At 38.8% G+C, this 132,057-nt stretch overlaps 7 protein-coding genes across 10 annotated transcripts in view; 4 read left to right on the top strand and 3 right to left on the bottom strand.

Annotated features, from left to right (window-relative positions):
- Positions 1 to 6,916, bottom strand: part of ddi2 (DNA-damage inducible protein 2) — a 158,344-nt gene extending 151,428 nt beyond the window's left edge. The window contains exons 1-12 of one of the 4 annotated variants that reach the window (XR_008648690.1): positions 6,800 to 6,902; positions 6,504 to 6,691; positions 5,996 to 6,125; positions 5,439 to 5,702; positions 5,130 to 5,256; positions 4,925 to 5,052; positions 4,718 to 4,846; positions 3,871 to 3,974; positions 3,582 to 3,774; positions 1,951 to 1,998; positions 768 to 901; positions 1 to 734 (exon numbers count right to left, since the gene is read on the bottom strand). The exon at positions 1 to 734 is cut by the window's left edge and continues 1,753 nt beyond it. Coding sequence is in view for 2 of the 4 variants with exons in the window: in XM_055221607.1 (XP_055077582.1) it covers positions 1,988 to 1,998; positions 3,582 to 3,774; positions 3,871 to 3,974; positions 4,718 to 4,846; positions 4,925 to 5,052; positions 5,130 to 5,256; positions 5,439 to 5,702; positions 5,996 to 6,125; positions 6,504 to 6,641 (1,224 nt within the window). In the remaining 2 variants the exon portion in view is untranslated. Of the gene's footprint in view, positions 902 to 1,950; positions 1,999 to 3,581; positions 3,775 to 3,870; positions 3,975 to 4,717; positions 4,847 to 4,924; positions 5,053 to 5,129; positions 5,257 to 5,438; positions 5,703 to 5,995; positions 6,126 to 6,503; positions 6,692 to 6,799 lie in introns of those variants that run through there. The other 3 variants (XM_055221607.1, XM_055221606.1, XR_008648691.1) reach the window with 3 other exon arrangements.
- A 6,300-nt stretch (positions 6,917 to 13,216) lies between these two features.
- On the top strand, positions 13,217 to 16,681 carry LOC117371669 (tumor necrosis factor receptor superfamily member 4-like). Its single transcript, XM_055221875.1, has 6 exons — positions 13,217 to 13,327; positions 13,886 to 14,005; positions 14,075 to 14,209; positions 15,023 to 15,250; positions 16,226 to 16,324; positions 16,399 to 16,681. Exons 1-6 carry the CDS (start codon positions 13,246 to 13,248, stop codon positions 16,482 to 16,484), a joined length of 750 nt encoding a protein of 249 aa, XP_055077850.1. The 5' UTR covers positions 13,217 to 13,245; the 3' UTR covers positions 16,485 to 16,681.
- Positions 16,682 to 19,789: 3,108 nt separating this feature from the next.
- Positions 19,790 to 23,427, top strand: tnfrsf18 (tumor necrosis factor receptor superfamily, member 18). The gene is made up of 7 exons (XM_033967017.2): positions 19,790 to 19,904; positions 20,776 to 20,901; positions 20,996 to 21,127; positions 21,476 to 21,581; positions 21,656 to 21,726; positions 21,805 to 21,915; positions 22,974 to 23,427. Exons 1-7 carry the CDS (start codon positions 19,790 to 19,792, stop codon positions 23,063 to 23,065), a joined length of 753 nt encoding a protein of 250 aa, XP_033822908.1. The 3' UTR covers positions 23,066 to 23,427.
- Positions 23,428 to 32,749: 9,322 nt separating this feature from the next.
- Positions 32,750 to 36,597, top strand: arl8ba (ADP-ribosylation factor-like 8Ba). Its single transcript, XM_033966857.2, has 7 exons — positions 32,750 to 32,991; positions 34,621 to 34,701; positions 34,799 to 34,872; positions 34,957 to 35,050; positions 35,127 to 35,194; positions 35,615 to 35,685; positions 35,786 to 36,597. Exons 1-7 carry the CDS (start codon positions 32,869 to 32,871, stop codon positions 35,833 to 35,835), a joined length of 561 nt encoding a protein of 186 aa, XP_033822748.2. The 5' UTR covers positions 32,750 to 32,868; the 3' UTR covers positions 35,836 to 36,597.
- A 418-nt stretch (positions 36,598 to 37,015) lies between these two features.
- On the top strand, positions 37,016 to 44,462 carry edem1 (ER degradation enhancer, mannosidase alpha-like 1). The gene is made up of 12 exons (XM_033966497.2): positions 37,016 to 37,673; positions 38,067 to 38,139; positions 38,278 to 38,381; positions 38,462 to 38,633; positions 38,900 to 39,083; positions 39,576 to 39,750; positions 40,258 to 40,378; positions 40,746 to 40,916; positions 41,289 to 41,362; positions 41,439 to 41,535; positions 41,927 to 42,109; positions 42,599 to 44,462. The coding sequence occupies exons 1-12, from the start codon at positions 37,201 to 37,203 to the stop codon at positions 42,686 to 42,688; spliced, it is 1,917 nt and encodes a 638-aa protein (XP_033822388.1). The 5' UTR covers positions 37,016 to 37,200; the 3' UTR covers positions 42,689 to 44,462.
- Positions 44,463 to 46,259: 1,797 nt separating this feature from the next.
- On the bottom strand, positions 46,260 to 50,135 carry gnat1 (guanine nucleotide binding protein (G protein), alpha transducing activity polypeptide 1). The gene is given in 10 exon segments (XM_033966906.2): positions 46,260 to 46,470; positions 47,080 to 47,233; positions 47,667 to 47,796; positions 48,161 to 48,289; positions 48,441 to 48,481; positions 48,483 to 48,509; positions 48,511 to 48,600; positions 48,878 to 49,019; positions 49,110 to 49,152; positions 49,992 to 50,135. Coding segments are annotated over 10 exon segments (1,053 nt in total). The 5' UTR covers positions 50,098 to 50,135; the 3' UTR covers positions 46,260 to 46,279.
- Positions 50,136 to 51,465: 1,330 nt separating this feature from the next.
- On the bottom strand, positions 51,466 to 114,028 carry LOC117370953 (semaphorin-3F-like). The gene is given in 21 exon segments (XM_033966506.2): positions 51,466 to 53,373; positions 53,853 to 53,986; positions 54,070 to 54,137; positions 54,597 to 54,754; positions 55,030 to 55,071; positions 55,145 to 55,233; positions 55,787 to 56,009; positions 56,458 to 56,602; positions 57,679 to 57,748; positions 62,325 to 62,439; positions 64,772 to 64,858; positions 64,860 to 64,912; positions 67,273 to 67,303; positions 67,305 to 67,393; positions 69,847 to 69,940; positions 70,852 to 70,941; positions 73,112 to 73,231; positions 77,075 to 77,137; positions 77,214 to 77,374; positions 112,286 to 112,432; positions 113,675 to 114,028. Coding segments are annotated over 20 exon segments (2,385 nt in total). The 5' UTR covers positions 112,398 to 112,432; positions 113,675 to 114,028; the 3' UTR covers positions 51,466 to 52,932.
- Between the last annotated feature and the right edge of the window lie 18,029 nt (positions 114,029 to 132,057).

Genomic DNA, 132,057 nt, shown 5'->3' on the forward strand with positions numbered 1-132,057 from the left:
CCAATCTCAGATAAAGGATCATTGCTTAAATTGGCTATATCTTGTACACTTGTCTCTTCCTCAGGACACTGTTGTGTTTTAAGTTCTTCTAAACTTTCTCCCATCTCCACTTCTACATTGTCCTCATTGCTTGATAACTCTGCACAATCAGACAGTCCCTCATCTGATACAGCAGTGGCGGTGGTAGTAGTAGTAGTAGTTATAGTAGAAGTATTAGTAGCATGATGGTCAACTTTGGCATCAGTTGTTTGAGAAATGGCAGTACAAGATGATTCAGTTTGGCATGTTTCGGGATTGTCCGTTACAGAAAGGCGTGGAGGTGGAGAAGATGAGCCGTCACTTGACTTATTTGATACAATCAGCTCATGTAGCTCTTTCAAAGCTGCAGCCAATGACGGGATACTATTGGAGCGAGTGCGATGCTCTGATTCTGGCGCACTCCCTTCACTGACAGAAGGGGGAGCCATTTCTACAGAGTCTAGCTGGTGTGGGGCATCTGCACTCAGCGCCTCCTGCTCCATTGGCTGCACTGGAGACAAATCAAGCTCTGGATTTGTAGTGCTTTTTATGTCGTCAGTTGATACCTGATCTGTTATCAATCCTTCTCCCTCCATCTCTGTAGACATGGGAGATGTGGGGAGGGCATCTGTAGTAATTGGACTAGCTGTGGGGGGCACACTGGAGTCAATCTGTTGAGTAATATGGCTCTGAGATGGTCCAGGTTGGTTTAAATCCTGGTTTTGACCCGTTGATGAGGTTGAATCTACAGGGACCATGGATGATGGACCAGGGGTTGGACTTGGGGGTTTCTTTGAGTAAGTGGATGACATTTGGTTTAACGTTTTGGGTAATGAGACTGGAGTCGGGAGCTGGGGTGAGGTAGTTTGTCCATCTGCAGTGTCTATGAGAAGATAGAAATTAATTAGAGTGCTAGAATACACTATGTGTGATTAAGGGCTGGGTAATATGGCAATAAACATCGTAATCTGAGGTATTTTGGTGAAATTGTCATATTGTGATTTAATTTTCTTACTTTTTTCTTTAATTTAATTACTAGAGCGATAATCTTTCTGACGCAGATGCCTTTATTACATTGATTTATTCATTTACCTTTTCAAGACAATATATAAAGATACTAAAATGGATATGAATTGTGATAACATTTAAAAATCGTGATATTAATTATTTGTCATATCGCCCACCCCTAATCTGATTTAAGAAACATTTGATCAAAATTAATACCAATATTTATCAAATCAATGAAATCAAAATAGTGCTATAACAGTGTATTGCCCCTGAAACTGTAGACCTTACATTGGCCTGTCTGTGCTTTAAAAGACTTTTGTTTATCAGACTATTCAGTGCATTGTGCGTCTGTTATCATTAAAAGTATTGCTTTACACAAAATGGTAATAGTGAGCTACTATTACTGAATGGCACACATTATAGATGCCCATTATATTTAATGGAGATGGGGAACAGGTAAAATTTTAAATGTGCAGATTTTTGTTGTAATGGCCAAGAAGAACTAATCCATTTCAACATTTGTGGATTTTCTTTTTGTGATATTTAAGCCATTGTATTTTAGGAAAGCCAAAAGTTGTTAGTAGATAGTTGCGGCTAAATCAAACTTGCATGTATAATTTACCCCTACACAAATTATTTAATGTAACTATTTTGTTAGCATTGAAAACCTGAAACAAAAATGACAATAATATGCACATTTTAAACTTGAAACCATTTACAAAGAATAGTAACCCATTGAGATAAATTGTGTTTTTTTTTTGTTTCAGGGGCAATATAAATCAGATAAGATCTATCCGAACTACTGAGCAAACAAAGTAAAACTACAACATCAATCATAGAAACAGCAGCAAAATAAACTGAAAATGAAAGAAATCAACAGCAATGGCCTTAGCACTGGTCGTAGGTTGGTTGTTTTTGCAGTACCTTGTTGGTAGGGCCCTCTCCTGCTGCCTCCAGTGCATCAGTGCTGTCCTGCTCAGGTTAGGCACACACCACACACATCATGCAAAGGACGAGAGAGTTAGCGATCACACGGCATGCAACACTGTCAGCCTTTTCACGCACCGAGGTGAAAAGAGTCAGCATCAACAACTGACAGAAATATATGGAAGTACATGGAACTTACTTATTGTGAATTACTAAGCTAAATATCAATTCTAGAACTGTATATTTAATATTTAAGTAATGTTTGACAATGACAGACATAAAGGTGCACTATAAAGTGTGCTACTTGCTTGTCTCCATGGAGTTATTTTGTCTTGCTTGAAATGTTACACGATATGGCATTACACATACAGGCCATTTTACAGGTCAGATCTGTGAACATTTTATGTTCAAACTGGACAAGCACATTAGCTCTGTCATAAAGTCCAGCTTCTTTCAGTTGAGGCTCCTTGCCAAAGTAAAGCTCTACCTTCCACAGGTAGATTTTGAATAAGCTATCCATGCGTTTGTAACGTTGCGCCTGGATTATTGTAATAGTTTGTATGTGGAGCTGGACCATTTGTCCCTGCAAAATATCCAGAAAGCTGCAGCTCGTCTGCTCACAATAACTAGGAGATGAGAGCACATCGCACCTGTGCTGTGCAACCTGCGCTGGCTCCCCATTTGATATCGGATGAAATTTAAAAGGTTTCTGTTTGTGTTTAAATGTCTGGATTCTATGGGTCCTCTATATTTGAGAGAGCTTCTGGAGCCGCATACTCCAGCTGACCAGCTCCTGCTGGCTGTGCCCAGGCTCAAAACCAGAGGAGATGGAGCCTTTTCTGTAACAGTACCCACACTATAGAACAGCTTCTCGCTGCCTCTGAGTCTGTAGAGCAGTTCAAGACCAGACTAAAAACCCATTTCTTATCCCCGGCATTTAATACTAGCTAGGCAGGGTAGCTTGTGGTTTTATTGTTTTATTGCCTTTGTGTCGTATTTTATGTATATATGTTTTTGTTTGTTTGTTTCTTTGGGTAGCTTAAGTTGCATTTTAAATGTGCTAGTCAAATAAAATTGAATTGAAAATTTCCATCCACTTAGAAAAGTTGCATAAGTGCACCTTTAATACATTACAAAAGTGTTAAATTAAAATTTTGAATTTTATAAACTATCATAATAGTGATGTTACATTCTATATAGTTTTCAGCTGAATTGTACTGCGTTGAACACTGGTAATCAAAGCTATATTATTCTGTTATTAATCTGTCACATTTTGATTAATTCTAGAGACTTTTATATAGCAATTGGAAGATGCAATCAGGTCAATTCCTAAGAGCAAGAGCAATTAACAATTTACTACATTTTTTATTGGTGTGTAGAGGAATAAAATCATGGAACTACAGTCATTACCTAATACAACTACTAACTCAGATCCCCGATCCAATAGAAATGAAATCACTTCTAAATTTGCTGCCTTCTTATACACTATGATGCCTAGACTTTACTTGTTCTACAGAAAACAATGATGTGCATAAATAAAACAGAGTAAAAAGCTTCATGCAGATGTTGTTCTTACTAAACTGAAAAAGCAGAAGAAAAAGCGGCTAAAGTTCAGACTAGCTCCTTACCGCTCTCCTGGATGGACCGCTGCAGCGCCTCCGCCAATTCCCTATCTGCAATCTCCTCTGGACGGGCCTCCTCTCTGCCCTCTGCTCCGTATGCCAGGCGGGCACACTCCGGCAACTCCGCCTCCGCTAGGAATCGAGTTTCTGTGCCGGTGGTGCCTATTAAGAGCACATTCTTTTTTAAGTCGATAGAACACTGCAAAAACAAAAAATGAACAAATTACTTCAACATTTCAGTTACAGTTTACATCACCCTTAGTTACTATATACTGAACAAGGGGTCATGAGATACCTGATGTCTCTTGAGCATGTCCAAACCCAGAAGCATATCCATTGGCTGATCCTCCAGGATGGAGAAAGAACAAGGCAAAAAGTCTCCCTCAATCTGGACCTGAGCTAAATAGATGCAAAAATATAAAATTAGTAGCAATATATCACTGCAATATCAAAGCCTAATCATAAAATCATCGTAAAATCTCAGAAGCTAAGCAAGGCCAGGCTGAGTTAGTATTTAGATGAGAGACTGCTGAGAATACCAGGTGCCACAGTGGGGCACCAGTAGCAAAAACTGTTGTTGTGTTCTTAGGCAAGACCCTTCACCCACATTGCCTACTGCCTAGTATGAATGTTGTGTTTGCATGAGTGTTGGTCATGGTCAGAGAGGCTAATAGTGCAGATTGGCAACCTTGCTTCTGTCAGTCTGCCCCACGGTAGTTGTGGATACAATATTAGCTTAACACCACTGAGTGAGGAGTGAAAGAATAATGCACTTTAAAGCGATACTGAGAGTATCTTGAAAGGCGCTATATAAATCCAAGATTAATTAATTTTCGTTTTTCTTTAATAATATACAAAGACTTAGAAATCATTAAAAAAAACTTATACAAAGACTTAGAAATCATCTGTAAAAGGAGACCACTGCACACTTCCTGAGGCTGGTAGAGGCAGTACACTTAGGTCGCTTTGGAATCTTTACAGATAGTGTACGTGTGTGTGAACGCCTAGATCTCATAAATACAGTTTTCCACTGGGAGACTGGGAGAAATTTAGTGCTATCCTCAGGACATAATATCTCAAAGACATTTACAACATGGTAATGGCAATTTGATTAATTATCCAACCACCGATGTTAAACATACCCAGATGGACCCTGCCAATGATTTTCTGGGTGCCCACTCCTTTGGCAATGCCAGCCCAGCGCCGGTCCACCAGCCGCATGATGTTACAGCGCTCGGCACAGGCTTGGCTCATGATGGTCATCTGAGCTCCTGCAGTCAAAGACAGTGATTACATTACTGAAGACAACATGCATTTGAGCAGCTGCAGAAAAGCATTCATTGTATTACCTGAGTCAACAAAGGCTTTTACTGGATGCCCATTGACTTTACAGTTGATGTAAAGCATTACTACTTGACCAAAACTTTCTGGAGCTTCCTCCATAGCAATTGTCATATTTTCTTCTACATTGTTCTGTCTGATGTGAAAAAGATAGGCAAAACTGAAGAAAAACCATAACATCCTTTTACAACATGAATGACTGAGATAACATACCTAATGTCCTCCTCAATTTTAGCCTGAGCTTCTAAATCAAAGGGATCTGCTGTGAGAAGTCTGATTCGTTCTTGTTCTCTTTTGGCTCTATCCTGCTGTTGCTCCAAATACACCTTTGTAAATCGTTCTGAAAAAAGAAAACATTTCATTATTACAAAGGCCACACTATCACATCAGTACTCAATCTAAAACAGATGGCACAAATAAAAAATGAAACTAAAAACAGAGCTTTGTCAGTCAAGCATGACAGTAATTGATCAATACAAGGAGTGTGTGGTTAAAAGTTACTAGACTATTCATAAACCTCACCTAGATCTCCACTGAGCAGAGCCTCAGCGAGTGGAGGGTTCCTCTCTTTGAGCAGGGACAGCTCATGTGGACTGGCTAACAGCATCTGCTGGAGTAAGGCGGGGTCGTCCAGCCCCTGAGAAGAGGAGCCGCGGAAGGCCATGGGTGTGGAAGGCTGTGCACTGCGCTGCGGCTGCTGTGGAGGCCTCACAGGCGCATTACGCTGGTTATTTGTACCCGAGGTGCCCGGGACAGTAATGGAGCGGAAGTCAATGTGGGGCAGACCTATAGGCACAAACAACATGTTAAGATGCACTCTGTTTTAGGAAAAGGTATCAGGGTCAATGAGACACAGAAATACAAACTGTATTATAAAATGCTCCAAGTGTCATTTGTCTATGACCAAGGTTGATCCCACTGACCAAATCTAGCAGGCTTTACAGTAGATAATTCTTACTATTAAGTAAAGCCCAGTTTTTCTATATGTATCCTCTTTTAAATATTATTTTCTTTATTAAGAGGGATAAGGACTACCTTGAAATATTAACAACCATATAGTATATTAGACTGCTGTATACCTGGAAAGGCTGGTTGCGTGGGTGGCGGTCGTCGCTCAGCTTGTCTGAGCTCCACCACATCTCCATCCTTTACTCCATAGTTCCCCAAGGCACGGGTGGGGTCTTTTAATTGCTGTTCTACATAGACTATCTAAAAATATAGAATTGCATTTCGTAACAAGATTACACATAACATACAAGACACATAATTTGTGACAAAAGCAGCAACTTTAAAATTTAGCCCCATTGTAAAATTATGCATTATTTTTCTAGTTATATTTGACAAAAAGAAAGCGAAAAGATCATCTTGTTTGTGTGAGAAGTCAAAACAATTTCATCTCATAAAATAAAGTGCAATAATAAAGTAGAATAATTATTAAAACTCGTACTTTTGATAAGACTCTGTACTTCATTACACACAACTGTCACGGTTGCATCCAGCACTAAATCGATCAAAACAATCTGATTCATGCTAGCACAGGGGCTAAAGGGCTAGATTAGCTTTGTTAGCTCTGTGGCTGCTCCTCACCTGAATCTCTGCCGCAGGGATGCCCGACTCTATTTCACAAAGTGCCACGAAATCTCTGAGCTCCAGCTCCGGGGACACGTCCAGGGAAAAGATGGTCTCGGGACGGTCCCTGGGTGCACAGAAGACGGTGACCAGCATCGCTTTGACGGGACAGACACACCGGACAAACCCGCTGTAACAGAGAGCTTCTATGATACAAAGGAAACTCTGAATAATATGAAAGTTTTATCTAATTTATAAGTTTATTCTGTTAAAGAAAGGTACGATCTCGAAGTCAGGGCTAGCGTTGCACTTACTGGACTGAAGTAATTAGAGAGTTTCTGGTTTAAACAACAAGCAAAACAACATCAGTATCGGTTTCACTCTTAGAGTCGATTTACGGCATGTCGTGAGAGATTCTTCTTTGTGGCTGAAACTCTGTATCTGAGCTCACAGCGCCACCAACAGCTATTTGTCATTAAAGAAGCCTATGTAACCTTTATGGTAGAGACGGGTGCTCCTGCTTTTACAGGTACATATAGTGCACTTTTAAGCAGCAGTCACTCATATGTAATGGTCTTGCTCAAGGACACAACCACATTGCACTTGTGGGAGTGAGTGGGGATCGAACTGACCGTCTTCAAGTCAGTGAGCACACAGTCTATACAGATTTCTGTCTTGTTGAAATTAGTTTAATCCATAATCAATCAAACTTGCATAGATCTTTAAATAGTATAAAACAGTGCCATGTGTTATTTGGGGCAAAAAGTTAGGCTGCAGGACAAATATTCATGATAAAGGTAATATCATGCTGAGGCCCTGTGAAGGAGCTATATCTACAGTTGCACCATGTAGACTGATTAACAGAAGGACAGTTAGACGGTCCAAGAAATTTAGTTCACATTCCCTGTAAGAAGATAACATTCAGTCCTACTGAAACGACTCTGAAGCTTGCTGTGCTCAATGTCAGCTCTTTATGTAACAAATCTTTATATATATATATATATATATATATATATATATATATATATATATATATATATATATATATATATATATATATATATATATATATATATATATATATATATATATATATATATATATATATATATATATATAAAATATTCCAATCCAGGATCCATAAAAGTGTGTAGTAGTTCAAGTCCAAAGTGGCTGTCCATTTGAGTCTATTTGAGACTTAAGTCCAGTTGCTTCCAGTGGCTTCTTCTATCTGTCCATGAAGAGCTGAGAATTTCCATCAATATAATATCCAAGTTTGATCATAGACAGGAGGTCAGACATCAGAGATTTCCACAGGGAAACAGAGGGAGGATCATCACCCACCCACTTTACCATAATGCTCTTCCTAGCCATCATTAAGAATGATTCAACAATATGCTCATTTTGTGCCAGTGAAGGAGGAATATGTCCCAGTAAACACATCATTGGGTTTCCTGCCACCTGCTGACCTATAGCTTTGCTAATATTGGCACAGACTTCATTCCAAAATGTTTGGATGTAAGCACATTCCCATAAACAGTGGTACCTTGTGCCCACATAAATTTGACACTTTTGACAATTTGGCGATGTACCCACATTGTACTTACTATAAATATTTGGAGAAATATATACATTATGCAGAATAACAAATCATTTTTAATTCATGATTTTATCTCTTCTTTTAATCTTGACTTAACATGGCTCAACAAAAACACAGATAATGCAATTCTAGTAGAATCAACTCCACCCAACTTCAAATTTGAATCTGAAACACGAGTAAACAAAAAGGGTTTTTTTTAAAGTTCATTCAGTTACTCACAGGTTGTCATTTGGGGTGTTTTTATCTTTTGAGTATGTTTCCTAAAAAGGAGCTAAAACAATCCCCCTCCATAATCTACTTAGTCATATACAAACCTCCCCAGCACTGTCTGAGTTTTATTGATGATTTTACTAAGGTGCTTTCAGTCGTATGCACAGAATTTGATGGTTTAGTCATTACAGGTGATTTTAATGTACATGTGGATAATGTGTTTGACAGAAACACTAAAGAGCTCAGTTCTGTCCTTGAAACCTTTGGTCTGACTCAGCATGTCAGCGAGCCCACCCACAGATGATGCACAGACTTCTACTTTATGTAGAACGAGGGAGAGGTATTTTTCTGACATTATTGGAAGTTACAGTGACAACTTACGTGTCCTGTTTGCAATAACAAGGTTCACGGCATCATTAAAAATGCCATCAACTTGATCCTGTTAGATCTGAGTGCTGCCTTTGACACTGTGGATCATGGGATCCTCTTACAGAGACTAGAGGACTGGGAGGGCATCTCTGCTGCTACTGAACTGGTTCAAGTCATATCTGGAAAACAGGAAGTGTTTTGTTGAAATTGGAAAATGTGTCTCAGATAAAATGTCCCTGACCTGTGGGGTGCCCCAGGGGTCAATCCTGGGACCCCTGTTGTTTAATCTTTACATGCTGCCATTAGGCCAGTTAATACACAGCAATAATGTGTCCTACCACAACTCTGCAGATGACGCTCAGATCTATGTCTCACTGTAGCAGGTGAATATGGACCAGTGGATTCACTCTGCCACTGCATCCAACAGATCAGTGTGTGGATGCAAAGCAACTTTCTTTCTCAGACTTTGGCCCATGGACTCAGACTTGAACTTCAACAGCCACATCAAATCAACAGGTTTTTACCATCTAAAAACATTGCTCATCCATGCATTTGTCTCTAGTAGGTTAGACTACTGTAACAGACTGCTCACTGGCCTCTCCAAGCAAGCCTTAAGACAGCTGCAGTACATCCAGAACACTGCTGCTCGGGTCCTAACTAGAACCAGGAAGTACAAGCACATATGTTCTGTGCTCAGGTCTCTGCACTGGCTCCTGTGGCTCAGAGAATAGACTTTAAAGCAGCTCTGCTTGTGAACAAGTCTCTCCATGGACCAACACCAAAGTACATCTCAGACATATTAGTGCCATATGAACCATCTCACACTCTGAGGACTTCAGGGACCGGCCTCCTGCTGGTGTCCAGAGTCAGGACTAAACATGGGGAATCAGTGTTTCAGTTTTATGGAGCTAAAACCTGGAACAGTCTTCCTGAAGATGTGAGACAGGCCTCTACTTTGACAATGTTTAAATCCAGGTTCAAAACAGTTCTGTTTAGCTGTGCATACGACTGAAAGGTTTTTATTCTGCACTTCTTTAATGTTAATTTTATGATGATTATTTGTGATTATTTATGTTTTATTATTTATGTCTTTCCTATTCTGTAAAGCACTTTCAATTACCTTGTGTACAAATTGTGCTATACAAATAAACTGGCCTTACCTAAAAAGAAATGTAAAAAAAAAACCTTGTTCACAAGATTATGTCTGTGTAATCTCTCCGTTGTCCTTTAGAGTGAAGCTATCTGCACATCTACACACACTGAAACTGACACCTATTTACAGTTTCTGTTTGTTGGCTAGGTCTAATGAACTACACAAAGTGTGAACTATACCTGAGTCATATATTTTGTATACAGTCGTTCAGTTCCCTAATGGGCGCTCTCACATCTGTTAGCATACTGTTTTTGATTTGGGTTTGAGGGTGCTGTTATAAATAGGAGTATTAAGTATCTACATTTAGCAGTGTGCACTACTTTAAACTTGTATCTCGATGTACTAATGGTAAAGTTAATAACACGCAGAAAACATTTAATAAAATCTCTGCATAGCTTAGTTTTGATTAGGATTGTCACTATCACATGAATCTGTAATTCTGTCTCACAAATTTTGAAAAACGTTTATAATTAGGGTGGCCTATCTAGTACAGTCTGAGTTTCTACATATGTAAAGTTGCATGAAGCACATTTACTAACACATAGGGATAAATCAATGAGCCGGTAATAAAAATCCTGGTTAGACCAGGTGGCGCTAGACCTGGTTGACTGACAATAGACTAGGTCACCCTCAGAGTTAAGCTCTGAAGGTGTGAAACCAACCAATCAAGATGGTTGGACCATGGAGGCTTAGGGCCTTAGGTTTAGAACCCACTCAGCTGAGCAAAGTTTATTTAAAGCGGCAGGGAACCTCTCTTCTGCTTTTAGGGTCTTGGGTCTCTGCTCATTTTTAGCCTTTACCGCACAAAGTGTATTGGCTGGAGAAGCTTGGGTGGACAAGGTCAGAGCTATATATATATATATATATATATATATATATATATATATATATATATATATATATATATATATATATATATATATATATATATATATATATATATATAATTTTAATCATTTTACATTGTTCTATTTGTATTGTGTATGTGTGTATATGTGTACGGCGACCTTGAGAGCCTTGAAAGGCGCCTAACAAATAAAATGTATATATATATATATATATATATATATATATATATATATATATATATATATATATATATATATATATATATATATATATATATATATATATAATCAAATTAATTCTTGCCGTATTGCTCACTCCTACTGGAGAGAATTGATCAGCCTAGACATTTGTTTGTGAAGAGAATGGAAAACAAATGCTGTCTATAGTGTGTTAGATTTCGGTCAGTCCACGCCTTGAACATCTGTGAAACTGAAGTGGAGGTGTTTTTGCAACGGCTGTGCACCTTGTGTGGTTCTATCTTGTAGAATAATCAGAATATGTGGATGTTTCCATTTGCAAAGCACGAGGCTGACAGTGTTTTTACCGACAAAACAAAGTAAAGGTGCATTCTCTGGTAGTTCAAACGTAAAACCAAGACAGTTCAGACAAAGTTAAATGAACACAGATTTTACCTATTAGCATAAGATTCAGAAAGCCATCATATATTTCCATCGATTTCTGCAAAACAAACAAACAAAAAATACAGTGATTTTGATATTAATTTGGCATAATCGCGAGGACTCTTTTTGGTGGACAGGTAATAATCAGGATTTACTGGAATATTTTATATATATAAAAAAAGAAAAATAATAATAATAACACTGGTCAACACTAAATTTATTGTCTAAGATTTTTTAGCTGATTTAGGATAATTTTGATGTGCTGAATCCAAAAATCACATTGGTTTTGCTCAATCAGGTCAACGTTCTGAACTAAGCTACATATTTGTTTTTGGACGATTTTGTTTACATGCATGAGTATTTTCACGTCATATGATGCAAAATTCTGTTATATTTCTCGCTATAAACAAATTCTGAAGATTTTGCATGTGCCAACTTATGACAATTTTTTTTTTTATATTACAAGTGAATGAAATGGCTACTACTAGAAGATCTTGCAAAAAATAAGCCTGACATATTCTGCTACATCTGCGGTGAATACACCAATGTTCCTAACAGGAATCAAGTCACAAGTTTCATAAAGCGTGCTTACCATGCTTATTTTGGTATTAAACTTGGTGACCAAGATGAAGCTTGGGCGCCACACATGGCATGCAAGTCATGCACCGAGTATCTGCGTCAGTGGACTAAAGGCAAGAAGAGTTGTCTGAAGTTTGGAATTCCCATGGTTTGGAGGGAGCCGACATCAATAGCTACTTCTGGGCTATTGATGTGACTGGGATCAACAGAAAGAACCGAAGCAGCCTCAAGTATCCTGACCGTGAATCAGCACATCGTCCTGTAGCTCACTGTGATGAAATTCCAGTACCTGTCTTTGGAGAAGTTCCTGACATCAGTGACAAAGATTCCTCCAGTGTGGTTTTAATGATGATGCTCCACATCCTTTTTCCCAAAAGGAGCTAAATGTTCAGGTTTCCTGAGAATCTGGGATCACTGAGTGATGAGCAGGTGGAGAGATTCCATCAGGACATAAAAGAGATGGAGACCAGGTATCAGGGACGCTGGGATGCAGTCATGATGGCTCTCTCTGAAGAGAGACATCCCTGCTGCTGAGCATTCAAGGGGTTCATTAAAACAGTTCATGTCCTGAATTTTGCACAATGATAACGTAACGTTCCAATTTACATGTACTTACCTTTATCAAAAAACTTTTTTTGGATGAGAAATATTAAAGAAAATCAACTGATAATGTCACAAAATTGTAATCAATTTAGTCAGAAGATCGGATTTTTCCAAATCAAATTAGCATAAAAACCTGACCTGACTGAGAAAAATGGACATCATTTTTGGATTCAGCGGTGCTAAATGGTCCTAATTCAGTTGTAAAAACACAGACAACTTTCAAAAATGTTTTTTTTTTGTAACCTAGTGTAATAATAATAAATACATAAACAAAGCAAAAACAAGACAACAACCACGCTTTTCTGAGGTAAATCTAATGTTTTCCTCAGGAGCCAGACACCACCCATCTTATATGAACGGTGGTTGGAAATACTGTTGCTGTCAATTATTTATTTATTTAGTCTTTTTTTTTTTTTTTTTACATTTATACACATGCAGTTTTAGCATAATATACAATATATTTCAAACTTGGCCATCACAAAAGATATGACACAACCACACACAAGCTCAGGTAGCACAACAGGTTTGAGAGTTTCAGTTGTTTTTGACATTTCAGTTGTTGATATTTCCATTGTTCATTTGCTTAATGTGTCATATTGTGGTTTTCTTGCTCATTTAGATGTTTCCACCTCAGATAAGAATGAATCAGACTTACGATAAGCAATGTAGCCACTGAGGCATCACACATTTCAATAGGTTATAGAGTAGAGATTTCATTTAGTTTTTCTTACCGTTCACACAGGAAGCATCAGCCACTTCTGCTTTTGAACACTGAACATGTGGTTTCTCAAGTTTGCCATATTTATTTGGATCCTATACGCACAAATTAACGATTCAGATGCTTTCATATGCTCAAAAGGTAAGATTATTTCTCTAAACATTACTGAAACAGTGCTATTTAAACTTACGATATCTCTATATTACCATAAGCCGTTAAAATATATTCAACTATGCAATATAGGCAGTACTATAAGAGTTGGAATATTGTAACCGTATTATTATCATCGACATTCTTTTCTTGAAAATGGCAGCTGCAATTAAAGCACTTGCCACGTCAAATTCCGCACAATACTAGTGTTAAGTCAAATGTTGTTTTCACTTCTAGGTCACAATTATTGCATTACATTAAACATTATGTAACGTTTCTGGTCCACACATGCCATGCCACGGAATATTTAAGACAAAGCAAAACGATATCTTTGTGGAGACAAGCTGGTGGTGAATCCTACACCATAAAGTTACTAATCTTATGTATGTGAGTATATGAATACAGTGATACTGCAAAACAAGAGAAAGCTCCTCTAAGACAATAACTGACAGTTTTTGTAATGTATTTACAATGATAATTATGGACTATTTCCAGCACTCTATACATAATCTACAAATATACATCCTCTTTATGTTTGTCATTTTGAAGGCCAAAGGGTGAAGGTATCACCAACAGGAACCAAATCATGTACAACTTGTGAGACCGATCAATTCCAACCTGAAACAACCACATCCCAGTATTGTAAACCGTGTCTAAAATGCGTCAAAGGTAAGTCATTATTTCCATATATTGTTTTTGACATTGAAGTGAACTCCTTTTTACTGATTCTTGTTCTAGAGATGGGAAGTGAGATTTCGCAGATATGTACATCAGAACAAAACAGAAAATGTAAATGTCGGGAGAATTTTGTTCCCCTGGAAGATGACTCATCCACCTGTAAATGTGCCACTGGGTTTACTCTACGAAGTAACGGTATGTCTTATTTTTGTAATTTAGGCTCACTATGCATGACATCGTTAAACTTTAATGAGTCTGTTCAATTTCAGATGTTCTAGTATTTAACCTATGACACGAATGATTCTGGCTTGAGTTAATCTAAATAGTTTGGCTTTTGATATTTGTGACTTGAGTAATGTTATATTAACTGGGACACAGGCCTTTACAATAATATCATAATTAATATCATAATTAGTTACACAATTACAATTAGTTACACAATTACACAATTATCATATACAATAATATCATAACTGGTATCACAATAAGTTAATACTCTATATTTTTCATTGGTATATTATTCCTCAAATATATAAATACATAAATATACTTTCAGACTTCCTTTGGACGCATGTTAGATATTTTTTTTAAGACATTTATGTTTTATATTTCAATCCTATGACTTCACTGATAGAAAAGTGCAGAAGAAATTACAAAGGAAGCTGAATCTGACCAATCCTTTCATTTATCTTTATACAAGGAGAGCGCAGTGAGAGCACAGACTCTGCTTTCCATGGATGACCTGGTTAAAATACAGAAAAATACAAACAAAACAAATAACGTAGGTCCATTTAAAATGTTAAAAACAGGTGCAGGTGTGATTATAAAGACCTTACTATGAGAGTGCTCGCCACATGCCGTCAGAGCTGCATTTATATACAATCCCGGACATGTTAATGAACTTAGACTTTGTGATGAAAATGAGCTTGAGCTGTGAAAACTGGTGACTTCAGCTGTTGTTTTTACATTGATCAATCTCTACTGACATACTGTTTTTTATTTTTATAGAGTGTGTGAAAGAGGAAAAAAAGATCCCACTTAGAGCCACTACACCTATCCAAAGATTTCTGACTGCTGCGATCTCCCCACGGCCACAAGAGGGGACTCAAGAACCTGCTCACAACATTAATACTGCTACTGTAACTACTATAACAACTACTGTTTCTACTACAACCGGTCCTCAGCGGTTTCCAGTCACAACAGAGAGGACGAGGCATTCACCTACCTCCAATATTGGTAAAATATGATTGATTAGACTAATATCATTCTTGCAAAATCTTAACTCAAATTAATGTTTGTGTGTTTTTGCTAAAAAACACAATTATTTTCCTATACATTTAAAGGTGCACTTTGTAATTTTTATGATGGAGGGTCCACAATGAGTTTATTTCCATATAATTATTTGTGCATGGAATTTTTCATATCATGGCATTAAGCATCTATCTCCAGGCCAGATTACATGTCAGGTCTGTGGAGAGGCGACTCTACTGTTAGAATGTGTGTTTTTCAAGATATCTTTGCAATGAAAACACCTCTAACAGAATAAATAGATCAGCCATTTCAATGCCATACTGCGGAACATTCCAGCCAAAGCAACAACATTTCCATGAATGCAAGCAGGTGGCAGACGCTTCACCAGAAAAGCTACATAGTGCATCTTTAAGTCTTTCTCCGACCTCAGATGATTTAGTTTAAAGGGCCCAAATTACGCTCCAGGTCTGTTTGTGTTTCCTCATCACAAACAGACCTGGAGTTGTGTTTTGTTTCATTCACACATGTTTAACGCACAAACCCTGTGTATTTAGGCTGAGTTGTTCTCTTAAACAGATAACACTCTGTTCCACCTTGTGACGTCATCATGTGGTGATACAGGAAGTGCTCCACTGTGTTTTTAAACTCCATACACCTTCACTAGAATTATTGATGATGATTTCAGCCCTTGAATTGCCAATCTCTACTGAACAACATGTAAAAAGGAGCTGTTAACTTTGAACCTGCTGCCTCATGACATCACAAGGTGGAACAGGGCATTTTGAGCCTCGGAGATGTACTAAGACTAAAAATTGTGTGACTCAAACATGTGTGAATGAAAAGTATGTTGCTGTTTTTGAGAAGATAACATTATGACGTAGTTTAAAGCTCATAAGAGTCTGTTTTGAATATGCCTAAAACAGGACCTTTTTTCATATTGATTTGTGTGAATTTTTGCAGTTGTGGGCTTTGTATTTGTGACTGTTGCATTACTAGTACTGACTGCTTTAATCTGCAAACAAAATATACTGCCACGCATGAAGAGGAGATCAGAGCAAAGTATGTAAACAAATCATTTCATCTAACTATATACCAAAAGATATGAATGAACTAATATTAAAATGATATTACAGCTAGAGACGCTTCGTTCCGCATGCCAGTGGAGGAAAGTGGAGACGGCAGTCAGGATTCTCTCAAACAAAACCAAGAGGAACCATAAGAATGAGCAGAAATTTGACAGATGGAATAAACGGTTGAGGAATTTCAGCATCATTTTTCAAAAGTCAGTTAACACTACACTTTTAATTAGCTTTAATAAAACATGAGCGAAGACTTAATCCATAATGAACAGATATGTTTTTAAGAATGATTCAGGCTTAGTGACTAATTAAGTAATAATCAATTAATACCTCAGCCCTGATTCTTAACCTCTTAATTAAGTAGTTACTAAGCTTAAATCATTCTTGATAAACTATTTTGTTCTCTGTTCATGCTTTATTAAGACCAAATAAGGTGTAGTTATTATAAAGTCGTATCATGAGTCATATCAGCCTTCATCTCATTGAACAAGATTAAACATACAATTTAAACTTTTCATATATGTACACTTTTGTTTGTTTTTATGTAGAGAGCCACTATAAAAACCTACCAGCAAAGATTTTATGAACTGTGAAATTTGAGTGACTTATTTTATTTTTTACTTTATTTACACAAAAAAACAAAAAAAAAACAAAAAACGACATAGTTGGCAAATGGTATTTTTTGGAAAATAGTATGACATCTTTCTGTCTTTTAGAAATGTTACCTGTTTGTGATGACTGATAAATGTACAGTTAATGTTTCTGTATTGCTGCTTTTTTATACATTTTGATACAAGGGCAAATGGCATTTTACTGAGAAATAAATTTTGACTTAAGTTATGTTGATGTTGATGTTCTTGCCTTGGGGGTGGCCTGTATGTGAAAACGTGCCTCTGCATTTCATTGGTTTAGGGACGTCCCCTTAAAGTGAATATTTCTTCACTCACATATTTCCTGTCATGTTTTGACTGCACATTTGGAAACAGTAACGTCAGCTCTGTGGAGTTTCATATTAAACGCCACACAGATTTTCCCCACAGCAATCAGAGGAGTCAGAAGTTAATTGGTTAGATTTGACTATATTATTTCACTTACTAATTTCTTTTGCAAACCCTGTATTAATGCATCATTTGGATTTATATAGCGCCTTTCAAGACACCCAACACCTTTCACTTGGTGGTAAACCACAATCTGTGCCATTAGCACCTCCGACCACCAGCACCAACACACGACATCAATAACAGACAAGGTGGGTGACACAATGCCACTAGAGCAGGGATCGGCAACCTTTAACACCCAAAGAGCCAGTTGGACCTGGTTTCCACGAAAAAGAAAACACTGGGTGCCACAAATACTTACATCTAAAATGAAGATAACACTGTATATACTGTATACACTATGTCACTAAACAATAACAAATAAATATTTGTTTTACTTGGTTAATGCTCCTCAAAGTCACTTTCATCTTTCCACAGGACTATAAGCGATCATCTGTGAGGAGTGAGCGGTGTTTGTGTTTTAACATAGTTCATGATGGAGAATTGCTGCTCACGCACGTATCAGATTTTCTGCACAATTTGTTTTCAAAGTCTGCAAATAGGTGTTCTGAAATCTTAATGAATGTTCTTAATGAATGACTCTTTCATATATTCCCCATCCGTGAATGGTTTCCCATGCCTGACTATTTCCTGAGTGGCCACAAAACTTGCACATGTGGTTAAACTTGCAGATTTCATCCACTTCTTTTTCATCAGATCAGCCTTCTGCATCAGTGCCGAAACTGCTTTTTTTTCTCTCTGCTCTGTCTGGCTATTTTTCAGCAAAGGCTGTGTATTTATTTTGGAAATGTCTTGCAATAAACGCATGGCATTTTGGTGTGTATACCAGTTTCCACGCGTGTGACACTTATTTTGAGCAATATTATTTTCCCAAGCCACATGGAGCACAGTATAAGAACGAAAGAGCCCCATGTGGCTCTGGAATCAAAGCACTATTCAGGTCAAACCCTGTTTAACTTCCGAGATGTGTCGAGATAAGGTATTCTCTGTGTTAACACAGCCTACATTCTTTACATGTGTGCCATTTCTAACTGATTTCCTATAAGGAACAGATACAGATACAAGGCTACATATATGAATAGCTAATCTAATCACATGAAAAAATATTTGGTTTTCCAAGTTTTCCAGGTTCTAAAGCAGACCTATAATTACAGGTAAGAAGTAGGGCTGAATCAGGGCTAAAATTGGACTACACCGCTGCTACAGTAGTTCTAATCAAGACATTTTTCAGCAGAGGACAAAAAAGTGGATAAAACTCACTCTGCCGAACTCCACCATCACCACGGGTGCCACCACTGTCATCATGACTATGCAAGCACCCAACCATTAAACTGTATCATCAACGTTACATCTGTCCCCACATGACCACAGTGTTCTCACAGTGCGCGTGTGTGTGGGGTGGTGGGTAGGAGAAGTGTAACTGTTGACGTTTACATTGCTCAGAACGTGACGCCACTACTTTTAAGGTGATGGAAAAACCTGAGCACCAAAATTAAAGTGACATATAGTTGACATATAGAAACTTACAGTTGGAGCCTCACAATTCATTCATTTTTTGTTTTGTGCTTTTTTATTATATGATGATATGTATTGAAGATTTATTTTACTTTTTCTGATTTACAATTTGCAATAATAATGTAATAATATACAATAAATTTGATAAACATTAAAACATTTTCTAGGAAACTCTCAATTATAATTGAGTCACCCACCACAACACCACTATCATGTTCAAGACTCTGACCATAAATGATCAAATGAATCATTCATCCTCTGCTGCTGTTTCACTGTTAGAAGCAATAACAATAAAAAGAAAAAAGAAAAGAAGAAGCTAGGTGTCTGCCTGTTGTTGGCAGCATTTGTAAGATCCCAGTGCCACAAAGCAAGTGAATTAGCATTAAGTATCACAAGACTATTATTGTGAATTGGTATTTTCATAGTAATTAGGTTAACTTTTCTGGTAGAGGCTTCACCACCTGCCTCCGTTGAGATGTTGAGATGGAGACAAGCACGCTATGCTACCAGGTCAAATTACAGGTCAGATCTGTGAAGAGGGGAACCCACTCACAGTAAGAATGCATTTTTTTGAGCAATGAAAATGGCCGTAACTGAATAAATGCAAGGTAGGTAAGTTAAAATCTGTATATCATGAAACATTTCCCCCTTTAACTTAACATGTTATATTGTTATGTTATAATTTCCCCTACTTTTTTCATTGCAAAGTTCACTTTACTTCTTATCGATCTAACAGCACATGCATAATACATTGTTTCTCTATATACTTTTTACCTCCCACTTCCTAAATGTAGTGCGTTGGCCTAAACCACAGCCTGACGTCAGAAACAGCAAACATAAAACAGCGAGAGGCAAGTTCAGCACTGGCCACAATGAAATACTTATACCTCCAGCTCCTCTGTGTACTCACAATAACTGAACTTATCTTCACCTGCAACGACAAACAGCGTGAAGTTAATGGACGATGCTGCAACATTTGCCCTGAAGGTAAGTACTATGTGATTATTTATGCATATTTATTTTAAGAAATGACTGGCCATTAAAATTATTATACTTATATAGTATAGCAGTTAAAAGAAACATCACAATTTAATGAGGCTCTACCACCTTCTTGACTCGTGGAAATGTTATTGTTTTGGCAGGAATGTTCCACAGTATGGCATTAAACTAATTTATCTACATATTATTATAATACTTTTTTTTTTCCCAATTATGGATGTAGGTCAGTGATGTCACCTGCTTGTCTCTATGGAGAAAGACAATGCCTTACTGCAGTGATTCTCAAATAGTGGGGGGCGCGGTGAGATAGTCACGCTGATAAGACGCTGGAGTTTTTTCAGCATAAACGTGCCAAATATTGCCAACAATCATCCACTTTGTAAATGTCACTTAAAGTAGCAAGCACTGAGCATCATATAAGGTGGCGTACCAAATTGCTAAATTACTTGTTTTAATTTGATATTTATTTAATTTTAATGTATTCAATTTTTTTCTTCTTTATGGGGGGGCATGATAGAAAATAACTGAGAAGCACTGCCTTACTGTGAAGCAATTCTGGCAAAGCTATCGGAAACAAGCAAGTGACCACTGGAAAGGTTACACAGTGCAGCTTTAACAGTTGTTCAGTTATTGACATTGTGACCTTTTCATAATGTGTGCAGTTAATGTGACATAAACAGACAAAAAAATACAGCTGACTTGAAATTAGTTAATTTTGTTTCTAAAATCATTTTTAGATCAGATTATTGTGAACTAAAAATGTACAAATAATCCTTCCTGTGGTTGTGAGGGTGACATTTCTTTACTATTTTTTTTTTTATTTTGACTTTAATGTATGAATTGTAATGTATTCCAATAGGGGAATTTTTGTTTAGTCTCTGCAACGAGACCAACCAAACCCACTGTAAACCATGTCCTCCGGGCCACTTCTCTGACATCCCGAGTGTTTTTGACCGATGCGTAAAGTGCCACACCTGTGAACAAGGTAACGCTACTATTAACCATTTTAAAGGTTAGTTTTTCATTAATCACGTCATAAATTTACCAAGAAGTGTATGTGGTTTGTACTGTCTCTCCAGAATACACCCAGAAATGCACTCCTACCACAAATGCTAAATGTTCATGTGGCATTGGTTTCCTGTGTTCTGACAATTTGTGCTCTTCTTGTGAGAAAGACAAATGTGTCATCGGGGAAATACGCAAGGTAACAGGTAAAAATTGCCATTCAAACTATGCAAAACATTTTTTTGTACCTACAACAGTACTATAACAGTTTATACAAATTTGAAAATATTGTTAACTATAAGAGCTAGAATTCATTATTGTACACTTAGGATTAGGGTTATGTAGGGATGTAATCAATTTTAGTTTGGATGTCAGTCATTGTTTACTTAAGACCTTAGTTTGCTATTCCTGCTATTTATGCAACCAAAGACACATAACCTGACTTCAAATTAAAGGTGCTTTTCTGGACGAGGGAATTTTTGAAGAAATAAAACACCCATAATTTTTGGGCTTGATCTAAAATTCATTTCTAAAGGTTGAACTTATCTTTACAGTTGTTGTGGCCAATAAACTGACAAAGTTTCAATATAAATGTGAACCTATATGCCTGGATCATCAGTACTATGATGAGAAGAAAAACATCTGCATCCCAAGAACACAGTAAGCAATTCCATTTCCTGTTTGTCAATTCACAAACCATAAAATGAGTTAAAGTAATCCTTACCTACTAACAGGTGCAGTGCCCACGGACTTGATGAGGTTTTTGCTGGTAACAAAAGCCACAATGCAATATGCCAGTCACAAGGTAAGCATCTATATGGAAGCAACACAGCTATAATGTGAAAAGTGTTGTAATTCCTTTTTAAAAATGTTTATATTACAGAGATGCAGAAGATATATATGGTTGTCATTGCTGGATTTGTCCTAGTCGTCGCCACCGTTATGGTGTTTTTATCTTACCACTTAGCAAAGTTGATAAAAAAGATTAAAGCCTGTAAGTATTTTAACATATAGAATGTTTGGGTTGAAGATTATATTGAATCTAAGCCTCTGTGTGTTATTGCTTCAGTTGATGCTGCTGCTATCACAATTGCTGCTGTTTTATAGGCTACTACTACAATTATCATATCTTATATCATTATAATTATATCATATATAACATTAGGTTTTTGAACTTTTATGGACTTTTTGAACTATTAGGTGGAACAAAAATGCATTTTTTTTGTTAGTTTATACCAAAAAATGTATATTTTAATAGTATCATGACTATATGATATGGTATAATATTATAAAGCATTCCTGGCCAACATGATATAACCTCAAGCAGGCCTATTAAACGTACAGCCCGAGGGCCAAATCAGGCCAGGTGGAGGTAAATGTTTTTTTTCTCTTGCTTAATCGTATAGTCTTGGTTTAGCCCTAGTTTAATGTGGTTCAGTATTGGTTTGGCACAGCATTGTTGGTAAAGACTTCTTTATATTATTTTTCACAAAAATTGAATAGTTAATATCAGTTGTTGTTGTATTATTATTGAAACTGATCTACATATTTTGTGCAACCCGAAATTGTGCTAAAAATGGTGGTGTGTTGTGCTCCTGCCCAGAGGCCATGACCCTCTGAAAAATCTGTCCCTCTAGAAAATGTAGTTGACTAACCCTGATCTAAAAGCACTCTTATTCAAGCTAGCATTTAATCTTTAGTCTCCATTTCCCAAAAGTTCCCAAATAGACAAATGTCATTTTAACTTACTGACCAAAAATTATTCTGTTTTCATTGACAGTAGCTGCTGTTACATGTGCCCTCCAAATCAGATTATTATGAGATTTTTGGAGTTGTTTGATTATTAAAAAGACGTATAAACAGCCAAATCTGATTAGTAATCCAATTTCTTTCGGATCACAGTCCCTCACATTATATTTAGTGGTTTGCATTTCATTTTAATAATCTGACAACTCCAGAAATCTGCAGAAATGTTTGTGTGCAAGTAAACAGAGAATGATGCACAGGTGAGTTATATCTAAACTTAACCTATTCTTCCGTTTTTGTTTTTAGCCCAGGCTGTTGTGGCCACCAATGGTCAGATCTGGCCATTGTCAATGGAGGAGTCTGCAACCCCTGAAAACAAAGTGGAGAGCTTTGGATGAAAACATTAACAGTGTCAAACAGGACTTTATATCTTGGCCACTGCGCTCTGAGAGATGGGCAGAGAGAGAGTGGCAGATTGAGTTTTTAGTCCACTGAAGGTTATACAAAGCTTTTGAAAAAAAAAAAATTAAGAATAGGGTGACACAGAAGTTGATTTGAGCAGTTAAGATGACCACTTGTTCATCAATGAGATGTTTGTATCTCTTGTTTACTGATACAAGAGTGGAGTTGGATCTTAAAGGTCCTATATTGCACAAAATGAATTCTTGTGAGCTTTAAGCTGTGTTATAATGTTATCTCAGCAAAAAGATACCCAGAGTTGTGTTTGGTTTCATTCATACGTGTTTATTATTAGTTTATAGGCCCCTTTTATTTGTTGTTTTTAATTATTTTGCTTTCATTCGATCTATTTTGTTCTGTAATGAAATTTTAAATGTGTACTGACTTTATATTCAAAATAGGTCTACTTTAATTACTTAATACTTATCTTGATTTGAATGATTTTAGTTAGTAATTTATTGAAAGATTTTTCTGATTTACATTTTGATTGTCATAAAAACTTCTAATCAATAAAGTATACCTTATTTATAAAGGATCTCACACTGCTTTACAAACACATACACAATTCATAATGAGGTACAATTGGAAAACATTTCAAACAAAAAAGCAATGAATTCAAAATATTGTTTTGAATTTATTGAATTTATTTATAATTTATAAAATTGATGTATAAAATGTAATGAACAATGAATATAAGGCATTTTTTATTAGTCACACCTGTCAATTTGTATCATACTGTGCAATGATGATGCCAAGCTTGATACAATACACATGTGGCTACATGAAATCCCCTACATTTAAAACTCAAAAACAATCAAACCAAATTATTATGTTGAGGCCATATTTCTTATAGCCAGACTTCAACTGAATGTGCACAAACTGAATGTGCACAAATAGAACCTAATCATATAATCAATGTGAAGTTAATCCCTGTGCAGTGGAAGCTGGTGTTTGAACATTTATCCATCCATCCATCCATTTTCTTCCGCTTATCCGGGGCCGGGTCGTGGGGGGAGCAGTCTAAGCAGGAACTCCCAGACTTCCCCCACCCCGGACACGTCCTCCAGCTCCTCCGGTGGGATCCCAAGGTGTTCCCAGGCCAGCCGAGAGACATAGTCCCTCCAGCGTGTCCTTAGCGTCTGAAAAATCCTAGAAGACGTTGACCCAATGATTTTTTCTTTTTCTCAATTAAAAATCCATTATTGTGTCTGTCTGAAATTTGACGGTTTTCAGATCTCATTTCCATTTTAAGAGGCTTTCCAGTCTTACTTCCAGATTTTTCATCCTGTTGGCCATTTGATCTTGCTGCATTTGATTTCTGGGAGAGAATTTCTCTGGCATCTCCAATCTTACTAGGAGCGTGTGAAGTGGATTCCTCATTTTCAGATGTCTCTGTTCTCCTCTTTGCAGATCCAGCATTCAGTGCAGCTCCTGATTTTGCTCCAATCAGATTTGGAACAGGAGGTGTTTCAGGTTTCTGCTTAATACTGCTAGTAGTGCATAAAGAGAGTTCCCCATCCTGACTATCTTCATTGATGTTGCTCTCGTCCTGCAGGCATGGCTTGAGCCCAGATCGTGACTGACATGATGGCATTTCAGATTTTGGAGAATGGACTTTTGTAGATACAGCAGTTTGGACCTCCATTTTGGGCTTGATCATGTTTTGTTTTCGTTTCAAGTCCAGTTGTTTTTCTTTTTGCAGCATGCCCTGGGTCTCCTCAAGTATGTGCTCTTTCTCTATAAGCTGGTTTTCCAGATCAAACTTTTCTTTCTTCCAAGCTTCTTCTTTGTTGGTCCAATTAGTCTCATACTCAATCATGTCTTGAAGTTCCATGTCCAAAGTCTCATAAATCTTTTCATAAAGCTTTTCAATTTTGTTTGTTTGGTCTTTTTTGGGTTGGAGTTTCTCTTGGTTCCAAATCTCTTGCTGCTCTTTTAACTCACGATCCACATTATCGTAATAATTTTTCTGTTTGGTTTCACACATCTCCTGAAGCTCAGTAATTGAGAGTTGCAGCTTTTCAATTTTCTTTTGCAAATTCTCAATTTTGTCTTGTGACTTCTGGATTTTTTTTTTGTAAAAAAACTCCTGCTGTTTAAATTCACGATCTATATTGTCACGATGACGCCGCAGATCTGTTACATACATATCTTGCAGCTCTTGGATCTTGTTTTGCAACTTCTCATTATCATTTTGAAGCTTCTTAATTTCAGTTTGTTGCTTCTTGATTTTGTGATCATTTTTGGACAGGTCTTTTTTGAGTTTGAGTTTCTCTTCAGCCCAAAACTCTTGTCGCTTTTTTAATTTTCCATACATTTTTTCATGATAATTTTTCCTCTTCATTGCAAAATTCTCCTGAACCTCACAGATTTTCTTTTGCAAATTCTCAATTTCGTCTTGTGACTTCTGGATTTTTTCTTTGTTAAAAAACTCCTCCTGCTGTTTAAATTCACGATCTATATTGTCACGATGACGCCGCAGATCTGTTACATACATATCTTGCAGCTCTTGGATCTTGTTTTGCAACTTCTCATTATCATTTTGAAGCTTCTTAATTTCAGTTTGTTGCTCCTTGATTTTGTGATCATTTTTGGACAGGTCTTTTTTGAGTTTGAGTTTCTCTTCAGCCCAAAACTCTTGTCGCTCTTTTAATTTTCCATACATTTTTTCATGATAATTTTTTCTCTCCATTGCAAAATTCTCCTGAACCTCACAGATTTCATTTTGCAAATTCTCAATTTCTTTTTGCTGCTTTTCAATTTCGTGAGCAGTTTTGGATTGATCTTTCTCAAATTTGAGTTTCTTTTCAGCCCAAAACTCTTGTTGTTCTTTTGCTTCACGATTCAATTTCTCAAGGTAATTTTGCCTTTCTGTTTTGAAATTTTCTTGAATCTTTAGGATTCTGTTTTGCAGCTTCTCAATTCTGTGATTCTTTTGGCAACATTCGTTTTCCAACTTGAATTTCTCTTGTTGCCAAGCCTCCTGCTGCTGTTTAAATTCACAATTCATTTTCTCACAAGAACTGTTGTATTTTTCCTCCCATTTTCTATTATTTTCTTTGAGCTGTGATTGTTGTTGCTTTAGCTCCTCTATTATTCTACATTTGTCCATCAAATCTTTGAGCAGACTGATCCTGTCCTCAAGATTTGTCTCTTCAATCAGGCTTGAGGCTAGGTCCTCCATGGAGGATGTGGTCTTAGGTTGGTCTTCTTTGCATACTATCGTCGGCTTGGAGCATGATGGAATGGCTGCCATTTTCAGGTAATCCCTTTCACTGGTTAGCATTCTTTCCTTTTGTGTCCCTTCTCTTTGCAATTTGTGAACTTTCTTGACTAGTTCCTGGTTTTCCTTCTCCAGTTTCTTTTTCTCATCCAGTAATTGAGCTTTTTCATCGCACCACGTCTTTATTTTGTCTTCGAAATCAGCCCTGTACTTTTCCTCCCACTCTGTCTTGAATTTAACTAGTTGGTTCTCCCTTTCGGCCAATTTACTGTTTAATTGGGTGAAGTCGAATGTCAACTTTGTTGCCTCCACTGTTTTATTGGTTAGTTCATTATCCAGCTTAGCAATTTCTCTCAGGAGTTCAGCTTCCTTATTTATAAAAGCTTTTTCATTGTCTGAATAGACTTGTTGTCTTTCCTGCCATTGCTGATACTGATCTTTTAATTTACTTTCAAACATTTCGTTTTGTTGAGACAGCCGTTTGATTCGATTCTGCATGTACAGTTTTTCTTTCTCCCAGTTTTCTTCCTTTTTAAACAATGTAAACTTGGCCTGCTGCTCCGTGTAGGAAGTTGGCTGAACCGCCAAAGACTTCGTGGTATTAATCTGTCTAAGGAGTTCCTCTTTCTCCGCCATCTCACAGAGCATTTCGGACTTTTCCATCTGCCATTCCTCTAAAAGGATTTTCATTGTCTGCATTTCATTCTCGTGGTCATCCAAGAGATTTTGAAGGTCGATATTGTTTTCAGCCATTTTGACAGTTAAATAAGTTGCTGTGTTGTTGTATGTTTTCACCCACAGTGTGGTTCACAGTACTTGTGTGTGCCCGCTGTCTATAAGTGACTCTAGAATGACTCAGGTTGGTCAATTCCAAAGAATTGTCACAAAGCCTGAACATCAAAGCTCTATCACCATGGCAATCAAACCAGCAGCCAATCAGAAGAGAGTTCTATCACTATGGCAATCAAACCAGCAGCCAATCAGAAGAGAGTTCTATCACCATGGCAATCAAACCAGCAGCCAATCAGAAGATTCAGAAGATTCAACATGGACATTCTTTCTCCCAGTTTTCTTCCTTTTTAAACAATGTAAACTTGGCCTGCTGCTCCGTGTAGGAAGTTGGCTGAACCACCAAAGGCTTCATGGTATTAATCTGTCTAAGGAGTTCCTCTTTCTCAGCGTTCCAGGCTTGCTCTTTCTTCTGCCAATCCTCAATGCGTTCTTTTTCTCTTTTATGCAGTGCCTCAATTTCCATTACCAAACTTTCCGTCTTAGTTTCCATGTCTTTTTCAGCATCCTGCAGATTTAAGACATGTGATTCAAGATCTTTCGCCTTGAAGTACAACTTGTCTTTTTCTGCTTCCAACTGCTCCCTCATCTCAACCCAGGACTTCTCTCTCATAATCACTTCATTATTCTATCTGCCATTCCTCTAATAGCTTTTCCATTGTCCGCATTTCATTCTTATGGTCATGATAAAGAAACTGCAATATCCCACTATATGTACAACTAATCAGTGTTCTCTGGTTTATAGACTATGAATGTAAAAATGATACTGTTACCTCTGTCTCTGTTATTACGTTTTCACAAGGTATATTTTGTTAAAGTTATGAAGTAGCTACAAATGAGAAAAAAATCACCTTGAACGTTATATTTGCCTATTGATATTCAATCTAAACAAAAAGAAATGGCTGTGACGACGACATCTTGACTTTTCTTCTATTAAATAATAAATCATTAAAAATAACGTACGTAATGTACGTATCGTACGATCAAAGACGGCGGTGGAAGTGAGGTCCGTGGTGTCGGCCTGTCCCACTTCAGCAAGATGAAGGCTACACTGAGGAGGACAGATTCTCGTCCGGAACCTTCAAACTACACTTTGAAGAGTACTTCGAAGGGACCCTTAAAAAGGTGCATTTGGCAAATTGAGACATGGCCGTGGAGTGAAAACTTGCTAATGATTCCAAGTGCTGTTTAACCCCTTAACGTTCCGACAGCCCGCCCTCGGGCAAAGATCTGCGCGTAAATGCGTAATTTTACGCACAGTTTTGCAGCAGTTTTAGATTTTAAACATGACGAAAAGGACAAAACAAAGGAAGTACGCGACCGAGGACACTGTGGATGTTTGTACAAGTTAAACTAGAGGCATCTCGGACCCGGAGCTGTTCGTGGAACCGAGTGAAGATCTCATGATGGACTCAGGAGCAGAGGACCTGATGTGCTGATGGACTGGATGCTGTTCCTGATGGGTAAGTGAGGTTTTTTCTGCTATTGACTTAATTGTGGGTCAAATGTGTATGTTGTGTAATCATTAGCATTAGCTAATGCCAATCTGCGCCCCCGACCACCACCAATCATCACACACACCACTTGGTAAAGTGTCTTGCCTAAGGACACAATGACAGAAGTTGGTCCGAGCGGGACTCGATCGTCCAACCTCTGTCACAGAATGACTGTCACACTGTCACATGTACAGTGTATTTTTAGTTTCCAGTGTGTGTTTGTTCACTGTTTGCAGTGTGTGGTTTGTAAATATATATTTATTTTGACCCATACCACTTGTTTTGAATATATTTTATATACAAATACACATTTTATATTATGTTTTGATATGATATGTAAATGTACAGTATTAGAGCAGCTGTGCAGATACAGATTCCTCTCAGTGTGTGTTGGTCATTGACTGTCACTAGTTTATGAGTTGTAAAAATCACGCAAAATCTTCACACAATGGCTTATACTCATAATACAAGTCAGAACTTTATAATAAAAATGTTAAGTGTGTTTTCAACATTGGAGTTTACAGTTGTCTTGGTTTGGTTGGAAGTTCATGTTTTGCCATAGTTAAAATTAAATATTTATACTTCCAATAGCATTAACATACTACACAGGTCATGAGCAAGATTTTTGTCATTTTCATTGTATAAGTGGCTAAAGCACTTAATTAAAAGTCTTATAACAGAAATGTAAATGCGGTAATTTGATTCTTTTAATAAACCATTTAACTTGGATGGATGTGATGCAGCATGACCACAATGTGCACGTCTGATGTCGCTCAACTCAGGGAGTTTCTGTGTTTGCTCAGAATCGTGAAAAATTAGAGGGAACATTGGTCATGAGATTGAGTTTCTCTTCAGCCCAAAACTCTTGTCGCTCTTTTAATTTTCTATACATTTTCTCATGATAATTTTTCCTCTCCGTTGCAAAATTCTCCTGAAGCTCACAGATTTCATTTTGCAAATTCTCAATTTCCTTTTGCTGCTTTTCAATTTTGTGAGCAGTTTTGGATTGATATTTCTCAAGTTTGAGTTTCTCTTCAGCCCAAAACTCTTGTTGTTCTTTTGATTTGTGTACTGGCGTCGTAGAACCCCGTTTCTACTATCCAGGAGTTAAACACCTCCACACAATAAGTCACTGATGCCAGGATGGGTGTAGACTGTCTTTATATGGCAGGTGTGAAACTGTAACAGCATAATACACAGCACATTAGCGACTTAACACGGGAAACGGCAAATAGCAACATGCTAATACACCAAATTCATGCCAGCAACGCAACATAAGTAGCATGTAAATTAGCCTGTGAATTGTTCTTTTTTTGTACCTTTTTAATTACTTACACATTTTATTATGAATATCTTTAACTTTTAGACTTGTATACTTACAGGTAATGCCTTCATGAACTACAGCGTGACTAACACATGTCAGCCGAACAAGACCTTTCTGTTACACTTATGTCTGTTACACACGCATTACCGCACGTGACCTGTAGGGACAACGTCCTGATTTTATTAAAGGGCCAGCGCACTTGGCCAAACTAACACAGAAAATAGTCAAAATAGACAGGTCAGAACAATTTGTGATTCATTTTCTCAAAGTAATTTTGTCTTTCTGTTTTGAAATCCTCCTGAAGCTGTAGGATTCTGTTTTGCGGCTTCTCAATTCTGTGATTATTTTGGGAACATTCGATTTCCAATTTCAGTATCTCTTGTTGTCAAGCCGGTTCTGCCGTCCGTTCCAGCTCCTGGCCTCCAGCTCTGCTCCTGACCCCGCGCTCCCGCTCCGGTACAGTCAACTCCTTACCTTCACCTCCTGGTCTCGTCCTGGACCTTGTCTGCACCACGTCTCCTGTCCTGGCTCCCGCTCCCCGGTCCGTCCCGGCTTGGCTTCCTCTGGTTCTGTTCCCAGTCCTGTCTTCGTCCCGGTCCCGGCGGTTCCCTGTTCCCGTCTCTGCTCCTCGGCGCGCCCCTGGGCCCTGCTCTGTGCTCCCTGTCAGATTACTGGACTATTGCTTGTTAAATTCACTAACTGTAAATAAAGCACTGTAAATCTACCCCGAGTTCTGCACCTCTTTGGTCCACCTTTCACCAACCATTACGACACATATGTTGTTTGTTCAGGCGTTAGGTCCCAAGACTCAGCAATTCCCGTATCTTGCACCCGTACCTCCTAGTGTGAGTTTATGACCTTTTGTCACCTCTGTGTCTTAACCCTTAAAAAACAGACAGGAAGAAACACATGGACCTGATAACAGGCAGGCCAGATACCACAAAGACATGTGATTCAAGATCTTTCACCTTGAAGTACAACTTGTCTTTTTCTCCTTCCAACTGCTCCCTCATCTCAATCCAGGATTTTTCTCTCATAACCACCTCATTATTAATGCCATCTTTATACTTCCTGAATTCTTCCTCTATCATAGTGGCATAGGTTGACATGCATGTTGATGGCTGTTTTGAAGATGAGTTCTGGGAGAGATTTTCCAAAAGGTTTCTTTGTTCTTTCCTCCACAGGGCGCTCTCCTCGTCCATCCTTTGGTTAGAGAGTTCAGCCTCTTTCATTTTAGCCCTGAAAATGTTCTCCTCCGCCATCTCACAGAGCATTTCGGACTTTTCCATCTGCCATTCCTCTAAAAGGATTTTCATTGTCTGCATTTCATTCTCGTGGTCATACAAGAGATTTTGAAGGTCGATATTGTTTTCAGTCATTTTGACAGTTAAATAAGTTGCTATGTTGTATGTTTTCACCCACAGTGTGGTTCACAGTACTTGTGTGTGCCTGCTGTCTATAAATGAATCTAGAATCTAGCAAACATGACTTATTAAGGTAACTGGTACTGTAAAGTGTCCAGTTTAATGCAGATAGTTTAAAGTGTCAATGGTACAGATATTATAAAATGTTCATGAGACCAACAGCAGAAGGCAAGAAACTGTTCTTATGACAAGAGTTTCTGGTCCAATGGACCATAGCCTCCTGCCAGAGGGAAGTGGCTCAAATAGTCCATGTCCAGAGTAAGACATATCAGCTGCTATACGGCCTGCTCGCCCCTGAGTCCTAGAGAGGACCTGGAGAGATGGAAGGCTGCAGCCAATCACCTTCTCAGCAGAGCTCACAATGCGCTGCAGTCTCTGTCTGCAGTGGCCCCAGCGAACCACACAGTGATGGAGAAGGTGAGGATGGACTCAGTGATGGCCGTTTGGAACTGCACCGTCATCTGGATTGGCAGCTTGGCTTTCCTCAGCTACCACAGGAAGTACATCCTCTGCTGGGCTTTCTTGATGAGGGAGCTGATGGTTGGCTCCCACTTGAGATCCTGAGTGATGCAGGTGCCCAGGAAGCGGAAAGAGTCCACAGTGGTGATGGGGGAGTCCGTCAGGGTGAGGGGAGGCAGGGGGGCTGTGACTTTCCTGAAGTCCACACTCATCTCCACTGTCTTCTGGGTGTTAAGCTCCAGGTTGTTGCTGCTGCACCAGGATGCCAGCCGGTCCACCTCCCTCCTGTAGGCAGACTCATCACTGAGTCATCACTGAAACTTAACCAGTTTGACGGAGTCATGGCTGGAGGTGCAGCAGTTGGTGTACAGAGAAAAGAGCAGGGGAGAAAGTACACAGCCCTGTGGAGATCCTTTGCTAATAGTCTGAGTGTCTGAGACATTCTTCCCCAGCCCCACACCTTGCCTCCGGTCCGTCAGGAAGTCAGTGATCCACCTGCAGGTGGAGTCAGGCGTTGAGCTCTAAATGGCTGTACAACAAAAAGAGGAACAGGTGGTTAACCTATGAGTTTCATCATTAGAGTTGTCAGTTTCAATGCTGATCACATCCAGTTTGTTTAAACCTAAAATGCCTCTCTCTGATCTGAATCGTCACTACCTACACCCCAGCACCTGCAACCAATATTTAAACATTTCTAGTGCAGCTTCTGCAGCTCAGTGAGTGAATTCTGGGGGGTCTGAGGTTTCACATGCATGGCCTGAGAATTTGAAAAATGCAGGTTAAGGCACTGACAGTCAAGACTCAGTTGTGATTGTAATACCTTTTTTGTTTTGACAATTTCAGCTGTAGTTTCCTTATTGGCCGGCAGGGCCGCTGTCTAACATGTGGACGGGCTGATCACATGACCCCGCTCCCACTTCCCTTCCTCGTTCTCCGCTGGAAAAAAACGCCACTACCACATCTGACCGCTCCTGACAGGGCTGCAGGAACACAACAAACACCGGGCGAAGAGAGCACCGATCACAAGATGCTGGCGCTAATAAACCGACTTCTGGACTGGTTCAAGTCCTTGTTTTGGAAGGAGGAGATGGAGTTGACCCTGGTCGGCCTCCAGTACTCGGGGAAAACAACATTTGTGAACGTGATTGCTGTAAGTCTAGCCGCTAGCCACCTTGCTAAATGCTAATACCTCTAGCTTCAGCAATAGCATAATAACAATATGTCAAAATCATACTTGTGTTTTACAGTTTGACAGATTGATTTGACTAAAAGATAATGACTGCACTTGTGAATCTCAGAATAGAAAAACACAACCCATGATTGCGCAATGTTGTGTTCCTCTCTTTTCTCACCTGCGCCAAAGCTATGTTGTGAGTCAGGCGTGACTGTGTTATGACTGGAATAGCATGCTAAAAGGGGTTAGCATTTTACCATTAGCCCATTTCTAAGACAATTCTTCTACTGTACTTTTCGGGGAATTGGCCTCGGGGTTGGGGCGATAGCCACTTTGTGTTAAGACTACTTATCTTACGCATTTAGTCTATTCACTGTAGTCTCCTGTGTGTTTTAACAGTTGTACACGAGTTGTAAATACGCAAGAGATATTGTAAACTTTGGCAAATTAGTCTCACACTTATTTGTGTGACCTCCTTTAACTTCGACAGCCTGTGGTGAGATTACTTTGCATCCGCTGCGCTCTGGTTGGCTAGAGATTACACAAAATTGATGTTTGCAATACTCATTTGCACTTCTACAGTGGTTCCTGGGCATAACCAGTTTCACAATTGTGTGTATGGCAGTTACCAGTAAACCTATTAACTACTTGGTGAACACAACAAATACATTTATAAATGTATAAGAATAAAATCAAAGAGGAAAAACACATTTCTGTAAATACTTGCAACAGCAACTGTTCATATTGTACCTTATGTTGATTTGATTATTTTTATGCTCAAAAGCAAGGGCTATCAAAATGGTTATGTTCTCATTTGGGCACATCCTTTGTAGCAATAAACAATTACAATTATAAATAAAAAAATAATTTTGCTTAATAAACCTGCCCGTTATCTCTATCTATTATAAATACTTGATCAGGCATATCTCTTGTAAAGTAATAATGAAAATGAACAAATGTCTTCTTCCAGTTTGCCCAATAACAATCAAATGGTTACTTCCAATTCAACTAAAGTACTTTTACAGGAAATCCTTCTCTGATCGGTTGTTAAGCTTCATTCCTGTAGCAAGAGGAGAGTGTGTGTGGTGTGCCTGTGTAGTTCGTTTTTGGGTGAATGAGTTGTAGCAGTGGATGGTGGTTCCTCCTCTTCCTCTCAGTCATAAGACCATTGCACTCATTTCCACTTAGCTTCGTCAGGTGACTCAGAAGTCATGTGCTGCAGGAGTGTGTGTAAACCACATCAAAAGTGGTACTAAAAATGAGATATGACAGACTCGAAGCAATGATTCCCTTTGCTTGATTGAAATAAAAGTTCTCATCCAGGAAGTTCTAATGTCAGTATGATGTAGATTGTAGAGGAGAGAAATACAGTATACATATACACAATATTGTAAAGGTTTGTAGTATTCCCACAAATCTCTGAAGAGTACGGGAGCACTAAAGATCATCATTCAAGAAAGACAGACTAATTGGGGCCACCATAGTGTGTGTGTGTGTGTGTGTGTGTGTGTGTGGGGGTGTGTGTGTGTGTGTGTGTGTGTGTATGTGTATGTATTTATTATTGATACAGTTCTTTGTAGCAAAACAACTTTTGTTTGTTTTTAGTCTGGACATTTCAGTGAAGACATGATCCCAACAGTTGGATTCAACATGAGAAAAGTCACCAAAGGAAATGTGACTATCAAGGTACACAAACATATAATGTTATTGGTGAAAACATATTTAATGACTTCATTGTATTATTTGGTTTTGTTGTAATCTGACTCATGCGTTTCTTTTTTAGATATGGGATATAGGGGGGCAGCCAAGGTTCAGGAGCATGTGGGAACGATACTGTCGGGGAGTCAATGCAATCGTGTAAGTTTATTAGTTTGATTTAAATGGTGAAGAATTTACACTAGACAATTAGGAAACATTTCAAATGGTATGTTTTGTTTTTAGGTACATGGTTGATGCAGCAGACAGAGAAAAGGTAGAGGCATCACGAAATGAGCTTCATAATTTATTAGACAAACCTCAATTGCAAGGAATTCCTGTAAGTTCACTAATACCATTTTTATTGTATTTTGAGGGTTTTTGAAATAATGCTTTTTTTAAACATTTATTTAAAGGTTTTGGTACTTGGCAATAAAAGGGATCTTCCGAATGCATTAGATGAAAAGCAGCTTATTGAAAAAATGTAAGTATGAACAACAACAGATGACACTGATGAACAACCTTATCTTGAGAAGTTACATCCAATGCAATGCCATTCATTTCTGTTAACATTTGATTTGTTCAAGAATTTCATATATACTTGAGGAGAAGAAAAAAAAACTAAACTCTAAAGGCAGTTGAGTAATAAATAATAGCAGTGGACAGGCATTATAACATCTTTTTATCTGTGCAAAAACAACTACAGTACATTAAACCAAACTACTAGAAGATCACTGGCAAAAAATGACCCAGACGATCAGCTTTTTAAAATGTTTTATGCATTATTAAGGATAACCTCTTGAGCTCTCTTTTTTGAGGGGGGTCCTGTCACATTTAGAAAGACAATACTTAAATTGACAACATCAAACTGATAATTTAATGTTTTGTTTTTTTGGTGTTGTAGGAATCTGTCAGCTATTCAAGACAGAGAGATTTGCTGCTACTCAATTTCCTGCAAAGAAAAAGACAACATAGGTAAGTTGAATTTTCTAATCACTTTTTAACTTTAATGCATAAAACAATGTAGCCATGTATAACCCTGATATAATGTGTGTATTTTATCTTTTGTATTCAGATATTACTCTTCAGTGGCTCATCCAGCACTCAAAATCCAGGAGGAGCTGAAAACATTTAATTGTTTCCTAATGTTTTTCTCTGTCAAGCCACATTTATCACTGCAGTTATGTACAGTCATGTTTCCAAAACCATGTGCAGCACTGTTAAACTTGCCATTTACATTATTTTCTATTTTAGTTTTGTTTTTCTCCAACAAGGCCCAAGAGTGTATTACTGAAGGAGCAAGGGTGTGTTATGATTGGCATTGTAATATACTGTAAAATGTTGTTACCTAGAGATTGGCTTCTGAACAGCTTTTCCTGGCTGAAATGTTTGGTGGTTTGTGACACTGAGGGTACAGAAAATCATAAACTTAAATGCCTGTGATCATTAAATTAGGTTTAAGCATACAGCTGATGCCAAGAAATATCATATCTATTATTATGTAAATTTTCCTTTTGATGACTGCTTAAAACGGCTGTTTTAATTTTAGATGCGATTGTGCATTAAGAAAGGTCAGTTTATGAAGATTGTACAAAAATACAGCTAGTATGATTTTTACTGATGCGTGTGAATATACTGTATGAAACTATTTAAAAGTTTGAATGTACTAGTAGTGTAAGTAAGCTGTATTGCATTGGATGGTTGGTTCTGTTCTTTAGCCTTCATGTGAAGATGTCTTTTGTGCTGCCTCTGAGCTTTAAAGAGTGGCAGAATATGAAGTGCCTTGTGCGGTATCTCTCACCTCTTGAAGCAAAGGGGCCTGCTGTCTGGGCTATGTCATTCACCAACTCAATATATACAAAAATTAAAGGCAAATGTTTTAATTTAGTTATTGGACAGTTGTGCTTTATTGTTCAACTTGAATTTTTTGAGACTCTTGATTGGGCTTACTTACTATAATAATGTGGCAACAATGGTAAATACAAATGTTAATACGATTATGTTTATTATTATTAGTAGTAGTTGTAGTATTCTTACCTTCATTTCATTGTATTGAGAATCATGGGTTTATTGTACTGTATAAACTTAAAAATGAACTTTAATTGAAACCGAATTTGAATACAGTAACGAAAAGGAGTTATAATAATTTCATTAGAATCATTCGAGTATATCATCTCTGTGGCTGTTCCCTATTGGTAGATGAGTTCAATGGACCTGTGAGACACGTCAGGTAAACCATGTAACCTTAAAGTGATTGACAGCTCGTTGTCCAATGGCTGTGCGCGTCTTAACTGACAGCGTCCCCTGCGAACCAATCAGAATTCAGATCAGGGAGAGGCTCATTTGTTGACAGGAAGCGTGTAAAGAGGAACCGCTACTACCCAGCTCAAGCTGTGAACCAAGTTACATCTAATAAAGCGAGAATTTCACAAACCCCTCACTCGGCGTGTGGAGGAAAAGAATGTGTTTTAACATCGTCCCGGGGCAAAGATGCAATGGAGGTCATTAGTTGTGGGGCTAGTCGTTTTGAGACTGTCTCTCAGCTGTTTGCTGTGGCTAGCGTTTGGACTGGGACCAGGCGTCAGTTTCGGATTTAACTTTCATCTAAGTTTTAATTTGCACAAACTAGACTTATTATTTCGTGAAGAAAAGGGTGTCGAGTCCAAAGGTAAGACTTGGTCTCAACAAATACAAGGGAAGAAATATGAAGAGACGGAGAGTACCTGCGCCCAGGCGGGACAGCAGCCCGCACCACCGCGGTCCTACCTGGGGCTCTTCCAGGGCAGACAGGACGAGTACGTCCGCAGATACAGCTCCTTCCCGGAGTCTCTCAAGACAAAGATGAAAGACATGGCCAGAGACATGTTCTATTTTGGATATGACAATTACATGAAATATGCTTTTCCCAAGGATGAGCTCAACCCCATAGACTGTGAAGGCAGGGGACCAGACGTGCTAAACCCGTGAGTCACTGTCCTGAGACACCTGGACACTTCTCTAACTGTGGCTATTTGCATAGGCTCAGACAGTCAAATTCTGCAGACTACTGACCTGTGCTCACATCAGCACTGCGCTTGTTTTTCATGTAATGGTTAGTTTGACCACATACACGTGACCATTCACACCTCATTGGACAATTCAAAACACATAAAAGATGGTCATCGTCTGAATGTGCAATGTGTTTATCCTAATTTCTACATTTAAAGCAAAACAAGTTTTCACACTCTTCATATCACCTTAAAATTGTATTTTTTTTATTAGGTCGGACATAGTGTCCTACTTGGAAAAATGGTCTTATATTGTCTTGTTAATTTTTTGTCATTTAACTATATGGTTTTGTTTTTTTTCAATTTCAGGTCAAACATCAACATTAATGATGTTTTGGGGAATTATTCACTCACACTGATAGACACCCTTGACACTCTTTTGGTAAGAAGGTTCATCTGAACGTCTATAATGTGCCACATTCATTTATAGTATTAAAAACAAATGGCACAGAAATATTTATCAAGTAGACTTGTATTATTGTCAGATTGTTTATACATTGTATTTATATTTTGTTCCTAGGTGCTTGGTAATGTGTCAGAGTTCCAAAAAGCGGTGAAGCTGGTGATAGATACAGTGTCATTTGACAAAGACTCGACAGTTCAAGTATTTGAAGCAAATATCAGGTACAAATACTGTTTTATGATCTCAGAGGCTGTGAAAATACATAAATTGCATTTAATAAATATTTTCCCTCCACTTGAAGGATTTTAGGAAGTCTGATCTCGGCACATATCCTCCTGACCGACCCAAAGCACCCGTTTGGAGAGGTGAGTTTTGAGGACTACGACAATGAACTGCTGCATTTGGCTCACGACTTGGCTGTACGTCTGCTGCCAGCCTTCGAGAACACAAACACTGGCATTCCTTATCCCAGGGTGAGTAGTGAAATATTCTTGAGAATTTGTATTGATTAATTTAAATTTTTTCACAGCATGGGCATTAAAATGCACAACAATATTTTTCAGCCCAGCACAGCCTTCCTCCAGGTGTTTGTTAAATGTAGATTTTGTGCAAAGCTGAGATATTGTGAGAAAAAGTACAACTTGAGTTTAACATGTTGTACATGTTAAAGAGGGTTACAGTCTCATACTTCATTTTATAACTTTGACAGACTTTAGTTTCATTTGTGTGTTAAATGCAGGTGAACTTAAAGACTGGAGTCCCCCCTGACAGCATCAATGAGACCTGCACTGCTGGGGCTGGCTCTTTGCTGGTGGAGTTTGGGATTTTGAGTCGACTTATTGGAGATTCGACGTTCGAGTGGGTGGCCAGACGAGCTGTCAGAGCTCTGTGGAAGCTACGAAGCAATGAAACTGGTTTGTTAGGTATGTACTTAGTCATTTGAAACCAACACAAATCTCATACCGGTATTAGTATTGTGAAAAGTTTAAATGTGTTTTAGTTCTTTTGTGAGTGATTTAATGAGTGCAGATGTTTAGTAGGTTTTTTTTCGCTTTTATAAATAATTAGTATTAATGTTTTAATGTTGGTCTAATTTTAGTCTGCCACTTGTGTTTGCCCTTGAATCTGAAAGCTTTGGTTGAAATGTAGCTGTAAAAAAATTGTAATATTGTAAAAAAAAAAAAAACTGTCATAGTATATTCATTACTATTAATGTAATATTGGCAGATTTTGTTGTTCAAACTATGAAGAAATGTGATCTTAGAGTTTTAGTCCAGGTATGGGCACCGTTACATTAGTACTTGCACTCTTGGTATTACAGTATACCTGTTTGTTTGTTTGTTTGTTTATTTTATTGGTTGGTTGGTACATTTTGATAGACTTGAAGATTTTGACAATGCTTTTTCTTCTTGCAGGAAATGTAGTGAACATCCAAACAGGACAGTGGGTTGGGAAGCAGAGTGGGCTCGGAGCGGGGATGGACTCCTTCTATGAGTATTTACTGAAATCATACATCCTTTTTGGGGAGAAGGAGGACTACCGGATGTTCCAGTCAGCTTATGAGAGCATCCAGAACCATTTGAGAAGAGGGTGAGGCCCACTCCACAGGCACTGACCTAAATATCATGTGTTGGGACAAGAGACACAGTCATAGATGGCCAAGATAAGATGGTCGTGTAATGCAGTTATATAATGAAATAAATAAAAAAAAATGTTTTCCTCACTGAGACTATTCCAACTATGTGAAGGATTTTGTGATCTTTTGCTGTAGTCAGAGGGCCATTGCCATAGCTTGAAACCCATGAATTGTTATGCACAAACAAAAGTTAAAGCAAAAGAAAGAGAAAAAGAAATTCTTACTTGCTATCTTCTCTTGACGATTATGGTATAGTCCAATTAATGCTTCCTTTGATCCCAAAGTTATTCCATGCCATTATCAGCTGTCATTGTGATAGACCTGCAAATATATTATTTGTATGTATTATTGCGTTTTTCCTCTTCCTCAACTTTGGTTTTCATTTTTGTTCATTTATTTTGAGCAAGTGAACTGCATATATTGAACAAGTTAACTTTTATCATGTGTGTTTTTGTCCCCAGTCGTGAGTCGTGTAATGAGGGTGAGGGAGACCCACCTCTGTATGTGAACGTCAACATGTTCAACGGTGAAATCATGAACACTTGGATCGACTCTCTCCAAGCCTTTTTCCCTGGACTGCAGGTCAGATAATTGGAGCAGCTATATGTGTTCCTATAACAGAAATATACGGTATCTTTAAAATGTATTCTTACTATGGGCAGTCTTGTGTCTCTGACCTGTAACTTGGCCTGGATGCGCCTTCTGCTTGTTTCCATTCATGGGTTTCAGGAAAATAATTTCTTTTGGGATTTGAAGGATTTTGTGAGAACTTCTCTACATTTCAAAGATACAATATTTAGATATGTTGAATGCCATACCTTTTGTGATGGTGTATTATCCACATTGTTTAAATCCTGTCACATTACACAATACATGCAGTAGTTAACACATTATCATATCATTCCATTACTTCACATTGTTTTGTGTGTTTTTTTTGTTTTTTTTGTAGGTGTTAAATGGAGATGTGGATAATGCCATTTGTCTGCATGCATTCTACTATGCCATCTGGAAGCGCTTTGGGGCCCTGCCAGAGAGGTACAACTGGCAGCTGCAGGCACCTGATGTGCTCTTCTACCCCCTGAGGCCTGAATTGGTGGAGTCCACCTACCTGCTCTATCAGGTATTGTAAGAGTGTAAATATAAAGACTTTTGGTAATCATTTGAGAGAATTGTTCTAAAATATAAACATAAATTACAATTACAATTGGATATTTTTCCAAAATGGTTAATTTCTACTTGGTCATGATCTAGCTACCCTCCTCTCAGGGCAATATAAATTCTAGCTCCTCAGAGTAGTACGTTATAGCTGCCAAACGTCAGAACAGCTTGATTTAAAAAATAAAAATAAAAACAACATTGTCCATATAGCTAACTTTGAAACCTTTTCTATCTTGATGTAGATTGACCAATTGTCTATTTATCAATGTCTGCAGAGACAGCTCCTCAAGTTTTATTCTTTTATATCACTCACCTCAAACTTTGTGTCTTACAGGCAACAAAAAACCCTTTCTATTTGCATGTTGGCATGGATATTCTTCAGAGCCTTGAGAAAAATGCCAAAGTCAGGTATGTCTGTTTAAGACAAAAAAATTGTCCTTAAATAATCTTTAAAAATACTATAACTAGGCTGTGTTTTTTGCAGGTGTGGATATGCCACTCTCCACCATGTTGTCGACAAATCAAAAGAAGATCGCATGGAGAGCTTCTTTCTCAGTGAAACGTGCAAATACCTTTATCTGGTACGTTGTAATACATTTAGTTTCTTTCTCATAATTACTTTAATTATGTCTATGGAGCAATTACAATTCTAATTTGTTGATTTGCACAGCCCTACTGCATTTGATTATCATGTATAATGTTCCAGTTTGCCAACAGTTGGGAAGCTGTGTAGGAATACAAATCCAAAGTTATTAGCCGAATGTGCCTTATGCAATTTTCTTCAGTATCAATACCGCCTCCTCAAAGTATGAATTGTTTTAGAATGGATCAGTAACAGGACTAGTATATGACCAGTTGACCATGTGCAACAACATGTTGAAACCACACAAAAGCCATTTTATTATGATTAATAACATGTTTTTTTTCCTCTCCATTAATGTGTTCTCTATTGTTTTTTTTGTGTGCTCGCAGCTGTTCGATGAGGACAACCCCCTGCACAGGTCTGATAATAAGTACATCTTCACCACAGAGGGACATGTAGTGCCCATAGACAAGCGCTTCAGGGAGCGAAAGTGGAGTGACCTGGGGCCCTGTGAAGATGGAGCCCTGAGAGAGACGGGGCCGGCCACATGGCAGCACAGCAACACCAGCAACGTGAGTCTGAAATGCAACGATAATACTCAAAGAAATCATTTGTGGGCACTTTAAGCTACTGGAAACTAGCAGTGGAGTGGCCAATATGTAAATTGTGATTTCAATATCGAAATTGTTATTTTGAAATTATGAAAAAATAATGTATGTCAAGTATATTTAAAATTGAATGAATAAAAATCTACAGCTGATTAAAAAAAAAAGGTGTGTAATCTTAAAAATTGGTGTAAAAAGTAATAATTCTGCACATTTTGTTAAATTTTACTGTCCTTTTTCACTGTGTGTGAGATACTTCATCACCTTAATTTATTTAAACTAATTTCAGATGGATTGCAAAAATCTGCTTATGAGGGTAGATTTGTGCTGTTTGCATGTAAATCAAAAGCATTTACCAGTATATTATTAGTAAAGCAGGAAGTAATGCTATAATCTTGTCAAGTAGCCATAAGTTTGAGTTCATCTAATCATCTAATCACTTTCTTTTTTCCGCAGTGTGACCGAATACCAGAGGAGCGGCGCTATGCCCTGCCTTTGAAGAGTGTGTACATGAGGCAGATCGACCACATGGTGGGACTGTTTTAAAAAACTCAAATCATCACCTCAGAACAAAATCCATGGAAAAGGTTAGAGAACAAGAGAACTGTGCCGACCGCTCTGTACCTGGTTTGCTGCTTGGCATTCACTCTAGAAATACTATCCTGGCCTGGTTATCCAAACCAATACACTTTTTGGGGTGAAGTGGGTCTTTTAAGATGAGCTATGTAACTTTTCTGGCAGGTGATCTGTCACCTGCTTGTCTTCAAACAGATGTTATTTCTTTGCTTGGGATATTGCATTTTCTTAGTTTCTCAATAAAAATACCTCAAATTGAATAATTACAATAAACTTAAACTTATCTATCTTAAGTTTATACTGGGGAATATTCCAGGCAAAGCAATAACATCTCCATGGAGACAAGTGGCGGACCCCACCACCAGGAAAATTACATAAGCTTTAAATCTTTAAACCTTTTTTTTTACTAAGTTTTATTCCTTTCAATAACAGTCCTGCTAAACTATCACAGCTGTGGATATAGTTTTTGTTTGTTAAAGTATATATATTGGAATTTACATTGCATAAACTTCACCCCAAAAGAGGACCAGACTAATTGCTGGCTGGCCAGGCTACAGGAATACCTGAGAAACTATTTAGATTTGAGTGTGTTTGAGTATTTAATTTTGCTGGTCAATAGGTGGATGAGTGAAAGACTTTTACTACAATTGTATTTTGTGTGAATGTATCAGTACTATTTTTGAACAATGGGAACAGTGCCAATTAGCAACTTTAAACACTTAGTGTCCACTTTATTAGATACACCACCGACCAGTGAAGTGTGAATTCAGTGAAAACAGTTCTTAGCAGGTGCCTAGTGCCTCTTCATCCGTCTACAAAACTAAAGTGCTTAAACTGGGGTTTTTCAAACCAAAACCAAAATAGACTTTTAATGATGTATTATATAGGTATAACTCAAGTTTAACTGGGTCTACACCGGGTCTACACCGGGTCTACACCGGGTCTACACCGGGTCTACACCGGGTCTAAACCGGGTCTAAACCGGGTCTAAACCGGGTCTAAACCGGGTCTAAACCAAGTCTAAACCAAGTCTAAACCAAGTCTAAACCAAGTCTAAACCGACATTAAGCAGTGATTCTAAAAATTAAATCACAAATATGGCTTGAACCCAAAATAGTCCTGAGTACCACCACAGGTCCTTGGGCCACACTTTGAGAACCGTTGTGTTAAAGAAAAAGGGCTGGAACAAACAAGGAATGGACAAGTCCTATGCACCATTTTCATAACCCAGGTCGTATTGTACTGTCTTGTATTGGTTTGGATTTCCATTTTGTAACATTTAAACTTGATATTTCAATTAATAGACAATAGTACTTTTAGGATATAGGCATGTAGAGGAGTTAAAGTATCTCTTTGCTTCTCATATTGTTGCACATCAACAAACTTAATATTATGGAACAGACCTTTTTTCTTGAAATGCACAGAAGATCTCCTGCTAGATTTCTCCTTTTTATAATCAATCTACAATCAATTAACACTAAACCAATAAAATATTGCCTAGGATCCATAATTTAGTATTTTACAAAGGTCATCGTTGAATATCTCAGAGTTCATGATTGACCGGTGGACTTGCCAATCAGGGAAATGCATGGTGCAGTGTATCAAAACAAATATAGCTGCTATGAGGAAAAAAGAAAGGGAAAAAAAATACCACAGGGGACTGAAAAACGTTGCAGATTTCTACATAATCACTGTCTCTATAAAACATGCAGAAAGATATCATTCTGGACTTGCCAGGCAAAATTTTAAAAAAAACGTATGTCCCCAAAATATTGCAATTTGTTGATGTAGTGCTGCGGAAGAAGCAAACTGTCATCTCTTACTTTATTTGCTGTATTTTAAAGTGCCTTCAAACTTATTTTAAACATTTTGTTCAAAGCCATTGATGTTGCACACATTGCTGTTCCATGTATTGTGTCCATGTCAAGTGTTCGTACAAATATTTCTTTAAGCTGACAAGACAAACTAATATAGTAACAATTTTACTTTCTGAATTTGCTATCAAACTTTCTCTTCAGTTTTGCACAATTGTTTTCATGTAAACTCAGGGCAGACCAAATCTAACTCTCCTTTATTGCCAAAATTACTTATTTTTTCTGGTTAACTGCATTGAGTTGCGGTACTGTGAATGTCCAAAATGGTTCCTTGTCAAGTTAGTTGCGTTTGGTTAATAGTTCTTTCTACTTCCTACTCATTCTACACAATACCTTGGAAAACTATTGTCTTAAGCCTTGATTTTAAAATGTCTCAGGTTTTTCTGAAATCTGTGCAACATTAGATGTATTGAAATAGGGCTAAAATTTGTATTAATAAAACAAATTGTGAACAAGACCCTTATCTGTGTTGCTTTTTATTCAAACAACAACAAAGTACTATACAAGCTTTGTGTTTAAATATAGGTTTACACAAGTCAGATGATTTATGTAATAGTTAAACTGACGTTCCAAAATATCCAGTATGTTTTACATTTTTAAATGTTGCTAATACTTTTGGGTGGATAGTTATTACATTGCAGGGACTAAAATCTATACACACTCAGTTCATGGGGACATACCTCTTTTATGGGGACACATATTAGGTCCCCATAACATACTTTGTCATTAGATCAACGATATGCTATATAGTTATTATATGGTTAAAATAGAATAAGATTAGAGTTTAGGTTAAGGTCAGGATTAGTCTCGAGGAAATGAGTGCAAATCAATGTAATGTCCCTAAAAGTATAGAAGCCCAACATCTATGAGCTATCCTCTTACACACTGTACACAGAAGCATTACTATTGTCTTGTTTACGCATACATTCGTCTGACACTGAGTGAAGTGCAATTGCAGGCGGTGAGAACTTCTTATTTTAACATAAATTTACTTCAATTTCCATGTATTTATTCAGATGTTAGAAAAAATATTTGGTCCTGAGATTTCAACTAATCAACGTAGGCCTCCGATAAACAGACCGACTAACAATCAGCGTATGTGCTGTCGTTTTAGTTGACAATTAAAGCTTGACATTAGGTCCACAGCGGAGGAGGAGGAGGAGGTGGAGTCCTGGAGGTGGTAGAAGCAAACTGTAAAAAGATGGTATAGTGTTAATTATGTCTGTGCACTAAATGTTCACTATGGAACTTTTGTGTTGGAGGGTCTTCCACCTATTTGTGTCCACAGAGTTGTTAATGATTTGTTTAGAATGTTCAACTGTATGGCATTAAACCGATCTTCACAAGCAGGTGGCGCTACTACGCAAAGTTATAGGTTTGATCTGTGGAGAGGCGAGACTGCTCAAAGTCAGAATACATGTTTTCTTGAGTAATAAAAGCACCAATGACAAAATAAACACTAGTTTAGTTTAAGGCCATACTATAGAACATAACTCAAATTTAGACTTACTTAAATTTAGACAAACTTTTGATCCAAAGGGAAATGACATGGGCACAGTATCTCCCGCAAAATAGCAATGCAATAACATGTCCACTGAGACATAGAGGTGGTGGACCCCCGTCAGAAAAGTTCCACAGAGCAGCTTTAACAGTGCTCTTCAGTACCTGTGTTTCCTGCTGTGGGCAGTTAGAACAGCCCACAGTCCTTGAGGTTTTCTTTGATGATGATGTCAGTGACAGCGTCAAACACAAACTTGACGTTCTCCGTGTCTGTGGCGCAGGTCATGTGGGAGTAGATCTCTTTGATGTCTCTGCGCATGTTCAGGTCCAAAAACTGAATCTTTATGTAGTGACCAGCATCCTCGTAAGTGTTAGGACCTGCACAGAACAGGACTATTCAGTATGACACACAATCCCAAAACCAAATCGTGTTTAGGACATTGCTTAGGACAGGGCCTTTTTCACAGAGGGGAGCATATAAAAACATACTTGAATCAAAATGCCACAGGTTAGCAATTAATACAGTGGATCGTTTAGATAAGTGTATCCAGTTCTTTATAATAACATGGGTTAATTTCTGTGTTTATTGTTGAAGCTATGATCCTAGAATTACTTGCAAAAAAAGCACTGCCTAAGATAAACCCAAGCAGTTCTGAAATGCAACACATTGCCCTCACACTGACTCATAAACACATCAAAATTGTGATTATACTTTTACTAAATTCAAAACTAATCCTAGACTAGACCAGGACAAGAACAGGGCTAAACCAAGTCTGCATCAGGACTAAACTGGGCTCCAAATATAACCAAATCCCCATGACTAACACCTCAAATCACTGCTAATCAGCCTGGGGTTGTGATCTCTGGTGCCCCCTGGGGGATCATTGTCTTGATGCCTCAATAACCAATAATAATAATAAAAATGTCCATAGTGAATTAATTTGAATAAACCCAGACCTTCCACATTCAGGCCTGCTCTGCACTCACCGTCGTACTCAGGGAAGCACATGCTCAGGTGAGCCTTCTTGATCTTCTCCACAAACACGTCCTTCTTGTTGAGGAACAGGACGATGGAGGTGGTGGCGAAGTAGCGGTGGTTACAGATGCTGTTGAACAAGTGCAGGCTCTCATGCATTCGGTTCTAAAACAGATTCATATGTTATTAAAGGTGCACTGTGTAACTTTTCCAGTGGAGGTTACACCACCAGCAGAGGAAACACAGTATTTATGGGTTTCAGCTTCCTGTTATAGGTGACATTTTGAGGACTTTCCAAATTCCAGAAGATATGATATTTTATTTGACAGTGTTAGTTCCTAGTTCCTTGCATTTAGTTAATTACAGCGTTTTTATTGCTCAAAAATACCTTGAAGTTCATGCGTTCTTAATATGAGCAGGGTCATCTCCTCCCAGATCTGACCTGTAACTTGATCACCTGCTTATCTCCATGTATGATAAGACAGCTTTATACCAGCTTTATACTGCGGAACATTTTCTGTGCAAAGTGATGAAGGAGGTGGCGTATCCTTCCACTTGAAAAGATAAATAAAGAGCATGTGATAAAATCTGTTCTCACCACTTCGTCGTCCTCCACCAGCACCATGTCATAGGCGCTCAGAGCCGCGATGAAGATGATGCAGGTCACTCCTTCAAAACAGTGGATCCACTTCTTCCTCTCTGACCTCTGTCCACCCACGTCAAACATCCTGAGAAGACACGTAATATAAGGTGTAACTGAAAGGTCCAGGATTCGAGGAAAGTGTAGTTTGTGAAGAAAAGTTGAGCTCTAGAAACAAATCCTCCCATCTATGTCATCATCATATGCAAATCTCTGTTTAAACATGTATTGCAATTTAAAGGTTCAGAAAATAAAGAGGTTTATCAAATATATAAGACAATCAAATCATAAGTAGTGTGTAAATTAGCCACTTTTAGTTCCCCACTGTAGGGTAAAAAAGTAAAAACCTCGTCACGATTCTTAGTAAAATCCTGAGCCTGATGTTAACAATATTTTAGTGAAGTCAGTAGTCTAACCTGGAATATGCACTTTCATACTTTCATTTGTTATACCTGAAGTTAAGGTCTTTGAAGGAGAACTGGGTCTCGATGATACCAGTGGTCTTCACTCGAGATCGCAGCACGTCCTGCTCAGTGGGCACATACCCGGGCTGAATCAGACGCTCTAAATCGTTCAGATAGCTGAGGAGAAAATATAAGAGAGAGGTGAAGTTTTGCGCTGAAATGGAAGCAAATTCTATTCAAGACTTAGGCATCTTTCCCAAACACCTCCTAGCATACGCCTTCTCCAGTATCTTCTCACATATATATACTCATAAATGTTTCTCCTTACTATCCAGCAGAGTCGTTGAGCTGGTACTCGGAGGCGCGGTTCGAAGCACACCTGGATCCCAGAGTCCTTTCCACAGACGCAGGATGATGTCAGACAGCTCCTTCGGCATCGTGCCCTCCTCAATAGTGTCTGCCAAGTGCATCAGTTTCCTCGCATCATCCTAAAGGTACAAAAAGTTGAATATAGTTTGGTTTATACTAATGGAACATAGACAAGAAAAGTCATTTTGTTTGTATGAAAATTTGCTTTGGGTTTCAGCTTTCTGCTACATTGTACAGTTTCTCATTCAAAAGATATAATATTTAGTTTTACATCGTTGTGTCTTATTTGAGCCAACCTGTCAGGAGCAGTGCGACCCATCTCCAGATCTTGAGCTAGGCTTGTTCAGGACTATCTTTTACCTACTGTGCATTTTGTGTTATTCTGTGCCTGTTTACCGCCTGGTCCTGGTGTCCATAGTTGATGTTGAGTGTGTTCATGGCTTTGACAATGGCCATGATGGACTGCAGCGTGTTACTGTAGATGATCGTAATGAACTCCAGACACTCCTCCAGCGAGTAACCATCTTTGTGGATAATTCTGTTAGGAGAATCATGGTCCAAATATTTAGACTAGAAATCAAAAACTAAATAAGAGAAATGAAAAAAAAAAAAACAACAAAAAACTTACTTCATCTGTTTCACAATTGTGCTTTTGCCCGACTCTCCAGCACCTGAACAATTAGAATATGTTTAATGTTTCAGTTTATTGCTGCTCTACTGCTCTCAATTTGAGGAAAATAACATTGTAGAAAATATGGATGGAAATTAAATGAAAGCTAAACAAATCCAAGCCAATGGAAGTTTGTCATGGCCAAAAAAGAAGAGTTTTAATTAATTAAATTTATTATTATTATAATTTTTTTTTTTTTTGTGTATTTTCAAATGGTGAGATGTAAAATTTTGTCTTGTTCTACGAATTTAACATATATACATCTAATCTTGTTTAATCCCGAGGCGCTGTCTATGACCTAATTATTGAGTAGTGATGACAAAGCGCAGTGCATTTTCTACGACTATTACAATTATAACAAAATACATATTAGCTTAAAATGTTTAAGTGACATATTTGAATGTTTGCTGATGTGTTTGAATGTTTGCTGATGTATTTAAGCGTTTGTATGATGTTCGATGGACATTTTGAGGTGAGGTATTAGGTGTGTCCTTCAGTGATAAGCTCTTTGTATTGATGCTCTGTTGTTTCAAGATTAACATGGATTAATTCCACTGTTTGAACAAGGAGAGTGAAATCTGTTCAAACAAAACCATCTTTTATCCTGTCACATTTTATTACTTTTTCCAACTTTAAACTATTCTACCATGTGGTACATATAGGACCTTTCAGTGCAAAATAGAAATATATGTGTTTCAATCTTCTAAATTATTGAGAGCAAAATGCAGCATAGTACTGAGTATCATTTAAAGTATATTAGATAATATGTATTCCTCTTGTTTTCTAATTGCTTATCAGGCCTGTATCTTGTGTTAATTGACAATTTTTGTCTGGTGTTACCTAGCAGCAGCAGTTTGACTGTCCTGGCGTCCTTGTCTGCATCTTCCTTGAGTTTCTTCTCCAACTCTCGGGAGCGTTTCTCTTCGGCGCTCGCTCCGGCACCCATCCTGCGTCCCCCTGCTTTAGACCTTTTTTTTTTAAAAAAAAAAACAACTAAAAAAGTAAAGCGGATGCAGGCTACAATGTGCCAGAGGGGGCTGCAGACACCGATTGACCAGTGGAGAGTAGGAGCTGAACTTAGGAGAGGATTTGGGGGATCCTGTGTCCACCTGACCCAGAGGACCAATGGAGACCAAGGACAGGCGTGAAACAGTGACCGGCTGTGACAGGCCTGTGCAGGACGGGGCTCACCTTTGGGAGACTGCTGCGCTCAGCGGAAGATGCTCAAATCCTAATCTCTGCACAGGGCCTCAAACCAGGTGAGGGCGTTCCCTCCACTGGTTATCTGTCCAGCTCTGGTTCAGTTCTGAATGAAATGTTTTAAAAATTCCCATAGTTATGTTTTCATATTATATTTTGTTTTGAAAAAAAAAATAATAATAAATGATAATAAGTGAATTTTAAGCTTGTTAACTTAAGAACATACTCTATTTATGGCACTGTCACTGTGCTAAATGGATAAGGTCAGATATAGTCTCGAGTGGAACAGATACAGCAGACTCAGAGTCTTTTATTTCACATGGATAATGTGCAGCTCTGAAGTGCTTAAAGAGATTTGCACTTTCACCTGACACATCTCACTGACCTCAATCTGGACCTGCTAAGGATCCTAATCCACTCACTTTTAATTATGCATATACTGTATGTTCCTTTCACAATGCATTTGATTTGAAAATGTTTGTTAGTAGGATGTTATTTCACTGGGAAAATAGAGTTGTAAAATATGGCCCCTAGGTGCACTAAGTAACATTTCTGGTGGTATGTGACATTCATTCAGTGGCCATGCCATTACCAGTAGTAACTTGGCCTTGCAGCATGGCCTGCTTGTCTTCACAGGGATAGATAAATGCCATATTGTGTAACATTCTGTGTACATCTCCATGGAGACAAGCGGTGTGCACCAGAAAGGTTTCATAGCAATGAGGCAAGAAAGCATTTATAACACTGATATTTTGATGCCCTATTGATGGACTATTTGCCACTTAACTAAACAATCGCTCGTTCAGGTCTTAGCTGGATCTGGATAGGATCAGAAATACCACCATAAGCCACAAGGGGTCAATATCAGCAATGGAGTAAAGTCTAGGTAGGATTTGTAGTTGTGAGGACCGAGCATGTTCCTTGAACAGGATACTGAAGTACTCACATCAGCCACAAGACGGCAGAAGAGCAACTAGTTTTGATGTTAATTTTCACATACTCACATATCTGCAATGCATTTTTACCATTGCGAGACAGGGCCAAACTGAGGCCTTAAATCATAGTTTTGTCATGATGACCAGAAAACCCATGTTATTATAAAATATAGAGCTTTAATTTATTAGTTGTCAACATTTATGGAGGAAGAAAAGATAATCAATTTACAAGTACAATAACATCCACTGTGCATGTTCAGATACGTCGCTTCACCTCAAATGGAGACTGAAATAATGCTGGAGAAGAGACATACAGAGAAACAAAAGTGTTGACGTGAAATCCACCCTCTCCACATTTCCGACCATAAAAGGTGATTCTTGTACCACAATGAAATAAGACATTCACGAACAGCCACGGCAACATTAGACAAGTACCATTCACATACACTGTACATGCCATGCACAAAGTAAAGGAACAACTGGCTACATTTCTCCTTAGCTTTTTAGTGGTTGTGCTTGTGTAACAATAATTTAGTGAGCTTGCGGTTTGGTGCTAAAATCTTATAATGTGAATTCTAGCGCTCTTAAAATGGCCTTTTATTTTATGGCTAGGAATGCAAACTTTGAATCAGTGAGTTTAAAAAAAAAATGGTACCACTTTGTAATAACTACACCTTGATTGGCCTTAATAAAGCATGAACAAAAACTTAAAATACATATTGAGCAGATAGAGTGGCTTTAAGAGTGGCTTAGTAACTACTTGGGGTTAGGGGATTAATTAGAACTGGGCTTGAATCATTCTTAATAAACTTTCTTCATTTGTCCATTATGAGTTAAGTCTATCATTCATGCTTTATAGAGACTAATTAAACTTAAATTGTTGAGTATTAATCCAGATTTTGAGAACGGAAGGTGCATCTTTTAAATTCTGAAAATATCTCATTTAGCTGCCGGAGTTGCTAATCCCTAAAAAGACAAAGGCAATGAAATTCCTATTGTGTTATTATAAGACCCTTTTCCAAAACAGCTTATCACGACAGTCACAGGGATACAAGATGCCTTATTCACAAATAAACAAAACAGCATTGGAGATTGGAAGATAGTCATGTGATCGCTCAGGGGCGGGGCTACTGGACTGTCTGCCAATGAGCTTCCGATTTGTCTGTCCGTGTTGTCGAAGCTGCAACATCCAGGCATCTACGAATGTCCATTGAAGTGCAGCTTTGAGCGTACAAAGTCTTTTTTTTTTTTTTTTTTTAAAGGAAGTCTCGGAAATTCACCACAAAAATGACATGGCTCCAGTTTAAAAGACTGAATACTGCCAGCAGTCAGAAAACTCCACCTTTTCTTATACAGTCCTTTCCAATGTACTATAGCTTTGTCCCATTAACATCAAACATGAACATTTTTCAACATAATACACAGTAACACTAATATATAACAACCATATTTGCACAAGTACCTATTCACAAAACATCTCTCTAGATAACAAAGATTTACTTTTTACAGCATACAATAAATATGTGTTTGTGCTGTTTGCTTTTGGTTTCAGTCTTTCTTGTCCATCGCTTCGTCGCTCAAGTTCGTCCCTTGTGTGGGTGGGGGGTAGCAGTGTTGATATTTGAAAATACTCGTTAACAGTCTCCTCATGTGAGAGGTGCTGCAGTAGTCTCCTCATCGTGATGCCTGCGGTTACGTGGCTTCCTCTGCTCCTTAAACTCCTTCAAACCTTTAGCTTTGATGACGGGACTATCGCTGAGTCCACTGTCTCCGAGTTGCCAGTAATCTTGACAGTACTGGTTGATGAGTCCCATTTCTGGCTGGCTGAGGATGGTGAGGAGGTCCTTGTACTGTCCCGCGCTGGGGGTCCACGCGCTGGACTGGAGGGGAGGCAAGGCGGGGCTGCCGGTGTCCACCAGGACGTTGTTGACGGTGCGGCCAGACAGGACCACCAGCTGAAGTTTGACCAGGGTGTGTTTGAAGTTCTTCTCGGTGGAGGTGCACTGGTAGATGCCGCTGTCTGACCCCTGCAGAGAGCGGATCAGGAGCCCGTGTTCGGTTTTCAGGATACGGCCCTCAGAGCGGATCTACGTGCACAGAAGAGGACACAATAAATGTATGCTTAAGCTAGGAGTAATTATAAATATATAGTTTGAATAAAACTTTCAAAACATTTGACAATTTCTTTTCTGAAAGTCGCACTACCTATTTGTGCATGTATTTCTAAACTTATTACTTCAGTATGAATTGACATATACTCAACAGTGTGCAGAACAGCATTATAAAGGTCCAGCTTGGATAAAATCTATATAATACCGTATATTTTAGAAGTATTACAATTTAAAGGGGGCATATGTAGAAATGGTCTATTTATTATACATGTATTCTTGCCTACAAAAACATTGTAAATGATGGCCAAGGTGTCGATGTTTTGCATTTGGTGATTTAGTTGGAGATGATTATTATTATATTTCCAGTTGATTTAAACCTAAAAGGACTCTCTCTGATCTGGATCCTCACTCACTAAACTCTACCTCATAGCCCACATGTAAAACCCCAGGCTCACCTCTTTCTTCCTGTCACTGTTCTCCTTCTGCAGGTGCCATTTCAGAGACATGTGAGGGGAGCGGGCCTGACACTCCAGAAACGTGGTGCTGCCCTCCACCCCATACTGCACCGACTCCAGTGTGTTCTTATTGGCTGTGGATCAGATAATATAATTTAAATTAGATAACAGAAAGTATATTTTATAATGGAGACTTCATGCTGTTTTATGAACTTACCATTGGAATTGTAGCCTCTGCATTGGCGGATTGGGTTTCCGTACTTTACATCTTGTCGACGACTCCGTCTAGAGGAGGGTCAGAGAATGTGGCTTAGTATGAATTTTGACATATGCATGCATTAGCATTAATGCACAACCAGCTCAGAAATGCTAATTTGCAATATCAGGATGGCAAGAAACATTAGCAAAAATCTATGAAGGCAGTTTGTGATCAATAAGCACTAAGAGCCAAAAGTCAGATAATTGTTCTGTGATGCTTGACAAGAATTTACAAAACAATTAAATACAGCAATAGACCATGAAAACCATTCACTGTGGTCTTGGTTTATCCAAGACCACAAACCTTTTAAATCTTTTTTATTTAGGGTTTTTCAAACTGCCCAACATTTTTGTGTGCAATTACTTGACAGTTCATTTCACTGTTATCCAGAGCAAATACATTTTAAAATGGGAGTAAAAGGAAACTTTTATGATGAAAAACATTCTCATATAATATGCATGACTGCAAGTGTTGTGCAGACTGACCTCTTCTGGGAGGCGGAGTATCGGGAGCAGGACTTGCCGTCCCAGGCGCAGTAGGGGTCTCGGGCCAAACAGCAGTCGGCACAGGCCTCTCCATAAACATCACAGCGGTGCAGGGCCAGGTGGGTCACGCCCAGCACCGAGCTCACATACAACTGTTGCTAAAAACATGACAGACGGAATCGTAATTAGCATAAATAATAACACTTTATATTTATATTATTGCTTTAGAGCAGGGGTGTCAAACTCAAGTTCACCGAGGGCCACATCAGCAAAATTGTTCGTCTCAAATTTGCAAAGATATAAATATCTAACTACATTTCAAACATTTAAATTTACCTTGTCGCGGGACACATAATATGACATGGCGGGCCGCATTTGGCCCCTGGGCCTTGAGTTTGACACATCTGCTTTAGAGAGAAGAGGAAATATTTACCCGTTTGGATGAAATCTTCATAGTGGTGATAGGAGTAGGGACCTGTAAAGATGGACAAGAAGGTAAATACATGTGCAATAATTACACACAAATGAAGTGAAATAAAGTGTCAAACCTTGAAGACCTCCACCTCCTCCAGCACCAGCTCCTCTGTCAGCAGGTCGTCTCTGGGAAGAACTATCACCTTTTGAACTGTTCCTCGGTCTACAAGACAAACACAAAACATAATGTCAATTTCTTATCTTTCTTATCAAGAATAAAAAGGAGTGCTGCGTGCGTACATGTGTATTCAAATACTAGATATTTAAACCATTTCTCAAAAAGATTCTTATTTCAATCACTTTTACAGAAGAAATGAAGTTCATCCAAGTGATAAACTCATTCCTTCATGATCAAAACACTTCAGAGATGAATGCTGTGATTTGAGCTGCTAGCACAATCATTTTCAGGCACTTCATTGTATTGCCAATAAAAATAAACAAATGTTAAACTTGAAAAACTACTAAAATGCAATACTTTTCACTCCTAGATACTCAGTCAGTTAGGTACTGAAATGAAATTATGAAATGGAAGTGAAATTTATCAGAAAAAAAGTACTTTAAATTCAAGTTTCATCAAATAAAATAACAACTGCAAAGATATTTTAATAACAGCCTTGACTAGACCTACATGTTTTGAACTTCCTTTGTATGACAACACCATTTCTATACTCCTAATACTGAAAAAAATGATTACATATATATATTTTATCACTGACCTGTTCCCAAAAAGAGCACTTCATAGTTGCCGTCTGCAGCTGTAACCTGGTCCACTGCGATTGTGGTGAACTCATAGTCAACATTGGTCCGGACCACCAGGGGGCGCTTGTGCACTGGGTAAACCATATTATGCATGGTGGGGTGGTTTCTCATGAAGTTGATCACCTCGTCTGGGTAATCCTTTGTGGATTTCATGTTGGGGGTGAAAGTACCTCCAGGACACTGTGAATCAAATGGGAAAAAGTAATTTGAAAGAAAACACAATGTAGGTAAGTCTATAGAAAACTGCACAAACTTGGCTACAATCCTCCATATTTACAGTTATGTTTTTGCATTTTGTTGTTTTTTTTTAATTTGCAGTGTTGCTTTAATAAAGAAATGGCAGGATGTCCTATTGATGAACTGTCTATTTGTACAGTTTTTTCTCAATGCGCCGATGAATTTTGTTGCTTCTGTTCACCGCTCCGTAAATTATGTCTGACAGATAATGCATCATTTATAACAGTGACACACATATAATTGGTGATTAGCCCCACAAGATTAGATTAATGTTGCACTGTTTAATAATTCAGTCACATGGATCATTTTGTACTTGACTTTGGCCACCCACAGTAGCGCTCCATTAGGAGGTGTGTAACATGTATAGCTATATCTGTGTATCTGTACTCACAGTGCCTGGTCGAGGGTAGGGGATCTTCCCACTGTAAGCCACCCACTGGTAGTTGGGCCCCTCCTTGTGAGCGAACGGGCCGTTGAAAACCATTCGAATATCAGCCATGGAGTAGACACAGACTGCAGATCCTTTGAACACAGCCCTGCAGGAGAAATGCACAGGGATAATTACTATAACTCCACTTCCTACTCATTATATAGTATTCAGCTTGCCTCTTATAGGAAATGCATGTCAACACCAGCGCTCCCAAACTAGAGTCTAACTGTCTGACACACACACACAAACACCCACACGTGCAGCGAGGATCCGTGCCTGGTTCTGTCACGGCCCTGTCATTAACGCTTTCAGCTGTTTTCTAACTGATGCCCTACCAGACGATGGACAAATGAACCCTATCTACTTCTCACATGCACGGAATCGCAGAAATTTTATTGGAAAAACTGATTACGTGGCACATCGGAAGTGGAAAATACACTCAAAATTAAATGATAACTATATTAAAGCTGCACTCTGTAACTTTTCTAGTGGGACATCCGCCACCTGTCCCTGTCCGTATGGCATTTAACACTTAAGACAAGCAGTTACAGGTCAGATTTGTGGAGAAGCAAGCCCACTCACAGTAAGAATGCATGGTTTTCAATGTATTTTTGGACTAATAAAACACATCTAACTAAATAAATCCGATATAGATATGTTCCACAGTATGGCATTACCCCTCCAATGCATGCATATAATTAAAACTGTGATTTAAACAGCCTCAAGATCAGCGTCTGCGTCTCAACCCACACATCTGCCACACATATCTACGCTTAGCTTCCTTTGCCAATAAAAGTCGACAGCTGGATTAGACAATTGATTAAACCTGTCGATACTGAACGACTCGATAAAGCAAATAAAGTTTCCTGGAATTGACAAAGTAAAATAGTAAATGCATTCATCTGATGTTAACTGTATCTGACACGCCATACTTTCACCAAGTCTATATATATCTGTATCTGTAGTTGACATTTTAATCCAAACACGATATCAAACTAGGCTCTCCCTCCAGACTGAATTTCCACTTCTTTCACTCTGTAAGCCAAAAATATTTCAATATCAGAGAGAGACGTCACTTTGAGGTTGAGGCAAAGGTATGAGAAATTCAGGAGTGAACCCAAATATATACAGTACTTTCATTTTTTTCCCCACAAAGTTTGATGAAAGTGTCAAAAAACGTACCCAGAAACTGAAAACACGCCATATATGACCGGGTTCCTCGTGTCCTGCGTTGGCTGGATGTAGACGTCCCCTAAGAAGAAGAAATAGAACGAATAAGAGAATAATTAAGACCGGTGTAAAAAGAAACATTGATCAAGAAATGTTATCTTTAATTTGTATGTTATAAGTATGCTGCACGACCTTCTTCTTCTTCTCCCTCTTCTTATTTACGGGTGCCATTTTGCATCGTCATCATAAAATCAAATGACATAATATTTGGCTTTGAATCGTTAATTGCTATGACAACGGTACTAAAATTTTATCACTCTGAAACACACAGACAGGCCTGATTGTTAAGTATGGCCAAGCTTGCACATCTATGTAATGACACTTGGCTATTGTTTAAAACAGAATTTATGACTCCTAATATAAAGTGACAAGTTTAGTGCAGGCTTCATCCGTTATCCATGGGGTTTACAGTGATGTAATGTGATGTGAGAGATAAAAAAGTAGCACCGTTGCCATAGCAAATAATGATACAAAACAAAATAGCTTATCTCGTGAATGCTGAAAAGTACTCAAAATGACGTGGATTGACACTATAACTATAACTATAACGCCAAACGCAAATGAAAGTAAATAAGTAATTCGAAAATGTCTGTCTTTATCCATGTGATACACTGTAGGTCTGTATAATATTTTTATTGTGTTGTAAAATGCTTCCGTTTTACCATTTCAACCCAACAAAAGCAAGAAAGTCGTCTGTTGTGGTCGGTGGTGGGAGCTGAGGCTAGAAAATGGTGGCTTACATAAATATGAATCTATCAAACTGCTCAAAGCTTCTTAGCAAGTTTCCCAGAATGCACCTGTTTTCAGTCCCGAAGAGGAAACGTTCATGTGACATTGAAGTGCACAGCGAGTGGTTACAAGGGCCTCAATGGGACCCACAATGTAAATACGAACGATGCTTAAAACTACAGTCCCTGAACTCAGAGGGGAATACATGTGAAATTATGTGAAATGGAATCTCTGGTGAGGCATGGTTTTAATAAGAGCCATATGTAGCTCTGTATGTCCCAAAGACTCTAGGGCGAGGGCTGAGACGATCGAGCTGTCTGCGTTTTAATGATTCAGTGGAGGACAGTCGGGGATCATGCGAGAATAGGAAACAAACGTGTATTAGGATTAAGACAGGTTTGCACGAGATACACTATGCAACTTTTCTGATGGAGTGTCCGCCATCTGCTTGTTATTACTTTGCCTGGAATATTCCACAGGATAGCAATTAACGTATCTATCTCCATGGAAATAAGCAGATCAGGGAGCCAGGGCAAGTTAGATCTGTGGAAAGGCGAGGCGACCTACTAAAATGCATGCTTTCGAAGTATTTTTAAGCAGGAAAACAACTGAATAAATGCAAGATAGATATATTTGTGCCATACTGTTGAACATGCCAGTCAAAGCAATAACGTATCCAAGAAGACAAGCAGATGTTGGATCCCTACAGAAAAAAAAGGTTACAAGGTACTGCTTTAAAATACTACGGTGCGTCAGTATGTGTACGTTGCGGCATTGTTGCTACTGCCTTTAAACAGGTACAGGTCAGCACATATGGGAGAACAATATCGCTTACAATGAGCAGACACGCAACACGATACTCTGTGAAGTAACCCGGTGTGTTTGTGGAAGTAATTTGTGAAAACAGGATTTTGACAGTAAGAGGTAGACGAGACTGGAGAGGCCGCAGACTCAAATGTCAATGAGAAAAACACATACACTGCACATGTGGCCTTAAAGATGACATATTGCGAGAAACAAGAAGTGCACGAACTTACGGTGTTTACTTGAATCTATAAATCAATGCTTTATGCGAGCGCCAGCTAAGTATCCGAACACAAAGATCCTTGAGTCTGACAGACGTTTTGTCAACAAAGCGATCAAAGAAGAGTTATAAATCAGGAAAATGGAGTCTCGAATCTGACTTTTGTTTCCAAGTGTCAGATCAAACACAGTCTATAGTCTTTTATCTGTCTCTCACCAAGCACAAAGCAGACGGAAGAGGGAGATATAAATAAAGGCTTGAAAAATATTAGGAAAATCTCAGATGCTGCAACGTGAGGACGGATAACAGAACCTCAACATTATTATTGCCTTTGTCTCACTTATCAAAGCATGCAGGTTATTAAAATGCTAAAGCAGTGAATCTCAAAAACACAGAGCAACAGTTACGAGAATATGGGCTTGAAATCGTTATTAAATTATGACCAAAAAAGGGATTGAACTTGGACTACACCAACACATATGAGCAGAACTCCTGGACAGTTTCAGGCTTAAAATAATTGCTGGGTTTCAGACAACCTCCCAACATTCTGTAAAATAGGCCAATAAGTCTAGTCATTGATAATATATGAGATTTTTTACTAAAATACCTATGTGAGGCTGTTTATTGCCCCCCCACGTGAGAATATGAAATCATCACACCAACACAATAACCAAACTAATGACTAAAACAAAACCTAATGTCAACTGTCATTACAGAATAACTACGAAACCATGCAACATTTAAAAACAAACAAAAACTAGTTCTTCAGAGTTATAGAGAAACATTTTTTCGCTTAAAACAATAATCCAATGAAAGAACAGTGTTTCACTTTGTAATTAAATTTAAGGAAAGGCAATAAAACGTTATTGCATCCACAGTCACGGCTATTCTTCTTGTCAGACACCTCCTCTCTCTCTTTCCCCCTTGTTCTCTCTCTCCTTTCTCTCACTCTTTCTCCCTCTTCCGCTCTCTTGTTTCCTCTCCTTCTCTCTAATGGTTTGTGGGTATTACTATATCCATAGGCAGACATTGTGTGCTGTGTGGTTGGGGATTTCTAACCTCAGCAAATCCGTTTAATACTTCAATATGAACAAGTATTTTAGCTATTCAGATACTTAGTAGAATTTACATCTTATTTTTTTATCGCATTGTGAGCATTTAGACCACACTATAAGCCTGTGTATGTAGTAAAATCTACTGCAGAGTGTTGCTATGAACCGAGAGTGGGTTTTGGGGTGTTTGGTTTTTACGTTTTTGTTCCAAAGGTTGAACTTGCACAAAAAATGAATTAAAAGATCTATTAAATTATTTTTGATCTATGTTCTAATGTTGTTTCCTCATCACAAACAGACCTGGAGTTGTGTTTTGTTTCATTCACACATGTTTAACACACAAAACCTGCAGATTTAGGCTGAGTTCTTCTTCTGTGGTGATACAGGAAGTGCTCCACTGTGTTTTTAAACTCCATACACTTTCACTGGAATTATTTGGATGATTTCAGCTCTGGAATAGCAAATCTCTACTTCACTATAGGTAAGAGGAAACCTACCACTACATGACATCACAAGGTGGAGCAGAGCATTTTGAGCTTTGGAGATGTAGACAGACTAATAATGAAGTGTCACTCAAACATGTGAATGAAACAAAACATAACTCCAGGTCTGTTTTTGAGGAGATAACAACATTATTACATGGCTTAGACCTCACAAGAGTCAATTTTGTGTAATAATATATACTTAAGCATATTTTGTACCATTTGTATAAATTCAACTATTAAAATGTGTTTCATGAATGTGTTTTATTTCAACAGCACTTTGACATCTCTGGATCGTGTGGGTTTTTTGCAGACACAAATTATACGTTTGAAACTGGAAGCTTACCTGATAGCATTATAATATTTTAACATATACATATATTATAACATATACAAGGACGAGGTTTTGCCCTCAGATTAATTTATACACTGTGCCCTGTGTGGTGAAAGATTTGCTGCTCTTTCCACTAGTTCTTGTAATTTCAAGGCCCAAAGAACAAATCCCCTCATAATCTTATCATTCTTGTTACAGTGGCGCAGAGCAGAATAATCCAGGCTTGGGCTGATGCCAGATGGTAAAGATTCTCAGCTCCTCTGTACAAGAAAGTTTAAAAAGACGTACTTTCACTTTAAGATGCTCATTTTAAAAATGTGTAAAGTTGTTTTTTTTACATTTGACAGACTAAATTTCATGAGTACTTCTTATTTGAGGGGTTTTCTTTGCTTTAAGCTGAAATTCTGAGTTACTATTTGCTACAGTGGAGTTTAGTGAGACGTTGCTTTCCTCAAAGTGAAATTCTGAGTTACAATGACACTGTAAGAAACCACGCACAGGAACTTTTAGATTCATACACTCTCCTGAACTTCAGCAGAGGGTTCTTGAACATGGTTGAAACATGATGCTCTTGGGTTCAATTCGCAGACTAGACCAGTATCTGTGTGGACTTTGCATGTTCTCCCTGTGTCTGTGTAGGTTTCTGGGTACTTCGGTGTCCAAACTGGCCCACAGTTTAAGCAGCTCGGAGCTAAGCACCAATTTGGTCTATGTAATTTTGCTACAGCTTGTATGTATAATGATGGCCCAATGGAGATTTTAAATAGCTGAATGTAAACTTCATTCAGACATATTCTGATGATATAGGGATATAAATGTATTTACCAGGACTGACCCAGAGGCTTATCGGATTTGTTTCTGCTAATGTCGGTTATCTCTACATTTTGCACATCTGGCTAGTAACAAAAAGCTCTATTTGAAGCATTAGAACCACAAAAGTGTCATATATACAGATATCAAATGTAACTGAAACTCACTGAGTTCATCAAAGTGTGTCTCAATGCCATCAGACCCCGGTACAGAGCAGATCAGACGAGCTTTGAGGAAGGTGCTCCACTTGTTCACCAGGCAGCAGTGTCCCCCATCATCATTCTGTAGAAAGATACAAGTATTAGCTATAACATTATGACCACAGACAGGTGATGTGAATTACAAGTATCTCTCCATCTATTTATGGCTTTTCCTCAGCAATAAGAACAAATTTGGTGCTAAAAGTGGAAAAAAAACATCTTTTTACTTGAAACAAAAACTGGCACAAAGTTTAACATCTTCTCTGTCTGCATAAATAAACAAAAGCGATTGTTTTTTTCTTTCATAGTAGCTTCAGAAAGTGGTACCATTATTAACTGGTCATATTTCAGTCTTCTCTTAAAAGTTAACACTGAATGGTCGTGTTTTAATTGTGCACTTTAACATGAATTCACAAAATGTACCACAACTATACCAGGATCTAATGCAATGAAATATTATGTTGGAAAAATCATATTTCCCACTCCTAGAAGTGAGGAGACAAGAGTAGTCTTACACAGTCCGTCACTGTAATTTACAACATATATTCTAAACAGGTGGTCATAATGTTTTGGCTGATCTATGTTACTCATAATAAATATTCCACTTCGCACTCACAGCTGTCTCAAACAACTGTCCAAGGTGAGTGCTGTTTTTGGGACGGGACGGCTACATTTGTGCCCGGCTTTGTCTCAGTTTGGACCATATACTCAAATGCTCAGCCAATTCGTACTGTGTTTCTGAGGTGGAGCATAGGACATGGGAAAATGATTCACGAGCAGGAACACAAGCCTAATAAAGGGTCAAGATCAATTGGACAAAAACATGGCGTGTCTGACGATATGTACTGTGAAATACATTCAGCTTTGTGGGCGATTCGCAGAGATTTGATAGAGCAGAAACGATGTGGGAATAGAGTAACCACGTAACCTCAAGAGTCTGAACCAAAAGTGCCATTGTGATATGCACTAAGCCAATATTAGTTCATCCTTTAAACTGACATATTGTTGGAAAGCCAGGATATGTGCATACAAGCATTGCATACAAAAGATACTTTGGTCCCTGTTGATTCAAGCTGGATTTCCACAAGGCAAAACAAATGCAAATGGAACAGACAGAACAGACACCCTGAAAATACCTATAAGGAAAATATAGGACATGTGTGAAAACTAGTACTAAATGATTCCACCGGGGAAACTGCTTTTACGGATTAACTGTTATGACTGATAAGAAATGTACTGTAGCTTCTGCAGAATATACAGTATATTTAATTAGAAGAGACCTAAACTTTGGTCTGAGCAGATTAAATTACTTATGAAATTACATTTTCTTGTATGTAAAATGGTGACTTCAAAGTTTTAATTAAGGTTTTCTTGTTAAGCCTGTTGTTGTGTGATGCATGTTTGTTTACATTGTCATCTGCTTGGTGTTGAATGTCCTGTTATTTTGTCCTGTCCATTTTGGAAACCATTTCTTTATAAGAACAATGCTACAACTATTACAGCTCTTATTAAAATGTGAATAAATATGGGATGCCAATGTTATTTATATGTTCAAACTGAGCATTGCCTAAACCAGACTTAAGAGAGACTCATCCTGTATTTGTCTCCAGTAGGTTAGACTACTGTAATGTCCTGCTCACTGGCCTCTCCAAACGAGCGTTAAGACACAGCAGTACATACAGAACACTGCTGCTCGGGTCCTGACTAGAACCAGGAAGTACGAGGACATAAGTCCTGTGCTCAGGTCAGAGAATAGACTTTAAAGCAGCTCTGCAAGTCTCTCCATGAAGACATGATGTGAGGCCTCTGTTTTGACTATGTTTAATCCAGGCTCCAAATGTTTCTGTTTAGCTGTGCATGTGACTGAAAGGTTTTTATTCTACACTTTTCTCTTTTAATGTTAATTTTATGATGATTATTTATGTTTTGATTTGTTGTATTGTGATTTTAATGTCTTTCTTATTCTGTAAAGCACTCTGAATTACAAATTGTGCTTTACAAATAAACTTGCCTTGACATGACTTGCCTAAAGAAAAAAAACACACATAAACTCAGATAACTTGAAGTGGGAATTTTTGTCCAGTGTACAGATGTTTCTCATTGTTGTATTAAAAGTAGATGATACTGGTTAAGACTTTGCTATAGAATAAGACGAAAAACAATGCTACAGAATTTGCGTTTTTGGAGAAACTATGTGTGCAAAGAGGAAGCGACGCTGCCCTGCTATGCTCTAACTCCTAATCTTAAGCACCAAAATAGCACAACGACATCCAAACAGCAGTGGAGCCAAAACATAAAGGATGAATGCCTGTGTCTGTGCGATAGTTGTGAGTAAAGTATAGCAATTACACATGATCACGGGGACCTCCTTAAAAATGACAGACACAGTAACCATTATGTAGATATGAACACACCAGGCAGATGCGGCCGATCCTGGACTGGGTCATTGGACTCTGGCCCATCTCTGTGGCTTTCTCTCTGAAGAAGAAGTAGAGTTTGTCCGTCGTTTTTCTCTCCGCTGTCGGGGATGAGGTGAGCGTGGACGAAAGTTGGATCTGAGCAGAGAAGACGATGAAGATGAAGAGGGAGCACATTACAGGAATGCTCCTTAACAACTCAGTCCAACAGTAACACATCTACGGTTCAACAAAAACAACTGAATCAACTGTTTTTTTTTTGTTTTTTATCTAGTTGTTTTTATTGATATATTTTGCTCAAATTATGAACATGTTAAAAATAAACCCCTCAGGCTTTTCACCAGGTCTCAAACATTAATAAAAAATACTTTTACTTTTCAGTCCTGTAGAGTAGAAAGTACAGATACTGCTCTCAAATCTAGTGAAGTAAAAGTAAAAAGTATCCACTGTAAAATGTATTGTACTTGTATCATGACTGGTACAAACTGAACATTGTGCAGTAAATCTTGAAATACTTCTTTTGCAGCAATAAACAATAAGCCATCAAAACAAAAATTAAAGGATGGAGTGACAAAACAGGTGTATTTCCTGTTCTTGTAAATAAACCAGAGAGTTGTCTGATATTTTTTAAAGTAATGTGATAATGTCAAGGTTTCGGGTAAGCGTGTTGTCTATTGTTTTTGTTTGTTGTATGTCATCCCCTTTGATGTTGAAAGTCCTGTCATCTTGTTAAACTTCTTAATGAGAAACAATGCATTATCTACTACTACTACGACTACTTTGTTAAAAATATGAGCAAATCTGCCTGATACCAGAGTCTCTATACAAATGATCATATTTTTATATGTAATCTGATTTGTTTCTGATCCATACCCAAAGTAAAAGTCAAAACGAGAGCTGTAAAAGCATTTATAGAAAGAAAAAACATTGTACCACGAACAACCACAATCCTCTGAACTAGATTTGACCCATTATTTTCCTCTAATGCTGTCACTCATACAGCAGCGCAGCATACTTCAGCTGACTGACTTACTAGGACATTGCACAGCGGTGGGCGGCCATAGTCCCAAAGGGGGCCAAACCAAATCAAGACTAACCAGAAGTCCCACACACAGTAGGAAGAGGGGGAGGGATGATGCCGCTCTGATTGGACAGCTGATTAGCGGGACTCAGGTGTCCCCCATTTTGCTCTTACATCACCAGGGGACTGCTGTTGTCGGGGGCAACGGGGTCAGAGGTAAAAAATAAAAATGGTAATGATGACACTGACATTGTTATGATTGATTGGGTGACATGAAGGTTACATCAGCTAACAAGATCTATACTAAAGGTACCTCCTGTGACTAGCCTACAATGATCATTTTTACTTATTCTACTCATTTATATGTATATTTATTTATTACAGTGCTTTTAATTTTAATTGTGCTATTGTATGTCACTTTAGTAGTAGGAAGTTCATTGCCAGTTTGTCACTATGGAGATACTATGACATATCTTTCTTAAATTTATTCAATTGCACAGATCTGACCTATAATTAGTGACACGTTCTAATCTAGGCAAAAGCAATAAAATCTCCATGAAGGCAGGTGGTGGACCCTTCACCTGAAAAGTTCCGTAATTGCTCGTTTGAACTACAGTTACAAATTAATGACTTTTGTAAAAACTTGCTTGCCTAGTTGTGTTTCTTCTGCAGTCACATCCCGTTACTGCTATAAATTACCCAGAAGATACTAAAAAAGGTCCAAAAACAAATGCACTTAAATATGAAGTGTTGCTTTGCTATGCCTGATTTACTAAATGTAATAAGTTCTTCAACAAAGCACTGAGTAAACGTGCTTGAGCTCAAGTATCTAGTTACTTCCCCATCTGCCAAAAGGCCTTTTTAGTGCTGTGACATCCACGGTTCATTTGCGATTACAAGCTCCACTCAGAGTCATTATCGACGTGCAGTAATTAGCTATGGGCTAGTGACCGCACTGTCCAACCCTGCAGCAGCACGCAATCGACAATTTTCTGCTTTGGTATCGAATGATCACCGGGTCATTGTGAAACAGCATGGAATTATCAGCATATCTTGTTCCTTGAAGATTTGAACGCTACTGCATAGTTTTACATTCAGATATTGTGCAAACTGGGACTTGTATGTTCAGATTTTCCCTCGTCATTTTCCCTTGCATTGACGTTGCATTTCCAATTTTCAAAAATAAAAATACTGAGAAACAAATTCAGTTGTTTGCTATGGTGCAATACCACTATGAAGAGGACAGAAAGTTAGGTGAGTCGTTTTGGATCAGTACAGCAGTTTACAATGAACAAGTTAAGTGTCTTGCCCAAGGACAAAAGCGCCAGCATTCATCTGTGGCAGCTGGAATCGCACCGCCAACCTGTGGGTCAGTGGATCCGCCCGCTCAACCAATGACAATGACTAAACACCATAAATAAATGATAATACGTCTCCTTTAACATACTATAGGAGATACAGTAGAATATGAGTTTACCGTTAAGCCATCTGGAATTGTACTGATCGGTCCCTCATGGCTGTCTTCCTGCCCAGTGTGCGGAAGATGGCTGAGTCCGTTCCCATGAAATCGATGTAGACTCCAGCGTAGAGCTCCCCATCTGTCATTCGCACAAACACAGAAACACAGGAGGTTGTCATGGAGGTGAAGTCATCTCTCTAAAAGGTTAGAATAAGAAACATATATATACAGTATGATTGAAGCGCTGGTCTCAAGTTGCCTCATCCCTCAAAGACTACATCCTAATGACGACAACACGCACAGCAGTGGGTATTTAATGACCTAACAATCACTGTAATTTTGTTAAAGGCCAAAATCAGTCATACAAACTCCCCACTGGCTTTATGTCATAGGTATATTGTTATTTTACTAGAAGCTGACAACGTGAGACAGATTAGACTGGACATAACCCTATCTATTGATTGGCTGTTATATTGGTTCTGTGTTATGACAAACCTAATCTACTTTTACAAAAATAAACCTAAAACATAAACCTAAAAGCTAGCATTGTAAGATTTTGCCTAGTCCCAATCAATTAAGCTCCGATCTAGCTCGCCACGAACCACCATCCAGCTGATTGGTCAGAACTGATCACATGGTACACCTTTCGGACATCGAACGGTGCGCAGTTGAAAACCATTGAAACCATTACGACGGCCACTCTTGGATTCAATCTTCCAGATCTAATTATTCTTTTATAGCTCTGGACCAAGTTAGTTAGCTGCCATAATTAGTTTAAACGCACTCAAAATAACAGTATAACACTTACCGTTATCAATACAACTTAAAGGACAATATATTGATTTTGTGACAAATGTATTCATAAGTTTTCATTCACATGACTTTCTTCCAGTTTTTAAGAAGTTTTTCAGAACTCTGCCCATAATATTTAAATTTGATTTCTTCATTTTTAAGGCGTGGCTCCAGTTTTTCTCTCTCTGAAACTCATGGATGCCTTACAGTAACAAGGGCCCTCATAAATATATAATGCAATACCGGATTTGTGCGTCAATTATTAGATTTTAACCCCACTTCTGAAATTCTATCTTAGTATATTGTGCGTCTGAATAAACAAGTTGCTTCCTGACTATAGGGTTTGAAATACTTTTGAACGCTACAACAGAGGAAATCCACCTGCTCTAGAGGCAAACAACACAAAGGGTTAAAAATGTTGCTGTGGTCAGCGGTCTTAAAGTGACATGCACATTCTTAACAGCGCAGAGGGGCTGCAGTGAATGAAGTGAATTTTCAGCATTTGGGACCCCCTGCAAGTGCTGACGAACAGATTCACCAATGAACCAAGGACACACGCAATAACAAGCACACCAAAACACGGGTAAAGGTGTATTATTAGACAATGTAAAGGAATTTGGTTTGTATTTAAGAGACAACGGTATGTTCCATGGAAAAACCAACAGGGCAAAAGAGTCAGGTTTCGTGCGATGAATGAAGAGTAAGGACGTGTGTTTTTCTATGTTTCAGTGCAATAAAAACACCATAATGCCAAAGACATGTTGGTTATTTGAGTCTGTTGTTTGCAAAAAAGTACTATGGCTTTAATAAAAACACAAAGGCTGATGCTGTCAGTTGAAATTTCTACGTTTAAAAAGTAATTTTCAGACTTTGTTTAAAAAGATTGAAATGATTTCCAGATAGAATTTAAAATGTCTCACTTTCAAAAACATTGTCCCGATTGTATCTTTGAAATCTTTTCTTCCTTGTTCTTCTATTTTCTGTTTGTTTATGAAAACCTCTTTGATCAGTCAGTTAAGAAACCATTATATGCTGCTAGAAAGTAATAGCCTGTGTTCATTCATGTCTTTAAATGTTCCACAATTATAAATGATCTTATATTATATCTTATAATTGTGCTAAGTACATACTGTGTCTAAATAATGCTCACATTATAATTTACAGAGACATTTAAGTCCTGGAACAATAATTATACTATGACATCATGGAGGAGAGGTTTTATGACACAAAAATAATAATATTCAGGAGAGTACACGTAGAGTACATTTGCACTACGTAACTTATCTAGAGGAAAAATTCAATCAATCAATCAACAATCAACATTTATTTATAGAGCACTTTACAACACTCAAGGTGACCAAAGTGCTTCCCAGTAAAATCAAATTAAAACAAGTTAAAATCATACTAAAACAGTAAAATAGGAGAATAAAATAGAATAAAATACATTAATACAACAAAATATAAATAATGTTTCCATGGAGAAGTTATAGCTCTGCTCGAAAAGTTCCACAGTACAGCGTTAAAGTCATCTATCTCCACGGTAACAAGCAACCAAAGCCACCGACCAAGACCAAGTTACAGGGCAGATCTTTGGAGAAATGACCCCACTCATACTCAATCAACTGTGAGCAGTAAAAACACCTGTAATTGTACATGGAAGATATACAAGTTTAAAGCTATACAGCGGAACATTCCAGGCAAAACAACAACATCTCTATGGATTGGATCCCCGCAGCAGAAAAAGTGACATAGTGCAGGTTTAAAATATGTAACAACATGCTTTAAAGACGGTGTACTTACTGATCAAAGCTGAGACACTGTTGAGTTTGGGGTCATAGGGGCATTTTCCTTTCCCAGAATCCACTTTGCCAGGTTCAAGTCTGAAGATGTATTCCTGTAAAATTAGAAGTAGGATTAATATTGCAATTTGTTTTTTATTCACCTTTGGACATGTCAAAGTTTAGAAGGCACTTTAGTCATAATATGGCATCAATTAATAATAAGATTCACTTAAATGACCCTAAAGGCACTTAAGGTCTTCTGAGGAGAACACAAAATACATCAGTTATCATAGAGGTGAAGGGAAAACGCTGAGGGCAACCCAACACTCACTCAGCATGCGTTTGAAGTTAGTCATTTGTAAGGGAATTTGACATGTTTATAATTTCTCTGTGTGAATCAACAAACCTAAACCTTGGCCAAGTCTGCATCTATGTATATAAAAGTAAGTGAGTTTTGTCTGCTACTTCAAAGCAAAACGTTAAGGCGGAAAAAAGGAGAGAAAGAAAAATACTTCCCCCCCACAACAACCCAAGGTGCAGTCTGTTTAAGGTAGGGAAGATGAACGCATTACCTAACAACCTACTGAGATGAACTGAAATCAAAGACAAAACATGACCTGATGATACATGAAAAACTACAACATGTCTTCCTTAGATGACATTAGGAATATAACAGTTGTTTTTCTTCAGCGTATTCGTTTCTATAATTAAAGCGTGGTTGACCGCACCAATAGCTAATGCAAATATATGAGAATGGCCAGTCTTGGTTCTTTTTAAAACAATAAGCTAAGACATTTCCAAAGTTAGAAACATATCAACATGGTAATTACATTTCATAACTTATGTCTTTAAAAAGAACCAACAATGTTGGATGATCTTGAAGTAAAAGCAGTTTCCTACAACTTAAAAAAAAACAGTAAAGTAGTGTGAGAAAAAAAAGTGAAAAGTATTGCCATGTGGAAAAGAGAAAATAAAAGACGTATTTGAGGTGGGCACCAGACCGAAGTCTCCTCCCCGAGCCCACCTTGGCCTCCATGGGCTCTGCTGTGGTGCTGAGGTCTGCTGCTCGACTCGTCCTTCCTCCAGGCTGAGACGGCTGTAGGAACTGGGAGCCCTAAAACACACATGCGGAACACACAGGGCCATCCCATTACTGACACCTGACCTCACAAACTCACAAAACAACGTCACAATATCATGAGAAGGACCACGGCAGTCCAACGGAAAAAACAAGTGGTGGGAAAGAAGAAAAATATTTGAACTGAAGAGAAAAACGGATGACAAAGTTGAAAGAAAAGACGAGGGCAGATATTGTTTAGACAGAGTTAGATATGAGTCGTGCAAACACAGCTGCAGACCTCATGCAAAACGTGCAAATCTGGAAAAGAACAAAAAGATTAAAACAATAAAATGTAAAAATCGTGTGCTATATTGAATCTCGCAACAACGCAATGATAATCAAATGTAAAATTGATTGATTCAGACAATTTTGCCAAGGATAACTGTAAATATAAGGACTACTGTCATATCTTGATCTGTGAATAGTAAGAAAAATCACCATTTCCTTCCAATAAAACACAACTACATTAAACATACGCTGCAGTTTATGAACAAAAATTAAAGATATGAAATTATCGTGTTCAAAAATACCTTACATGTGCTTTTTTGTTTACACCACTAATACTATGGGTATTTTTGTGTTTACATCTACTGTTACTGACACGCATTTTTACACATAGCTCTGGGGCCTTTGGGAGTCGCTGAATGACAAGATGAGCTCTGACCTTTGCGTTGAAATGTGATCTGTCCATTTGAATGGTGACACTACACAGGCGCAGTGTGGACGAGAGTGGGCGGCAGCTGCAGCGGACCAAGGGGGGATACGGATGGGGGACACTGGGGGGGGGGCTGAGGTACAAGGCTGATGATGGATGAGAGAGTCTATCAGCAGAGATGGGACAGACTACAGGCTGGTGGTGCAAACAGGTTGAAAGGCAGGGCATGTTTAACTGTTTAGACTCGGTGATTGCATTTGTTTGGTTTCATTTCATGTGCTTGTTGTTATAAATTACGTTTGTAGTTTTTTTTTTTCCAACAGATATAATACACTGCCTGGCCAAAAAAAAAAGTCGCCACATGGATTTAACTTAGCAAATAGATTGGTGTTGCTGCAGTTGGTCAGGTCTAGGTTCAGCAGAATTAGGTCAACTGACACCTGAATGTACTGAATGACCAGGTTATTCCATCAATGGATTTTTTCTTCCCTGATGGCACGGGCATATTCCAACATGACAATGCCAGGATTCATCGGGCTCAAATTGGTAAAGAGTGGTTCAGGAGCATGAGACGTCATTTTCACACATGGATTGTCCACCACAGAGTCCAGACCTTAACCCCATTGAGAATCTTTGGGATGTGCTGGAGAAGCTTTGTGCAGCGTCAGACTCGACCAGCATCAATGCAACATCTTGGTGAAAAATGAATGCAACACTGGATGTAAATAAATCTTGTGACATTGCAGAAGCGAAATCAAAACAATGCCACAGTGAATGTGTGACATAATCAAAGCTAAAGGAGAAACAACCAAATATTAGAGTGTGTGTGTGTCTTTTTTTTTTTTTTTTTTTGGTGGCAACTTTTTTTTGGCCAGACAGTGTATTTTGTTTTTTATTGTTAATTGCTCTGGCAGCAGCTTCTACTCTAATTGTAAAAATGTAGATGTTTCAACCGTGAAAATTTTGGCCAGATTTAGTTAAAACTAAACTAAATCTGGGCGGGTGGGTTAGCGAGTCCATCACATGCGTAACAAAAATGACTAAAAATAATTGTCCAGTAAGAACCTAAATCAAACTGTGGTCTGTATATTTCCAAGTTCTTTCTTTTTTCATTTTGTGTTTATTTTTTTATCGAAACTGTAAAGTGATGTATAATTTTGATACTCACTATGTGTATTGCAGACCAAATATATTTTTATCGAGTCCCCTTACACAACAGGTTTCCACAGGTTGTCAGTTCTTTCTCAACAGTGATAGAAGATTGTGGTCTAAGATTCGTGGCTGGTCCCTCACCGACTGCAATTTTACCCCAATAATTGAACTCAAGAAAGGAAAGGTTTTCTCATAGCCCTCCAGACCGCGAAGTTGAATGAATCGATGAAAGCCAAGAAGCAGAAAAATGAAGAGGAGACACAGAGCTGTGGGAGGCTGTCTGACCCCAGATTGATTGGACAGATATGATTGTTATTGAAGAGAGCGGTAAAGGTCAAAGTTGGTTTCTAAGGTTACCTGTGACCTCCGCCCGCGGTCCACGTAGGTGCAGATGGGGTTGTACGCGCCCGTCCCGCACACGTACAGGTGGGTGCGGTTCCACGGCTCGATCAGACGGATGAAGTTTCCACATTCGCCCTAAAACACAAAGAAGCAGTATGTTCGTCAGTCAAGCAGACACAGGGTTTAGATTATGGTTTATTGCTAAAGTCTAATTGCAGGTTTGTAAATTAGGTTTCTCTTGATTGCAGGAACTTGTTAGGCTCTTTACAGGTTTACAGTTTATACAAGCGCAGCGAGAACAAAGAACAGAGAGCATTCACCAGAGACATCAGCGGCTTTTATTGGCATAGACATTTCTCATTTCAGAAAACATATACACAGATTATATATAAAGCCCCACTGTGCAAGTTTTTTGCCAAAATACTAAAATAAAAGCATGTTTTTTTTGTATTTGTTCGCATCTCCACACACCTGACCTCCATCTGCTTGTCTCCGTGAAATTGTTCCTTTGGCATAAAACATATTGTAACATTCTGGTGTGAGGAAACACGCCAAATTTCTTGTACTTGTTTTTTTTTCTGAATACAAGAGCTACTGTAGGCTTAAACCATGACAAAATAAGAGCAGAACGAGCAGGTTCAACTCACTAGAGCCAGTCTCCAAAAAAGACCAGTAACTGACCAATAGAACCTTTATATAAACTTGTCGGCATAGCAACCAAGAGTCACGATATCTATCTCCATGCAGAATGTTACAAAGTATGGTTTTAACTTCATGCAGGTGACGTGCCACCTCCAGAAAGTTGCACAGTGTTACTTTAATTACTTGAGTTTTACTGTTTTCACTACACTTTACTATGCATTTCGCCAATATTTAAGTGTCATAATATGTTTTTCTCTACACTTGGGATACGTTTCATAACTATAAACTACATTTGCATACAATATTTACTGCCCTCGGGGATAAATACCTTATAAATGGAGATGTTTGATTGAATATATTCAGGCCATATTTGAAATCACTGTAAAATCTAATATAAAACAGAGTCTTGTCTCTAATAAACTGGCCCCTGGTGTTTAATAGCTCTCTGCCTGGCTCTGGCCCAGTCCATCTCTCTTCCCGCTGCTGCCTGCATTGTGTTTGGCAGCTCAGACTCTGGCTTCGGAGTCAGAACCACACTGTCAACGTTTCCCCGCACCCAGAACTGAAGGATCAAGAAAAGCAACAGACCTCTGGACCCCAGCAACTGTAAACCAGGTCCAACTTCTGTCAACGTCAATAACAGAAAATCATTTGAGTTAGACTGAAACGAAGCGGTGATGGGTGAAAATACAAACAGGGATTTTTGATTCAAGTGAAGGTTGTTTTTATGATATTTGAGGAAACAGGCCAAATATGGTGACTGTGATATTTGAATGTAAACACGGGACCACCAACATTGCACTGGGCAGTATAGAGAAAATGCATTCCACTGAAACATAGCAACAGTATCTACTTTTCACAGCTAATTTTCCAGTCACACTGCATAAACAACTTTAACAGACAGCGAAAAGTAATTACACACACAGCTGGGTTTCCTTGCTTTCTGGGGACATTACATTGATTTACATTCATTTCCCGGAGACTGATCCTAACCTTAACCGTGATTACCACTTGCTTAACTTTAAAGAAGACATATTGTGCTTTAGCCTGCTACATAGTTATATATGCGACACCTGTGGATCATTATGTTATAATTTGCACATTTTAAATTGCAATATTGATCTAAAACGACTTAATAAAAGCAACAAGTCTGCTGATTTCAGTGAAAATTGCAGTGCTCAATGGGAGCTGACGTCGTAAACCTCATCACAACAAAGAGTCGACACCTCCTATGGATAGCTGCAGATGATTTGTACCAAAATGACACCAGGACGCTGCCAAATCCTAAGTGTATCACCCATTAAGTAAATAAAATTAGAGAACGAAGTTAGTACAGAGCAGTGGGTGGCGGCGGTGAAAACGGGGGTTGATCAGCAATATCGTGTCTTTAAAACCAAGTGATGAAAGATTGCTCAAACATGTGCGAATCACTCCAAAAACAACTTGAGAAATGAAGATAAATGAGAAGGGAAAACAATTATACCATGGTTAAAAGCTCTGAAATGACGATTTTGCATAATAGGTCTGCTTTAATCATGTTGTTGAGCTAATATTCAAGGATTTATGCTATGTGGAACCTGATTTTTGTCCCCATAAACAAGGCAGGTCCCATTGAATTAAGAGTATATATTTTAGCTCCCACAATGTAATAATTATTAATGCGAACAATGGTATGTTGAGAAAAAACTATTTTTGTTTCTAATGTAACACAACATGACCCCGATGCACTCTATAAGAACCTCTGGTAAAAACAACTTTGTAATCCTCTTTTGTCTGTCCCGCTATCGGTTTATTTCCCCGCTTTCTCTCAATCTCTTCTAGCTCTAAAACTCTAAAAATGTTCTTTATCTAGTAATATATTCGCTGATTTGACCACCATATCTGCTGCTCTTGACAGCTGGTGTTGAAGAAAGGATGTACTATCATAAAAGGGATTGCGCTCGGGACATTGGGGGCGGGAGGGGCGGGTTAGAGGAGACATTTTGGCACATGTTAGCGGTGCGACAGATGCGGGCTGGTCAGAGGGTTTGGGGATAGAGTGTTTTGTATTATTCATTGCCCCTCATGAGAGCACAAACAAACACACACCTACACACACACATACACACACACACACACACACCCACACACATGGGATGATTGTCTCTGACCTCGCTGAATCGCAGTCTCCTTCTGGATCGCTTTCCAATTGTCATCATCTGTCATTCCCTAAAGAGAGGCGAGGATTGCCAACATGTCTCCTTGAAGCCAATTTCTTATTTTGTGATGAAATTTCAAACCAGAATCTCCAAAACTGTTTCAGGTACAAGGGCAATATGATGTAGCCGGAGGTGGTGAGTTTACTGGGTCACCGGACGCAAAGATATATACAGAAATATATAAACCATTTGGATAAACTTGCTATTGGAGATATGAGCCTGATCACACCTCATAATGTGTAAAAAAAACCTGTTTTATATGAATTTCAATGCATTGATTCACTATGCACTGAAAGGTGGTACTGTTCCAAACACTATTAACACATTTAATATGTTGAATCTCTAATCTGGACCATAAAAAATAAATGCTCATAAAACAGGAAATGCTACTACTATAGTGGTACTTAAACAGACGCGTTACGCCTTTTACGGGTAGTTACAATTTTCACACATACACACACACACACACACACAAAAACAAACACACACATATCTAGATTGATTTAAAGGTCCAATATGAAACTTTTTTGGAAAGTCCGCCATTTTCTTGTTTCCATGTAGATATTCCACAGTATGGTATTTGAATGTGGTTACCTCTCCACAGATCTGACCTGTAACTTGGCCTTGTGGTATCATGGAGACAGATACGTTTAATGTCACACACTGAGCAATAATATATCCATGGAGACTAGTAGGAGGCAAACCCTTCACTAGAGAAAGTACATAGTGCACCTTTAATAATAAAAACAGACTTGACGTGAAAGCCAAATTCATCTGTCTATAGTCATTACAGGAGCATCTGATTGTATCCTATTGTATACTTTCTTAAGTTTTCAGCCATTGTATTTATTCCAGACTTTTGTTCATTTTTGCTGTGTAAGCAGCAAACCAAAGCTTTAATATGGCATTCATTATTTCACTGTTGAACAGCAGCCAACGATACAACTGAAATGGGCTTCCCTTCATACTGAAATCCTCAGTAATAAAACCCCAAAGACATCTCACAATCATGTCACAGATGATTACTTTCACAATACATTCACTAAGAGGTTTTAAAAGATAGAAAAAAACATAAAACGTAATATCATTTTACCCATATAATGACAAAATAATGCACATGTCACCATTGTGTACTTACATTAGTGTCTTTTCCTGACAACACACACTCCATCCTCCTCTGCTGGGCTACAGGCCAATGGATCTAGAAAGAAAATGGTACAAATTGCGGTTAGCCAAAATAATATGAAATCCTAGCACCTTGATATGTTTTTCCTTACAATGAGCGGCTCTTTGTTGATGTCGTGCAGGTCTAGAGACAGGATGTAGTCTTTGCTGCCCACATACATGCGGTCGTGGTCCTCGTCCATGCGAAGTATCCGGTAGTCCGTGGAGTTCAGGAGAAAGGAGAAGTGGTGAGCCGTGCCAGTGGACTTTAGCTCTGTGGAAAAAAATAGAAGACATAATGATTAGGATACAATAGTTATTAAAGGAGAAATATCACGCAAAATCGAATTCTCAGCTTTTAACCATGATAGTTAGTTTACTCCATTGACTGTATACATCGCATTCGGCTCAAGTCAAATGAAGCTCAACAAAGCGAGCGGTTACAGCAAATTTGGAGTCTCCATATTTGGAATTCAGACTGTGAGTATCATAGCAACCAAAGAGCCAATCCAGAGCGAGGCTGTTGAAAGTACTGCCTCTTCCCATCTGCATCGCTGATTTAGCAGGAAGTTGATGTTCGTGTTCATATCTTGATTTACGGACACAATAACAAAATAAAAACCCCAGGATCACGTAGAGTGGGTTAATATGAACATTTAAGGCTAAAATGACGAGTCTGACAGCAGTAGTGATGAAGAGAAGGGCGATTTTCAATACAAAATGAATTAAAGAGTCGATGAAACCAGAACGCGGTGAGCAGATTAACTATGTCCATTTATATATATAGTCTATGGTTTGATTGATTCATGCATGTTTAAGTTACGTGAGGGTCAGAAAATGTCTGTTTTCACCTACCCCTATCCCCATAGAATTTCAAACAAGGAAGTTAAATTACACAATTCACAGTCTATTCACTTTTGTGCTACGCTTGAACCTGAACCAGGACATTTACTGACACGCTTTAGCACATTTCTTCTGGATTTCAAAAATATGATCTGATTATTGTTATCTGGAGAATCACGCAAAGATAACACATTTTTTGCCAATATTGTACACTCCAACTCTCCAGACTTTCTCTTCCAAAGTACATTATGAAGTAACACAATATCTGAAAGCATTATGATCCTCACAGAGCCGTTTTAAGTTGTTTTTTTTTAAGTTTTAAGTTTTGCCAGTGGTCTTCGTTATGGTTCAGTAGTTAATTGGCAAAAAGAAAGTGGATGTACCAAGTTTCGAGCACTCTTAAGAGTTACAAACTGACTTTATGCCAACGCTGTCCCTCCTTAAGGGCTAACTATTTTACTATTTTATTAACACCAAGGACAAAAATCATAATAAAGCCAAGTTTTATGTAGATACAAAGATCAGATTTGAGATCTTGATTTTTCTGGCACAGTACTGCATGAAACACAGTTGGCTCGCTGTGGTTGAAATATGATAATGATTAAATTACATAGCCTTGGAGCAGCCATATTTAATCTGTCCTGTTCAGTACCGTGTACCACTGCTCTTTCTCAAAATATTTAAATTTCACAATATGCGACAACTGGCAGTACAAATGGATATTCAAATACAAAAAACAGACCACCAACAAAAAGAACGTCAGAAGAGATGTAAAGTATAAAAAATACTACAAAAAATATTAAACAAATTTTAATCAAGTCATTTAAAAAGGTTAAGATACACACAAATTTGTCCTTTTGACCCATCCTTCTGGGCAACCTGTCAGAAGCAGCGGGTCAACAGCCAAAGCTCTGTCAATAAAAGCGTGTGGTTTGAGGCAGAGTAAAGACTTTTGGTAAAGAAATGCAACTATTTCTTTGTGTATTAAATGGCAATGATTACAGGCTTATGTTCAGAAAATCGAGGTTGAAAGCAATTTATTTGTTTTCAATCAAATCTAACTGAGATAGCAGCCCTAGCATTACACAACCCCAACATTTTAAATACAAAATCATTGTTTTGGATGATATAGAATGTTTCATAGCGCATGAGTTTGGTTTGGTGTAAAGGAGTCCAGACCCACTTCACTTATAATGAATGAGTTTGGCTGGACTGAAAACCATTACACCCAGTTTTGGACCAAATATAATAGGAATATGAGGTGATATCGTCGCTGTTTCTTTGACAGGGAAAAGATTTTGACATAATCCTCACTTGTATTGCACCTCATAAGCCATTGACTTAATATCACATTACAGCGTAGTGGATTTCGTCTTGCTGCTGTTTTTAAATGAGAAAAACAGAGGTGTAGGTGTTGGGAGGGTGTTGAAACAGCTTTCCTCCTGGTTGTCCCATTAAGTCCATGTAATGTTTTCAGACTGAGCTTGGGAAAGTGCAACCCAACATAGAAAATCATAAAGCCTGATTTCAGTTGGACCAAAACAACTGTTATTCAAAGTCAAGTGGAAAATGATGATCTAAAATAACAAAATCTACAACCTGTTTCAATCCAGCGCAAAGTGCAAAGTGAAATTTTCCACTTGCAAATGTTGAAATTTGGACGTGGATCTTACAAGAAAGCGTCATGGAAGGTAAGCTTAGAAACTGTGAAATCCTTCGATCGTGCCACAGCGTTACTGCACTGATTTGGACAAGCCATAAAAAGAAATCTGTCATTTTACTATTATTTTCTCAATGTTAACATGGCCACCCAAGATTCTTGAACTGCTAAATACAAATATAAAATTGCTGTATCAACCCTCCTAGTTTTGATCGGTAAGTTTGACAAGTAGATTAACCAACTACTGACCCCTCTTAATTGAACAAATAAAGTATGTACAAGTAAGCAAACATATTTGAGAGGAGCTGCCATCTGAAGTATGAAAGAGTTAAGATCACTACAGAATTTTAAAATGCATGAGATTCTTGTATTTGAGTTTACCAGTTTCAATCTTCTTGTAAATGTTAGGAACGTTTGGACTGAGAAATTGAAAAAAAAAAAAAAAAAACCTTCATAAAAATCCTAATTTCTTCTTCTTCTTTTTTTTTTTAACCAAAATTGTGCAGCAAAATTAAAGGAGACAAATGATTTACACTGATTGCGAGTTGGGCTCAAAATGTTCCAGCTGTAACTAGCCCAACAACACCAGAAGTCAAAGCCAGACACTCACCCATTTATCACCTCCGCACTCACATTCTCACTTTGAACAGGAGTCTGCAGCTCAGGTCACAGCGCAGAGGGACAGAGCGGACAGACAGACACTGCATTTACTATTAAAAACTCCGTACAATACATTGTCAGACAGGGCAGAGGGGACAGAGGCGCTACGAGGAGCAAAGGGGGAGGGAGAGCTGGGGCTTCAAGTATGATCATGCTCTCCATCTCTCATCCTTCAGACACTACATTTATGAGCACAGGTAAATCTTAGTACACTCTTAGTATCATTTCTTTTTTTTGTATCTCCATAAAACCACATAGTCTCGTCTACTTTTGTCTCAGTCTTCAAAATAGGTGCAAGTGAGAGGCTAAGAGATGTTCGTCAGCGTCTTGAAGCATCAGCAAGTCCTAATTTGTCATCTCTGCTGATCTAAAATTTATAAGTACAAACAAACACGTCTAAGATTTCCCAGGTTGTTTTTGCCCTGTGCAGTTGAATGCCTCTCCTAGAGTGATCAGAGCTGTGTACATACAATCTGTGTACTCCAGACGTGTTCATGCAATTAAGAAGATTCGAATCAAAACCATAGACTGTATATATAAATGGACGTAGCTAACCTGCTAGTCGCCACGTTCCAAATAGGAAATGAGCATGGCCGGCTCAATCGACTCCAATTCACTTTACATTGAAAAACTCTCGCCCCTCTTTTTGTAACTGCTGCTGTCAGACTCGTCATTTTGGTCTTAAAATGTTCATATTAACCCGCTCTACATGATCCTGGAATTTATTTATTTTTCTAATGGTTTATTTCACTACAGTAGCCATGTAAATCAAGATATGAATAACAGACAAATCAGTGGACTTCTTTCCCCATCGTCAATCCCGCTAGCGTTAGCAACAGGTTTGATTGATAACTTTACTAAGCACCCGCTCCCTGCTAAACCAGGAGTGTGGGTGGGAAGGGGCGTTACCTTCAACAGCCTCGCTCCTGATTGGCTCTTTGGTTCCTCTGATACTCACGGTCGGAATTCCAAATATGGAACTCGACTCCAAATTCACCGCTATAACTGCTATCCTTGATGAAGTTCATTTGACTGGAGCTGAACGCTGTGGGTGACGTAACACTTAGTCTTCTTTATATAGTCTATGGGTTAAATTGGATTAGGTCTGGGAGTTTTCCACATGTACAGGAAATGAGTTTGATTTGGTTTGATTAGTACATTTATCTGGATATCATGAGGGAACATCAGGAGGATATGTCACAAAAGTGCATCAAATTGGTCCTATGATATTATATTTGTGTACAGCCACAAAGTAGTAAAACACAAGAGGAAGAATTTGAGAAAAACAAGAGCTAATACTGTACAGGGCGACTACCGACTGATAAAGTGCGTGCAGTCAAGTCAAGTCAAGTCAGCATATATACAAGTTATAGTCTGTCTTTCAATAGTCACAGTTCTTTGTAGTAGCAGCAGTTACTTTCTGTTTCTTCTCAGTCAATCTGGGGCAGGAATATAAACACACTTAAATTGTATTTGATCAAGGAGGCAAGTCTGTGTCATTGTTGGATTTCGGCTTAGAAAGTGAATCAGAAAGATCAAAAACTAAGACAAATTTTCATAAATGTTGCCGATTCATTTTCCCAAAGCATCAATAACAGTCTTATGGTGAACAGTAAATATTACTCTGTAGAAAATAAAATAAATACAGCTTATTTTGAAATAGTTAAAATGCCTCAAATAGAATAATTATCCAGTTTATGGGGATTGAAGTTTCTCATTATCTACAATTACTGGTTGGGCAATTTTACATAATTATAAAAAACACACTTGGAAACGTATTTCATTTTTCCAAATAGCTATTGCCATTAGCAGACCACTGAGGAACCATTACTATTACAAATATCTTTTAACACACAATGCAGCTTTCAAGTAAGCTCATCAAAGACACTGGGACAATTATCATTTTCTAATTAAAGCCGGAGGAAAATGTCAACTATTTCCAAAGCATGGCAGGCTAAAACACATTTCTTTTGCTTTGTGCCTGTGGCGTGTTGAGATAAGAGCTGGAGGTATGATAACAGCCCACCTCCGAGCTCCTGATCCCCCTGTCAGCACCAACACTCATCCCTTCAAACACATTCCTGCTGTTCCTGGATTCCCCAAGACTCTAAGCAGTGTTTCACAAGCTGAGGTTTGTGAACTACTGGTGGTACGTTGTGGTCAATTGTTAAAGGGGCTGCACCTGACTTAATGGTTCACCAGTTACACTAGTACTCAATGTTATCCTGTAAAAGCATCTATTTATGGTGAAACAATGATGATATTGTTTATGCATTTAAACCCATGGATATGTAGTACGTAAAGGTTCTATATTACACAAAATTGACTCTTGTGAGCTTTAAGTCATGTTATTACAATTATATCATAGTAAAACATACCTGAAGTTGTGTTTTGTTCCATTCACACATGTTTGAGTAACACTTTATTATTTGTCTGTATACATCTCCAAAGCTCAAAATGCTCTGTTCCACATTGTGATGTCATGAAGTGGTAGTTCTCAAGTTAACAGCTACATTTTACCTTTTATTCAGTAGAGATTGGAAATTTCAGAGCTGAAATTACCCAAATGATTCTGGTGAAGGTGTGTGGAGTTTAAAAACACATTGAAGCACTTCCTGTATTACCACATGATGACATCACAAGGTGCAACAGAGTGTTTTCTGTTTGAGAGAAGAACTCAACCAAAATATACTTTAAATAAGATCAGGTTTGTGCTAATTCTTTCCTGTTTAGCACTACTGTACATCGGCCCTGGTTTGCCTGTTTATGCCTTATCGGGAAATGGTTTAGTCTTAGTTTAGACATGTTAGTTCAAGTTTAGTACAGGTTAACACGTTGAATACAGCCCTTCAAAAACGTTTTCTATCCAATAAAAACATTACAGTTGAGCTGAAGGTGAGCTGATACTCGGTGCACGTGGGAACTCTAAGAACCTCTGTTTTAGAGCCAGGAAAATGTTACAGAGTCCGACCAGGCTTGACACTGTGTTAAATGGCTGTATTTACAAGCAGCTGGTAAATGCTGCAATAATATGGCGCAAGTTTCTGTCAATGAGGATAACAGGATCAGGATCTCCTCACTGGGTCTTTGTAACGGCTGCCAGACCTACACGCACTCATGCAGTTAAGACATCTCCTCTTTCTCTACTTTCTCTGTGGGATTGTCTTCACTCCAATGATTTTCTTGGACCAAACCCAAAGCAGCTTTTTACAGAACCTGACCCACATCTGCTGGTAAACTGATCTATCCCTGTGTCCACCTGTTGAGGAGATCTCCATGGACGGTGGTTGTGCAGTTTTTGGTCTTTATTTGTCAACGTAAAGTGGCTTTTCTGGGTCATTGTAAAGAGGAAATGTGATAAGTAACTAGATACATTTGCTTAAATGCTTTTAGCTTCATTAGCTCTTAAACAAATAAATACATCATAACAAGAAAAGCAGATATTTGTCAGTTGTGTTCGGCTTTCCATTTGGGTCACAACAAATTATTGACCACAAAGATTTCATATTTTGCACATCAATTTGTGTAGATTTGAAACCAGATTCCCTTTTCCATGTTTTTTTCATCACTTACATTTGAACATATCTGAAAATGTACCGAACACCACATGTCCATTTGGTTACATCAAATGGAGTTTACACCTTTGCAGTAAAAGTACAATGAAACCAATAGCTTTTAATATCTCCTTTTCAACTCCAGTACTGATATTTAACTAAAATCTTTGTGCAAATATTTCTGGGATTAGGGTTTAAACCTGTAAATGTTTTGGTAGACACTGCTACAGTTTTTAAATTTTATCTGCGAGATCTCTCCCTTAGATCAATAAAGACGATCCTTTGTAAATACATGTGTCAGAAACAAAGAGAAAACCTCTTCACAAACTTGTCCAGACATCTGCAGCAGTTGGTCTGACTCTGTCTCATCTCCAGGTCTTCATGAAGCAGAGGTGTGTCCCTGAGTGTGAGCACTGCTCCTCTAACAGTCTGCACTTAAAAGTATAAACGTATATGCCATTACAGCTTACAGCACACACATATTGAAAATGCCATCAGATAAGTGTCACAAGCTCAAGTGTGGTCAAAGCCAGAACGATACAGATAGAACATCGACTGTAGATAAAGCAGTAATAGCAGTAGTAAAGTAACTAGATATTCCACCATGTTCCCACCCATAACTACACAAAGATTTGTACAAAACGTAATGATACAAGGATGTTATATATTACAGTCACAGAACTGAATCACAGTTTTTTAAGAGATACTACCCAGGTAATAATTTTGATTTGATCATAATTAAAACGATCGCTTGGTAGCTTTATATTGCTATAAAACAGCAACCAGCAAACTAAAGCAAGCAATCAAACAATCAAAGTTCACACAAAATTCACATTAATTGGTTAAACCCACCTGTCACTTACTGAAATCATAAAGACTGACCAATAGGAGGAGTGGGAGGGGAAAAACAAATAGCATGTGTGTCTGCTTGAGAATAGAGCTACACAAAATAGAAAAGAACTCAATTGTTTTTTGTTTTTTTTGTCATTAAAGTTTTTTTCATTGTCAATTTAAGAACAAAAAACAAACAAAACACATGACAACTGATCACATTAATCAATTACAATTACAATATCACACAGCAGTCAGTTCAGAACAACTATTATTCTCTACAAATGACAAAAAATGAGTCCATCTCCTGTTTGTTTTGTCCTGGGTGTTGTGCACTTTAGAGATCATCTTTCAAATGCAGCAGTCTCTGTCATCAGCCTAAACCTGTGGGGGCTTTTCCAGACCCTCAGAATTAGTCTGGCACCACAATAAAACCAGCCAGCACCAACCCGTACATGTCCATTGTGAATCCAGGGGGGGCAAGAGAGACTTATCTCCCAAAAGACACATCTGTGGCGATGCTGGGATAGTAGACCAATCCAGAAAAGCACTCAATTGTAAAAATGTCCCCAGATTGCCAGATCATGGGGTCGAGGGTCATATGGACATATCTATCATCTCTTCATCCAGGCAACATATATAAGGCTTCTTGCAGACAGTCAAACTACTTTTATTTTCCATATAAATTTGGAGTGAGACTGACTGTGAGCACATGGGGGCTTGAATCTTCTCATCAATCCGTCAGATGAACACTAACTGAACACATGACTGAGGCTGATTACCTGATGCCTGTGTTTGTCGAGATGGAATAATTGGCTGCAGATTAAGTCTTATCTACGCTCTTCTGGATCCTGTCACTCAAACCTCTTCACACTTGTCTAACCCTTGATATCTGTGTATGTGGTGTCTATATGCGTAACGCCATGATGCTCATTTTTGCTTGAAATCTCACAAACCTGCATATTAGCACATAATGAAAAGCAGAGGAGATAAAGTTAGCAAGTGTTGAGTTCACTTCCTGTGATTTTGGCTGTTTCGGATGGAAGGAGAGGATAATTAAAGCATGGGAGAAGGAAGGTGGCTCATCTTAAGTGACACAATAGGTTATTTTGAAAAAGCGCAAGCCTTATTTGAGCTCATGTTGTAATATATATGAGTAAGTGTATGTGGTCATTAGAACAGGACACAAGTGAACCTTAGGTACGTTAAATAGAAGGTTTTACATGACACAGTTTTTCATTAAGATTGCGGTTTTACATTTAGAACAAAAATATCTTTTAAGGATAACGCCAAAGTGGTCAGGGCCAAACCAGGCAGATAAGACGTAGAAAAGTACAAGAGATCGACTGATATGGGTTTTTCATGGCCGATCCTGATATCGATTGTTTAGAATCCAGAGCAAATGATGGCCAATGAGATCTGCTGATATTTATGGATTTTGATTATTTTCCTCAAATACTGTAATTCTGTCATTCACTCACTCATTCTGTCATACCACAAAACTATAAGAGAGTTGTGTAATCAGAATTTGTGCAGGTTTCTCTTGGAATTAAAGTATTCATATGATGCTTTGTGTATATTTTTTAAGCTGTGCATCAACCAAAACAAAATATCAGCCTGTGCTGGAGATTTATGTGCTGATTGATGTGCTAAAAAGTGCAAAAATTGGTGATATTATATATTGGCCATCGGTTTATCTCTAAAAAGTACATTACATAATTTATATCGGTTATTTTACACATAGCCCAGGCAAATAGTATGCTAACTTTTCTTATTTGAGTTTCTATATTAATAGCCACATGAAAAGCCAACTATACATTGAACTCCCTTATAATAATAATCAGAGTATTCCAAGTAGTTAAATACTTGTCAGAATTGTGCGCTACATTATAACTGACTGACAAACAATGCAAAACTTGGAATAAACGAACAAACTTCTTGGGCTGAGGTAGATATTTCGGTCAAAATTGGTCCCCCAAGTAGATTTTTTTCACTACAGTCAGTGGGAGATCACAGGCTACAGACTTGGTGGAGCTAACCCCAACAGCCCCACCAGGCTGCAGGTGAAAGGTCGCGCAGGGTGAAAGCTCATCCTGACCCCTCTCATGCACTTCTCCATAATCAGGATTATCAGCAGCAGAGCAGGGTGGTCGTATAAAAGATGGGATAAAGGAGTAATATTGTCCAGAAAGAAAAGTGGCATCTGTCATTAAAATCAAAAAACACAAAAGAGACAGTCCCAGGATGAAAAAAAGTCTGGACACAAAGGGTTAGATGCTTTTAAATGACTGAGATGTTGGAGATTTGAGGAATTACAGTAACTGATGAAGAAATAGACCATAAAATGTTGAAAATGCAGGTTTGTTAGTATGTCATTATGGTATGTAAACATGGAAAAAAGCAGAAAAAATCATATATAATCCATTCTTAGACTTCAGATGTCTCAGGTTAGGCCTTATCAATAGATTTATTTCAGTACACTTATTCAGATTTTGAGCTGAAGTTGTGTTTGTTATTACACGTTCCCCTTATGTTGGAGCTGAAGTGTGGTTAGCGGTGACAGTTCAGTCTGAGGGATTATGGGACGGGCTAAATAATGAGGAGGAGTGGGTGTGAATGAGAGAAAAATCCACCTCTCCCTGAGCGACCTTTGACCCACGCCCTAAAATAAATACTCTCCCTTTTCTGTCAGCTGTACCAACACACAGCCCTTGACACCAGTGCACACATAATCTGCTCACCACATTTACATAGAAGGGCTGAAAATGAGACATCCTGCTGGTCCGAACAAGAAATGAGCAAAGTGTGACTGGGGCAAGCTATGGCTATGTTTTAATGGTGATATTATTATTATTATTATTTATTTTATTTTTTTTCCAAGGCATCCTCACTAATAAATAATGCATTTGTATCTTTTAAATACGTGTCAATAATAGGCCTTTTTTTAGATCTTATTTGAACAATTTTACACCAGATTTACATCCAAATGCAAACCCATTCATCTATGGGTTTCAGAAGGATGAAAAAGTAGGACTGTTGCCATAGCAGTTAACAATTAGAATGGTGAAAAGTCTTCAAAATGTCATAGGACGTGTCATAGGAAGTTGAAAACCATGAATCAGCTTGGCATTGGCACAGATAGTACACGTGCTTGTATGTTTGTTAAGAGATATTGCCAGAGTGAATCATTTGAAATTTGACAAAACCTAATATTTAATTATTTTATTAGCGACACAATCAAAAGCTCTCAAGTCCAATACCACTAAAAATCCTATTACTATGTAGCACACCCTGTCACTTTCTGTCTGCATCAAGGTTAGACGCTGGTGATGCTCTGAGCTGAAGGGGCAGTAATTAGGGGTAAATTTAGAGACACCATTAGCAGCAAATGTAGACTCTGTGTCCACTGGGGACATAAACCACAACCTCTATATGCCCCTCTCTGCATGGGTGTTCCCCTTGGAGGTAATTTTTCAACCACAACAGCAAATGGTGCGGTAGAGAGTACTGCTATAGTGAGGGGGGTCCCGAGGGGGGCAACCCGACAGCGGACCTTAAAACTTCCATTTATCAAGCGACAAGGAGAGCCATGGAAAGTCTGGATAGAGCCAAAATACAAGCTCTCATCCAGAACAGCTCACACAGGAAGTGGAGCAATGCAATTCCTAATCAGGAGTTGGACAAAGAAGAAAACAGACCCATGTACGGACTAAATTACAAGACTTTAAAGTTAAGAAAGATGAGTGAAAACACTACCAAGGTTTGTGTAAACGTTACAAAATTACCAGACTAAGTCACAAGAGCAAAAGATCAAATACTGGAAGGTTGTAGTTTGATCCCTGCTCTAACAAATATATGAGCCTGGAGCAAGACACTACAGTCCGTCAATGTATGAATGAGGTGTGGCTTTTCAGTTCATTGTGAGTTGTTCTATTAATGGTGAGAATTAGTTAATAATAATAATAATAATAAATATGTTATGTAAATTTTGGGGGGGGTATTTGACTGGGATCCAGAATACACAGTGGTGCATCTCATCTTACAAGGAAAAAAGAAAAAAAATATCACAGAGGACTGAAAAAGATAGTGGATTTCTATGAATCTGAGGTGAGACGGATGTCATTTTTTTCTAAATGATGGGCGACCAATGAGCTTCTTCGTTTCACATGGAACACTGAAAGAAAAGAATCTTATTGCATGGCCGTGTTTGGTTCTGGCTTGAAACACGAGCGTGGAGACCAGACTGATATCCCTCTGTATACAAAATACAGAGAAACATCATTCTGGACTTACCACTCCATGCTATATCACTATCATACAGATACAATGCAGTGTGTTGTTCTATCCTCATACCAAATCTTTCCTTATCTTTATCCGACCCTATGCTCTTATATTTTGATTTATTAGAACTGGACAACATGCTCTGTTAAGCATCTTAGAGGAGGAAGCAGAGATTACGACAGGGGAGTACATCCTACAAGCCCGAGTATGCAGCTCATAATTTACTGAGGTTGTGAATGAGAGATTGAACTTTTAACACCAAAGTTTGACTAACCATACAAGAAAATAAAATATGTTTTGCAGTTCAGAGCAGCACGCCCTCTGATAATACAAGCTGTTTCCCAAAGAAACATTAGTAAAAAAAAAACAGTATTACTATAAATTGTATGTAGTGTTAATTCTATCAAGTAAATTATGTCATTAGTGTTATATTTTTCCTGCCTAAAACAACATTAAACAAAATGAAAAGTAAAAGGGCCGTTATTACTCTACTTCTCAAACTGAAACCACCATCTTTTGATGTCATCATGTGGTAATACAGGAAGTGCTCCATTATGTTTTTAAACTCCAGACATCTTCTCTAGAATCATTTGGATAAATTCAGTCCTGGAATTTCTCATCTCTGCTGACCTAAAGGTAAAAGGAAATGATAACTTAAAAACTACTGCTTCATGACATCACAAGGTGGAACAGAGCATTTTGAGCTTTGGAGATGTAGACAGACTAATAATAAAGGTTTACTCAAACATGTGTGAAAAAAACCACACATACAACTCCAGGTCTGTTTTTGAGGAGGAAACAACTTTCTAAAAGCTCACAAGAGTAAATTTTACCATTGTTTTCATAGACTAAGCTAGGACTAAAAGTAGATATTTTTGAAATTTGTAGATCAAATTAGCAATACATTTTTTTGAGATTTGCCAGTTTTAAGATATGTTATTAGTTGAATCGATGAAAAGACCATTTATTTTTCTAACCCTCATCATTAGCCGCGGTTAGCACGAGCCCCACCATCTCTACCCCTATCCATAACTTTGCATTGTCACGAGATCCTGTTTTACACCGCTGAGTCTATCTCTGATCTCCCACCCAACGGCTGCTTAATTCCGTGTGGTTTCATCACTTAACTTCCTCGACACCGTCCTCTTTTTTTTAATTTTCACTTGCCTGATCCTGCTGATATTCGCTGGCTGCCGTCTGCATACCGAGCAAGTGAGATAAGACGCTTTTTACCATTTGGGCGTTATTCTTTGGTTTGCAGCCAGCGTGTCACAGGTGGAGGCAGCCGGGCCATGGGGGAGATCCGTTCTATAAGAGTGGGGACATGATGTATGGGATGTTCTTGTCACACTGCTGAGCGCTTGATTAAAACAGTGATGAAAAGTCTCTCAAAGGAAATTGGATGTTGAAGTGTGAATAAATGTTTGTGTTGAAAAGAGTGCACTTTGGAAACAAGCTGCTTAAGATAACTGTTGAGCTTATGTAGCAAATAAAATGGGTCATTCTAAACATGGTGTCAAATACAGTTCTGAAAAAGGGTTGAAAAACAAATCCAGCATGGAACCAAGCTGATCACTGATGATTAGAAATGACTGACTTTCAATTAAATTCAAATTTGACTAATACCAACGAGGAATACTACATCATCCTGTCTCCATTCATGAATTGCCTTGCTGTTCAATGCAAGCTTTTACAGCCCTTTTTCTGCCTTTTGTCTGCATGTTTCCCCAGTGTTTTATCTTCTCAGGGTGATCATGAGTTCTCTTTAACTATTCACCTACAAACAAACATGCACAAGCTAACAGCAGAATCTAAATTGCCCCAATGCAGAGGAAATGAGACTGAATGGCTGTCACTCTGTGTAAATCTTCAATTGTTAACACTGCTGTCTAGACATTAAGACGTTCCAACTCCAAACAAAGATGGATGACTACATGAATGTATTTAAATATTGTCTAGGTTATTGTATGGCTGTTCAATTAATCACACTGAATTGAGATCGACATTCAGTTATTTTTGTCAGCAATCAGCTTGGCACTTTTTAATCAAGAGGTCTACCATCAGTTTCAGACTTTTGAAAAAGAAATTATGGCTCAAATAATCAGTGTCTAAATAAAAATAAATGTAATATGAGCGGAAAAAGCTGAGGTGGTCACTCACTGATGATGCCCATAGTCCCGTGTCTAAACATGTTTGCCCTGGGACTCTAAGCTGTCAATTAGACTCTCTCCCTTGTCCCCTGTGACCAGTTATTTTACTCAGTTTGGCCTGAAGTTGTTCGCATGTGTGAAGTTATCACACAACAAACTGCTAATGAGCCGCACCTAGGCCCCCACTTGCCCCAGTCTGCCCTTATCTGCCCCTGTCTGCTCTCGTCTCCCTCTGTACTCTGCTGCAGTCCTACACTCCCACTTGACCCCATCCCACAATGGGACAAAGGCAGGGTCAGCCCCCACACCAGGTACATGTCAGTGCACCTCCTTACTCAAGTCCCGCGACCTAACGCCATGTGACAGACCATATGTGACGGGTTTGCAGTATCAAGTGGTTTCAAGAAACTCAATTTTGATAGAAAAAAGGCTTAATATGCAATATAGATGATCATGCCCCTCTTCTGGCACAATTTGTTAGTGTGTTTTAGTGTATAATTGTGTTTTTGAGGTGCTACTGTGGAGCTCCCAGGATCGACTAGGGTCCAGTGGATCCCTGGGTACAAAAGGCCTTGACTCTGACATGGTTCTCTCTGTTTCTCCTCCATCTGCCTGCCACGCTGCAGCCGGCCATAACATCTGGAGGCTTGTCCTTTTTTTTTTTTTTTGTAATCAGTGTGTGTAAGTTTGTTAAAGGTTTTGCAGCTTGTGTGCTTGATACCACATTTATTATAACAACAACAGCAGGATTCATCTGTGTGAGTTGTTGTGTCATTGAATCACACCACCAACCTGTGGATAAGCAGATCCAACCTCACAACCAGTGATGTTTATACCATGAGCGAGATTCAAACCACCAACCTTCGGATCAGTGAACAAACGCTTTACCAGCTGAGCTACTGTCGCCAAATTATTGCACCTTATTAATATTATTCAGCCCAAAGACATGATGATCTAGCTCCAGTTGAGGGTCAAGAGTTCCCCAAAACACCTTTGTTCAAGCCTCTTTTTAAATACAACATTCCTGCAGTAATCCCCTCCATTACCTGCTACTGTTGCCTCCGTACACCAGCAGGTCTACACATCTTTCACCTCTCCCCCTTGAATTGTGGGTAATTTCGCTAAAGCACCTAGCTCCACTGACCAATCTCAAAATCTCTGCGCAAACAATTCAGCATAAGGAAAACATATTAGGCGGCGGATATCCAAACAGTTCCTCGGTCTCCACTCCAATAAAAACAAATAGATAGTAGCGGACAAGTTATTACAGGTAATGCCTTCTCTGTTATTATCTGGAAGAAGCCCAGAAGACCTTATTATGTGCCTACAGCCGAATGAGAGCCGCTAGATCCCTTAAAATGTAGAAACTTATCTCGTGTAGACGCGCCCACTGCTTTCTAAAGAGCTATCTAAGAAGTCTTTCTAAAGTGGGTTAAGCTAGTTCGCAATATAGTTGTCGTACTAGTGACAGAGGTTATACATATTTTATATTTAAAATTTCCTTTGAGAAACCTGTCTCCAGCATTAAGTAAAGCTTTGGTGCTACTTCCAAAGCTCAGGATTCAAACGTAGGAAGACGGTTAACTAAAAAGTGTGGGAAAAACCAAGTACAGATTGTTGAGAAATTAAGTATTTAATAACTTTTCATTTTAATGTGTCTGGGTTTGCTCTTTAAAACTCTTTAAAAATGAGTTATCGGTCTCAGAAAAGTTAATCCTCTACGTGGATTTCATATTTCCTGCCTATGTTACCATTTCGTCTGTAACCTGACTGCAAACTTGTGTTGGCCAATCATATAGTCCAGTGAAAAGTAGCAATGACTCCACACAAGTATTATAGCTATAACAGCACGTTTATGGTAATACTTTGGATACATTTTATATTGAGCTGCTGAGAGATTTATTACAATCTGTCCATGTCAGCAGAAAACAAAGGCTCTTATTATACCTCCAACAGTGTTCTTTCCACATTGATGTAATAAGAAACTGATTCTTGACAAGGTGAATGCCAGGATTATATGAGGTGTCAGAAAGATACAGGGAGGGGCTGGAAAAGTATGTACTGTTTGAGTTCTTAGACTTTAAAATGACACACTGTTCAGGAAGGATCGCTTTAGTTATCGGAAAGTGTAATTGTTCTTATGAGTGTTAAGCATTCCTGCCTCATAGCAAGAAGGTTCCGTGTTCCGTGCCCAGGCAGGGCGGGGTCTTTCTGTGTGGAGTTTGCATGTTCTCCCTGTGTCTGGGTGGGTTTACTCATGTTACTCTGGTATCCCCCATCAACTAAAAACATGCACAGCTGTTTCTCTCCAGTTATAGAAACCTGACCAAAATCCTGGCTCGAGACTGGGATCCGGCTGCACTTTTGTTGCCCGCTGTTCTTGACATGTGGTCCAGCAGCACGTGGGTTGAAGGATGGGTCAAATGTAGAGGAAAAATTGATCTGTAAGGTGCACTGATTTGGGATAAATATCTATTTGTGATTTTTCTGACAAGCATTACGGTTGCGATTAGATTTGCAGTTTATTATTTAATTCAAAGTTCAGAACTGGGTTGAAAATAGACTGAAATATGAACTGACAAACTAAGAAACACATATCAGGACATGTTTGTACAGATCTGAACTACAGAGTTAGCAGATTTTATACAGAAGAAGACTGGATAGATCTACTTTGTTGCTTGTGGTACTTCTGAAATGACAGTCTCTGCAGTTAGCGCTTTGCAACATAAACATTTTACTGCATTTCGTTGTTTAAATACAAAAAAATAAATAAAAAAATACCATTCACACGTGTAATGAGTTGGAGTGACAGTGGCTGCGTTTGATTGACAGACCCAAAGACCTAAAGATCACTGTCTTGCGCGTAATCCCCGTCTTTTCTGTTGCCCCTCGCTGACTGACGCACTAGCCCCTCCCTTTTAAAACTCCAGGCCATGTTCAGTTTGGACCCTTTATGTTTGATGGGCAGATGGGACGTCCCACCGGCTGACCCCGTGACCCCTTTCTCACCCGTGACTACAAGGGTCAGTGGGAACATGGGGGTAATGGAAGAGCATCAAGTCTGTTCACGTTTTGTTAGTAGACGATTTTCATTTAATTGAATAGAAAGTAATTATATTTTCATTTTAATTGATTTTTCACAATCTTAACGTATGTGTTTTTATATTTTGGTCATTAAAAAGTGACAAAAAGCGAAATATGTACCGTGAAGCTAGTAGTTCTACCTCACATGACCCACAGCATGACTCCTGGTTTGCAAAGTGCTCAACAACAAAAGTGCAACAAAGTCAAAAAAAGACAACAGCCTTTTTGTGCTACGCTAAAGCAGATTTAAGAATAGCAATGTTGCAACGGACATTCAGAAAGTTAAACCACTGATGCAACAGTAAGTATATCCCAGCGTGCCAAGCATTGCACTAAAAACTACTTCTAAAAAACTACTAAAAACATTCATCCATCACAGAGCCAAGTCCAACTACCCAGGTCTAGCTTTACACTAAAACTAGACCAATGTCTCCGCTAAAAATATACAAACATTCAATTTAGAGCAAACCATTGAGCTATTACTGGAGGTTTTGATCAAAGCTACAACAGCAATAATTCAATGTAATGAAAACTGTTCAGAATATTACAATTAGCTGTCTAGTACGTCGCAAAAAAGGGTAATTTTGTCAACATACCAGCCTTTAATGTGACAGACTTTATTTATACAGAGAAAGCCCGATGAGAGCACTCAGACTCTGCTTTTTATGGACGCCCTGGTTAAAATACCGAAAAATACAAACAAAAACGAAAAAATTAATAATTACATAGGTCCATTAAAACATTAAAACAGGTGCAGATTATTAAAGTGCATTAGTAGCATCAGTGTATCCAGTTTATCAAAATAACCAAAAGCTTTTTTCCCATTTCAGTTCTAGTACAGCCAGTTTTTAGACGTAGACAATCAACAAGCACTGATAGGGTCACAATATTCAATTTTAATGCAACGGTTAGTGTGAGAAGAAAGATCACAATTTTCCATTTATTCGTGGTTATTTCATCTAACAACAGTGAAGGTGAAATCCCGTTGTCTAATGCAGGGGTTTTTAACCTTTTTGATCTCGGGGCCCAACTTTTTATGTAAAAAGAATAGACTGTATAAAGAAGTAGAGCCCATAGTGTTTGACTCAGTGGACTTCAGTTAAATGAGGCTCGTCGAGACTCGCAGTTATAGTGGTAAATTTGGTGCTCCGTAGTTGGAATTCCGACTGCGAGTATCACAGGACCTAAGGAGCCAATCTGGAGCCAATCTGTTGAAGATAATACCCGCTCTCCCCCTCACCACTGGTTTGGCAGGGTTAGGGTTAGTGCTTAGCAACGCTGTCAATCAAACCTGTTGCTAACGCGAGCGGGAGCAACCTCAGGGAAAGAAGGCAGCTGATATGTCGCTTATTAATGTTCATATCTTGAGTTGCAGACACAATAGCGAAACAAAATACCAGGATCGTGTAGAGCGGGTTAATACAAACAATTTAAGATCAAAATGACGAGTCTGACAGCAGCAGTTACAGAGAAAGAGGACACAGTTTACTAATGGAAAATGAACTGGACCAAGAGTCAATGGAGCCAGAAGCGCACTCATGATCACTCCCTATGTGGAACGCAGTGGCTAGCAGGTTAGCTATGTCCATTTATACATACAGTCTATAGTACAAAGTCATTCACTGGTCTATAGTATGAAGTATCTAGTATATAGTATGAGACCAGTTGACCTAAACAGTCAGATAAACAATTAAGATGTAGGTTGAATTGAAACGGCTCAATTTTGTTTCTAAAGTTGTGATGATAACATATGTTGTTGTTCCTACTAATAAATTGTGAATCGTCAAAGTAATTTCCTTCCAGATGTGCTGAATGAAAAGCAGATAGTGTTTTGTGAATAAGGAGTGTAAACTTCTCAGCTCCTTCCTGGTCTGGATCAGTTGAGTTTGTCTGGCCTTATCACCACACAGAGGATGGCTAAGCACTGATTTATATGACAGGGGTTAGATAAGAGGTTTTGGAGAATCTGTGAGTGTGCAATCAGTGGCGTCTTCAGCTCCAGAGCTTAGGACGAAGCCAGTGAGTGTCACGCAGACAGCTCCTACAATAAAGTCAAGTGATTTTCTCTTCCTCTGCTTTATGTGTACCTCTAGTCTCTAAAATCAAACCAAGACTTCAGAAAAACAGTTTTGGTTATATTGCAGTATATTGGTTTTAGGGCTTCAGCAACAACAAAACTTTCCCGCCAGTTTAAAAAAATATATCTCTTGAGGAACAGTTACAAAAATCCTTAATTTTAGTGATTTTAGATTAGCCTTTTTGCATTGCCAATTCTATTCTATACAGTGATAGTTTAAGCAAATTAAGTGCCAGAAATGAATCACAATTTTTCCATAGTATTGACCGATCACATTTTTTCATTGAATTCCATTTTGTCTCATCAAAAACTAATAAAATGCCTTTCAATATTAATTTCCTGAACATAAATAATACCAATTTTTAATCCTTAACTTAACAAAACAGTCAGATTTTGTCTAGTCTTAAATCTGCTCCAAACCATGTGCTTTTACTGACAGATGATTGTCTCGTTTAAAATAACCCAAGCTAATCGTTGAAGATTATAAACTACTGCTACTACAGCCCGATTGTGAAAAACTAAACGCCCAACCCATAGTAAGCTTTGCACTAACCCTTTAGTAAATTGCAATCGAAGCAGTTAAAAATGTTAGTGTCTGTCTGCTCTCTTTAAAATTGATGCAATACCTTCTCTTAATAGAAGCTGCTACATAAAATGATCCTTCTATAAGCAAGCACTGAATCACATGTTGGCAACTCATAAACGTCGCATTGAAACTTCGCAGTGAACTTCGCAGTGAACTAACGCGGTTTAACACGGCAATGAATTTAAATAGAGGAAAAAGCATCTATAGCGTCTCAATGTGAAGTTCCTCTCTCTTTTATGCGCTGATTGCAAGCTTGTTTGCGAGTAATTAATCATGCTTAGATGGTTTAATAGGACAGCATAATCCAACAAATAAATTTAGGCTGAATTTCACGGTGTGCCCAAATCCACTTTATGAATGACGTTAGCTCAGTCAAAGCTAAAGACTAATGGTGGCTGAGCTTTTTACACTTTTCAATGTGATTAGGAGCAGACAAAGCATCATAGTTTGGAGATTCTTCACGAGTCACAAGACGCCTTTGTTCCCGTGTCTCCCTCCTCCATTGAGTCAAGCACATTAAAAGTACATTTGTCACCCGTTGAACAAAATGTTGCGTCTGGGTATTGGTGCCAAGACTTGATGCTTCCCTGAAACATGCAAAAAACCTGTCAGTCCATGCTCTTCCATCATTCTAATTCAGTGAAACATGCCATTTTCAATAGGCCAATCAATCCCACTACAACGTTACATAAAAAGAGGTTGTGATGTTGAGTAAAATGTTCATAAATTGCAGTAATTAATGAGGGTTATATAGCTGCTTCTGTTCACAACTGGCAATAAATTTCACTGGTCCAAAATATTAATTATTGTCTGTATTAGCAGGAGGATTTCACAAACTTGGCACCAGATCAAACAGACTCAAGCATCCCAACAATTTAAGGGGATGTACCCAATTTTTCCATTGCAATAAAGTAAAAAAATATTTTGCTCCAGTACAGATAGATGGTAAAACTCAAAATGAGACCATTGTGCTGTCTGCATCAAATTATAAAGCGTTTTATCGTCCGTGAACCAGGAAGTGAGGGTGGTGCGCTGTTAGCATGCTAGTTGTTGTTAACATTATCAGGATGGCAAAACTCCACTCTGGTGAGGAATACGTAAACCACTACAAACTATTTAAAATGAACTACAACGTCTTTATGTTTAATACAATACATAATTTGCACAAAGCAGCAGATACAAAATGTGCATGCTAAAAGTTAGGAAAGATGCTAATGCTAGTGCTTTTTATACCATGCCCCATTGCTTCTTCAGCCACATGAATGAAGTTAATGAATGATGAACCCATCCCACACAAACGCCCTTCTTCTATTGAGTCCGCACAGTCCATTCAAGCGGATGAGCGAGGCGTCGACAACCAACAACAACACGCACAACAGCCACCGAGGAGGCCCTTTTCGCTCCCATCTCTCATTCACACATATACATACACAGTCACATGCATGCAAACATATAGTGCCGTTAGCATTGAGCGCGCTGCCAACATACCATTAGAGACACCTACGGGGGCTCTTCCTGAGAATAGGCTTGCTAACAAAGAGTGGAGGCAAAGGGGCGTGTAGTGTAGTGTGCGCGGAGGAAATCTTGGCAACTTTTCAATACTTTCAACCACAATCAGGATATTATCAGCACATTGGACGCCCATCAGAGCATGAACCCAGAAAACAGGGCAAATATGAAGTCCCCAGCCCCCAAAACACTACCCCCAGCCCCGGCCCCCCTCCACGTTCTCTCTCTACCATCACAACCACAATGATCTTCTTCTGGGCTTCGGGTTCATAGGGTTTTCGCCCACACAAGCTAAGCTGACCTCCAAGCCAAGGCATTACTATAGCCTAAAGCCACAGCTAATGGAACAGGGAATACAAATCCGATTTAGGCTAGATCAATCCGACAAGAAGGATTTCGCTATTTATCAAGTGGTTCACGTCTCAAAGCTTGTTGATGATGTTGGTATCTAACTCAGGGTCATTTTTCAGCAATTATATCCAAGAAACAGCCTCAATGTTCAACTTGTGGAGCAAAGTGGTTACATCTAAGCAGAGAAACTAGTGTTATTGGCAGTTTTACAGGATTTAACAACCAAAGTGACCACAAGTCAGTGAACAGGATGAACAGAGAGGTTTAGGGAAGGCATCTGGCTTTAAGCTAGTACAACAAAACATCCTGACAAAGGAAAAGTCAAACTGGTTTGATATATGTCCTCAATTATGAGACTTGACCAGATACTTGAGCTTAAGTTTCAAAGTTGTATGGCTAGCCTGGTCAGCCAAGGATACAAGCTTTTCTCATACTATAAGGACGTGTTGTCTGTGCCTTGATCTTATCTCCCAGATTTCTGATGGCTGTGATTGATGGACAATGCTAAATGCTTCGAATCATAGTTAAAAGAAGGTTGATTTTGTTCAAATCCTCCAAAAAAACCCAAGCCTTGAGTTTGGCTTGAGAAATGAAGGAGGGGGCGATGGTCCGACTAACGTTCCCTGTGTATAGAATATGCAGAGAAGCAGTTCGGCTGCCAGGCAAAGTCTTCACTATGGATCTGATAGTGCAGTGAGGAAAACACTGAAAAACATCTTGTTAATAATACAACAAATCTACCACAAAGAGAGCAAATACACTGCTGCATAAGTTAAAATAAGGCATTGTGGACTCAAAAATGTGAATCTCGTCTGAACGCAGCGAGCCCTCTTCCCTGATTACAGTTCAGCTAAGCCCTGCCTGTAAACACACTGACTCCTGTAGTAGTCTGACAGCGGATGATTTCTGAAAGTGAAGCGAGACGGCTCTACTGTTTCCTCCCACAGGATCAACCACAGGCCACATTTCTCCCATAATCTCCCCGACAGAGACTTGGGCCTAAACCAACATATACAGCAGCAGCCTGATGGACTCTCACTGCAAATCCCCCACACCTGAGAGGTCCTGTGAGGATGTGGGTGCTTGAGGCTCCCTGTCTCTGCCCAAATCTCCAAACAACTTAAACCTTTCATTTAGCTGAGAAAAACTGGAGCAACCTCCATAAGGTAGAACGGATCTGCAGAAGTTTGATCGCATACAAGAAGCAATATTAAAATTTGGCAACGTTTTGTTTCGTGTCTAAGTAGATGTATGGCCCACAATGCATTTGGGCCCATGTCCAACTGTTCAACTGAGCCAAATTGCTAACAGATCTTCTTCCAAGATGATTTGTATGTACCATATGCAACTGAGTGCTAGAATTAAAAATAATAAGATACCACTGGAATTTCTCCTTCCTGCATTCTCTGACAACCACCTAAAGAAGGTCCTGTATTACATAAAATGGACTCTTGTGAGATTTAAGCCACTTTATAATTTTGTTACCTCGTCAAAAATGCACCTGGAGTTGTGTTTTGTTTCATTCATACATATTTGAGTAAACCTTTATTATTAGTCTATCTACATCTCCAATGCTCAAAATGCTCTGTTCCACCTTGTGATGTCATGAAGTGGTAGTTTTCAAATTAACAGCTCCTTTTACCTTTAGTTCAGTAGAGATTGCCAATTCCAGGGCTGAAATTGTCCACATGATTTTAGTGAAGGTGTATGTTTAAGACACAGTAGAGCACGTCTTGTATTACTGAGTGATTTCTGTTTAAAAGAAGCACTAAATCTTCAGGGTTTGTGTGTTAAACATGTGTGAATGAAACAAAACACAACTCCAGGTCTGTTTGTGATGAGGAAACAACATTAGAACATAGATCAGAAAAAGATTAATATGTAATAATAGTTCTTTTGTGCAACATAGAGCTGAAACAGTGGTACAAATTTATCCAACAGCAATAGAAATACTCATGGGACGCCAAGATGCAATTTAGTTTAAAAGGGACTACCATTATTCAGTTTCTTTCTAGCAACTTAAAAGGTTGTTGGTGGCAAATCCTTCAATCCTCTTGCCCAAATCCATGTGGCCATTGAGCAAGACACTTCACCACTTCTATTGAGCTGTCTTTTGTGAGGGAATAGGTGGATAATGCCTCAAAGACCCTGTTTCTAACTTTTGTAGTAGAGTCGTAGAGTTTTGACCCATAAAGTATAATGTAAAAGCAGCTATTTGTGGGAAAAGACAGACCTGTTCTGTCTTCATTATATTATCAACCATTTTTAATTGATCATGAACTTGGAAGTTTGTGCCAATTAAGGACAAATGATGATTTTTTGTGAGTTGGTGATGCTGAATGAAATGTGTTTAACTATTTCAGAATTTTGGCTGAGGCTAAGGGTTAATAAGTCTAAAAACCAAAACTATATATTTTTGGAAATTTTAATATTTATGGATATTTTAAATTATTAAACAAAATAAATAAATACAAAAAATACAAAAATAAAAGCCATGAGAACTCAAAAAATAACCTCAGAAGCAAAGAGTCAAACACAAAAAATCTAGACAAATAAACCAAACCAAAACTACGCCACTGCTCCGCCACAGCTCCCACCCAAAGAACTATTTTATACAGAAGCAAAACACTGTCTGGGATCAAGCAGTGTTCCCATGACACTAAAATTTCAAAAGTTAATGTCGATACTAAAGAACAGACTTGATTTTGATACCCAGATGATCATTTTAAAAGCCCCTTTTTAGACAATATTGTAATTTTCAACACAAAATAATAGTGTTTGTCTATTATATGCGGTTTTACACTTGTTCTGATAAAACTCAAGATGAAACTGTTCAGGACTAGTGATTTGTTTATTTTTATTTTATTTATTTATTTTTTTGCTGAGTATCTAGCTTTGATACTAGTTTTAATATTAGTTAGTATCTGATTTTCGATACTTTTGACGGTTTTACACTTGTTCTGATAAAACTCAAGATGAAACTGTTCAGGACTAGTGATTTGTTTATTTTTATTTTATTTATTTATTTATTTATTTTTTTGCTGAGTATCTAGCTTTGATACGAGTTTTAATATTAGTTAGTATCTGATTTTCGATACTTTTGACAACCCTAGAACCAAGCCATGTGACAGTTGTATGTTATTTCTTTCAAGCCTATAGAAGTGAACAGTCAGCAGTTTTCATTGACTTGTACATGTAGTTTTTTTTGGGTTTTTTCAGTAGGTTACAGCCGGGGCACCGAGCTTCACCACAGCGACCGTCACCAGCTGAGGTAAACCATCTCAGTCGACACTCTAATGGGAAGCAGACACACAATTTGTCCATAGAGAGGCATTGTGCTCCCTGCTTCTGTCGGCCTCATTCCCAGAGCCTGTCTGTGCTCTGTGGGCGCAGAGGAGAGAGCTAACCTGACACTGATGCCCTCCCGTCCATTAGCACTCTCACAGCTCAGCCCGCCTCTGCCCTGGCAACTCCTGCACATTTTACACCACTCACCTCATCGCTCTATCTCTACCTCCCTGCCTTCTTCTCTCTCTTTCTCTCTCACCACTCTCTCTCCTTTCCTTGCTTTCTCTCCCTCCCTCTTTATCTCTTTCTCTCCTCTTTGAACCTCTCTCTTTCTTCCTCTCTCTTACTTCTCTTTTTCTAGCTCTCTCAGTCTCCCTCTCTTATTCTCTCTTCCTTCCTCTCTTCTTCTTTCTCTTTACATCACGGCCTTTCTCTTTCTTTCTCCCTCTCTCTTGACCTACCCATCTATCCCTCTCTCACTTTCTCTCTTTTTATCTCCCCTCTATCCCTTTCCCTCTCTCTCTCTCTTTGTCTCACTTGCTCCCGCTCTTTATCTCACCCTCCATTCCCTCCTCTGTCTCACTCTCTCCATCTCTCTTTCGCTCTACCTCCCTCTCTTTCTCTCCATCTCACTCTCTTCTCTCTCTCATGGGCCTCTTGGACAGACTACTTAAAGCTACATTAACTGCGATCTCTTTGTAGCTTTCAACATCCGATTCACATCAAAAGAACAACACGGTTTTATTGGAAAAACTCTAACACTGAGCCAATTTACCACTTAAAACTTCTCTGTCACTATAATTACTATATCAACCTATCGTTCGAATAAATGACGGATGGGACTATTACTTTGGGTACTTTTTTTTGTGCTAATGGGGAATGTTTTTTTTTTTTGTACTACTGTAAGATTAACGGTTCAGTAAATATTTTGAATACGTTTTAATATTACTGTTTATGGTAAATGGTCATATTTTTTATATAGCACCATTCGCACACACATTTATACACCAGTGTACGCAAGACACTGGGGTCAAGGTGGGTTAAGTCTCTTGCCCAAGGACGCAACAACATCATTCATCTGTACAAACTGGAATCACACTGCCAACCTGTGGGCCGGTGAATCTGACCGCTCAACCAGTGATTTTTACGTCTAGAATGGGATTTGAACCGGCAACCATCAGATCAGTGGACAAACACTTTACCAACTGAGTCATTTATCACAAATATTTACTTGAAAACGTGTTATTGTATGTGCTATTATTACACAATGCATGCTTTATTGGACCAGTCCTGGAATGGCATCTGACCTAGGTACAATAATGATGACCTCTCCAACACCCCTCTGCACTTAGTTTGTCATATTCTTAAACACACTTGTCAACTAACACACCCCCTACTCATGCAAATCTTTTCCAAGGCATTTTATATAAAGGAGGCAATGACACAGTTTTCCCCAAACAATTGTCCAAGGTCTGACTATTCCCACTCTATAATGAAAATGGTGACCATCCGGAGGTCAGTGTTAGCGGTGTAACCTGATCCTCGCACTGACAGACAAATGATCATGAATGAGGCTGTTGGAGTAAACACGAGTGGAGGTGCCCTTGACCCTGGGGTTTCCCTTGTTCCATCTGTGCAGCATATCTCCAGAGAGCAGCACTTCTGTCACACCTGGATACACAGAAGATAAATACTGCTATCGAGGATTACGCATGTTCATTTGCTAATCAGGTTTAGTCTAATGAAGTTGCAGTGCACTATTTGTCACTATCCTTGCTGTTATGGGACTGTGCAATTGATCAAATATTAATAGAGATCGAGATTCAGTCATTTTTAATCATCACTGGTCAGTTTGGGGCTTTTTAATCAAGAGAACTACAGTCAGTCTGGAGCAGATTTCCAATTTTGCTGGAAATACTTTGATAATTGCTTGTGTTAAGTAAATGGTAATAATTATAAGCCTGTATTGTTTATGTTAAAAAAATTAATATTGAAAGCGACTGGCCAAATGGGATAAATGGAGCCAGCGTAATTCAACTTGGAAGACCTAACTGCGCCCCCGTCTACCTCGCTGCTTCTCCAGAGTTTTCCTGCTCCTCAGCGTTCATCACCTCCTCCTTTTACTCCTCCTCGCTGCTCACACACCTCCCCTTCATCCAATCAGCGCCCACTCTGCCCAATTTAAACGCTCATTGCAGATGCACGGCCGCTTCAGTTTGTGCCGCGTCCCACCTCCTCCCTAGCGTCCCCTCGGCCTCTCATCATCTCATCGTCCCCTTCACTCGCCTCAGCCTCACCTCTACCACCCCCAGTGTCCAGGCTCTCGGGGGAACGCATCTCCTAAACGTCATCTAACTGGCACGCCCTTCATCGCTATGTCTTCTGCCAGGGTCTGAGGGCCAAACATAACTCTTTCAATACTTCAGTACTTTTCTTTCGTAGTGATGCCTGTGTAATTCCCACTTTCCAGGCTGAATTCGTTTTTGCCACATCGTCCCAGACTCATTTCTGCATGTGATATTTTGTCAGGATACATTTTTTCCATCATGAAAGCTATAAATTTACCATTAACAACTTTCAACATTTTCATCAATTGCTTCCAAGTTAAAAAACAATGTGAAATTTTGCAGCATAAACAGCAAATCAGTGGCATATGAGTAACTAAAAGAGGTTAACTGTTGGGTACAAATAATAATTGTAAGACCAAGACGTATATCTCTGGACAAAGAAACACATAGGATTGGCTGTCTGTGAAGCATTTGAACCCACTCCCTCTTTGACAGGTAGTGACAGGTACGCTGCCATGGCAACCCAACCAAATCCACCACAGTCATTTATAGCCCTGTCAGATCTGTGCCCCTCTGCGTCTTCTCTTCGAACCACAAACAACAGACGCCCGACCACACACGCTCCACATGAATCTAAAAAGCTGTCACTTCAGATCTGAGTAACCCACCTCTCAACAAAACCATTAAATCCATGTTTAAAACCACAACAAGTGCACTGCCCCCCGCCATCTTGGAGTTCCTCTGCAGGTGGCCTCTGCAAGATTCCTCCACAAATTCTGTCACTTTTGGAGGTGAGTAGAGAATTGAAATATAGTACTCAAGTAAGAGCACTGCTACTTCAAAATAATATTACTCAAGTAGAAATAAAAGTAATAAAAATGAGTTAAAATATATTTGTCAGAGTAACTGTCTTGACATAACATCTGATTTATAACTTGTTTATGGACTTGCAAAGACAAAAGATTAAATTATGCACAGAATATAGTATTTTTTAAAGTATAACCTACAAAAACAAACAAAAAAATGTTAAAAAAATAATAATAATAATAAATCATATCTGTAGGAACAGTACAAGAAACACAAATGCTGAAATAATTTAATACTGTCAACATTAAGCTTTTGCCACTTGTAGACTTATTCATAGTGAGAAACCTAAAACCTTTAGTAAAGAGAATATTACTGAGGTAGGTGCAAATGTATGCTGTAAAAAAACTACTCTGAAATAAATATTTAAAAAGTTACTCAAATAAATGTAGCGTTAGAGAACTTCCCACCTCTGCACACTTAAAAATCGGAAATTCAATGCCCCCAAACGGAATTGTACAATCATGAGTGTAACTATTTTTATCCTGTCTGCCACATTAAGATCTGAGGCTGGTACTCACGCCAAATATTAACACCCACCAGGCTGCACCCAGACTTCCACTGTTTAAGAGCCAAAAACACATTCATTAAGTGGTCTTAATTTGCAAGTCAATTTCACGATGAACTGTGAATCACTAATACAAGTCTGTGATACTGTGCTTAATCAAATATCTTATAACGCTTTAAAATACAAACATAATCACATATAATCAGGCATAATTAATCAATTGAATGCTACTCTTCAATTCAACAGCGGAAACGCACAATGAGCTTTTTACTATTAATTCCCATAGTTTGTTTTTTGTATCTTTCTGCAATATTATGCCATCAAGATTTTATTTCTCTACGGAAATGAATCTCAGATGATTACCAACTTACTTACAATATTGAGTTATAATTATTAAACTAGACTAGCTAATCAAAAGCACTAAACTAAAAATAAATGCCCATGCAGCTGCTCTAAATGGTGCATTCATTATAATTTGAATGCAGTTTATTCTGTGGGTCTGGGGGCTGCTCCTCGTCAGAACAAATAATGAAATGATTAAAACGCCCAACAGCAAAATGCCTGCGCCTCAATAAATAATCATTAGGCTGCAATTCAGATGTTGTTCATTTAGACGCGATTAGCATTTCAGCACAGGGGGGCTACGGCAGTAATGAGAGGAGAGGGAGGAAAGAACACTGCCCAATTTCTAAAGATGTTGGGACACTGTAAAATGGAATTGCTGATTGGCAAATGGTGCATAAATAAAAATAAAACGATTGACATATATCTCTGCACACTATTTGATACTAACACTTATATCCACAGTACATATATAGTAGTAGACTCAGTTGGTAGAGTGTTTGTCCACTGATCCGAAGGTTGGTGGTTCGAATCCCGCTCCCGACAACGATGCAATTCCAGCTCACGTAGATGCAGTCGTTGTGTCCGTGGGCAAGACACTTAACGCATCTCGCTCCCTAGTGTCTGCGTACACTGGTGTATGAACACGTGTCGGCGGTTCTTTGACGTAAAAAGCTTTAACACCTTGAAAGTGGAAAAAGGTTATATAAAAAGTGACCATATCGAAACTAGATACTCATTTGAGCAAGTATCAGTACTGAAAAATGAGAAAAATTAGACATTTTTAGATGTACATTTCCTGAATACTTCTACACATGTCTGGATAAAACCACATGATAATATTTGAATACATTTCTAGCTGAAAATTTCATTAATCATTGTATAAAAAATCAATATCATTCAAGTCTTTTTATCAAAATCAAACTTGAAATTTTAGTTTTATGGCCACTTTACTCTACGCATCTCCCTACGACCCCATTCACCTTATCTGAACATTACTTTCGCCTCTTTAGCCTTTTCCAGTTCACTAAAACAGCATTACCTTATGGCTCACTTCACACCGGGGCTCTACTCCCTGAACAGTACAAGTACAAATGTATAAGGAGGAGAGGAGGGATGGAGCATGTAGAAAAACAGTAGACATGAGAGACACTATATTTAGCCCAGGAGCTGTCGCCTCCTGTTCTGCTCTCCTCAATAGTCCCGCTCTGACAGCCTGGATCCAGAGGAGCAGAGGTTGCTGGGATGCACCGTATGCATCCTCCCCTTTTCCATCAACACAAACACCTCAGGAGACCAACTAGGAAACTGCCATAGAAATACATTAATGGGTGCATTGAAAGATTGGAAATCCAGTACGTAATGAGTGAGATTACAACAGGGGAGGTAAATGATAATAGGGCGTAGTTGTTACAGAGAAATAGATTGCACAATGTAGCCACAGCTGCCTTGGGGTAGACTGCAAGAAGTGAGGCTGCCAATCTACCAGCAATCACTCACACGCACTGTACTTCATACTGGCCAATGAAGTGTTTTGACTACGGACACAGACATAGGTGCAAGTGCAAATCGAACTTCCAAACTTGCACTGTCCCTGAGAATAAAATATGTAATCATGGTACTGTTTAGCGGTTTGTTTTGTGAGGGGATTACAGTGACATCTGAGTAAGTATAAAAAAGAGTTCCAAGCTGGCAGGTGCTCTGAAATGCTTTTGGAAGAACAGGCTGCTTCCATGTTTCTTCCATGTTTAGTCTTACAAGGCCTGCAGAGCTGAGGTTTTTAAGGATGATACATTTTAGTGAAGCAAACAATCCAGGACAAAACGACCCGCTCCTATGGCATCCGAGCTTGTTCAGTGACTATTATTGTTTAGTATTACATAGCGCACAGTATGTCTAGACTATGGACCCCGATAAGAAGCCAGAGGTCAGTCGTCCTGCAGACAGTTTCACTCAGAACGCATTGATTTGGCCAGACCTGAGGCACTTAGCTCTGTCTCCTCTCTCCACTTACGTACAAAGGGAGCTGACTACACAAGACGTTTGACGATCTGTAGACGTCGTGAAGGGTGCGATATGAAAAAGCAAATCATAACTGATGTTTTAATTACACGTGGCATAGGGTGACCTCAGGTGTGTCTTCCAAAATAAAACACATCAAAAACATTTAAGCTGACCTGAACGGCTGATCACAGTTATGTAACTTTTCTGGTGGAAGTTCTTGTCTCTATGAAAATGTTATTGTCCTATCTCCATGGGGACAAGCACATGACAACACCAAGCTAAGTTCCAGATCAGATTTGTGAAGAAATTATAGTAAAAGTAAAAGTACATGCTAAAGGAATGATTAAGAAATTAAAACTCATGCAGTGAAACAGATGCTAGATAGATTAATGTACTGTAGAACATTTCAGAAAACGCAATAACATCTCCATGGATACAAGCAAATGACGGCCCCTCTACCAGAAATGTTACACAGTGCACCTTTAAAGTTTGCCATGGGACACATCTTTTGTTGCACTTGTTTGACTTCTTTGTGACTGTGCAGGTCACAGAGAAAACACTGGTTTAAAGAGGGACCACCAACATAGATTACTCTTGCAGCAAAAGTGACTGTAAAATGACCACAAAATGAAAATATAATCCATCGTATAATCGGCATCAAATAGTCTATTGTTGCATTGTCTAAAACGGGACAAGCTCTGAGGCTCACACTTAATATTTCACACATTAAACAGTGCCAGTTCTGTTTGTAAAGAAATATCAGGTCCTTGTTGGAGCGTGACGACTGTTGACCCATTTCATTTGGTAAAAAGGGAATTCAAGAGAAGTGAATGGCTGAAACAAGGCTGTCCCAAGTATTAGTCCAATTAAGGAGTTTGGGGCTTTGTTGCATTCTCACAAAGTTGGCCAATTTTGAAAAGGCAAACGCAGCTTAAACACTTTCAAATGTGCCTTGGCGGTGTAGTGACAAGCTATTAGTGTTTAATATGGGGCTGTTCTCGCACACATTGAGGGCAGTTAACCTCGAATGGGATTTTGGCTCCTGTTTTAGGGGTCACAACCTCTCAGGGCCTCCAATACTAAAATAGCATGTGATTATAGCGGCTGGTTAAAAAGGTAAATATAGGAGTGGTTAGCAGCTGATCTAAGCCTGCCTTGTCCTTTGTGGAGATAAATGGGTTCATATTTTGGTGGTATTCTCTGGCAAACAAAAATTGCTATTTGAGCTGTGGCAATTATCAAAATATTATGTATTTTTATAGAAAATTGTGTTGTACCTCTAGTTTAGACCTGGAAATTCATGTGATTCTTGAAGTAGTTGTTTACAATGTACACTCTGGAAGAAATCCCACTTTTGTCCAAATTATTGCATTAATTGCTTTTTATTTTTTTTACTGCAAAAGTGTAGTATAGCAAAATCATGAGTTTTTGCTGTTTACCTTTTTGCTTTTATTTCTAAACCTTACTTTTGTGACTACTGATAAAATGTCTCCACAGCATATTTCTTCTGTTACAATGCGTAGTTTATTTTGACACATGCGGCGCTCTATAATGTGTCCAGAGCCAGTTGAGAGGGACATTCCTCTGGTATTACTCGTGTTTGCTTTCTTCATCCTTATCACAGTTAATAACTCAGTCTGAGCCGACACACTAAGCAGCTGCCATGAGAAAATGAGAAAATGAGAAAACGTTATCAGGTAAAATTGGAATATAAACTGTAGACTTTTGACTGAGGATCACGTCAAGGATCAATAGAGTAAAAATATACTAGCAATAAAATGCCCTTATACTGTTAGAAAAGTATATATAATGCAATAATAATCAAACACAATGATGATCAAACAATGTTCCTACTGACGATTTTGTTCAGTGCATTGATTTTAACTTATCTGGACAGTCTTGACCAGCGAGCACTTGATAAAAAAAAAAGAAGTATAGTAAATATATGTTAAATCAACCAGAGCTTTCTTCCATCAGCATAACTGTACATGCATAACATCACCTGTATTGTACTGGCTTACACTGAAGCATCCATAACCAACAGTGTGATTAATTGCCTTTGGCCAAACCTTTTCAGATGTGATCCAAAATCATCAAAATTCACTTCAAATACTTTTTAACACAGTGAAAATAAACTGTGCAGTGTAAACAGGAGATCAGGTCACATCAGGATTCTGGGTAATGTGGAAGAAGTCAGTTCACACATTTCTTATCACTCTTGGACAAATCAACATTAGATATTAGGGGCGACAGTGGCAAGTTGTGTGCCAAGTTCTGTTGTTGTGTCCTTAGGCAAGACACTTCACCCACATTGCCTAGTATGAAAGTGGTGTGTGTGAGAATGATAGGTGGTGGTTGGAGGACAGCTGTGGGTACAATAGTAGCTTAGTGGAAGTGAATGAATAATGACTATAGTGTAGCGCATTACAAGCCATTATTATTATTATATTACAAGCAGCTGAAGAATCAGTTCTAAACAAACTATGCATGTTTAATCCAGTTACTTGATTTACTAATCTGGCTCAAGAAAAACACAGCAGTGCAAAAGTACAATGGCACTACGGTACTATGTCCTAAGTGTTTACTGTAAAACCAAAATAAAAAGGAAACAGCAAAACAATAGTAAATTTTACACAGTGAAAAATGTAAATTAAGTAGCCAAAAGTAGGCAAGTATAATATTTTATGTTCACTAAAACATGTGGCAATGGCACCGTCTCTCAATGGTAAATACAGGAATCCCCTTTTGTAGTCATGGGGTAAATCTTCACTGAGCCACAAAAACCCATAGTTTAGTGTTGCTGCGATACTAAATCACAATCATGACAAAAAAACATTCCTCTTTACAACAAAATGTGATTTAAAACACCAAATTATAGTAGTTTATTTAATACCATGTGGTTAGTTCTGATATAGACCAAGACCATTCACAAATTTTCAGGAAAGGTCCAACTTAAGTAAAATATATAACCTGTGAATGACATCAGGAAATGTAAAAAGTCCTCACTGCCTTCTTGAGTTTGTAGTTAAACAGCCAACCTAAGCTACATAATGCGACATGTCTTTGACTACAGGCTGTGTAGTAAGCACATATTACAGGATTGCACTGTGGTTGAGGTTATAGTGAATGACAGTGTCCCGGGCCTGACTCCCATTCACAGAGTCCTTTGTGGTCATATCCACTGTCTGCTGTCGACCAGAGCCACAACACTGTCCAGAAACTATTTTTACTCTCACAGAGGACGCAGTGCACTGTTGTCTCTCTATTGTTACTCAGTGGAGACAAGAGGGCTTAAGAAACCATAGAGACGCTACCACAAAAAGTGTACATAAATATTACAACAGCCACTAATATTGACAGAATCAGTTGGCACGCCAGCTTTTCTTAAAATAATGCACTATTTTCTATGTTATTTCCTCATCAAACATATATATAAAGTTGTGTTTTGTGTCTTTCTCTCCTCACTAATAGAGGAAGTGCTCCACTGTGTTTTTAAACTCCATATATCTTCACTAGAATCATCTGGATCATTTCAACCCAAGAATTGCCAATCTCTACTGAACAAAAATTAAAGGGTAGCTGTTAACTTGAAAAGTACCATTACATGACATCACAAGTTAGAAGAGAGAATTTGGAGATCTAGACAAACAAACCTGTGTGAATGAAACAAAACTCAACTCTGGGTATGTTTTTGAGGAGGTAACAACATTATAACATCACTTAAAGCTCATAAGACTCAATTTTTCCATAATATTCAGTACAAATGCAATAAAGTTCTAACCCGTCCATGCCAATAGTTACAACGCAAACTAATAAATCAACTGCACTACTCAAAATAACACTAAAAGACATACTAATTGCTTAGAGGGTAACTGGGCTAGATTTTACGACATAGACCAAGGATGTAGCCAGGTTGTGAGCACGGTGAGGTCAAGAATGTTAAGGTAAGCAATTAATGCATTCACAACCGGTGCTTTGGGATACAAGGCTAATTGGGAGCATATTGTTTAAGTTTATACTGTGGCATTTATTTATCTCAGAGGTGAGGCTAAAGTTGCAGACGGACCACAGTTATAAACAGCTACTTGTGGTTAAAAAGTACTGGATTTTAAGCAAACCATATACACAAATTCTATGCAATCAAGTCATCCCAGTAACACTGAGCAAGCTTTTGTGCAAACATGATCACCTCTTACAACTAATACATTAAAAAAAATGACAACAGTAGAGCCGAGCGACTGTACCAGAGCATTTTGATTTTGCACCACCATTTGAGAAGTTTAAGATGAAATGAAAGTGTCTTACCTTTGAAGGACAAGAAGATCCTGGGAGCAGACATGGGCTCGTTGGAGGGGGGCAGAGCTGCGGATGAGAGGGCCAGCACGGCCAGGAGCCAGCATAGAGAGCCCCACAACATGGTCCCAGTGTTAGTAAAGACAACCAGAGTAGGAGCTGAGAACAGAGGAGAGAGAGGACTGTCAGAGGAAAACTTCAACCTGGAGTTTTAACGTATAATTTATGTAGTAATGTAGTATGTTGAAACAGGCTAAACTTTGCTATTGCAGCATCAAATAAGATTAAAAGACCAGTATGTAACTTTTTGGTGGAGGGTCTGCTTTGCTTTATGAAGATTTTATTACTTTGCCTGTATGTTTAAACTTATCCATCTTCATAGAAAGCAATTGGCACCAAGTTACATGTCAGATCTGTGTAGAGTCGACACGATAAAAACATTTTGTAACTGAAAACATGCACTATCAATACATTTAATGCCATACTGCAGAACATTACAGGCAAAGCAACAACATGTCCCAAACACAACCAGCTAGCAGATTCCTAAACACAAAAGTTACATAGTGCACGTTTAACTGGATTAATAAAGACACATTTTTATCTAAACCAAACTTCCAATAAAATAATACAAAACGTTTCTTCCTTTGTCCATTCGTTTATCTTTTTGTGCGTCATGGCCAGTCTGTCACAAAACCCTAAGCCTACATGATTATTCCACTGTCCACTTCGTGCGTAAAAGCGTGGAGATCTGCACCGCCTCGGACGTCCATCAGGCTTTTAGTGAGAATAAAACTAGTTGGTGTCCGTGCGCGCGCATTCGCCACGCATGGCACTGATCTGCTTGTAAACGAAGATCTGTGGTCAAACTGTCAGTCGGCAGCGTAAGATCAAGTTCCCACATAAAGCCCCCCGAAGGCACAACTCCAAAACGGAGCGTTAACCAAAATAAAGCGTGACTGAGCTTTGGAGTTATGGACACACGCACTGACCACGTGTCACTTATACGGGCAAATAATTGTGAAAATATAAAAACAACAGCCTCCCTACTTGTCATCACTTCAGATAGCAGCTCAGCGTTACATAAAACACACAAACTTTCCTTTACAAAACTCGCGATTTCCTACTCCTTGCTCATTAACACCAGACTCCTACGCACTTGACGAGAGAGTGAGAATAGCTAGGAACAATGTGTCCCCATTTAAAAGTTGAATTTTTAAGTAGACAGTCTTTTTCAGAGATCCAATGTTGCACGCGCATTGGGGCATCCTGCTCCTTTCCCTCGACTCAAGCTTTCCCCATAAGACCCTATACTGTTTTACGCACAGATCTGACGCACAACTAGACTTCTTGCCACTAAAATAAACACTTAAAATTGATTATCCTTTATCTCTCATGACCCACCTTATTGTTATGAGCGCCGTGCGTTCATCCAAATCTGGTCCACATTTAAAAGCATCCAGCGACAGCAGCGGCAGATCCTTTGAGCCCCTGAGCCCGCACGAAAACGTATCAGCCGCGGATCTTGCACGATTATCCCACAGGCAAACAACAAAAGCCCGGATTTCAATTAACTTGACGCAGGCGCCTTAACTTGAAGTGATGTCTAAATCGCATCAAGAGCTTTGGTATTTTCCACTCAAGAGGACGAAGAAACAAAAGACTTGATACTGAGATGAGGTGCGTCGCTGCGCAGAGTGGCACAGCGCTCACAGGCAGAGAGCGAGTGAGAAGGAGCGCCTCGTGCAGGTGGATAGTCTCGCGCGCGCGGGGCTATAGGCACACCCATTGGGGAGGACTCGTACCTTTTAGCATCCCCGAGTGTCGTCCCCGCCTTCACTTTATCAGCCCCGTGTCATCTTTACGCAGAAGAACGACAATTATGAGGTGGAATCGAAACAGATGACGCAGTGGTCCAGCGCGTCAATGAAGAGAGAAATGTTCAAACGAGATCAGATTTAGATTCTCCAACATGTGGGTTTGAGAAAATAAATCATCATAGTTTGCACACAAAGATGATAGCTTCAATATGTGCGTTAAGACTATAGGCTGTAACGTATTTTATGTTATTAATAACCCATAATAAAAGTTGTGACACGGGAAAAGGATAAATTTGGTCATAAAAATGTTTGTGCCAAATTACAAAATCATATTTAATGGCCAAAATACACATGATCCCATTCATTGAGCCTTTGTGTTTATGCATTTGACAGTTCAAGGTGCACTGTGTAACTTTTCACGTGGAGAGTCTGCTTGTCTATATGTTCCACAGTACGGCACACAACTTGTCTATCTCCATGGAGACCAGGCCAAGTTACGGGTCAGATCTGTGGAGAGTAATAGATTTTTAATAAAAATCCACACTGTATGAATGTAACAGGTAAAGCTATGACATTTCCATGGAGATAAGCAGGTGATGGACACTTCACCGGGGAAGTTACACAGTGCACCTTTAAACAGTCAAATGCATAAACACTGACAAAACACACAACAAAAAAATAGGTCCAAATGGAAGTGCTTACAAATACTAAATAAATGGGCCCTACTAGAAAGCTAAGCTATTTCTAATCTCAAGTCAATTAAATGTATTTTTGTGTAACCTGAAATCATAACAGCAGGGCCTGACTAAACTGTTTATTTAAAAGTCCTATATCACACAAAACGGATTCTTGTGACCTTTTTAGCCATGTTTTAACGCTGTTACTTCCTCAAAAAACATTGGAATTGTGTTTTGTTTCATTCACACGTTGGAGTAACACTTTTTATTATTAGTTCAAAGCTCGAAATGCTCCGTTCCACCTTGTGATGTCACGCGGTGATAGTTTTCATGTCAACAGCTACCTTTTACCTTTACTTCACTACACATGGTCTGAAATCATCCAAGGTTTTCTAGTGAAGGTGTGTGAAGTTTGAAAACACAGTGGAGCACTTCCTGTTTTACCACATGACATCACAAGGTGGAAAAGAGTGTTTTCAGTTTGAGAGATGAAGCTTAAATATGCAGGATTTGTGTGAATGAGACAAAACACAACTCCAGGTCTGTTTGTGTTCTTAAAGTTATAAATTCATTGTAAACCTTTTGAGTCCATATCGTTCAGTACAAAAGTTGCTCCGGTGCAGACTGGGGCAGATTTCTCCAAACACCTCAGTCTGCCCTTACCAAGCATCACTGGCAGCAGATATTCATGGGCAAATGGAGTCTCAAATCTCTTAATCTGGCCTTAAACCCTCCCCTGATCTCACAGGCTTATTTGACTTCTTATCCAGTCACTGCACAAGGCAGCTGACACCCGCTGTGCATGCTTATTATTCTATAAATGATAAACATAGAGGCTTAGGTGTCACATAGCCTGTCCTGTTACTGTGTGTACAATCAGATTACATTATGCAGATACACAGCACAGCGGTTCACTTAATCAAGCTTGTAGAACTAACGATTTATTTAAGACAGTGTTCCCCCTCAATTTTAGTGTTAAAGATTTTAATTAATGCCAAACAAAATTCCATGTATCGCGGCTACTGTGTTAGTCTTTTGAACCTGGTAGACAGAATAGTGTCCCTGAAAGACAATATTGAATTAATCTATGCAAAACAGGCTGCACAGTGTGGCTCCAGGCTTTGATGCTCACAGGAGGAAGAGAAGAAAAGGGCATAACATTAGCATTAGCATTAGCAGTGGAATTGCCACAGGAGCTTGTAAACAATTATCTGTACAAACTGGATATGCCACTAGAGTTTTGAGCTTGAGCAGAGTAGGAGGATGTTGATGATAAACCTCTGTTGTTCCTGACGTTGTGGAGTAGTTGCAGGTGGATCATGTGTAAGTCATTGTCTACAGAGCAGACCGCACAAATAATAACCTGAAGTTCCACTTGCTGACATGAAATCAAACACAGAGATCTGAACAAAGTCTGACGGTTTAAGCAGTTTCCACTCAGAACTTGTGCCGAGCGGCCAAGTCTAATCCTGTCATCAGCTCTTGTTGCTAACAGACTCCATCCATTGTTTTCCTTCATTTAGATTTCCTTTCTTGACCTGAAGCCAACAGCTGCATGTTGTTTCCTATATTTCTTTTTAATCAACAATATTATTCCCATCTTTAGGCCCCTGGTGGCCTTACCATCTGTCACTTGCGTGAGACAAGAGGCAAGCAATTATTGAATCCTGCTTTTGTGAAGTGGCTGCTTCATAAAAGTCCCTCTCGCTTTCCAGCTTTTCCTGCAGCACACTTTCTCTCACTAAGATGGAGCGCTATGAAAGAAGCCAAACACAGGGAACACATTTAGACCAACTGAGAAAAACGGATTTGAGCTCGGCAAAGGAGATGTAGATATAAATCCAATGGCTCTTGGGAAATTTGTTACATATTGTATCACTTTAAACATTCAGTTTGTTCTTGAATTGATGGGATTTCACAACGTGTGCTTGACTTCAAGTTCAACCTATCCATTTGGAGGAGTTTCCATTTTCCAGGCCGACCTGAAGGTAACACTGCATGCATTATTGAGAGCCTCACTCCCAGAGAGAAGTGTTCGCTGAAGCCACTTTCCATATAGTTATCCCTGAGTCCAGCCCCAGCGTATAACCCACACTGACACATATACACTTAATGAACGGACAGTGTGCTGTTCATGGAAACAGGTGCCAAGAGGAATACAAATTCACACAATAAAGACTCATATGAGGTTCATTACACTCTGACCTTTGCCATAAGTGGCTCCTACGCCACAAACTAATTATTAACAGACTGCGACACCACCTCTGTCTCTGCTGCGCCGCATCAGGAAGGCAAATAACAGCTGTTAATGGTGACGAGGTGAGCAAACATCTGTATGAGCACCCACTGTTAGAGAAGGAGACACAGAGGGAGAGGGGAGAGCCCAGAGACGGAGGGATAGAGAGACAAAGACAGTGACGGAGCCAGAGGAACATACAGGAGATGGGACAGAGAAAGAGAGAGATCCAGATCAAGAGAGGGGAACACAGAGGAGAGGGGGCAGAGAGAGGGAGAGATGGAGAGACCAAGATAGTGAGAGAGAGAGGGACAGAGAGAGACAAAGGCAAAGAGAGTGACAGACCCAGAGGAACATAGAGGAGAGGGGGCCGAGAGAGAGATCCAGATCAAGAGAGGGGAACACAGAGGAGAGGGGGCAGAAAGAGGGAGAGATGGAGAGACGAAGATAGTGAGAGAGAGAGGGACAGAGAGAGACAAAGGCAACGAGAGTGACAGAGAGAGAGGGGGCGCATAGTGTGTGGTGGATGTAGAGAGAAGGAGAAAGTAAGAGAGCGCACAGGAAAGAGGGGGGCACAGACAGGAGAGGGAGAGAAAGAGGGGAGCAGAGAGGGGGGGAGAGACAGAGAGAAGAGGTGGTGGCACTGAGAGGCCTTCAGTTCGTTTTAAAGTGGATTTAATGAGGAACATCCTCCTCAGAGCTGCTACCTTTTAGTTTGAAAAGATATTAAAAATTCTGCAGAGCATTACCTGACACGGCAGCATGCTCATTAGCATTTAAATGGGAAACAGATAATGGTTCGCTTGTAAAGTCATACTAACCTCACAAGCTAAGCACAAAACCCGAATTTGGGCTGAAAAAATTACACTAAAAGATTCATATTAGTTCATAGACACCTGCTGTAAAGTTTCTTGGTTCAATCTAATCTTTTGAGTTCATTCATAATACTCAGTGTTCTAACTCCTGACCAAACTAACCTTTGGCGTGCTTCCAATTACACAGCCCCTAACAGAAAATACAGGGCCAAAATACAGGGAAAACTTACCCTGATTTAATGATGTTTGCATGGTTTAAACCAGACTTAGTTGAGCCTCATTTGCTTCACAGGCGGAGCATCTGGGTGTTGTTGTATCGGTGTAGTTATGTCTGCAGAGCTCACATTTATCCTTGTTTGCTGATTCATGTTCAAACTATACACAAATAAAAAATGCTTTGAATATTTGACGATTATTGTTGGCATTAGACTAACCACACTGTATGTAAAAGATATGACTGAAAACATAAAAGCACATTTGTTAATCAGACGTTTGATTTATACAAATATTTAGACTGTTTTATGATTTGTATTGGTTGTCTCTCTGTCTCTGATTACTAACACATGCATTTTCATAAACAGCATATTTTCCATTGCGACTGCTGTTTGACAGGTTGTGAGGTGTTTGCATTATTTTGTTTCATAGTCACAGGAGCAGATTCTGACTCAGCCTGAACTTCACAAGGATAAAAACTGGGACATCTGCCATTTTGAAATAACAAAACTTTGTCTCAGTGTCAGGGAATTGTTGAGGATGGTAAGAGGCAGCTGTGACTTGTATGAATCAAATCTGTTTCCCAAGAGGTTCTCAAACTGTGGTACAGGCAACTTGTGGTAATGTTGCTTTGATTTACTCATTCTTTAATTTTGAACAGGTCTAGTTTCTGCCTCCACTGGTTAAGGGTGTTCTGGTCTAGAGCTGTGTCTTATTATCTGTATGATTTCTGATTGACAGGCAGATTAACCAATCAGAGACCTGGCAGTTTACGCACAAAAAACCCCACAGATGACAGAGAAACAGCCCGAATTTGAGAGAACGTTTCTCTTAAATCCGGGCTGTTTCTCTGCTACAAACTAGTGGCTGTGATTGGACTGTCCTAAAACTGGATAGATGTCTAATGCTCTCTATCGGATCTCGCTCAGACCTTTCTAAACTCAAACTGAAAGACGGAGGGACTGACTCGGCAGGCAACGTTTTTTCAAGTTGTTCTTCTGTTTCAGTACTCATTTATTTTTATTGATGAAAGTTGTAATTTGGTCTGGTTTAGTCCTGGCTTAGACCTGGAGTTAGTCTTGTGTGAACTCCAAAACAGAGCAGAATTTTTGCCATTTAAATTATGAGTATATTTTGTATAGTTATATAGTTCTGTTCAGTGGTCCCAGTATTCCGTGAACAATATTACGTACAATTGCAGATCCTGGTGCTAAAGCTGTCTTAATTTAATTTCAAGGACGATATTCAACATCGTAAATATTTTATGAGCAGAAAACAGTTTTGAGTGAAAAGTACAAAGACCATGTCCTGCAGGCTCCACATGGTCTAACCCAGTCTCCTTCTGTCAGTACTACAGCACTACTGTCTTCAGCTGGGCCCATATTACATTACATCAGCTCATTGAGGCCACACCGCTGTAAAATGGGCTGTGAACATCAACAATGGTTTTATATTTAGCGTGACTGTGTGGCGGAGGTGTCCAGGATGGCTGGTACCTGTGGTCAGCTGGTGGTTGGTTCATTCAGGGGGGTGTTGGGTAATAGTTTTCCCAGACTGCAATGGGTCTCGGGCTGTCAGAGTATCCAGCCACACGTCTCTGGCTCCTAGCTGAGACAGGACAGCGAGCGGAAATGACTGGGCATTTTTGTACTACACTGGACAGAGCTGACTGCTGAGGAAGTGGGCTATGAATGATGGTGATTTGAGAGTAAACAAAGAACTACTGCAAATTATAGTTTAACACTTATTGTATTGTCAGCTTGTTAAATTAGACCTTTAAAAATGTCTCACATCGATGCTCTGAAACAATGGCAACGCTTCCAGTAAAAATGTTAAAATACTGTATGCTAGAGCTGCATGTACTTAAAGAAACTAGTTTATCATCATCCTGCAGTAGTTACGCATCTTGGCATTAATTCCAAATGTCTTTAGTTTTGTCTTTTACATTTCCACATTCTTGTTTTATCTGTTTCCAATTTCTGTGCTGTTTTAAATTGTAACCTCAAGGCACAAAGATACAAATATTAAGGCAAGGGTACCCAACATTATTCTTGTAAATGAGTGCAGTTCTTTTTGACTGTCTGTCCCCATAGTCTATATTGTGAACACAGCACAAAGCTTTAATGTACTAATAGAAATTTTATTCAAACAACATCAGACATACAACTGGCTATAAACAGAACGTATAACCATTAACCTATAAGCCATGAATGCATACAGTACTTTGAGCATGCCTCCTAGATCCATGTCGCTCCCTCATCTCTACTCATCACTGTCTTACAAGTGTGTGTGTGCTCAACATTTATAGAGTCCAGAGCTTAAAATACACCATTACTACGTGTGTGTTTAATTTACCCCACGGTTTGGCAGCGGCTGTGATTGGTGGAAGGAGTCCCCTGTCCTTCACCCTTCCCCTGAGCCTCCTCCCCGAGCTCCACAGCTCATCTCCTGTCAGCACCGGAGCTGATGAGGCCGCAAACAGGTGGCTCCAGAATGCACCAGACACACAGACACACAGCAGACAGAACAATGTGATCCAATATCAACTCCACACAGCAAAATGAATGGACATAAATCTGAAGTAAATAGGACACTAAATACTAGACTCTTAGTACAATTTCACTTTTACAAAAATACGTTTTCTATTGGAATGACAAAATAGTGGCACACACATTCACCTGCCAACTAGAAGGTCAGGTTTGATTCATATTTGGTTAATGGCCTAGTTTTAGTAGTGACAGCAGTAACCGCCAAGAAAATGGTTTTAGTAGACGTAATATAAGATTATAATTAGAATATAAAAATTTAAGTGGTGGTAGTTGTAGTACCAGGAGCAGTTGCTACGGCTAGCACTAACTTGGACAGTTTTACTAAGTAGCACCAGCAGCGGATGCAAATATAGTAAGTGCACAACTGGTAGTAGGTATGACAGACTTTAAACATGCATAATTGGCTAAATCCACCAACTTAGGTAGTCTAGCTCAGGATCAGGAGATGGAAGCTCACTAACACTATGGCACCTGCTTGACCCAGTGGCATTGAAGGATGGGGAAATTTCTCCTATTGTCCTCTACATCTGAGAATAAACTGTACCTTGCCATACCTTACCAGTGTTGTAGAAGGAGTAGTAACACTGTACTACTTTTCACCAATTACTTTCCCACTACACCTTACTTCTTTCCAGAGTTTCATTCATTTCTAATATTTGCCTGACATATTTCATTAAACATGAATTACACATACCGTATACCTTGTGTTATAAATGTTCTCATGTCCACAGTGGCATTTGTCCCATGTCTCTCTCCAGCTGCACTTGTGTCTCACAGATCCTCTCTAAGTTGTCTGGAGACAGAATCATAACATCAATAGAGGGTTCAATACCATGTCGCTCACTGAGGCTTAGTCCAAAATCTAATTAACTGTGCAAATGTTGTCTGAGGGATGTCACAATTGCCCATGGCTCCCCCTCAATCCAGGACTCTTATCACTATAGTTTCCCATATCGTCAATGTAACTCATCCAGGTTAAACATCTCAAACAATATTATTATTCTAAAGTCTTAAAACATTACTCTCTCAATACATTCTTCCTCATACACTTAATGTTGTGAGATGTAGACGTGTTTCTTGCAAGCTCCATACAAGTTCACTATTTTGCATTTCAATTGTCTATCTTTGTGAAACCTGTTTTTTTTGTTTGTTTGTTTTTTGCTTGTTTGTTTGTTTGTTTTTATCAATGTTGTATGAGGATATATATTTTGAAATAATAGTCCAAAATGGCAATTCCAGTGACCCAAAACCAGTCAAACAAACCACACAGTTGCTCCCAAGCCAGCTCTGCGTTAACCCTCATTACAGCAGAGGATGAAGAGGCTGATAAGACACTGAAGGCTACAGTGCTCACAGAATCCTTGAAGACTCTGCATGGGAGAAGACTGGGCAAGACATAAGGGACCTGAAAATTAATTTGAATAAGAACACTGATTCTGTGAAAGCTGTGTTGACTACATTGGTTGCCAATATACAGGCCACGCTCTCATCAAACAACACTCGCATGAAGGAACTGGAAGGAATCAAGGAGTTATGAGCTAAATGTGAAAATCTTAAGGGTAGGTTCAGGCGTAATAACTTGAGGAGAGCAAGGAGTGCGGTCAACTAACAAAGTTTGTGAAAGAAGTCCTGGGATTAGATGTTGCTCTCCTATTGGACAGAGTGCATCCATCCAGTCAAGAAGAAACAAAGCCAGGTGGGCCTCCACATGTATTCATCATACACAATCATTACACTCACATGAGAGGTCAGATCCTGCACAAATCCAGTCAGCAGTCACTCTTGTACAAGCTGCATTTGCAAATCCGGGATGCTTCTACTGTTTTTTTGTTGTTGTTTTTTTGAGGACATTGATATGATGGGACATTCCCACAAACAACAAGCATGTTTTCTTTTTTTTAATTTTATGTCCCTGTTAGTTCCTTTGTTGGAAGTATAGCTGTTAAAGCAGAGACACATACACTATACACTGAATATCTTTCTTGATGCTATTTCATTTTTCCAAAGTCTGCTTATTCTGTAATGACCTGAGCTTGCACATTTTTAGTGTTAGTTTTGGAATGAACAGATGGAGAGTCTGGGAGTTTGATCTGTTTTCAGACTTTCTATATAATTTGCCATCACCTGCCATTTGCTCATCACCTGGTTTTGGGCAGTGACTTTAATTATAGTCTAAACCCTTTATTAGACAGATCTTCCTCATCTGCTTCAAAAGGATCTAAATCTGCACAGGTAATCAATACATTTGTAAACAACAGGATGACAGAGTTGAGATGAAGCTGTGGCTGTGACTGTGGTCTTCAGGCTCATTAATAAGACTGATACACAGCAAAGTTTTACACATGATGGCAGAAAACAATGATAGTTTTAAGGATTTTTACTTGTCTCTTTACACCTCTGAGCATAATACGCATGACTTTGACTGCTTCTTTTCCAATTAAATATACCCCAACTCAGTGAGGGTTCTCACAATAGTCTTGAAGCTCCAATAACTATTGAGGATTTGGGAACAGCCATCAATTCCCTACAGTCTGGTAAGTGTCCTGGGCCAGATGGAGTTCCACCCAAATTTAAAAAAAAGTTTTCTCATGAATTATTTTCACATTTTTTGAACATGTACAGTGAATCTCTTGAAGAAGGTATTCTTTCCCAGACATTAAGAATATATATCTCTCATTGCAAAAAAGTGCAAGGATCCAACAAAACGTGTGTCCTGCTGCCCCATATCTCTGCTGAATGTTGATGTAAACATTTTAAACTCAATTCCAAAATGAATACTGTCAGTGAATGCTGAAAAAGCTTTTGTCAGACTCAAATGGGATTTCCTTTTTACCTCAATTTATAAATTGGATAAAATTACTTTACAGTACTCTTTAAGCATCAGTCTGCACAAACGAGTTATATTCAGAAGCATTCCTCATCTCTAATGGCCTGGGACAGGGTTGTCTCCCCTCACCCTTATTGTTTGTCCTGGCTCTAGAGCCTCTGGCAATTGCAATTAGGCAAAATATGCCAATAAGTGGTATATTTCAGGAAGGTCTTAAACAAAAAAGAAAAAGTGTCTTTGTATGAATGATACTATCCTGTACATCTCGGATCTGGAGACTTAAGTCCCTGCTGTCCTCTCAACACCTGATGCATTTGGCAGTATCTCAGCATACAAAATAAATCTTTAGAAATGTGAAATTTCCCCTGTTAACTCTCATGCTCAGGCATACCTTCTTGATCCATTACCCTTTAAGGTTACTAGAAACATGTTCACTTATCTTGGTGTCCACATAACAAACAGATCATCTTTTTAAAGAAAATATCCTCTCTCTTGTTAATGACCTAGGAGAGAGTATAAAACACTTCTCCAAACCTTTCAATTGCTGGTAAAACAAACACTCCCCAAATTCAGTTATCTTTTTCAGCACATGCCAATCTTTGTTCCAATCTCTTTCTTTCAAAAAGTTGATCATATTACATCTGGTTTGGTCTAATATTAAAAGCTGCCAGGCTTGAGCAAAATCTTTCTACAACAACCAAACAAAATAGTGGCCCACCCAAATTTCCGATAGTATTAATGTGAATATCTGTCTAATTATTGACTGGTCATATAAAGATCCAGGTGCTGACGCTACTTCATGGTGTATTTTGGAATCACAATCGATCCCTCCTATTTTGCTGCCCTAGTGTACTCCTCACTTTGGACTGACTTTTATCTTTTTACAAAGAACAAACAGGTGACTGGTGACTCTTAAAATCTGGAAACCGATTAGAAAATGTTATGGGTTGCCCTGTCATACAGAGCCCCTATTCATGTGAGAGATATGTCCTCCCTCTCGTGAGAGTAATGCTTTTTTTAATCTGAAAGAATAATGGAATCAATATTCTCCAGGATAAAAAAATATATATATATCGAAACCCAAAAACTGACCATTTTTTTCATTCCAACAACTGTGTGTTGATTTTGATATCCTGCGTACACATATTTCTGGTACTTACAGATCCATGACTTTGTTAGGAAGAAGCACCTGCCCTTCCCCCTACAAGTCATTTAAAGGGATCATCTCAATTCTTTACACGTTACACTCTTAACATTGTCCATTTCTGGATATTATTAAAAACAGGTGGGAACAGGATCTACGAGGAGATTTACCAGCTGAAAATTGGGGGGGAAAATGTTTTAAACAGGTCCACACTTCATCAGTTTGTGCCAGGCATGGCTTGTTACAATTTAAAATAGTTCATTGAGTTCATTGGTCAAAAGACAGACTAGCAAGAAGATTTCCCAACATCAGTTCAACTTGTGACCAGTGTAAAATAACAGAAGGTACACATTTTCACACATTCTGTTGTACCAGATTGGTCCCTTTCTTCGAGATGCTGTCAGGCACTTTAAGGCTTCCTTTAGATCCTCATCCACGGACAGCTCTTTTTGGAGTTATGTCCAGGGGGTGAGGCCCCTGGACATAACTCAAAAAAGAGCCAGATACTAACAAGACTTTGTGGCTCACTGTACACTCCTTGCTCGTAGTTGTTAAACTGGAAAAATGCACTGCCTCCATCACAATGTTTTATGAAAATGGAAAAGATCAGACTGTCCAGTAGTTTTTTGGAAATCTGGCAACCTTTTCTTAAGTATAAGCATTTTTTAAAATGTTTTATTTTATTTCATTACATCTATGATTTTTTGGGTGTTTTTTCTGTGTGGGGGGGGGGGGGGGTTTGGTTCTAAGTGATAACTTTTGTCATAATCCTTATTTGTATAAATAAAGTTGTTGAGATGAGCTTATACTAGAAGAACCGTGTCCAGTTCAACAGCTGTCCCTATGCTGTTGAAAAGTTAAAGCAGCTCTGAGCTCATATTCCTTGAAACTATCAGCCACTTAATTTCTCAACATTTGATCTATTATATGACCATCAAACACTGCAAAGTATATGATGGGAATCATTCAATTGAACAACCCTACAATGAGAAAATAAGCTTATATTAATCCTAATGCAAGAGGCCCTTTATGTATAGTAATGTGTACTTAACCATGGTTTCCTTTTGTGGAAACTAATCACATTCCTGAACCATGCATGGTTGGCTGATTTGCCTAAAAAGCCACAGCCTATGGATGATTTTTTTGCTCACAAAATGGTGTATGGTTATATTGTAATCAAATAGGCTAAAATACTTTTGAAATAAAATAAAAGGCAGGCTCTATACAGCCCTATGCACTATAATAGAATTACAGCTGCGCATTTCATACAGGTCTGCTGTACATGTTACTGTACTGTAGCCATCAGGCCTATTTCCACTTCAGGTCGTACAGGCTAATACAGCAAAACAAACTGCAGAATTAAAGGTTACATTGTTCTTGTTCCCTTCAATTAGGCCATGGGAGCGTTGAGTGTTTGGGGATAACTGATTAGTTTTGAACTTGAACTTGACTGTACAGGTCTATAGGTCACAGTTATTCCATGTAAAACAGCAGCACATGTGGCGTGAGGCGGACAGGAGCGGAGGAGCAGACAGCCCAGGGAGAGGTGACGCCGAACCGGGGGATGGAGCTCATTAAACACTGCCCTGGGTCACACTTTGATGGACAGAGAGGAGTCCATCATCTGCCATACAGATTAACACAGATGTCTGCATCCTGACGCCCTGCTCCAAACGAGACGCTGCATTCTGGTGTGCGGAAGTTCAATACAGGATAGATTTGCCTATTACACAATCGAAGACGATGCCTTGATACAGCCTTATTAAATGTTTGTCGTGTTGTTTGGCAAATTCATTGTGTAACGTGAGACTCATCATGTAATACTGTGGAACCTTTAAGGAAAAATGTAACATCAGCATGGAGGCAAACAAGTGACGGACATTCCCACAGAAAAGTTACACAGTGTACCTTTATATAACCTGAATAAGAAGAAGGCCAGGGCTTCAGAGACAGCTAAAATGAATAACAATCTCAGAATAAACCACTGTATTTTTAAACTCCAAGAACCTGAACAGTGCTGACCTCCCTCACGAATCTCCTGCCATGTCTCAGAGTGGTGAAGATGCTTTTCGGGTTCAAAATACATTCATTTAGCCACAAAGCCACAAAATTATATAATAATAAGCCCTTATTGACCTTTTGATATCTTCAGCCCCATAATCTCAGTGTACAATATCACATTTAAAATCTCAGGGTTTACACCGCACCAAAAACTCATCATTTGGTTCAACTTGCAGTTTCCATGCACATTATAGGTCTCATTTTCAACACCTCAGTAATATATGCAGTTAGTACGAGAGCCAGTGCTTTTAGACGTTGCGTTGTCTCTTTGGAGAATTCGGTCATGCTTTTCCCATTAGTGGATACTTTATTACCTTCAGATGACAGAGTGAATCTTCCATTGCACGCACTAATGTGTCATTTCTCATTTTGATTGCCCATCCAAATTTCTGTGTTGTCTTTGCTCAACAAGACCATCGTTTATTCCTCTCAGCATTCCCAAGAGTTCACATCTCCAGTATTAGAGCTGTGGCGCAGTGCCCAGGACGCAGAGGGCTCACACAGGGATGGCATGCTCAAGGCTGCCCCAGTCAAAGCAGTGCAAGATTCCCAACTATCCTTGACACGCTGTTGACGTAATACAAAGTCCATTTCAATTGCACCTAAATATGGTGTGGGCAAAATAAAGAAATAGTGCGAGTGAATTACTGATGTGAATTATTTCTGGAGCTTTGGGTGTAAGGTAATTTGTCAGTGTTTAATATCTCTTATCAGCATTTTGATTAGTGACAGGCTCACAGACGATATATGAAGTATTTCTCATTCGATCCATGTTGGAGACCTACCAATACTCATTATGTCATGCCCCATGCATCTGTGGTTATAAAGGCCAAAGTTAGCCAAGTATTGGCTTTCTGTTCAGAAATATAGTCAATGATGTCACACGACCTTAACAGAGGTGACTGCTGCACACAATAAACATGTTGAATTTATGACGCGCTGAATTCACTGGCCAAAGGCGTCTTGTTTTATAGAGAATCCACTGGTATTTATCCCATTTATTTGATCAAATTGCTATGGATGAATGCTTTTTGTCAAATAAAATGATATAGCCAACTGCATAGCCAGTGACCTCCAAATAAATGAGGTACAAGGGATATTTAGAAATATTAGAAAATTATTTTTACTGATTAAGGCCACATTGGCAGGGTGAGATCAACTGCAAATTAGATGATTGGATGTTTTCATGCACAGAGCTAAAAGTGAAGCTTTGGGTATGAAAACCTCTATTGAAAACCAGTATAATGTGTTTACAGAGAAAACCCTGCAAATGAATGGATGAAAAATAAAATAATAAAAAAAATGTTATTACATATATTTTCTATCATTATTTGTATTTTTTTGAATATTTGGTCCAACATAAGGGTCTAACTTAAACCAATTATGCCATTTATTAAGTGTTCCACGTACAAAAAAAATAAAAAAATAAAATTAAAATAAATGTATAAAAAACAAAATCAAAATGTAAATTTATTATAAATCAGATCAATATATATGATCCCAGAAAACCATGCTATATTTCTCTGTAACATAAACACTTGTGAACAATAGCTCTTGTAGTTTCAACAAGTGAAGTGTCCCAGGGGTAAAACAAAGCTCTCTTCACGTCTGCTCAAAGGTCACACAGCAGTGTGGGGTGTAACATAAGCACTCTTTGTTGAAGGATTTGGACTTTTACACATATCTAAGCTGTCCCAAAATGCCACGACGGGATGCCCCTCTAGAGACATGTCAGCCTATAGGTCAATGCAACCTCTGACCTTCTCAGTAGTTACAATCTTTACCAGTATTTGGAAAAGTGATACGTATGGGAAAAGTTAAGGAATATGAACACTTTGTTGTTTAAAAATGTTGTTTATTGGTGCAGTGTGGATTCTATTAAAAGATCACATAGTGCATTTTCACAGGTAAACTGCTCATTTCACTAAAAAGTTTTGGGTTGGACACAGGCAACAGACATGATATACATAGAGCAATTATATAACTATTACCTATAGCAACTGTGATTTTAACAAGGAAGAAAACTTGTATAAATTGCACAATAGTTATATTTGACTAATAAAAATTAACTTTTTTAAATGAATGTTTAAACTGACAGAAAAATGCTTTCCTTGGTTGTAAATTGTTCCTGCATTTTGGATGGAATTTTGCGTGTTGATGGCATAGATAGAGGTATTCTGTGGAAGAACTCAGTGCTACTTTCTGTACTTTTGTATTTTTCTTTTCAATATTTTTTCCACAAACTGCCACTTGACTGATGTCAAACTATGATAAATATTCACTACTCCACCCACCCAAGTAATAAAAAGAAAAACAGGAAAACCTGTCTTATGCGCTTTAAGCAGTATCCCAGACTGCTTTTTATTTGTTTCTTTGATTTGTTCAAGTGGACCGTGTTTGCTTGTGCAAAACATTAAACCTAATGAGGTGACGTTATTGGTGCAGTGTGGATTCTATTGAAATCCGGGATTTAAAGCAGGGACATAGGAAACAGTGCTTTGGGTATTAGGCATGATTAAAAGAAAAAAGAAAAAAGAAAACACAATACAGAGCTATTCACAATGAACTAGCTAATCCCTTCCTGAAAACAGTAGGGGAAAACCAACATGAGCACAGCCCGAGGCTCAAAAACAAAGAGGCTTGATTGGTTGAGACGCAGCTGGATTGGCATGTCAGTAATACGACTGAGCAGGCTGTTATTACCACACAGTGACAAGCTGGGCCGACAAGAGCAGGGACAGATAAACAGGGAGGTTTTACTTAATCAATAAACACTTCAGTTAAGAGAACATTTCTGTGATAGAAATAAACAGATCCGCTTGGAGTTTGTAAACAGCTCCAATAGTTACACTGAGAGAAGTCACCATGGAACTAGACATTATTTAATGCTTTCTTTTTGCAAATTCAAGGTGCACTATGCAACTGTTCTGGTGGTGTTCCTGTGGACACATGCTTGTCTCCATCAAGACGTTGTTGTCCCACCTCGGCCAAGTTACAGGTGGAAATGCAGATGACGTCTGAAATGTTTGATTTCTAGATGCATACAAGCACGATCACTGTGTCGGCTTGTCTACTCTGGAACAAAGGCTCTGAACGGAGGATTACCGTACTTCATCAATGTAATGAAATAGTCTAATTGAACTGCACTTACCATAACTGCAAACTACTCTTTAAAAGTCAATTTGTGCACAACTATTTCCCCAGCAACCTGTAATTTTATCATCAAAAACATGTATTGCTGTCTGCACATGAAATCACAAAAAGAACAATTATGCCTGTTTGCTGCATACATAACATGGGCTGCTATGGTAATACTCTTAACAGCATGGTATCCACAATTGCATTCAACATTTGCATTTTTCCCCCAGTTATAATAGATCCCCCACTGAACTATCTGCATCTCCATGTTTTTCTCATTAGAAACCACAGGGGGCTGAGTGCAGATCCAAAACAGCTGTAGAGAAAGACTGATCGGGACATCGGGCTCCTGTCTGTGGCTCCTGTCTGTGGCTCCTGTCTGTGGCTCCTGTCTGTGGCTCCTGTCTGTGGCTCCTGTCTGTGGCTCCTGTCTGTGGCTCCTGTCTGTGGCTCCTGTCTGTGGCTCCTGTCTGTGGCTCCTGTCTGTGGCTCCTGTCTGTGGCTCCTGTCTGATACTTGGTCCACCTCTTCACCGCCTCTTCTGTCATGTGTGCTAATGCAGAGTGACTGTCAGGGGCCGCCGGGGAACACAGACACATCTTTAGTGTCACTTTGAGTTAACTCTGACGACAGGTACGAAAGAGAGGGAGGGGGAGAGAAGGAGAGAGAGAGAGAGAGAGAGAGAGAGAGAGAGAGGGAAAGAGAGAGAGTGACAGAGGGGGAAAGAGAGAGCGAGACCAAGAGACAGAGAGAGAGGAAAAGAAAGAGAGGGGGGGAGGAGAGAGAGGGAGGGAGAGAGAGGGGGAAAGCAAGGGAGAGACAGAGGGGGAAAGAGAGAGAGAAAGAGAGGGGGGAGAGAGGGAGGGAGAGACAGAGGGGGAAAGAGAGAGAGAGAGAGACAGAGAGAGGGAAAGAGAGAGAGGGGGAAAGAGAAAGAGAGGGAAAGAGAGAGAAAGGGACAGAGAGGGAAAGAGATAGAGAGAGAGACAGAGAGAGGGGGAAGAGAGAGAGGAGGAAAGAGAGAGAGAGAGAGAGACAGACAGAGAGAAAAAGGGGAAGAGAGAAAGAGAGAGAGAGGGGGGGAAAGAGAGATAGAGAGAGAGGGAAAGAGAGGGGGTGGGGGTAGAAAGAGAGAGGGAGAGAGAGAGAAAGAGTAAGCAAGGGAGGAGGGCTCTGCTACTGTCGAACCGTGCATCCAAACAGTGTTACCAAAAAGTAACTCAGATGGATAGGCTTTGATAGAGAGAAAGAGACAGAGAGAGAAACGAGGAAAGAGAGAGGGGGGGGGGGCAGAGGGGAGGAGAGAGATAGACAAAGGGGGGAAGAGAGAGAGAGATAGAGAGAGAGGGGGATGAGTGAGAGAGAGGGAAAGAGAGACAGAGAGAGGGAAAGAAAGAGCGAGACAGAGGGGGAAGAGAGAAAGAGGGAAAGAAAGAGAGAGAGCAAGAGGGGGATGAGTGGGAGAAAGGGAAAGAGAGATAGAGAGAGAGGGGGATGAGTGAGAGAGAGGGAAAGAGAGACAGAGAGAGGGAAAGAAAGAGAGAGTGAGACAGAGGGGGAAGAGAGAAAGAGGGAAAGAAAGAGAGAGAGAGACAGAGGGGGAAGAGAGAGATAGAGAGAGGGGGAAAGAGAGGGGGATGGGGTAGAAAGAGATAGGGAGAGAGATAGACTCAGAGTGAGCGAGGCAGGAGAGCTGCTACTGTCGGACAGTGCACCAAACAGTGTTACCAAAAAGTAACTCAGATGGATGGGCTTTGAAAACATGTCAAACATGGAGACAAACAAAATCTTTCTAAATAATATTATGTCACTTTTTCCATGTAATTCTTTTCTGTTACGGTCTATGTACATTTTCTGGTGAGGAGTACAATGCCTGCTTTGCCTGAATGCTGCATGATATTATAGCAATAAACATATCAATCTTTTTTTTTCTTTTTTTAATCTGGGTGTTATTATTGCTTAAAAAAATATCTTGAAAAAATGCATTCTTACTAAAATGTCCTGTAACCAATGTTCCCTCTAATTTTTCATGAGTCTGAGCAAACACACAAACTCCCTGAGTGGTCCCATGGACCAGTGTGAGCGACATCAGACGTGCACATTGTGGTCCTGCTGCATCGCATCCATCCAAGTTAAATGGTTTATTAAAAGAATCAAATTATTACATTTACATTTCTGTTATAAGACTTTTAATTAAGTGCTTTAGCCACTTATACAATGAAAATGACAAAAATCTTGCTCATGACCTGTGTAGTATGTTAATGCTATTGGAAGTATAAATATTTAATTTTAACTATGGCAAAACAT

Source organism: Periophthalmus magnuspinnatus, chromosome 5 (genome assembly GCF_009829125.3).
Source record: "Periophthalmus magnuspinnatus isolate fPerMag1 chromosome 5, fPerMag1.2.pri, whole genome shotgun sequence".
NCBI lineage: Eukaryota > Metazoa > Chordata > Actinopteri > Gobiiformes > Gobiidae > Periophthalmus > Periophthalmus magnuspinnatus.

What these genes read in the sequence shown, in the direction of transcription:
- LOC117371669 (XM_055221875.1), top strand. Translation starts at nt 13,246, where the DNA reads ATGTGGTTTCTCAAGTTTGCCATATTTATTTGGATCCTATACGCACAA. An exon ending in GTTTACTCTACGAAGTAACG is followed by an intron (nt 14,210 to 15,022) that starts GTATGTCTTATT and finishes TTATTTTTATAG; the next exon opens with AGTGTGTGAAAGAGGAAAAA. An exon ending in TTCACCTACCTCCAATATTG is followed by an intron (nt 15,251 to 16,225) that starts GTAAAATATGAT and finishes GAATTTTTGCAG; the next exon opens with TTGTGGGCTTTGTATTTGTG.
- tnfrsf18 (XM_033967017.2), top strand. Translation starts at nt 19,790, where the DNA reads ATGAAATACTTATACCTCCAGCTCCTCTGTGTACTCACAATAACTGAA. An exon ending in GGAAATACGCAAGGTAACAG is followed by an intron (nt 21,128 to 21,475) that starts GTAAAAATTGCC and finishes TTATCTTTACAG; the next exon opens with TTGTTGTGGCCAATAAACTG. An exon ending in GATAAAAAAGATTAAAGCCT is followed by an intron (nt 21,916 to 22,973) that starts GTAAGTATTTTA and finishes TTTTGTTTTTAG; the next exon opens with CCCAGGCTGTTGTGGCCACC.
- arl8ba (XM_033966857.2), top strand. Translation starts at nt 32,869, where the DNA reads ATGCTGGCGCTAATAAACCGACTTCTGGACTGGTTCAAGTCCTTGTTT. An exon ending in CGGGGAGTCAATGCAATCGT is followed by an intron (nt 34,873 to 34,956) that starts GTAAGTTTATTA and finishes TTTTGTTTTTAG; the next exon opens with GTACATGGTTGATGCAGCAG. An exon ending in CAAAGAAAAAGACAACATAG is followed by an intron (nt 35,686 to 35,785) that starts GTAAGTTGAATT and finishes TTTTGTATTCAG; the next exon opens with ATATTACTCTTCAGTGGCTC.
- edem1 (XM_033966497.2), top strand. Translation starts at nt 37,201, where the DNA reads ATGCAATGGAGGTCATTAGTTGTGGGGCTAGTCGTTTTGAGACTGTCT. An exon ending in ACACCCTTGACACTCTTTTG is followed by an intron (nt 38,140 to 38,277) that starts GTAAGAAGGTTC and finishes TTTTGTTCCTAG; the next exon opens with GTGCTTGGTAATGTGTCAGA. An exon ending in GTATTTGAAGCAAATATCAG is followed by an intron (nt 38,382 to 38,461) that starts GTACAAATACTG and finishes CTCCACTTGAAG; the next exon opens with GATTTTAGGAAGTCTGATCT.